Source organism: Polypterus senegalus, chromosome 2 (assembly GCF_016835505.1).
Source record: "Polypterus senegalus isolate Bchr_013 chromosome 2, ASM1683550v1, whole genome shotgun sequence".
In the NCBI taxonomy this organism is placed as follows: domain Eukaryota; kingdom Metazoa; phylum Chordata; class Cladistia; order Polypteriformes; family Polypteridae; genus Polypterus; species Polypterus senegalus.
The window spans coordinates 161400227-161544405 of NC_053155.1; the positions used below are offsets into that span (position 1 = coordinate 161400227).

Genomic DNA, 144179 nt, shown 5'->3' on the forward strand with positions numbered 1-144179 from the left:
CCTGTCGAAAATATGGCAGCACTGTTAATGAGAGGGATGTAGTTTTTACCTTAACTGGTTTTACAACTGGAAAGCAGCACTTGATCGAGACAAGGGGCTACAGAGATATGTGTCCAGCCACAACCATGTGCATGCTTCAACCATCTGGACTGAGCATAAAAGCAGAGAGGCCACAGGGGGACTGTGGATTCAATGTTGGTTGGTAAAACACAACTTGAAAAAAAAAATTACTGTGTCAAGAGTATTGGTAGTGCTAAGGTTTCTCTGTGTAAATGAGTTGGGGCTCCGTGGGACTGCAGAAACCTTGAGACATGATGCAGCGGTAATGATGATGACATTGCTTCAGGTATTTTTCTAAAACTGATGGAATATACCTTAAGAAGGATGAGAAGCTAGCAAGCATTGCTAAGGGTATCCCAAAAATGCAAAATACACATCTAAGGATATCCAAAATGAAATTATCCAAACACTGGCTGACATGGTGCTTGGAGAGGTCAGGAAAAAATATGAAAGTGCTGATTCTGCAGGGTTTTGCCTCAAAAGTGATGGGACCAGGGATAGGTGCAATGTGGAAAATTGTCTGTGATAATACGGTTTGTCAGAAATTCCATGCCAGAGGAGCATCTTATTGGGTTGCTTGACTTGCAACAACTTGACGCAGAGTACATCACCTCTGAGATGTTGTTCCACCTTTCTGATGCTGGCTACAGTGCTGACAGTATACTTAGCCAGTGTTATGATGGGCTTAGCCAGTGTTATGATGGGGCTTCTGTGATAAGTGGGGTTAGAGGTGGTGTACAAGCTCTGCTCCAAAAGAGGCTTGACAGATATGTCCCATACATCCACTGCTACAACCACCAACTGCACTTAGTGTGCACATGTTCATGCCATGCAGAGTGAGCCGTGTGCAAAAAATTTTTTAGCCTATCTAGTTCACTCTACAACTTTTTTCACCACCACTATGTGCTCAATAAACATGATGCACCTTGTCTAAAAAGGCTGCTTGAGATCAGATGGACAAGCCACTATGAGGTGACAAGGTGCACTGTGGACAATCAAGAACAAATCCTTAGTATCCTATCTGAGATGACAGAGGATGATGATGCTGCAGTTGACCTGTGCACCGAGGCATCAGGCCTGCTATGCCAAATTAAGAGGCATCACTTCTTTGAGATTGGAAAGTTCCCAGTGCGGGTGCTTGGTGTCTTGAAACCAGCAAATGCTATTCTACAGTCTCAGTCAGTTGATCTGTGCAGTGCTTCTGAGGTTGTTAGTTCAGCACTGGACTCCTTAAAACCATCTGGGAGGATGACTGTTGGGGAGTGTCATCTCCTGCTGAGGATGAGTCACATCCAACAAAGAGAAGGAGAACAATGAGCAAACACCTGGGTCAAAGTGTTGTGCTCTCAACTTTGGGCCATACAGACTCTGGTGACCCTACCATTTCCCCCATCAGTCTCTGAAAAGATCCCTGCTCAACATCCTTGACAGGGCCATTTCAGAAATGGAAACTAGATTTTCACACAAGAATATTGACCTGATGAGAGCCATATCTAGTCTTGCACCCAAATCTAGCATTTCTAGATCCCACCCTGTTGCACCCTCTGGCTGTGATGGCTGGCACTGTAGCAGATGTTGTAAGTCTGAAAATGAAGTTCTTGTGGCAAAACAGATGCTGCTCAAAAATGTTCAAAGGAAACAGACCTGTCCACTGTGTGTAAACTCCTGCAGGAGTACAAGGAAGCCTTTCCTGAGTTGCATAAATTGTATGTAACAGCCCTGGTAATTGGTGTGTCTTCAGCATCGTGTGAGAGTTCCTTCTCCACTTTGTCACGGGTCCTAACCCCTATCGTCACCATGTTACATAAAAGAAAGAGGAATTTGGTGATCTTGGCCCATGAGAAGTCCATAACAAATAACTTGGATATGATGAATTTGGAAGAGTTTTTGCAAAGGGAAACAGGAGACTGTTGTTGTAGAGTGGATTGAGGAGAAAGGAGAGTGGAGCTGTTCAGTTGCAAACAGAGAGTTCAGTTACTTGCAAAACAAACAAGCTTAAAATAAAACAAAAAGACAAAAAAAGAAGAAAAAAGTTCAAATGTTCTCTTCTAAATCTGTTGTGTTCTACAAATTAGTTTGAGAATTGTAGGAAAAGACATGGTGAATTTTTTTTTTTTTTAATTACTATGCCAACCCTTTTTAGTTTTGTAAATATTGGTTATATTGAGAGGTCTTATTTTATTCTTACCTTATTTTGCAAATTTATTTGAGAATTAGGCCATCCAATTAAGATACATTTTATGTTGTTGGTTGTAAAGATCTGGATGGATATTTTATTTTATTCTTTATTTTTATTTTTTTACTCTATTTTTCAGTTTTATTTTTCAAGACTTGGTGAATTGTTTTTTTTTATAACTTGGCCTACCCTCTTTAATTTTGTTAATATTGGTAATAGTGAGAAGTGTTATTGTTGGGTTCAAATATATTTGATATAGGCCATCCAATTAAGGTAAATGTCATGTTTTTAGTTGTTATAATCTGATGAGGAATATTTTATTTTATTTTTTGTTGTTTTATTTTTCAGTTTTCCTCCTGAAGGATTGCCACCTTATCGTGGTCAGGGGGTTTACGTGCTTCAGTGACCCTAAGAGCTACACCAGCAGAAGCTTAGCCTTTAGGTGGGACACCTAAGTTGGACAGGTCTTAGGGTAAAGGCCTGACAAAGTGCAATCCAATTACATGACAAAAACAGTTATACAGAGCACCCCCACTCCCACCACCACCCCACCCCTTTCCCGCCTCCGTCGCCACCATGTGCTCCCTTCACATTTCTGTCTGCCCCCTCATATATGCCTGTCTAGAACCGGCCCAGTTTCCAATGCAGGAAATACAGCAGGATGAAGAGACTGTAACAGGGAGGACTAAGACAAACAAAAAGGAGTTACAAACCTAAAAACTCCCCCTAATCTATCAAATCATGGAGCCTCAATTTAAACTTACCCTCTCCGCTTCTATAAGACTGACACAAATGCACTGTAGCCATGTGTTTGATCTTTTCTGGTTTATATGTGTGATTAGTAATTGAGGATGTTGTTTGGTATGTACCGAAAAAACTTTGTTTTTTGATTCCCTGGTTCACACATAGCATGTTACCTATAAGTTTCCTTCCACTCTGGAGTTTAAGTTATAGGTAGGAAGTAAAAGATGTTTTTACAATGTAGAAATGTGTGTGCGACGCTCAAAAAGCATTCAAGCGCACTGCTATAAGACATTTCACTTCATTGTGCATTGCCCACTACTGGAAGATGAGCACAAAACTATAAACCTGCTCTCTCCCAGGACTGAAAATGGAGAGATTTTTTGCTCTCTTGTAGAAATGTTGAAGCAAAAGCACACAGCAATCGAATGAACACGAAAAGCATTGAAATCATTTTTATACAAATATAATCGTTTTGACAGAATATTTTAGGGTTCTCTAATAGTGGTTGACTTGCAATTAAATTGGCCATAGTCTGCGCACAGGTGCACTTTCTTTAGCTAATTATGACATGTTTTCCCCCAAACACAGAAATCGGACTTTAATTTTATTCTACGTGATCTGACATTACAAATAAAAAGACGCTAGTTGTTAACAATTTAGGTTAACTATAAGTGTCGGATTTTGCGGTCTACACATACAACAGACACGTATGAAATAACTGCTGTGACTCGTATCTGTCTTTCGCTTCTTATAAAACTAGTTTCAGTTTACTAACATTTTTGTCTCGTCTCACATTTTCTCGCTGCCACTAACGCCCATTTCTTTAGTTTTTTTTTTTTTTTTCGTCCGTACGAAGCGTTTCACTCATATAGGGCAAATCCTTTCGTCTACTCAGTTTTTTAAACGTGTAGCAAACGAACAATGATCGAATCAGTCATTTTAATATACAGGTAAGGATAAATCTGCAGAATATAATGGAGAAATTGATATTGAATCTTGGAATACTGTTTAATACAGAATTAGTATAAAATATTGGAATGTTGTTTACTTCCTCTGTAATAACTGGGTGTCTTGTTCTTGTTGCTACAATTCCTACCCCAGAGGGTCCCTTGCCACTCTGTCGTTACGTCACCAACTCGTAGAGGGCGGGTTGAGTATAGAGGCGTGATCTTATTGCAGCCAATTGCCAGAGGGAATAAAGAAAGGACGGGAGAGAAAAGAAAGCGCGAGCGCTACCTTTATCCTGCTCGCTCACCGATTTGAGTTCACAAGCGCAGGTGCTCATTTTTCTTACTCAATAAAATGTCTGTCGACTCGGAAGTCGCTGCCTCCATCCTGAGCCCCCTTTCGGCCCGCTGTTTGTTAGCGTGCGGCTTGCAGTTGGCAGTGGCGTACGTGTTGGCGCAGAGGTTGGGTGCTCGCTGCTCATCTACTGATAGATGGGTCCTGGTTTGGCTCTGCTACGATGCCATTGTGCATTTTACGTTGGTAAGTAAACTTTGGAATCCACGCCTTCGCGATAAAACTGTCATTTAAAATTGAGGCTGTGTTTGTCGGAGTATGGAGGAATATTTCGGACAAAATGAAATAAATAAATAAATACGTAAATAAATAAAAGTACTGTGAAATGTGAGCATAAATAAATAAATGTGTCATGAAATGAGAGCCTTAATAAATAAATATGTCATGAAATGAGAGCATAAATAAATAAATGTGTCACGAAATATGTTTTTCGTTGCTTATTTATTTATTTCATTTTGTCCGTAACATTCCTGCAAACCGTCATGAAATACGGCTTGAAATAAAACTGTCACTTTCACTCGTCAAAGTTGAGAGGGTGGGCTCTAACACGCCCTCTAGTTACTGATTGGTGAATCGATAGCACAAGAATTCATTAGAAAAATGGTTACTACTGCCGATGAAATGGATTCTGCCGAAGATATTACGTATTTCAGAGAGAGAATTGAAGATTTATCGGAAGAAATTACAATGTTGACGGCCCTTTTAGACTCTGATATAGATGAAACTGATTTTGAAATTATCGAAGAACAGGTGGAACGGACTCTACTACACTCCAGTTCAGGTGACGCAGTTCCCTGCTCTGGACGTCCATCCTTTGACATTCCAGCTGAGTCAATAGAACAACTTCTGTTATGCGGTTTAAAAGTACGACAGATTGCAGATCTGTATGATGTATCAGAGAAGACGATCACAAGGCGAATGAGCCAGTTTGACATACGGTAAGCTGCAACGGCTGTATTAGTTTAGGTACTTTGACATGGAATGCCCAAAGCAGCTCCAACTAATATTTTGAACTGAACAAGCGGGTTAGAAAATGGATGGATGGATGAACAACTTTGCCACTGATCAGAGCTGTACAGTTGTTTGAAAAAGTAGCTGCGAATATGCAACTGACTTTCTACTCGTAAAACAAGGGTCAAATACTCAGTTCTAAAAGGGAAGCCAACATTGTAATTTCTTCCGATAAATCTTCAATTCTCTCTCTGAAATACGTAATATCTTCGCCAGAATCCATTTCATCGGCAGTAGTAACCATTTTTCTAATGAATTCTTGTGCTATCGATTCACCAATCAGTAACTAGAGGGCGTGTTAGAGCCCACCCTCTCAACTTTGACGAGTGAAAGTGACAGTTTTATTTCAAGCCGTATTTCATGACCGTTTGCAGGAATGTTACGGACAAAATGAAATAAATAAATAAGCAACGAAAAACATTTCGTGACACATTTATTTATTTATGCTCTCATTTCATGACATATTTATTTATTAAGGCTCTCATTTCATGACACATTTATTTATTTATGCTCACATTTCACAGTACTTTTATTTATTTACGCATTTATTTATTTATTTCATTTTGTCCGAAATATTCCTCCATATCGGAGATGTACAGAGTACTGTATACCGAAAGATGTAGGGAAAATAATGAAGATAAAAGCAAGCAGGCGGCTGGAAGACAGTATAACTCTCTCAAACCCTGCCTTTTTGAATGGCATATTCGGCTAATTGCACAGATACGTAATGTGAATGTTAAATTATTTTTCAGACTTTCAATCTAAAGCTTTGAAGTTTATCAGAATTGTTGACGTTACATTTTAAAAATGTTTTAAAGTTAAATGACATTGTCGTAACTGTTAAAAATGTACAGGCCTGAGCTATCTAAAAAGTTATTTCAATTGTAGATAAGTAAAAAAAATATATAAATCTTACTTGCAAACACAATATTTATATTTTACACACACGAAGAAGAAAACATTAAAAGTGTTCCAAATAACTGGAGATTCTTTATTCAATCTAATCACTTTCTGATCTGCTTCTACCAAGCAGATAACCTGTTTGAATGTGAGTTTGCTGTGGGTGCAAAGGCCAGACCTAATCCTGGAATAGTACCACTTAATCATAGGTCATACTCACACGCACAATCGGTTCAGTTTAGATGTACCATTTTCCCGAGAATGCAATATAAAAATGGGGAGTCACATTTGGTTTCTTTAGCAAGGTGTGGTCAAAATCACAAAACATAAGTAAGAAAGCCCTGTAATTTTGCCAAACTGCCATAGTGATCCTGATAAATGCGATTCATCCAATAATGTAATAATGAGTAAAAAATGCATAATTTAAAATTTAATAATTAATGATTATAATAATAACTGAAAACTTGTGTTTTGGATATGTAACTTTTTTTTTTTTTTAAGGAAGGTCCATTTGTCTACATGTCTCTTGTAGGCACTGTGGCAACATCTGACAACATGTTGGCTGAATTGTGTAGGTATTCAATTACTACTATCTTTGTTTTTTGTTTTTTTTTTTGTTGCACATATTTTATTCATCTAGTGTCGTATTCCCTTACAAGGGTTTGGACATGATTATCACCATTTTATTATGAAATTCAGTGTAACTGCTTCCTGTTAATTTAAAAGATGCTAAATATTCAAGCATTTAGTAATACCAGGTAATTTTTTTGGCGTTAATACAGAATGCCTCATCTGGTAGAGTGAAATGCTTCTGACAGTTCTAGTCCTTCTAATTTGTATTAAAATGTGTGTGTGTATATCTATACATATTGTGACATGAGAGTCCCTATCTTACACCCCAAAACACAAGGCTGACTCTCAGTGCTTTAGCAACACCAACTTTTTTCAGCTTTAAACAGGAACCGCGCAGTTATTTATTGTACTGGGATCTACCACGCTCCAATACACAGACACCGCAATCAGGCAGAGTTGTGGCCAGGTTAATGGCCAAGTAATACTGTTCCCTGCAATTATAATGTTCCTTGAATCACCCATCGACGGCAGGCGCTCCTATCGTGAGCATGATCTTTTCAAATTTGTTTTTGTGCCGCACTGTCACAGATGCGCACCCAAAAGATGTCGAGTACACAGACACAGTCAGGGACTTTTTTTCAAATGGGTGCTACCACAACCTGCGGTTGCCTCAGTGACAAACAAGCAATCCCTTCCTGCAATGACAGAGTTTTTGCCGCACTGCACAGCTAGGAAAGTTTCAGTGTCTCTAAAACCTCACATCCAACCCCCATAAAACCCATGCTTCTTTCATAACAAGGGGAAAGAAACCACAGTCTAAGCTGGGCTTAGGTAGATGCAGGAGAACATCAGCTTTGACGGGCAAATGGTGAACATCAAAAGCAAGTGGCTGTAAATTAATAAACCATCTAGTGGGTTTGTATCTTTCTGTCAGAAGAGCCACTGGAGTGGTGCATGATCTGTTTCTAGGGTAAACTGTCTGCCCCATAAGTAGTAGCAAAGAGCCTCCACCACCCCCTTAATTGCCAAACATTCCTTCTCGATATTCGAGTAATTTCCTGCTTAGAAACATGATGGGATGTTCTTCCCCATAGAAACACTGAGAGTACTGCCCCCAAACCAAAGCACTCACATTTGTCTGTAGAATTAATTCCTTAGAAAAGACCAGATTCCCCAGAACCAGGAATGAAGACTAAGCAGCTTTTGAGTCAAAGAAGTATCTCTCTCAATCATTTGTCCAGACAATGGTGCAGTTTTTTCAATCTTTTGTCCGGTTAGTGAGAGGGGTGGCCGTATGAGCAAAGTGTGGAATGAATCCTCTGTGATCCCCAGTGAGTTCTAGGAAAGCATGAATCTGCTTCTACATTTCTGGACATGGATATCCAAGCACCTCACCGAACTTGTCCAACTGAGGTTTAATCAAACCGTTCCCCATAGAGTACCCCAAATAATGTGTTTTCAACATCCCCAATTTATACTTAGGGTTAGTTGTCAATCCAGCCATCCTCAAACTGTTAAGCACCATTTGCAGGCTATCAAGATGCGACCTCCAATCATTTCTGAAAATGACCATATCATCAAGATAGGCCCGAGCATACTTGGAATAGGGTCGCAAAATCTGATCCATCATCCACTGAAAAGTCAACAGTGCACCATGGAGCCCAAATGGGGGTCTAGTGAATTCGAACAACCCATCCAGGGTGACAAATGTGATTTTCTCGCAACTGGATGCCTCCAGGGGTGCCTACCATTATCCCTTCTTGAGAGGTAAGGCTTGTGCGAGTTTCTCCAAGTCATCTGTATGTAGCATTGGGTATGCATCAAACTTGGAAACCTTATTCAAACATGTAAAATCCATACAAAACCAAACCGCCCAGCTTTGGAACCCAAACAATTGGGCTTCACCACTTGTTTTTACTTTCACAAATTACACCTCCTCTCATATCACATTCCACATTGCTTCCAGAAGATCATATGGGTGCATCTACAGTATATTTTAACACCAGGATCAGTTACGATTTTGTGTTCAGCAATTTCAGTCCGGCCAGGCACAGCCGGTAAGCCATTGGGGTACCTCCTAATCAAGTGACAGCAACTCAGCCTTCTGGGAGTTTGGTAAATCATCACCAATAGTATCCTCTGTCTGATAGACTGCCGCTGACGTGGCCAACACCTTATGTGGTTTGTGCCACTCTTTCAAAAGATTAAAATGTAAGATTTGCATGGGCTTTTGTTGGCTGGGTATTCTGTCATTGTCATTTAGGAGACTTGTATACTCCTCCAGTACCGCTGGATCCAGCCACTTCACCTGAAATTTATGGGGGTCAGACAGGATCAACACCAGGACCAGATCCCCATATTGGAATTCGCAAAGTTTGCTTTTCTTGTCATAATTACGTTTTTGTTCCTCCTGTTCCTGCTGCTGATGCTCCACCACAATTTAGAAATTTGCTTTTGGAGAGAAACAACCCAATCGACAAATCTCACCCCGTGAGTTGCATTGAGAACCCCCATCCATTCCTTCTGAAACCTATGCAACAGCCCTTGTGGTTGGCAGCCAAATAACAGTTTGAATGGACTCAAGCTGGTGGATGCCAGAGGGGACTCCCGAATAGCAAACAGGATGAAGGGCAACATGGTGTCTTGGGAGGTCGAGTCGTCAAGGGCCACCCACCGAATCATCGGCTTTAAAGTCTTGTTAAATCATTCAGTCAGGCCATTCGTCTGTGGGTGATAAACAGTGGTGCTCAGTTGTTTAATTGCAAGGTTCTCATACAGCTGCTTCATGATGTGAGAAGTGAATGGCATACCCTGGTCCATTAATATCTCGCAAGTAATGCCCAGAAACTGTCCCACATCTCGGCCGATATTCAGCAAATAAAAGTGTTTTAAAATATGATCCCTGGTCTTCGTGCCAAGATGACATCTCCAGACATGGTGAGCAATTTTTAAAACCATCTGTCTCTGTGCCCACTCGGGACCACCAACTGCTCAATCAGCCCTTCCCCTATGCAACCAGAAATCACCCGATATAAGAAATCATCCTTAATCAACAAGTGTGGTGTTTTCAAATTCAGGCCCTCCCGCTCCATTAGAGTAAGAGTTTGTGACATGTGCTTGTTTAAATGTAAGTCTATGCTGCTGTCTGCTCATTTGCTGTCGGCTCATTGCAGGTGTGCAAACTCAGTCGGGGTGCCAGTACCTGCTTCCCCAAGGCCCAATGCAGCACCCTTCCACCTCTCCAGTCATTGTTTCTCTGGGGCCTGTAGCTGTTGTCTGGCCTGTGGAGGTTGAAGGTGTGGGCGCCTGATGCATAGAATCCTCCAATTGTCCCAGACCCTCAGGCGAAGTGTTGTGTCCTACATTACTGGAGAAATTATCTTCAGTCTCTAAGCTGGCTCCTTGACCGACCTTGTCAGCGGCGAGATCACAACAGTGGAGAGGGGTGCCCTGCAGGTGGCTAAGATCCGTGGGAAGAAGGCAATCCTCTTCCTTACTGTATAAAGAGGCCAGAGTAAAGTGTCAGATATGGTAGTCCAAACTTTAAAGTTCCTCCCCTTAAATTTCAGAGGGAGTAAGTCTTCTTAAACGTCTCTGTGAACACAGCTAATGTTAACCTGGTCCTTAATTTGTGTAGGTAATCTGCCAGAGCAAGTCATGACATACTACCCAGCGGTCACTACCAGAGTCCAACACAGCTGGGATTTCGCGTCCAGCCAATTTAATAGAGACCTTGAAATTGTCTGAGCCAGACTGAGGTCCATGGACTGTGCAGGAAAGAGCAGCACTCCTGAGCCAGATGCCCTGGTTGATCACAGCAAAAGCACCTGCACTCAAACCCAGCTGAGGGTTTCCTACAATAGTGCTTTCTACTCGTGACTTAGTTTTGTGTGCCCCCAGCAGTGTCGTCAGCAACTCTAGGAGTCTGGTCTTGAGCAGGAGAAACCAAGGCAGGTGTTGCAGTAGCTGTTACTCTGAGGAGAGGTAAGGATGAGGTGTAGGCAGAGGCTGCAACCCATAGTTTCAGCAACTGGCCAGTAGGCAGTGACAGAATGGTTGGGTCAAAGTCCATGCCACATCAGGATTGTCAATAGTGAGCTTTTCCACAATTTGCTCAATGGTGTCTCCATTAAACCAGCTTTGAATCAGGTCTACAGAGTCCTGGACCTGTCCCTGTATAAGCCAATCCTGATCGATTTACCACAACTGAAACTGACATCCCTTGGCCAAGAGGCTCATAGCAGTCCAGAGGAGAATCTGTTGCTTCAGGAAGTCATAATCATCGAGCCTTTCAGAAGGAAGATTTTGCATAACCTCTAGGGCCTCCCTGTTCAAAACCAAAATAGCTGCCCAGCCTTTCTTGTCCCAGCACATTATTGTTGCTGTGTTTTCAAAACAGACTAATAAACACTCGGGGTCGTTAGTGGGAGCCATCTTCACCAGCATGTGCCGGGGACAGGCAAGAACAGGAGTGCCTGCAGGAGCTTCATCTGGCTCCAGTGGGAGAGTAACATCATTTGTCTGTTGCGGATCCATTGGTGCAAGACCTCACTCTTGGTACAATTTGATGAGTGAATCTCTGTCTTACACCCGAGAGAAGACACGGAGTCCACAAGCTTCAGGAAAACTAACTTTATTTTTTTTAATCAAAACGGGCACAGTCAGGGTCTATTTTAAGATACCTGATTCATTTGTTTCCTTTGTAGGTTTCCAGCTACAAATGTATATATAAAAAATAATATATATAAAACAATTTTTTCAGTTCCCTCTATAATTATTGGCACCCCTTGTAAAGATGAGTAAAAAGAAGGGTTGAAAAAAAAATCACTTTTTGGTGAATTACACATAATCTCACACTACAAAATGTGAATTCCATCCTTTAATTGAAGTACATTCTGAGAAAAACAAATCTCCAATGAAGAAGAAATTATTTTTAACAAAGCCACTTGTGCCACGGTTATTGGCACTCCTAGAAATTCTTATGAAGAAAATGTAACTGAAGCATTTTTTCTCTATATCTTACTTTGTTTTAGGTTGATCTGAGTGTGTAGACACCTTCAAGCACTAAACAATGTTTACCTGTAGTATAAATGTGAGGTGGCACAAATTCCCTTATTCATCCATCATTATGGAAAACTTAAGAGAACACACAATTCAAATGAGAGGAAAGTTTTACTCGTGGAGAAAAACAGGAGAAACAGCATCTAGGGGGACAGCAAGCATCTAAAAGTACCATCAGATGCCACCTTCTTGCCAACAGATTATATTTGAGGCTAGCCGGAACAATGTTGTTTACCCCTCTGCTCCACAGTTTAAAATTACAAATCAAACAATTCTGATGCAATTAAAGTGCACATTGCAGGCTTTCATTTAAGTAAAGAATTCTGAGGCGTGTAGAAACATGCTAAATGCTTCTAAACTTATTGGCCGGCACTTCATCCTACAACAAGATAATGATCCCACAAATACTGCTAAGGCAACACAGGGGTTTTTCAAAGCAAAAAAAATGGAAGATTCTTGAATGGCCAAGCCAGTCACCCTATTTAAATCAAATTGAGCAGCCCTTCCATATGCTATAGGGAAAATTTAAGGTGAGTAGCCCCCAAAACAAGCAGGAGCTGAAGATTGCTGCATTATAGGCAACCATAGTATCACCAGAGAAGCTACTCCGCACCTGGTCATGACAGACTTCAAGCAGTCCTTGCATGCCATGGATATTCAACAAAGTACTAAACATGACTGCTTTAACATATATTTTATTGCTATGTCTCAAACATTACAGTTCCCTGAAATCTGTGGGGACCATGTAGAAAAAGTGTCATAATTTGTACATGGCGAGAACAAAATGTACGCAAATGCCCTTAAAGTCTGCAATGTGCACTTTAATCTCATTTGGATTTTTTGATATGCGTTTTTAAACTTGTGAGCAAAGAGGTAAATCAGGAAAATAGGTCTTTATTCCAAATATGTTCACAGTATGTACTAAATAAAGTTATTTTGGATTTTTAACTAAACAAAATGGTTAAATTCATAAACATGAATGTATACAGTTGGTTATCCTCATATTAAAACACATGTTCATATATAACAGATATGTGTGTACTTCTGTGAAAGTTCATGTAATTGATGTTATCTTTATAGGCTCCAACTTTCCTTGATCCTGTAGTAGAAAAGGCAAATTCTGGAACTGGATGGATGTTTTGTAAGTCATTTAGGTAAAGTCAAACATAAATACTGAAAAGTCATTTAAATACGATGTGATTTAACAACATAAAAGATTGTTGTAGCTTAAGGAAGTAGGCAGATAATAATGTTTATATTATTAAGTTGAGATAGTTAAAAAGGAAGGGTAGATAATGTAATAGTAGTCAACAAAAGGATTCTGGAAAATTATAAACTAAGATCTTTCAAAGTGAGGGCTTTTTTTTGTAGGCAGTGAACACTTGATCTTACCTGAATCCATTATTAGGAGACACCAAATACATTAAACTTTTTATTGGTCCAACACTGGAAACGCTACTGGATAATACATTTTCAAAAGTGTTGCTTTTTGATTGTCCTTGTAAATAAGTGTCACTGCGGTACCACATAGCAGTCAGAAACACAAACGGATGACAGTAGTGATTTCATGGTCACAGCAGTAAAATGTCTATATAAAAAAAAATGTTATCATTTAATAGTAATGTTTAACATTTTTGTCCATATGCCAGTGTGTCTGTTATATCTGGTTTGGGTGAAGACACGTATAATGGCTGTAGGCAAAAAAGGGCCCCAGTAGCACCCCTTGGTAGAGTGTCAGAGTATTTGTGATGGAGGCTGAAATTAAAGGTGCTCCAGGACAGTGTTGTTGAAACAGTCATAGTGGCCTTAACGTTTGCTCTTGTCCTTTTTACTTTCATTGTATCTAGTGAATCCATAGTTTGTCTCATAATGCAGCTGGCCTTCTTGATTAGTTTATTCAGGTGTTTGACATTCCTTGAGCCGGTGTTACTCTCCTGGCGGACAACAACTTTAATTATTTCAGTGGACTGTATTGATTGTTTGTTAGTTCATCCATATAAACTTGTCACACACATTAAAAGACCTTAAAAAGATGACCCCACTCTTTTTAGTAGAACAGCTTAACTACAACTCTCTGTAGTCCATGTGGTCAAGTCTGCTATTTAGTTGAACGCCAGGAATTTATAAGTCTGCAACATGACCACTTCCTCATCATCCTCTGGCATGCCAGAAGTCCACTAGCTACTTTTTATTAGTAATGTTCAATTACTGGTGGATGTCATTGCACCATAAGACAAAGGTATTATTGTTTTCTGTCAATAAAACAAGGTCATTTTTAGGTGAAGAGCCAGAATTAATTAATTGTCTTCAAAAATATCTGGGAATTGAGTCATCACAACTGGACTTCTTTCTTGTTAGGCCACAATCCAGCCTCATCAGCATTAACTCCGTCACTTCCAACATTGCCAAATACCTAGCCACAATCCTAGCACCTTTAGTTTGAGACACGGACCACCACATCCACAATTCAGAGGAGTTTGCTTCCAAGGTCAGGGAGCTAAATCTGGATATGGATGAAACCATGGTATCCTTTGATGTCACATCTCTCTTCACCAGCATCCCCACTACTGCTGCATTAACAGCTGTAAGGAGGAGACTGGAAGAAGATGGCATCCTAACCACCAGAAGCCTCCTTAACCCAGATCAAATCGTCTTGTTCTTGGATCTGTGTTTGAACACCACTTACTTCTCATACAGAGGTGATTTTTACAGACAGAGACATGGCTGTTCTGTGGGTTCCCCAGTGTCACCCATTGTAGCCAACTTGTACATGGAAGAAATGGAGGAGAAAGCACTCAACTCTTTCCCAGGGATGACACCAACCCACTGGTTCAGATATTTTAAGGACACCTGGGTAAAGATCAAGATCCGGGAGGTACAGGTCTTTACAGACCACATTAACTCATTGGACACCAACATGCAGTTCACCAGGGAAGACTCCAAAGATATCTGGCTGGCTTTCTTGGATTGTGCAGTCATCATTAGTACTGAGGGAAAGCTAGAAATAGAAATCTACAGAAAACCCACACTGACCAGTATCTTTTGTTTGACTCACATCACCCTCTACAACACAAACTAGGAGTTATCAGGACTCTACACCAGAGCAGAGAACATCCCCACTTCCACAGAAGCTAAGAAGAAGGAAAACCGGCATCTGAAGACAGCCCTTAAGATCTGTGGATATCCCAAGTGGGCCTTTTAACAAAGCAGTATCTTGTTCCAAAAAGGTACAGCCGGAGTCCCAGGACCAATGGAAGAACCTAGTTATTCCATACATAGCTGGTGTGTCTGAAAAGTTAAAAAGGATTTTTGGAAAACACCACATACCTGTCCACTTCAAACCCACTTAACACACTGAGACAGAGACTCATCCACCCCAAAGACCAGATACCAAAACAGAAGAAGAGCAATGTAATCTATGCCATTCAATGCAGCAAAGAGTGTCCTGAACTACATTAAAGAGACCAAACAGCCGCTACATAGGAGGATGGGACACCTCAGTGCCGGAATCAGCTGTGTACGTCCATTTGAAGGACAAAGGAGAGTCATTGGAGGACATTAACGTCCTGATATTGGATAGAGAAGACAAGTGGTTTGAGAGAGGGGTGAGGGAAGCTTTGCATGTGCCAATCAACGATCCCTCACTCAACAGAGGTGGACACCTTAGGCATAAACGGTCTTTAATTTATCATGCTGCCTTTTCATCCAGGAAAATCAGGCCCAATTCACACCTCCACCAGGTGGACCACACTTAACAATCCACTCTATGGGGATAGGAGGGGCTGTTAAAAAGGTGTGCCAGTTACATCTACCCACACCTCACCCTTCCTTTGTTTTATTCAACAAGCCTAATCAAGGCAGGTGTGAAGTGAAACAGCAGCAGCAAAATGCCTTAGAGGGAGCCTTCGTCAAAAGCAGTCTGTTACAGCATGGACAGAATGATCAGAGAAACATGGAGTTCATTTTATAAACTGTTGAATTTATATACAGTATCAATCAATGCATACATTTTACTCTGATTGGTCTGTTGGTTTACACCCAAATGATTTATTTCTTATATATATTTCTCTTCTGGTTCGTCCTGCTTCCACCTCAAAACCGGTCCCACCCACATGCAGCCGACACGTCATTTCGCTGCCTGTGTCTCCTCTTCAAAACCGGTCCCACCCACACGCAGCTGACACGGCATTTCTCGATTCCTGCGGCGCCTTTTCAAAACCGGTCCTGCCCACACGCCGCTGACACGGCATTTCGCTGCCTGCTTTTCTCGATTCCTATTTGTTCTCTTCCAAACCCTTCCCCCCACTGCCTGCGGCCTCCCATACACCTTGCTATTTTTGTTATATTGCGACGGTTGTTATAAAATAAGCCTTTGTTATAAAATGAACGACAGTATCTTCTCTGTTGACAGGTTTTTGTACAACGTCGTCTCTATTCCATGATCGGCCTGTTCCTATCAGTGGGTTATTTTTTGACGCAAACGGTTGAGGAAGGCAATGCACTCTCACTACGACATAGACAGTAGACAGTAGATTTCGTTGCATCACATTGGGACAGATTTGGAGACGTTTTTCCCGTTGTTCTTTCCAACCCAAATCGAGTTATCACAACAAGTCAGGAGTACTATCTCAATACATGGCAACATCTGGAGTTTATGGTGGTGAAGCTGAAATTCAAGCTCTTTCAGAGATTCTCCATGCTACCATTGTCATTTACTTCAAACACGACCCCAACATCCCGCCTTGCATTTACAATTCTGGAAATACTCTCTTCATTTACCTTCTGTACTCAGGACAACTGGACAATGGCCACTATGAAGCCTACCTACTGATTCCGATCATGTCTCCACAGTAGCACATAATGTCTGATAACACCAACACATCAGTCCTCAGTCATTCTTCTCTTCCACAAAACACTACAGTTTCGTCTACAGGTACAACCTTCCTCTGCGACATTTGTAGTAAACCTTTCAAAACAAAACCCAGCCTTGCCAAACACAAGAAAATTCACTGCAACGACAAATTGTTTCAGTGTCACACTTGCACAAAACGTATCACAACGCAGAACTATCTTCAAACACACAAAAATTTAAAAAAATTACCTGACTCCCACTCCAGTAACACATTCTTGCAGTGCAGTTCTGGAAACCAACTGCAAACTGGAAACCGAGTTAAGAGGGTGCGTAAGTAGTAGCATTCTGAGTCTTGAATAGAGACAATTGGCATTCTACCTATAGCGTTACTTTTTCAGAGTCGTCGCTTCCACACGCTAGCCTTGGAACTGAAAGTATAATAGTGTGGAATGTCTATATAGTGGAGTGATTTTGCATGAGTATCCATCTTATTCAGGTCAGTTCCTGCAACAAAACTTTTCAAACGCGAACCTCACTTGCTGAACAAAAGAAAAGGCATTCTTCCCAACAACTATATCAGTGCCAGAAATGCAATATGAAGTTCACTACACAGAATTGTCTGACTAAACACAACAAAACTCATTCAAAAGTCTTGCAATGTGACATCTGGAAAGCAATGTTTCTAAACCAATGCAGTCTCAGCAGACATGCACACAATCCTCTTCCCATTACCACAGGTGGTACTTCACCTCATTCCTGTCTTACCGTCCAAGAGTACAGCATTGGGACTCCAGACCAGCAGTGCAAACACTGTCATGCACTATACTGGCCTGCTGAGCATAATACATCCAAGAAGTACTCGAGGTACTGCCACGACAGTAAAGTAGCTTTACCACCTTTGCAGGAGCCACCTGTGTCTTTACAACAGCTTCTTAAATAGCAAACATCAGAAGGTAAAAATTATCGTGAACACATTTGAGAATACAACTCTTCTCTAGTGTTTGCTTCCATGGGTGCACAGATAGCTCAACCTCCTGGCCACGGACCATACTGTTTTAAAAGACGTGGGCAAATTTATCACCAAATCTCTCCACTATTCGCTAACACTTCTACCTCTCCAGGATATGGACAGTTGTATGTTTTTGACACAGCACAAGCTACTGAAGTACACTTACAAAATAAAGCAAACTGCATGCAGCGAAAACTTCTCCAGCTAGAGTCTATGCTCCGAACAATCAACCCCTTCACTAAATCATACAAACACATGCATGAAATCGCTCAGTGCAATCCAACAGCGTCTGTACGAATGATTTTCAAGGAAAACCCTGGGCAGGATTTACGACAATACAATGCCCTGACATGTCACACCAATGTTGCAGTGATTTTCATCGGATGGCGAACCCCCTGCTGAAAGGGATATTTTCATCTATCCCAGAGGCAACTCCTGTAAGCAGATTTCCACACTCAATATGAATTGCGATCCTATGGTTTACCCACTTTTATTCCTTTATGGAGACATTGGCTGGCACAAAGATTTACAACATGTTCCCAATAAAAGAACCGGCAACCGAATCAGGCTTACTTAATGCCAATTTTATGCGTACAGATTATCAATGAGGAATACATTTAGTATTTTGCACTTCAGCGGCAAACTATTCCAACAGTACGTCGTAGATGCGTATGTAAAAACAGAGGGTGCGCCTCTCAACTATCTCAGATTACATCAACAAGATCTGCGCGTGGAACAATACAAAGGACTATCAGACGCACTGCAAGCAAAGGCTGAAAATAACGTACGTGTAGGAAAAATTATCATATTACCGTCCACATTTGCAGGAAGTCCTAGATACCTGCAACAAAGCTTTCTGGATGCCATGGCCATAGTATGTAAATTCGGAAAGCCTGATTTATTTATCACTTTCACATGTAATCCTGCTTGGCCGGAAATTCTACATGCATTGTCGGATACCCAAAGACCGGAGCACAGACTTGATATTATAGTACAAGTTGTTTGGATTAAGCTGCAGGAATTATTTAGAGACATTCTACAACATCATCTTTTTGGGGTTGTTATCTCTTATATTTACGTAATCGAATTTCAGAAACGCAGCCTTCCTCATACCCACATGCTGTTTACTCCTCACAATAATTCTAAGATAAGAACCAAAGATGACATTGATAAATATGTCACTGCTGAACTCCCTAAACCAGAGACTGACCGTAAGTTATTTGAAATTGTTACTAAATGCATGGTACATGGACCATGCGGTACAGCAGGTAACCCAACAGCATTTTGCATCAAGGATGGTACTTGCACCAACCGATTCCCGAAAGATTACAAGGAACACACGCAAGAAAACATTAACGGGTACCCAATCTACCGCAGAAGAGAAGGGCCAACTGCAAGAAATAGGCAAATTTATAATTGATAATCGGTGGATAGTTTCGTACAACCCTTGGTTGAGTAAAAAATTCATTGCACATGTTAATGTTGAAGTTTGCTCATCTATAAAGTCCATCAAATATCTCTACAAATATGTTCACAAAGGTTATAATGCAGCTTCCGTTACCTTACAGCAAGAACATGCTAACGATGACTTGGTTCATGATGAAATCACGAGTTTCTTGGACGGAAGATATGTTAGTGCTCCAGAAGCTATGTGGCACCTTAGTGAGTACAGTATGTGAGACAAATCTCACACAATTATACGATTACCTATCCATCTTCAAGAACAACAAGCTGTCCTGTTTCATGAAGGTCTCAAAGAAGAAACCTTAAATTGAAAAGCAACGTGAAAAACCATGCTAAAAGCATGGTTTGACCTGAATAAGATGAATACTCATGCGAAATCACTCCACTATATAGACATTCCACACTATTATACTTTCAATTCCAAGGCTAGCATGTGGAAGCGATGACTCTGAAAAAGTAACGCTATAGGTAGAATGTCAATTGTCTCTATTCAAGACTCAGAACGCTACTACTTACGCACCCTTTTAACTCGGTTTCCAGGAGCTTAGAACCATAAATGGAAACCTATGCAGCTCGTTTAAAGCAGCATGTCAAGAGTTAGGTTTCCTTAACGATGACAAGATTTGGCATGGCATCTTTATGAAGCTACACAAACTAAGATGCCCGTACATATGAGACAACTCTTCTCTATCATTTGTGTCTTTGGGAAACCTGTCAACATCCCGGACCTATGGCAAACACATCAACTGGCAATTTGCGAAGACCTGTTTACTAAATATTCCACTGACACTGCACGCTCTCTCAGAAATTAATGAAATACTCAAGTGCTATGGTATGACTCTTCAACAATTTCATGTCCCAGTCACCAAATTCATCCCACCTTATACTCCAACCTGTGTTGACATTCTCTGCGAACAAAAAGTACCTTCAGATTATACACAACAACTCAACGACGATCAGCGAACAGTCGTAAAAACAGTACTGCAGGCAATATACAATCCATCTGTTCATTCCAAGAAATGTTTCTTTCTCGTTGGCCCCGCAGGAACAGGCAAGACCTTTGTATACAAAACCCTCATTTATTCTGTGAGGTAGTAGAGGAGACGTGGCAATAGCGGTTGCTTCAACTGAAATCGCAGCAACTGCAATTGCTACCTGGCGGCCGTACTGCACATTCCGTGTTCAAAATGCCTCTTCAAATCACACCAACATCAACCTGCAACATGAAGCCAAATACCAACGATGCCAATAATATACTTGAAGCGAAAATTATCATCTGGGATGAAGCACCAATGACACATTGTTATGCATTTGAAGCTGTTGACAGACTACTGCGAGATCTCACTCAGGAAAATGCACTTTTCGGTAATAAAACCATTCCTCTCGGTGGAAATTTCCGCCAAATACTGCCTGTTCTCTTCCGCGGTTCTCGAGCTCTCACCGTTGCCTCTTGCATCAACAAGCACAGGCTGTGGAACAAAATGAAGATCCTAAAACTCACAAAAAATATGAGAGCTCTTGAAAGTGAAGCTCAAATTGTTCAATGGCTTCTTGAAGTTGGGGAAGGTAAAACTGGAGACACAGCTGAACTACCTTCTCAATATTTACCACAACAACAAGATCCAGTTGCTCAACTTTTAATTTATTAATTTCTCGACTGTGACTCCACAAGGACTTGCTGCAAGAGCAATACTGAGCGTCACAAACGATGATTCTCCAAAGTTTCAACAAAGTTCTTGATCTTATACAGGGTGAAAAAGTGACCTTCAAGAGTGTAGGTACAGTGGTCAGTGACGATCCTAATGATCAACTAATGTTCCCACAGGAGTTTTTACACACCCTCACACCAATTGGCATGCCTCCCCATATCCTTCTTCTAAAGGTAGGAGCTGTAGTTATGCTCCTCCGAAATATTATGCTATCAAAAGGTCTTTGCAACAGAACAAGACTCATCGTTACCCGAATGTATACACATATTATTGAGTACAAACTGATAGCTATCCAAAATTCTGAAACAATCTTCATTCCCAGAACTTCTCTCCTTCCTTCCGACACCAATCTCTCTTTTAAATTTAAATGCACATAATTCCCACTCAGACTCGCCTTCTCCATGACTATCAACAAGTCCCAAGGACAAACGTTTGCAAAGATTTGCGTTAATCTACAACAACCAGGCTTCAGCCACGGTCAGTTGTTTGTGGCTTTTTCTAGGGTTAGATCTTTCGACTGTCATCTCTACCAAAACACCTATTCACAACTGCGTCTTTCAAGAAGTATTTCTTTCTTCTTGATTTCTCAATTCCTTTCTCACCATTTTCCGTTCCTATTCTTACACCGCCGTATGTTACGACGAGCGTCGGCTAGTATAAAATAAAAGTCTATTACATTTTGGTTCTTTTATGAGATGAGCCACCATCCTTGAAATTTCTGTGCATATAACTGTCCATTCTTGTTGTTTATAGGACATCTGCTGATTTCTTAGTCATCTCTTACTCAACCTTCAGTACATTTTGTATATTACATCAACCTTTCTTCTGGTACATTCTTTATTTACTTGACCATCTCAGTATTTTTCCTGAACCGATTCTTATATTTCAGTGTGCATTTTGTTGTTCACTTGATCTTTATCTCGTTTCCGACATTTATTACCCCTTCATGCTATTTCTTAAAGATGAATGCTATGTTACCCTAAAATTATTCTTCCACACTACATGTCATGAAGATAGTATAATATTATGATACAAATACGTACTTTGACCAAAAAAAAAAACCTAGCTTAAAACTAGTATTGTTAAAATCTCAGAAGATGGCTGGTCAGTCAGTGGGCTCAGATCAAAGTCCATTAATAGTCTGACATAGCCTAGAATATATAAGGGTTAGATAGAATGTATGATGCCCCTTTTTTTTCTCCAAGGGGAACGCCTGGGCTAGAATAGCGTTGTGACTGGAGTTGTGGTTGAATGGGGTTGCTTGTGGTATATTGGGTCCATGGCTCAGAAGAAAAGGCCAGTTTTTAAACAGATAATTGCTGCACTCACGGCTTATAGAGGGGATGTGGTAGTGCGGCCAGAGCGGTTCTCAGATGCAATGTAAGGTGGGTGTTTCCTTTTTGTGCACAGGTGAGGAATCATCTGCATCCATAATTGAAGCCAGAAACTGCTAGTCACCACACTTGAGCCATGTCCCCATTATATATAGTAGGAGCAGAGGGGTAGAAAAGAAATTGAAAGTGGAATGTAAACAGAGGTTAAGGGAGAAGACGACAGCAGGAAGCTGAAAGCCGTTGCGTGCATGCGTGAGTGAGCAAGCGGGTGAAGGCAGGCTCGCTAGAGAGAGCAGGCAGCTGGGAGTCCCTTGGGAGTGTTAGGCTGACACTCGGGCCAGGTAGAAGTGGTTGCTCCTGCTGAGCGCTTTGGAGGAGCAAATGTGACTGGAAGGTGGCTGTCTCGCCACAAAAGGTAGCAGGAGTCAGAAGGCTTTGGAGGTGGCAGCCCCAGCGTGAGCGTCCTGGTCACTGGGGAACCCAGGTCATGGTCTGGAGAGTACTACGGAGCCAGGGACCGCAGGGCTACAGACTCAAAGGAGAAGGTCAGCTGCAGGTAGGGAGACTCCCCTGGTGCATAACCTGGATGGGAGAAGCAGGGGAGCCACCAGTAGAAGAAGGTACTGTGCTTTGTTTTAAAGGACTGCTTCCAGCCATAGTATTTTAACTTTGTTTTTATGGATTTATTAACTGGATTTTAATCTCCACCTTTTCACTGATTTTTAATGGATTATTTATTGAATGACATTTAGAAGCACTGCACTATTTATTTTGAACACTGTTTTTGGTTTTGTTGTTATTAATAAAAGCACTTGCACCATCCACTTGCTTTGTAATGTCTTCACTGTCCAGCTCATCCTGTGACATCACCAATGGTGTTAAGTTCAAGAGCTCCCAAAAGGAAAATGGGAGCATAGAGTAGAACCCGCATCGTCACATTGCTATGAAGTAGGGAGTCTGCTTATCCTGTTGGCTTAAGTGGTACATCAGAGAAGGTAAAGATAGAAGTAACACAGCAACTCTTTTGCTGCCATTTTCCATCCATGGATAAAGAGGCATTTGCCATCACTGTCTCAATTTAAAGGCCTTGTGGTTTGAAAGATGGAATAGAACATAATACAGAGAGGCACACTGTAGCAAGCATATACTTAATTTGTAATTGTATTTTTGTCACATGTATTCGTATATTACTATTTTAGGGGATGCACAAACCAGTTTGTTTGTTCGTGCCTGTCCCAAGCTCGGATAAATGGGTAGGGTTACGTCAGGAAGGGCATCTGGTGTCAAATTTTGCCAAATCAATATGGGGACAACAATACAAATTTCCATACCGGATCGGTTGAGCCCCAGGTTAACAACAACCACCACCAGCACTGTTAGCCAATAGGGTGCTGGCGGAAATTGGGCTACTGTTGGCCGAAGAAGAGGGGGGAGACTTGTCCAGAGGCAGGAGGAGAGGAGGAAAGTAAAGAGAGTGGAACTGAGGGTAGGAACTTTGAATGTTGACAGTATGACTGGTAAGGGGAGAGAGTTAGCAGATATGATGGAGAGAAGGAAGGTTGATATATTGTGCATGCAAGAGACTAAATGAAAGGGAAGAAAGGCTAGGTGGATTGGAGGTGGATTCAAATTGTTCTATCATGGTGTGGATGGGAGGAGAAATGTGGTTGGAGTTATGTTGAAGGAACCATATGTCAAGAGTGTTTTGTAGGTGAAAAGAGTGTTGGGCAGAGTAATGATTATGAAGCTGGAAATTGGAGGTGTGATGATGAATGTTGTTAGTGCATATAAGTGAGTTGAATGAAGTGATGAACAGTGTACCCAAGGGGCAGAAAATTTTAATTGGATTGGATTTCAATGGGCATGTTGGTGAAGGGAACAGTGGAGACGAGAAGGTGATGGGTAGATATGGTGTCAAGGAGAGGAATGAAGAAGGTCATAGGATAGTTGATTTTGCCAAAAGGATGGACATGGCTGTGGTGAATACATATTTTAAGAAGAGGGAGGAACATAGGGTTACATACAAGAGTGGAGGAAGATGCACATAGGTAGATTAAATCCTATGCAGAAGAGTCAATCTGAAGGAGATTGAAGACTGCAAAGTGGTGGCAGGGGAAAGTGTAGTTAAGCAGCATAGGATGGTGGTCTGTAGGATGATGTTGGAGATCAAGAAGAGGAAGAGAGTGAGGGCAGAGCCAAGGCTCAAATGGTGGAAGCTGAAAAAGAAAGACCGCAAGGTTGAGTTTAGGTAGGAGGTGAGACAGGTACTGGATGGCAGTGAAGAGTTACCAGACAGCTGGGAAAACTACAGCAGATGTAGTAAGGATGACAGCAAGAAGGGTGCTTGGTGTGACATCTGGAAAGTGGAAGGAGGAAAAGGAAACCTGGTGATGGAATGAGAAAATACAGGAGAGTGGACAGAGGATCGGGATGGCAAAGAAGAAGTGGGATAGTCGGAGAGATGCAGAAAGTAGACAAGAGTACAAGGAGATAAGGCGCAAGGTGAAGAGAGAGGTGGCAAAGGCTAAAGAAAAGGCGTATGATGAGTTGTATGAGAGGCTGGATACTAAGGAGGGAGAAAAGGACCGAGCTGGGAAAGATGTGCAGCAGGTTAGGGTGATAAAGGATAAAGATGTAAACGTACTTACAAGTGAGGACAGTGTGTTGAGCAGATGGAAAGAGTACTTTGAGAGGCTGATGAATGAAGAGAACGAGAGAGAGAAGAGGTTGAATGATGTGAAGATAGTGAATCAGGAAGGGCAATGGATTAGCAAGGAGGAAGTAAGGACAGCTATGAAGAGGATAAAAAATGGAAAGGCCGTTGGTCCAGATGACATACCTATGGAAGCATGGTGATGTTTAGGAGAGATGGCGGTGGAGTTTTTTACCAGATTGTTTAATGAAATCTTGGAAAGTGAGAGGATCCCTGAGGAGTGGAGAAGTGTACTGGTGTTGATATTTAAGAATAAGGGGGATGTGTAGGACTGCAGTAACTACAGGGGAATAAAATTGATGAGCCACAGCATGAAGTTATGAGAAGGAGTAGTGGAAGCTAGGTTAAGAAGTGAGGTGATGATTAGTGAGCAGCAGTATGGTTTCATGCCAAGAAAGCACCACAGATACAATGAAGGCCAGAAGGAGTTGCATTGCGTTTTTGTGGACCTGGAGAAAGCATATGACAGAGTGCCTTGAGAGGAGCTATGGTATTGTATGAGGAAGTCGGAGAGTGGCAGAGAAGTATGTAAGAGTTGTACAGGATATGTACGAAGGAAGTGTGACAGTAGTGAGGTCTGCGGAAGGAGTGACGGAAACATTGAAGTTGGAGGTGGGATTACATCAGGGATCGGCTCAGAGCCCTTTCTTATTTGCAATGGTGATGGACATGTTGACAGACGAGATTAGACAGGAGTTCCTGTGGACTATGATGTTTGCTGATGACATTCTGATCTGTAGCGATAGTAGGGAGCAGTTTGAGGAGACCCTGGAGAGGTGGAGATATGCTCTAGAGAGGAGAGCAATAAAGGTCAGTAGGAACAAGACAGAATACATGTGTGTAAATGAGAGGTCAGTGGAATGGTGAGGATGCAGGGATTAGAGTTGGTGAAGGTGGAGGAGTTTAAATACTTGGGATCAAAAGCACAGAGTAATGGGAATTGTGGAAGAGAGGTGAAAAAGAGTGTAAGCAGGGTGGAATCGGTGGAGAAGAGTGTCAGGAGTAATTTGTGACAGGCAGGAATCGGCAAGAGTGAAAGGGAAGGTCTACAGGATGGTCGTGAGACCAGCTCTGTTATATGGGTTGGAGACCGTGGCACTGACTAGAAAGCAGAAGATTTGCATTGGGTTTGATGAGGATGGATAGAATTAGAAACAAGTACATTAGAGGATCAAATCAAGTTGGACAGTTGGGAAACAAAGTCAGAGAGGCGAGATTGCGTTGGTTTGGACATGTGCAAAGGAGAGATGCTGGGTATATTGGGAGAAGGATGCTAAGGATAAAGCTGCCAGGGAAGAGGAAAACAGGAAGGCCTATGGGAAGGTTTATGGATTGGTGAGAGAGGACATGCAGGTGATGGGTATAACAGAACAAGATGCAGAGGACAGAAAGATATGGAAGAAGATCCACTGTGGCAACCCCTAACGGGAGCAGCCAAAAGAAGAAGATTATTTTAGACATATTATCTACAATACATGAATAATTGTGAATGTAAATATAATGCAACTTTTCTCCTGCCTGTTCTGGTACTCTCTCGTTACCTGGTGTTATAGATGCCAATGGATGGGAGAAGCACCAGACTACAGAAGCAGTCAGTCCTAGACTTGAAGCATGCTGTTAAGGTCTGCATAATAAAGAAAATAAAGGGGAGAACAGAGTTACTGCAAGACCTTTCCATGACAAAACACTGGAGTCAGTGAATGCTTTGAACTAACTAGAAGAAACATTAATCTTAATATTGTATTACTGTGCAATTTCTTTAAAAGTTATTATTACACTATAGCCTCGCCATGATGGCAAAGCAGCACAGTACAGCCTGACAGAGATAAGCAAGACACACCAAAAGCGTTCACTCCAGCACTAATAAATAATAAATAACTGGTAGAGAGTTTACAGTGGAAAAGAAAATGTTTACAAGGTTTTGGATTTACTGGCAGGTTGTGTCTTAATTTTCCGTCTATCCGCAGTTCCAGCTTCGAGCCTCACACATGTTATTCCATGCTTATTGGCCAGTGTTTTAAAGTTGATGCCAAGGCTTAGTGCAGTTGTGGACAGCTGGGAGTCCAGAATGACAGCCACAGGGGAGTCCAGTTTGTTTATTGGTGGATTTATACTATTGCATTTTTTTTAAAATAACCTTGAGGTTAGGTAGGATTATGTCTGGCTATGTTAGGTGGTGATTGAGTATGTTTATTTGTGTTTGTTATGCATGTCTGATGCTTTGATTTTTGTTTTTAGATGTGCATTTCCCTCTGCTGGACAAAAATGGTGTCTCCTGGTGCATAGGCATGCTGTAACGGAGAACGGAGTCATCTTATAAGTACGGTTGTGGCAGGAAGAGGAAGACAGTTTGAATAATTGTGGAGACAGAGTTAGTGTGTGTGAGGTGCACCAGACTTGGAGGTGGACCAGAAGGCTGCTGAGATTTTTGTACCATGCACATTTCACTGTAAATATTTTCACAAAGAACTGTGAGTTCTCTTATCAAAATTAGCTGTTATGGAATAAAAATCTACATCTGCCTATTATTACACCCTCAGTCTCGTTTGGTCCCAAACTACTAGAACCTTAGAACAATCTAGACAAGAACAGGCCATTCAGCCCAACAAAGCTCGCTAGTTCTATCCACTTATTTCTCTCTGTTATATAAAAAATCTAGCAGACTTCGTGCACTTCGCTGCAGTCGCTGTAGTTGGAATAATTATGTATCTACATGTGACTTATAGAGCTTCTTTATATACAACATTTTTGGTTTGTCCTCTAGGAGCCAAAATATATCAGTTTTCTCTATGACTAATTTGTGAACATGCCGGGAACAAAAGTAAATGAGATAAAGTAAAAGTCTACCAAACACTAAATGAGATAAAGTAAAAAAGGGCAACACCACTGGGAACAACAGTAAAAAAACAACAGTAAATGAGATAAAGTAAAAAAACACAAAAACGAAGTAGAAAGTAACAGTAAACCGCAACACCGCCGAATCACCGGCACACCTCGTCTACTAAACACTAAGTAGAAACACTAAAGGAAAAAATACTATTCAGTAAGTACTGAGTCTAGTAAACAGTAAACCAGTAAAGGAGAGAGTACTAAACACTAAGGAAAAAGAACGGCAAGACCACATCAGCTGCGGAGCTCAGCTCGGAGCGAAATGAAGTGAATGAAATGACGTGAATGGGAGGGGAGAAGATCACGTGACTCCCCCACCCGCCTTAACTCTTCATCCCTCCACAAACACACAAACACAGTCTCTCAGATACCAACTCTCCTTTATATGTATAGATTCTGGGACGAGACATGAATTTTTCAGAGAGATGCTTTCAAGTCCTGCAACAGGATACTTTGTGCCAAGAGACTTAACCACGCTGGTGCCGGAAATTAAAGACAAAGAGTAGATGACAAAGTAGAACATCATAAAGAGGTTCAAAAATGTTGGTGGAATACGCATGCAGAGCAAGTTAGAGATAATGAAAGTACTAAAATTCGAAAGTCTCAAAAAAATTATAGTAAAGATCACATTCGCGCAAACAAATGGAAATTATTACTCGGTGAAGTAACGGAACGGCGAAAAGAGATTGAATGAATTGTTTGGATTTAAACTAAGTCGGAGACTTGTAGATTGTCTAATTGGTATTGCTGTCAGGTAAAAGTAGTGTTTCTTCCCAATGAAGAGATGTATCTGTGAGAATTAAAATATTTGTTGTTTGGTGAAAGTGAAATCCATATATGCAAGTGGCAGAGACATGAAGTGGCTGGCGCGTAGCACAGGCCGGGGGGTTGGTGAGCGAAGCAAGCAGGGGTCGAAGCCACCTAATTTTCCAAACAACATCAATTCGAGTTTTGAAAGTCCCTAAAATTTTACTGTGTATCACAGTACTTGGTAGTTTATTCCAAGTGTCTATCGTTCTTTGTGTAAAGAAAAACTTCCTAATGTTTGTGTGAAATTTACCCTTAACAAGTTTCCAACTGTGTCCCCGTGCTCTTAATGAGCTCATTTTAAAATAACTAGGGGGCTTTGCCCCCTGCTCGCTTTGCTCGCCCAACCCCCGTTTTTGTTTTTCCGGATACACACTTTTAAGAATTTTTTTTTCTTTGAATTGCTGCTATTTCATTAGTTTCACTTTTATTTCAGAACTTCTGTAAAAACAATATTGTGAATCTTTTTAATGAGGTCAGTGAGACATGTGTTTAATGACTTTGTACCATAATTCAGGATAGGTTTCTCTGTTTTGAATTTCAGCACAGACTAAACGATCTACATCATCAGCAGTTAATTTTTTTTGCAAAGTAACCAATAAATGCATGTGAGGTAAACTCCGTTTTTGAAATTCTCTTGACTTAAACTTCAAAGCCTTACAATATTTACATACTTATGACATATCACCTATGTCGATATATTCGATCTCTATTCACCTTTTCATTATTTCTCCGAGTAATAATTTCTCTTTCTTTGCGCTAATGCGATGTTTACTTTCTTTGGTTTAACACTGTCGTTTTTTTTCTTCTTTCATATTCTGTATCTTTCTCTGCATGTGTTTCTACGAGTTTTTTGAATTCCAGTTTTCATTATCTCTAACCTGCTCTGCATGTGTTTAGCCCCTTGTTTTTTAACCTTTTTATGACGTTTTACTTTGTTTTCTACTCTGTCTTTTATTTCTAACCTCGCTTTATCCTAATTTTGTTTCAATAACACTTGGTCCTGCTCTGCATGTTTATAGCGCCAACGTCCGGATTGGATGTGCTTTTTTTCCAGTTCCACTTGTTCAGGGCTGATAATTACTTTCCTTATTTTATGAATTTACACCTCGATTATTCTTTTTCTTTTTTTTTTTTGTCTCTCCAATGCTTTTGAGTCTCTTTTCTCTGCGCTGCTTTCTTCTTCGCTTAGTCGTCTACGTTTCATTTATAACGTATTGTCCTTATACGCTTTATATGCACTGAGAGCCCTGGATCTGTGTGTGCTCAAAGCCAAAACACGACTGAATGTGTTACTGCCCGTGCTGTTAGTTGGTTGTAAGTAGGCCGTGTCTTGCAAGAATCTCATGTTCTACGTCATTGCGAGACAGTCCTGGGTCAATCTCTTGGCACAAAGTCTAATGTTTAAGGTCCCCGTGAGACGCTCCATGGCCAATCTCTTTAGTCTCGCTGGTCTTTTAAGTTTTTTCCGTGATCTTATAAGATCACGTCTCGTCGCCATACTCTTTCTCTCCAGGATTTTTTTTTTTTTTATAATAGAGAGCCAGTCTCGATCCACTGTACTAATTCCCTTCATAATTTTAAACACTTCAATCATGTCACCTCTTAATCTGTATTTGTTTAAACTGTGTAGGCTCAGCTCTTTTAATCTTTTCTCATAATTCAACCCCTGTAGTCCTGGAATCAGCCTAGCTGCTCTTCTCTGGACTTTTTCTAGTGCTGCTAGTCCTTTTTGGTCCTGGAGACCAAAACTGCACACAATACTCCTGACGAGGGCTCATCAGTGCGTTGTAAAGCTTGACCATAACCTCCTTGTACTTGTACTCCACACATCGTGCTATATAACCTAACATTCTGTTTGCTTTCTTAAATCCTTCTGAACACTGTCTGGAAGTTGATAGTTTACAGTCCACTAAGACTCCTGAATCCTCCTCATAAGGTGTACTTACGATTTTCTGACTGCCCATGGTGTATTCAAACCTATCATTTTTATTTCCAGTGTAATACTTTATATTTACTGACATTAAATTTCATCTGCCACAAATCTGCCCAAGCCTGTATGCTATCCAAGTCCTACTGAAATTATACAGTATAATGGATTCCAAGTTATCTGCTAATACACCTATCTTGATATCATCTGCAAAATTAACCACCTTGTTACATATGTTCCTATCTAAATCATATACAGTAATCCCTCGCTACATTGCGCTTCGACTTCGAAACAAAATTGGCTTAGACACAGGAAGCAGAGTGCTATGGTGCAAGAAACCCTTTCAAAATGGCTGCCGTGAAGAGTGGTGTTCCACAGGGTTCAGTGCAAGGGCTGTTGTTATTTTTTTGCATGTATATTGTGAAACCTAACCAGACACACAAAGGCACAAGTCCCAGCACTTCATAGACTTTGTTTACAGTTTCAAATTACTTTTCTTTCCTTGTCTCTTCTGCCTCCACTCCTCCCTCAAGCTTCGTCCTCCACCTCCCAACTCTGGCTGTCTGAGTTGTGGCTGCTGTCCCCCTTTATGTAAAGAAGAATGGTCTCAGATTCCATGCTCTGTATTCTCCAACTTTATAAAAGGTTACAAGAGAAGATTCAGTACTGTTATATTGACAAAGGTAGGTTGTTCAAAATATTAAATGCAGGGGTGCCAACAATTGTGACACATGGTTTTTGTTAAAAATATTTATTTCCTGATGAGGGCTTTGTTTTTCTTTGAATAAACTTGCTTCAATTAAAAGTCAGATGTTTCTCATTTTTTCAGTGCTGATGACGGTACTTCAGCAAACAGTGATTTTTTTTCTAACCGTTCTTACTAATTTTTACAAGGGGTACCAATAATAGTGGAGGGCACTGTGTAGATCTTAAATCATTAAATCTATATGAACTACAGTATCAACACCATAAACTGTGCTTATAATTTTTCTATCTTCAGTTGTTCTGTCTAATTTGGATCAAATAAAATATCCAGAAGTTATGAAACATTCTGCAAAAACCAGGCAGTGAGGACAAAACTTCACACACACACACAAGATACCCAAAGAAAGATCTGCCACCATAAACAATGTGAACAGAAATGGAAGTGAAGTAAACGAGCTGGTGTACACATCAGAAAAGATAAAAAAAAAATGACCAGGCCAGCTCTCTCCCTTCTCTCCTGCTTTCAACTGTTTGCTTACTGGACAACAAGCTGGATGACCTTTGAATTCACTGGATAACCCAATGAGAAATGAAAGACTGTTCCATTTTTACCTTCACTGAAATGTGGCTCCATAGATCCCTAACACAGCCATTCATTTGGATGGACTGACCACTTTCTGAGCAGACAAAGTTGCTTTAGCAACAGAGTAAAGTACATCAAGGCAGTCTGTGTTTATGTGAACAACAATTTTGTGCTTAAACTGTGCAGTAGAGTCACATCCCGCATTGATTATTGTAACTCGCTGCTGGCAGGTGCCCCTTCAAATCTTCTATCACAGCTCCAGCTTATTCAAAACTCGGTTGCAAGAGTCCTCACTCGAACCAGCAGCAGCAAGCACATAACACCCATCCTGCTCCGCCTTCACTGGCTCAATGTGTTTTACAGAATCGAATATAAAATCCTGCTAACCTACAAAGCCTTAAATAACCTCACGCCAAACTACGTCAGTGAACTTCTCCAACACTGTGTGCCTGCCCGCCCATTAAGGTCCTCTGATTCTGGCAATCTTATTGTGCCCCACACTAATCTACACACCATGGGTGACAGGGCCTTCAGCTGAATAGCGCCCAGACTCTGGAATGACCTACCAAAAGTAATCAGGTTAGCTGACTCCATGAATTCTTTTAAAAAACAACTCAAAACTCATCTGTTCAGGAAGGCTTTTAGCTTTACTTGACTTGACTACCCTTCTCTCAGTTTACCTCTGTGTCAAGATGCTCATGTAACCTGTATGTGTGTGCTAGACCATCAGTTCTGCTGTCTGTTAGGCTTTTTTTTCTTTGTTCTCTGAATTCACTGTCGTAATCTTCTTCATTTATTTGGTTTGTACAATGCTATATACTGTATACCCTGCCGTTTTTATATTCTGTAAGTGCCTTGAGCATGGGAAAGACACTATATAAATAAAATGTATTATTATTATTATTTATTATTAAGCCACTGCTCACTAGTGCTACAATGTCTGACAGTAAAGTGTTGTCATTTTTCATTTGTCACGTGTCTTTACTGTTATTTTTATGCTGGCTGCTTATATCACTCTGGAATTTAATTCTAAAGAAGCGCCGAGTGTACTTTACAGAATTGTTAGATTGCTACAAAACACAAATCCTGGTGATTTTCTTACTGTGGCTGGAGATTTTAATCAAGTAAACCTGAGGAATGTTCTCCCTAACTTTTATAGATACATGAACTTTCCAGTCAGGGGACAGATTAATCTAGACCTCGTGTTTACAAAATCTTGTGTAGCTTACAAAGCCATACCCTGCCAACATCTTGTTTTTTCTGATCATGTTTTAGTTCAAGTACTGCCTGCATACAGAGCACTATACAAACTGCCCAAACCAACTTTCAGACAGATCAGGGTTTGGTCAGAGGTAACTATTTCAGCCCTGCAGAACTGTTTTAATCACAGGGACTCAGCCATTTTTAAGCAGCTGCCATCTATGGCCATCAGTTTAACTGAGAATAGTCTGCTTCATCAGTCACTGGCTACATTAGCAAGTGCATAGATGATCTGAATGTCTTGAGGACTATCAAAATATGTGAAAATCGGGAACTATGGGTGACATTTTCCTATGGCAGGCAAGCATCTCCAAGTGATTTAAAACCACCACCATCATACTCGTGCTGAAGAAATCCTGTCTCTTGCTTCAGTGACTGTCTCCTTATAGCAGTCACACACGTCATCATGAAGTGTTTTGAGAGGCAAGTCATGAGCCACTTGAACACTTCCCAAAGTCCAATGACCCTCTCCAGTTTGCTTTTCGTCCAAACAATTCTGCTTAAGATGTCATATCATCTGCTCTTCATCTGCCCCTGTCCCATCTGGACAATAGAGACACTTCTGCTAGAGTGTTTTTCATTTACCTCAATTCAGCTTTCATCATCATCTTCCCTTAGAAATTCATAGGGAAGTTAGACCACTAAGCTGCAACACTTCCTATGCAACTGGATCCTGGACCTCCTAAAAGAGAGAGACACCATCTCCAGTTTGATCCCGCTGAGCTCTGGTACCCCTATGGCTGTGCTTTCATCCCAATTTTGTTCACTCTGCTGACTCACAATTGTAATTGCATACAACTCTAATATCAGTAAGTTTGTGGATGATACAACGGTTCTGGGTCTCATCGGCGATGGTGGGAATGAGTCAGCTTACAGAATGGAGACATGACAATTGATAGACTGGTGCTAGTGGAACAATTTGCATCTTAAAATTGGACAAGGAAAAAGATATGACTGTTGACTTCAGGAAGATTTATGCTGTCCATATCCCACTGTGTATTAAAGTCTTTGTGGTGGAATTGGTCAAGACCACTAAATTCTTTGGTATACAATAGGCAATTGACCCTACTTGGTCAATTAACTCCTTTGTCAAGATGGTGCTGTATTATCTCTACTTCCATTTGCTACAGAAACCGGCAAGCCTGCCTTGCACAATTCTCGCCACAGTCTACAGGGGCAACATTGAGAGCATTCTGTTCAGATGCATAACTGTCTGGTTTGGGAACTGCAGTGCTTCTGACCCTAAGGTTCTATAACAGATAGTGCACACTGCAGAAAAGATCATTGGGACCACTCTGCCCTCCATTAAAGACATCTTTATAAATTGACGCATCCATAATACCTATAGTACTGTGAAAAACTCCTCTCTCTCCTCCAGTGGTTTTCTTTGGCCTACTTTCATCTGGCAGAAGATACTGTAGCATCCAAATGGGTTGCTATCTGGACTTTAAACTCTGTGCTGCCCCCCTGCCCTCAGATCTACTCTATATGATGTATATTTTACTTTTTACTACTGTTGAATTTCATTATTAGTTGTTGTTATTTATTACTATATAGTCACTTACCTATTTATATATATATATATATATATATATATATATATATATATATATATATATATATGCGCAGTTATATGGGAATAATGTATTTTTTTTTCTTTTTAACAATACTTTCATCTTGATGTTCATTCTATTTTTCTGGGTGTTCTAATTGTTTAATTAATCCATTGTTTTCTAATTAGTGGGTCTAATGCTAGAGTAGTTGCAGCCTTTCATGGTTCAATGTTGTCTGCCTGCTCAATTTTAATTTTCATTAATAAGATACAATGAAGGGAGCAAACTGCACAGAGAAAGGGTACAATATAATGAAAGCAACAAAAGTGAGTTAAACATTTAAAACTATAGCAAAAGCAGAAATATTTCTAAATGTCTTTTAAATGTAAAAATCATGCTGCTGTGCTTTCTTAATGTAGAATGAGGAGAAGAGAAAAAAATACCCGCTAATTAATTGAGATCAGTGCTATCAGTTCTCACTGATTATGAATCTGGTTGAAGCAAAAACCTGAAGCCACAGTGGGCCCCCAAGACTGACTTTGAGAACTTTTGCTGTAGTACTTTCTTTAACTTGCGTCATTTTAATAGCTTCTTTCACATCAATTTTATTATCCTGTCTACAAGTTATGCTGATGAGAATTTCTCTTAGCATTTCCTTTGCGATAAAACATTTTCATGGTGCGAATGATGCCCAAATCCAATGGCTGAAGCACTGCCTTGCAATTGGGTAGGTGGAACTCAACTTGAATATTATCTAAATGTAGAAGCATGCTGTGAGCAGCACAGTTATCAATCAGAAGCAGAATCTTCCTGTTTTCTTCTTCATATTGTGAGGTTACTGAATTCTTCTGAACCCCCAACCCAACCCCCCCAGCAAGCAAACAACTGTCTGAAAAGTGAAATTATCTGACAAAGTCTGATCGCTTCACTCACATTGTGTTGGCTTTTTAAACATTGAATGTTATTATTGCTGTTCTTTATCTGACATGATTAGCCTAACAGAATATTTTATATTTTTACAGGGAAAGAGTATGGAAAGGCAGACAAAAGATGGCTCTATTCAGACCCAACAATAGTATCCATTGAACTTCTTACAGTGATATTCGTTGGCCTCCTAGCTGTCATACTAATTTATTCCATCCTCAAGAATACATTCTACAGGTAAAAACTTACAACACTGTTGGAAAATAATATTACTGGGAGAGCAAATGTTTTTTAATTGACAACAAAACACATTTGTTGGTCAGAATGTGCAGTATCTGAGTGCTACTATATGGTGTCTTCAACAACTGTCCACTGTATATATGATTCTGTCATTTTGCTGATGATGCTGTGATCTGTGCTGAATCAATGGAGGCTCTGATCGGGGCGAGGAGTCTGAGTGTCTGGGTTTGCGAGTGCCCTGAATAAAAACCAAGATTCAGGCCTTTAATGACCTCTTAGGCACAGCCATCAGCAGTGTGTTTGTCGTGCACGCGCATTATGTAACGCCCCAAATCCTCCCAGAATTACGCCTATTTGAACATGCAAATCAATATAAATCGCCCTTAAGCGCAGCCTTCTGTGAAAAGACAATGGGAAAAGCACGGGGGGAAACATAAGAATTTCAGCGAATACCAAGTGGAGGCAAAGGAAAAACATACTATTTGTTCAAATAAGCCGTGGTATAATCAACAAAAGGAAGTTGATCGAGTGGCATAGCGTGTTGGAGAAACATGAAAGCTCACATCCACAAAATCGCACAGTGCCGGAAATAAAAAAGAAGTCACATATCAAAGTCGCTGTGGAAAGCCGAGTTGTAAGCCCACTGTCTGAGTGTCATATGAAAGCTTATTAGGGTACAGAGAAAAAAGCCACACGGTGGGGAAAAAGCACGAAATGTCCACTTCAATCTCGACATTTCCACTTTAATCACGTAGTTTATTTTGTCATTAAAGTAGAACATCATAAAATTCATCTTAAAATTGTTTAATTAACCAGTTTCTAAAATCACATCGTAATTAAAGTAGCACGTTAAATGCTTTGTTTTGTATTTGATCTTCTATGTGCTCTATGTGTGTGAATCACTACTTGCTTCTTAAACCGGCTCTCTTCCTCCAACTGAACACAGAGTCCATTACATTCGTGATATTACAGCTCTCTGAATAACTAAAATACTGAGATTTATACGTGATGTCATTTTCAGGATGATAGGAGTATCTATCTATTTCTCTCTCTCTCTCTCTCTCTCTCTATATATATATATATATATATATATATATATATATATATATATATATATATCTATATATATATATATCTATATATATATATATATATATATATATATATATATCTATATATATATATTATATATATATATATATATATATATATATATATAGTGATGGTTATTCTTCTTCAAAAGAATCTTACTCAACACAAAACCGTCCCCATATATTGTCGTCCAGACAATTAAAGAAAACGATTCAAAGTCTCAGAACAAAACAATGAACAGATTTCTTGAGTCAAAATGGCAACTTTATACAGGGAAGGATTATGGGACAGGAAATGGTTGGCAAGAACTGACGTTGAAAACAGGATCCGGAAACAACGTCATCATGATGGGACGGAAGTGAGGTGGATTGATGGAGCCGGAAGTGACGTCGTCGCGGCCATTTTGGAATCCTGGAAGTGGAGGAATTATTTTTCTTCAAGTTTTCTGTTGAGCAAAAGAGATTCAGGTAAGTACCACGTGACAACCCTCTATCTCGCGATGTTTCACTCACCTGTAGGCTATTTGACTGCCTCCTAATCGCACATGTGTGACATGACCAAACCCCCCCCTCCCAGCCCAGATCCCTCGGGTCGGGCGACCTGCACCGAGAGGTTGTGGACACGAGAGAGAGCATCTGCGTTGGCCTGCAAGGAACCTTTACGAGAAATGACACTGAAACGATAAGGCTGAAGATTCAAAAACCACCTAGTGATGCGAGGGTTAGACTCCCGATGAAGGGACATCCACTGTAAGGCAGCATGATCCGTCACCAGAGTACACTCACGCCCCAGTAGGTAGTACCTCAAAGACGTGACAGCCCACTTAATCGCCAAGGCTTCGCCCACCGCAGCATACTTGGTCTCCCGGTCCAGCAGTTTCCGGCTCAGGTACATAACAGGGTGTTCAGCACCATCAACGCATTGGCTCAGCACGGCACCCAAACCTGTGGCCGATGCGTTGGTCTGGAGGATGAAAGGAACAGAAAAATCAGGAGATCTTAAAACAGGTGCTGAAGTAAGGGCCAATTTCAAGTCACTGAATGCTTTCTCAACCGAAATATCCCATACCACTTTTAAAGGTGCTTGTTTCCTTGTTAAATTAGATAAGGGCACAGCAACTTCTGAGAAATGTGGTACAAAACGACGATAGTAACCTGCCAATCCCAAAAATGCTTGTACCTGCCGCTTATTCATCGGACGGGGCCAATTAAGAATGGCATCAATTTTGGAACATTGTGGTTTAACAACACCCCCTCCTACTAGGTAGCCCAAATATTTGGCTTCTCTTAATCCAATAAAACATTTCTTCGGATTAATTCGAAGACCAGAAGACGCTAGCTTGGAGAGTATTGTTCTAACCTGCCATACATGATCTTTCCACATGCTCGAATAAATGACCACGTCATCTAAGTAGGCAGCGCTATATGAATTGTGGGGCCTTACCAGTGTGTCTACCAGTCGTTGGAAGGTAGCTGGTGCCCTGTGCAAGCCAAAAGGAAGGACCTTGTATTGCCAATGTCCACTGGGTGTACTAAAAGCGTTTTTTTTTTTGGCGGAGTCCGCTAAGGGAATTTACCAATACCCTTTCGTCATGTCAAGAGTAGTTAGGAATTGAGCGTTCCCCAACCGATCAAGTAAATCATCCACCCGCGGCATGGGATACGCATCAAATTTAGAGACCTGATTTAGTCATTACAAAACCTTCACGACCCATCAGGTTTAGAAACTAAGACAATTGGACTAGACCAAGAGCTATGACTCTCCTCAATAACCCCTAATTCTAGCATTCGTCTAATTTCCAACTGTACTAATGCTTTCTTTGCCTCCGGGAGCCTATAAGGTCTCCCTCTGACAATCACTCCAGGGTTAGTAATAATATCGTGAACAATCAACGCAGTACATCCCGGTATCTCGTCCACAACTTTAGGGACAGACAAGATAGTCACCTCGAGATCTTGTCGTTGTTTGGATGTCAAATCGGGCCAAAATTAAGATGGGCACATGACATAAAAACAGAACAAGGCTGATTGGACGAGGGATCAAGTTCCCTGTCCTTCCATGGTTTCAGCAAATTAATATGATATACTCATTCAGTAGGTCGCCGATTAGGTTGTTTAACCAGATAATCAACGAGACCTTTTCTTTCTTTAATTTCATAAGGGCCTTGCCAATGTGCTAACAACTTTGAATGAGAAGTTGGGACGAGTACCATCACACGATCACCCGGGACAAATTCCCGAATGGTGGTGTTTCGGTTATAATAACGTGACTGCGCTGCTTGTGCCTTTTCCAAATTTTCTTTTAGAATAGGTCTGATTTTCTCTAATCTATCGCGTAATTGCGCGATATATTCAAGAATATTTGAAGTTGGGAGGACCTCCTCTTCCCATCCTTCTTTTAACATATCCAAAAGCCCTCTGGGTTGTCTTCCATATAATAATTCAAAGGGAGAGAAACCAGTAGAGGTCTGAGGGACTTCCCGATAAGCAAACAAAACGAGAGGAAGCAACTGATCCCAGTTTCTTCCATCCTCATTAACTACCTTGCGTAACATCTGTTTCAAAGTTTGATTGAAACACTCTACCAACCTGTCAGTTTGGGGATGATAGACAGACGTTTTCAGATGTTTTATTCGGAGTAATTTGGCTACTTCCCTGAACGTCTCCGATGTGAAAGGAGTCCCTTGGTCCGTTAAAACCTCTTTGGGAATACCAACACGAGCGAATATCCCTACTAATTACCGTGCGATGTTTTTCGTATTAGCTGAGCGCAATGGAACAGTTTCCGAAAAGCGAGTGGCATAATCTACTAGCACCAAAATATATTTGAATCCTTTTAACGAGGGTTCCAATGGTCCTACGAGATCAATACCGACTCATTCAAAAGGGATATCAATAAGGGGAAGGGGAACGAGAGGAGCTCGCGTCCTTCTAGGAATCTGGCAAAGTTGACACTCAGGACAGGAAGCGCAAAATCGCCGGACCTCCTCGTTAATTCCCGGCCAATAGAATCGGAGCTTTATTCTCTCTAATGTTTTTTCGGAGCCTAAGTGGGCTCCTAGAAGGTGAGCGTGTGCTAATTCACACACCTTTCACCAAAAAGTGCATGGAATTAACAACAACGTTCGCACTTCTCCCTCGTGTTCTGCCACTCTATATAGTAATTCATTTTTAAGTACAAAGAACGGCATTGGTGGCATGGGATCCAAGGTTGTATAACCCTCGGTAGATACTACTGCATTCCTAATATTTTTTAAGGAATCATCGTTCCATTGTTCCCTTTTAAAAGACGATGGTGCGACCTTAAGGGGTGTGGTTTCTGTCTCCACGTCATCTGCGTTAACTGCACTAGTTCCCGCAGAGGTCGATGGGACATCAAATTCTTCACATTGGGTACCCGCATGGGTCCGTGCTACTGTGGGACATGACGTGGAGGCAGTCGGAGCAGTATTCTCCATTACTAAGCCTAAATGTTTCTTAGGTACAGTTACGTTATTACCGCTGGTAATTTTATTCCAGTCTCTACCCAATATAACTGGAAAAGGGGGATCCAGTATTACAGCCATGGCCATGCTCGTTAGGTGATGATTTACTGATACCACACATCTGGCCGTTTTATAATACCGGATATCCCCACGAATACATTTTAGACTAGTTTTATCCTAGTCCACTGTTGCGGTAAAACGAAACAGGTGGCAACAATGGAAATGTTACTCCCGGAATCAAAAATTGCTCTTACCTTCCTGCCATTTATAATAACTGCACCTATATATGGAAGAGATAAAGGATTTGTCACAGTGGCACAATACCTTTCTCCCTTAACTAATGAGCAATCCATGGGCTCGATGGTACAGTTAGGGGACAGATGTCCAATCTCCCCACACTTGAAACAGCGGGGAAGACTGGCACCTCTGTCCCGTCTATGGACGGCAGGCTCGGGAGTTTGTTGGGTGGGCTCAGGAGTTGCCCCATGTGCCTGTTGGGTTCGGTGGGAGAACCGTTCTAAAATCCCTGATTTGCAAGCCGCCCAGTGATGCTCAGTGATCTGGATTAAGGAGTCCATGTCCTCAAAATTATGCTTCCGTACTTGCTGGGCGATATGGTCAGGGAGGGCATGCACAAAGTTTCACATGCTAGAAGCTCGCCATTTTATGTGAATTATTAATGTCGGGCGTAGCCAGCGACATACTTTCCCCCAAGCTTCAAAGCCCTGGGTTCTTATCGGTCTCTCTGGATCGAACTGCCACTCCCTCCATTCTCTTGCCTGCTGTTCCGGAGATACGCCGTAGCGCTTGAAGACCTCCTTTTTTAGAGCGTCATAATCAGCTGCCTGCTCCTCAGTTAGATCATAATAGGCTCTCTGCGCCGTTCCCTTCAGGTAGGGAGCCAGTATGTACGCCCATTCCGACCTCGGCCATGCGTTCCGCTTAGCGGTATGCTCGAAAATCAAGAAGTATGTCTCGATGTTGTCCGATTCTGTTAGTGTAGCGATAGCAATAGGTGGTGGCCGAGAGACCTCCGTCCTTAACCAGCAGCAGCAGCAGCAGCACGAGCGTTGGCTTCTGCTACTTGGGTCCTTGTCTCACCCATCTGTATCTTCAGGGTTTGCAGATCGCCCATGATGGTGCTCAGAACGGTGTTCAGGTCCTGTTCGTCCGACATCTTTAAACAAACAAAGAACAATCCTGCCGACTACGCCAATTGTGATGGTTATTCTTCTTCAAAAGAATCTTTCTCAACACAAAACAAAGTTTTGGGGACCGTCCCCATATATTGTCGTCCAGACAATTAAAGAAAAGAATGATTCAAAGTCTCAGAACAAAACAATGAACAGATTTCTTGAGTCAAAATGCCGACTTTATACAGAGAAGGATTATGGGACAGGAAATGGTTGGCAAGAAGTGACGTTGAAAACAGGAACCGGAAACAACGTCATCATGATGGGACGGAAGTAAGGTGGATTGATGGAGCCGGAAGTGATGTCATCATGGTGGGCCGGAAGTGACGTCGTCGCGGCCATTTTGGAATCCTGGAAGTGGAGGAATTATTTTTCTTCAAGTTTTCTGTTGAGCAAAAGAGATTCAGGTAAGTACCACGTGACAACCCTCTATCTCGCGATGTTTCACTTACCTTTAGGCTCTTTGACTGCCTCCTAATCGCACATGTGTGACAATATATATCTATATATATATAATATCTACACTCACCTAAAGGATTATTAGGAACACCTGTTCAATTTCTCATTAATGCAATTATCTAATCAACCAATCACATGGCAGTTGCTTCAATGCATTTAGGGGTGTGGTCCTGGTCAAGACAATCTCCTGAACTCCAAACGGAATATCAGAATGGGAAAGAAAGTGATTTAAGCAATTTTGAGCGTGGCATGGTTGTTGGTGCTAGATGGGCCGGTCTGAGTATTTCACAATCTGCTCAGTTACTGTGATTTTCACGCACAACCATTTCTAGAGTTTACAAAGAATGGTGTGAAAAGGGAAAAACATCCAGTATGCGGCAGTCCTGTGGGCGAAAATGCCTTTTTGATGCTAGAGGTCATAGGAGAATGGGCCAACTGATTCAAGCTGATAGAAGAGCAACTTTGACTGAAATAACCACTCATTACAACCGAGGTATGCAGCAAAGCATTTGTAAAGCCACAACACGCACAACCTTGAGGCGGATGGGCTACAACAGCAGAAGACTCCACCAGGTACCACTCATTTCCACTACGAATAGGAAAAAAAGGCTACAATTTGCACAAGCTCACCAAAATTGGACAGTTGAAGACTGGAAAAATGTTGCCTGGTCTGATGAGTCTCGATTTCTGTTGAGACATTCAAATGATAGAGTCAGAATTTGGCGTAAACAGAATGAGAACATGGCTCCATCATGCCTTGTTACCACTGTGCAGGCTGGTGGTGGTGGTGTAATGGTGTGGGGGATGTTATCTTGGCACACTTTATGCCCCTTAGTGCCAATTGGGCATCGTTTAAATGCCACGGGCTACCTGAGCATTGTTTCTGACCATGTCCATCCCTTCATGACCACCATGTACCCATCCTCTGATGGCTACTTCCAGCAGGATAATGCACGATGTCACAAAGCTCGAATCATTTCAAATTGGTTTCTTGAACATGACAATGAGTTCACTGTACTAAAATGGCCCCCACAGTCACCAGATCTCAACCCAACAGAGCATCTTTGGGATGTGGTGGAACGGGAGCTTTGTGCCCTGGATGTGCATCCCACAAATCTCCATCAACTGCAAGATGCTATCCTATCAATATGGGTCAACATTTCTAAAGAATGCTTTCAGCACCTTGTTAAATCAATGCCACGTAGAATTAAGGCAGTTCTGAAGGCGAAAGGGGGTCAAACACCGTATTAGTATGGTGTTCCTAATAATCCTTTAGGTGAGTGTATATCTATATATATCTATATATATAATATCTATATATATATATATATATAATATCTATATATAATATAAAATCCAACATCTGTATGTCTGCCCTCTTTTCACAAGAGTACTACTTAACTGATTTAGATCGGGTTTTTTTTCTATAATTTGCTTGAACATTCCAGTTGATTTCAAGCTAAGTATCATAGTTTGCTTGAGGTACCAATTTATTTGTGTGAATCCGAGAGAGATGCTGCGGGGTGGGAAGGGGCACTCTTCACTTATGTACCAGCCACCATTCAAGTTGGTCTACCACTCGCCACTTGTTGGAGTGCACCTTGCTTCCGCTTAGCTAGCAATACCTGTTTGTTCAACAGACATTATCATATACAGATTCTTAACAAGTAACATTTGATGTTTTTGAGAGAGAGATTAGAGCTACATGCACTTTAGAGTGTAACTCCTTATTGCCAGAGATATCTCAGCCACATGCTTTTCTTCTCACCCAGGGGACACTCTTCCATCAGACCTGAACACAATCAGATACAGTGCCAACGTCTATTGATTTTTAAAGTTTGTTCTGTTTCACAACTACTTGGGCGCAGCCGTAGGGGACAGCTAGTTAATAAATATAAGGAAATTAAAACAAACATTTTTAACAATGCACTGTGTGGATTAATTAAATCCAGTTTTGAAATGCCTTAGTTTCTCTGCCACAGAAAGTATTCAATAGATAGGCTGTACATATTAATAAATATAATGAAATTAAAACACAAATCATTATATTATACATTTGTATGACTCTGCATGACATTACAAAAAATAAACTGTAGTCGTTCCATTTTTGAAGATGTGTGATTCCTTGAAAATAAGGAAAAACCCTAAAGACTGCCAGAGGCTACAAAAATGTGCAAATCAAAGTGATTTCCTATAGTCTGCTTCGTCTTTGACATCAGGAAATCTCTGTGCCTGTTTCTGTCTGTCTGTGTGTCTCTCTCTCTCTCTCTCTCTCTCTCTCAATCTCTCTTTCTCTCTCTCTCCAGCCCCACCCAGACCACCTTACATAAATTTCATTACAGCACCCATTTCACTTGCAGGACATACTGCCGTATGTCTGTGCTGCATTCCATGCACTGGCATGTCTGTTTCCTCAGTTATTCCAAATATGGTTTTCCTTTCTGATTTCTGGTGTCACTTTTCTCCTAGATAATCTCTTGGTAAATTGGTAACTCTGCAGAACAGGAACCTTTTAAACACTGGTTTTCTCAGTTTAAATTTGCTTTGGAGTGCTTTCTTTGAAAGGAACTCTGATTGTGACAGAAGCAGTCCCTGCAAAAGATTGTAATGTTCCATATTTGTTTACATATCATAAACCTTATAAAAATGAACCTCATATTTGCCAAGACATATAATCCCACTATCTTTTCTTGGGTCCTCTTCCAGTGGAGGAGACCTTCTGTGGGAAGCACCCTTTTTGTATTATCCCAGTTTAAATTCCATTTAAATTTGTCCTGTGTAACACGGAAATTAATCTGAAAACCCATCGCATGTTGGATTTCATGCACTTATGGGACAAGAGATTGGTTATATTTCAGGCCTGACCACAAGACTATTACCTCTGGTTTTAATACTTTTCTGTTGGAGTTAAGGCTGGGGAATCAATAAATATGATGAACTGACAGTTTTCACCCAGGGTCCAATATGTGTTCAAAGAGTGATTCCAGATCACAGTCATTGTTGCACACCATACAAGAGTGACATATAGTGACGGTCTTCTTCTGTTTAAATTGGATTGATGAATTGATTTGCATTTCCTGAAGAATGAATCTGCTTGAATATTACACCACCTACAGAATATGCTAATATATTACATTTCAAAATGTCAGACTCATTACAATGCATTATAAATTTCTTTCACTGCACAACAAAGTTTTTGCTTCTTGAACACTGTTGGTTGTTTCTTATAGATTTCTGGTGCTGATCACGAATATCACATCACAATTTAACCATCACATACCATTTCAGAGAAATCTTCAGTTTTGTCATGATTTTTTCTTATATTTGTATCCAAGCATTTTCACTCCCGTAAGTGACTTATCAAAAGCAGATTGTGCAGCCTGGGCATGTCCAGGCATGGAGTCAGGCCAGGTTGGAAACTGTTCTGTGGAAGTTGACATCCTGGGCATGCCTGGGAAGGTCTGAACGAGCTTGACGCTGTATCAGCATGCTATAAAGGTGGCTTGAATACACCGATCCTGCTCATTTGGTTAATATAGATAGTCAGGTTAGTATAGTAAAGTATAGTATCTGTAGCAATATAACAGTAAGTAAGCTTGATGCTATAGACGTTTTGGTGTCAGGCAATATGTCTCATCAGTGTCGTGACAGCCGCGATACATTCTGCTATATCTGTGGCAAATATACACTTTCACCTCAGAGACATTGGATAATTGGTCTTGTGAAGAAAGCTTATCATCTGTATTTCAGCTGCAGAATTGGTGATCAAGGCAAGGAATGGGTGCCTCACATTTGCTGTGCGACATGTGCTGTCAGTCTGAGAGCACTGGCTCAGAGGTACTCGAAAGACGATGCTGTTTGCTGTTCCGATGATATAGCGAGAACAGAAACACCATGTGATGGACTTTTACTTCTGTTTGACTGATGTGTCTGATTTCTCTGCCAAAAACAAGAAGTCAATTGAATATTCTAATCTGCCTTCAGCAATGAGACCCGTGCCACATGACGACAGTCTTCCAATTTCAAAACCACCAGAGGATTGGACCTTAGACAAACCAGATGAAGAAACTGCAATTCAGGGTACTGACAGTGACATTGATCCGGATTTTGAACCTAGCTCATCAGGCGATCCACATTTGATAACTCGGTCCGAATTGAACGATTTGGGTCTGTCAAAAGCAAAAGCCGAGCTGCTGGGTTCGAGACTGCATTAATGGAGTTTGCAGTCACCAGGTACGAAAATTGTTGTTTTTCGAAGCTGACATCATGATATAACCAAATTTTTTGCACAAGTCGATAGTTTCCGTTTCTGTTGCGACATTGAAGGATTGTTCTCGGCCTTGGGTTGTGATCACAACCTGGAAGAGTGGCGTCTTTTCATTGATTCGTCAATGTTAAGCCTGACCGCTGTTCTGCTACACAATGGCAGCATTTATCCTTCAGTACCTGTTGGCTATGCAGCACACATAAAAGAAACGTATGAGAATATGGAACTGTTGCTGAATCACATCCAGTATAGCAGGTACAACTGGAATATCTGTGGAGATCTTAAAATCATTGCTCTGTTACTAGGACTGCAGCTCGGTTATACAAAGTACTGTTGTTTCATCTGTGAATGGGACAGCTCGACCAAAGACTCGGACTATTCTCGACAGATCAGGCCACTCCATAAAAAGTAAGTTCCAGGACAGAAAAAATGTGGCACATGAATCGCTTGTCGACCCGGCAAAAGATATTTTTGCCTCCTTTTCACATAAAACTGGGACTCATGAACAATTTTGTGAAAGCACTTTAAGACAGATGTTCCCAAGAATAACTGACGCCAAGATCAGAGGGCATTTTTTTTAGCCTCCAGATCAGACATGTTATGAGTGACAAGCGGTTTGAAGATCTGTTAGTTGGGCTGGAAAAATTGCCTGGAAAGCCTTTGAAGACATTGTTGACAATTGTCTGGGCAATCACAGAGCCTCAAACTACATTCGGCTGGTAGACAAACTTCTCAAAGCATACAAGACAATGAAGTGCAACATGTCACTCAGGATTAATTTCCTCCACTCACACTTGGACTTCTTCCCCGTAAATCTCAGTGTTGTCAGTGACGAACACGGTGAAAAGTTTCACCAGGACATTGCTACGATGAAGAAACAATACCAGGGTAACTGGTATCCACACCCGGATGTGCTCCAGGTGTCTCCAGGCAATCTCCCACCGATACGCCCCAGTGTGGCAGAAGTGCCTCTTCTCCCCCAGCATTTCCAGGTGTGGCGGAAGTGCTGAGGTCCAGGGCTCCAAAGGCACGGGGGTGCCCCCTGGCGGTGACCACGGGCCCCTACAGGGTTGAGCTTCCAAGCTTCCTACCCATGGTCCCCAAAGCAACCAGGGCAGTCACCCCGACATGGTCTGGGGAAGGCGCAAGCCCTCCTCCGGTCCTATTGGGCATCCCAGCCGGGTCACCTCCCCACCCGTCTCTGACAATGTCTGTGTCTTAGAGTTCCTACGTGATGCAGTAAAACCAAAACTATATTTGTGCATACCCAGTAGGTACCTGTCACAATCGGCAAAAACTTTTCAGGAAGCAAGACTTTTCAAAAAAAATTGTTGTGCAGTGGATTATTGACCATTTTGATATGTAGTGTTTCTGGGTGTATCTTGTGCAGTTTATGCTCCTCAACTTAACACTATTAGCAGTAATTTTAGTATCTATATGATTTACAAGAATCCTCATGTACAGTTTATATCAAGTATATTCTGCACTTTTTTTTCAGGCACTTCCTTCAGATTGCCCTGTGTGTCTGTGAGCTCTATGGAGGCTGGATGACCTTCTGTCCAGAATGGTTGATGGGAAGCCCCAGTTTGGACACTAGTAACTGGTTATACTTTTGGATCTACTTAGTGTTCTTCAATGGCCTCTGGATAATTATTCCTGTAGTGTTGCTTTTACAGTCCTGGTTTTGGTTTCAGGATACTTATTACCTACAAAAAAGACCTGGAAAAAAATTTACATAAAACTTCTACGTCACATTTTAAAATTACACAACACTCTTCACCAAGCCCACATCACAAGAAGCTTTAAAAAGCAAAAAAGTGTGCAATTCAAGACAAATGTAAAGTACAACGGAGGGATATACAAAAGGAGAAGACTAAGTATAACTCAGTATTCCAAACAACAACCCTGAAACCTCTAAGCGTAAGTTAAGCCTTCATTCCTAACTCCTCTACTGACTGCAGACCTGAACCTCCTCCCAGTTTCGCATATAAGTTCAGGGGTTTGTCAAGCAACATCGAAACCAAACTAGAAATCTTCTAGTGGCCTGGATGTCTCTGTACAACTGACCCTTTGGCTGCACTGAAGGGCCATGGGAATACAGTTTTGAAGTCGATGACTGCGCTCTGCCACCTAGTGGGGCTTAGATGTATGTGACCAAAGTTAGTACCATAGTAGAATAGGTTATACATTAAACATTGCTTGCATTAATGCCAGGAGCATTAAGAATAAAATAACAATTGGAATTGAAGATAACCAGGCATGTAATAGGAATAACAGATAATAGAGATTACCCGGAGTATCGTCTACAGGTACACGTTATTTATGAAAACCAGGCAAAACCAAAAAGGTGGGGGAGTAATCATTCATGTAAAACATAATTTACATGTAAAAGCATTTCAGGTTAGATGATGAACCACATGTTAAGTGAGGATGTATGGATTTGACTAGATAGCATTCGAGATTGAGGACTATTATAAATTAGGAGTGAATATAATATAGAGTATGGTTTTACATCTTTTTAATAACATTAAAAGGCAAGTTTAGGGTATATTATAGTTATAGGGGGGCTTTAATTACCCCAAAATTAACTGGACTAGCTTAACAAATAGTGCAGCACAAGAACAGGAGTTTTTAGATGTAACAAGTGACTTTTTTTAAAACAGATATGTTAACGCACCAATGATGTTGAAAACCTTCCTGCATTTAGTATGCTGTAATAAAAAGAACCAAATGGGTAAAGGTGACTGAACCATTAGGATCTTATGACCATAATATATTGATTCCAGTGTCTTTTGGCACAGTGCATATTTTAAAATAAAGAGTTTAATTTTATTTTAGTTGGGCAAACTTTGAGAAGATCCAGAGTAGCTCAGTAAGATAAACTGAGTAATTTTTCATATTATGCAGGGCAAGTTCATCAAAAAAATTAAAAGCAGTAAGAAATTAAACAAAACTCAAAGGTGGAATTGTGATGAGGGAAACCTTTTCAGAATTAGGTGATGATGATAAAACTGGTGTGTCTCAGGCATCATTGCTGGATCTGCAGCTCTTTTTTAATATACACAAACAGTCTGGACAAGAATATAATCAGTAAGTTAAGTTTGTAGATGATGTCACACTAGGTGGAAGGGAAGAGAATGTAGAATCAGCTGAGAAACGTGGATAGCAGATAAGCATGTGCAGACTTGTACTAAATGAGGTTTAATGTGAATAAATGTAAAGTATTACATATAGAAAGTAAAAATGCTGGACACATGGTGGACTCGTCACCATTACTGTGTTTGGTACAAAGATCCATATTTCCTTGATTTACCCCTTTGCTCCACAGTTTAAAATTATAAAACAATTCAGATATGATTAGTGCACATTATAGACTTTGAGGATATTTGCATGCATTTCAGTCGCACCAGGTAGAAATTAGATCACTTCTTATACAGGGTACCCCCATTTCAGAACACCATAATGTTTGGGACAATTGGCATCACAGGTGTTTGTGATATATTCAGGTGTGTTACATTGCTTCATTAGTGTAGGCATAAGATACCTAGGCTTGCTTCTACCGATTGACTACTTTGGGAGTTTGGAGTTGCCATTGAAAGTCAAAGAAGACATTATGAGGCTGAAAAACAAGAATAAAACCATCTGAGTCATTGGTAAGGACTACATAAAGCCTCTGCCTAGAATATCATTAAGAAGAAATAAAGCACTGGTGAGCTCAGAAATCACAAAAGGACTGATGGGCCAAGTTAGACCTCTACTGCTGATGACATAAGAACCCTCGCTCTGTTAAAGAGAAAAACCCCAAACACTGATAGATCAGAAACAGTCTTCAGGAGGTAGATATGTATGTATGTATGTATGTGAGTGTGTGTGTCAGATACTACTATCCGCAGAAGACTTCATGAATAGAAATACAGAGGCCACACTGCAAGATGCAAACCGTTAATTACTTAGCCAAAAAAACAGGACGGGCAGATTACAGTTTGCAAAAAGTACTTAAAAGAGCCTGCAGAATTCTGGAAAAAGTTCTTGCGGACAGGAGAAACAAAGATTAACCTGTATCAGAGTGATGGTAGAAGCAAAGTGTTGAGACGAAAAGGAGCTGCCTAAGATCCAAAGCATACCACCTCATCTGTTAAACACAGGGGCAGAGGTGCTATGGTGTGAGCATGTATGGCCTGGACAGGTACTGGCACACTTCTCTTCATTGATGATGTAACTGCTGACAGCAGTTGTGCAATTAATTCTGAGTTGTATAGAAACCTCTGATCTGCTCAAGCTCTTGTAAATGCGACCAAACTCATCACTGAGTCACACCCTGCCAGCTGTAGATATATTTTTGCCAGATATGTAAGATTTTCTTACACTGAGGTTGAAATTGCAAACATAAAAGTGGAATTTGCAGTAAGGTCCAGTTTTCCATATGTAATCAGTGTAGTCAACTGTGTGCACATTGCTATTACAACAGCCAGAGATGAATCAACAAACAAATGAGCTGGCATTACATCATCTACAGCAAGAGAGCTTATATAAACGGTAGCTCTGCATAGTCCCAGGTGAACTTCCCAACTTCTGCAGCAATAGGCAAGGAATCCATTTAAGGATAGCAAGTCACCTCAAAGAACCATGCAAAGAGCCGGGAATCTAGCTGTTATGGTGCTCCACACCAACACTACACTATAAAGGCGTCTTCAGAGAATGAATTTGCTTGTGTAAATAGAAAGCATTTCCACTCTATTAATTTGCTGCTCTATAGTCCACAAGACAGTGTGTTGCATGGTGCAAGAATATAGCATGCTGCATAATGTGGCACACAATCATGACTTGTCTGTGCCTGAACAAGTGCGGTATGATGAACCTGACCCACCAAATGATCAGCCAAATCAGACAACATTACAACTTCATTTGAATATAATTAGCAGAATGTTAAAACAAGTAATCAGATGCAGTATTTATTTTTTAACCAATTTGTTTAATTTGTGGTCAACATCACATAGTACAGCCCTTCTCTTCCTTAGTTCACTGGTCACATCTTATACAGCATCCACTATTGCATTTTGTAATGCCAGAGCAGCATCTGTCACCACACAGCCAGATGGTCACCCAGCATTTCCAAGGCAGAGGTGCGTGCACAGCCACTACCCGAAGATGTGCTTGGCATAACAGCACCATCACCACCTGGAGCTGCATACTTGGCATGGGGTTCAGCTTTTGTAATTTTGTTTGAATCAGAATAAACAGATGGTGGGTTATGACTTTTCTCATCAACTTTGGTTTTTTTTTTTTGATATATTGATCTACATTTTCAAATATGCAAAATTCTGGAAGGAGTTGGGATGGAGCTGTAGGCGCGTGGGTGTGCATTAAAATTCACATTGATTGGGATTTATAAAGGGAACGTGCATGGAACTTTGCTTAAAAGCACAGTTTTATGCATCTGAATTTTTTGTGTGCACACACATTTCCAGTTTTAACTGTATGCCATGTTTTAGTATGAATTATGATTACTAAGATTACTTTGCCATTAGGACAGATGCCAGCACATCTGCAAAGGATGCTTCTTCTATTGCAATACTAAGATCTTCAAGTAAAGTACACACCTGGCAAGGATATGTTTATAGTAGATGCTTTATCCTGAGCATATGATATTGAAGGAACTGTTGGAGGAACGCATGTGTGAGAATGAGACAATTATGTATGCCATGGAAGCAGCCAAAGCTGTTGGAAAGGAGCTATATACACAAGTACAGACTGCATCCCCAGAGGATGAAACATTCCAAAAGTTGAGCACTATACACACGAACAGGTAAGTATACAAGTATGCTGGCCAATTGGAGATAGTATCAAGATCAGTAATCACATCTTTATGTTGGGTGACAGATTTGTCATCCCTACCCGATTCTAGTAGAGGTCATCGATGCTAGAAAAATTTCACATTGCTTATCAAGGTATTCAAAGAACAAGCATGCAAGTACATATACTGGCCTAGCATGTAAACCGATATAGAACAAATGATAGAAAATTGCAGTGCTTGACAACAACATGTGAATGACTTACCTGATTTGCCGAGGTAAAAATTTGGTGTTAACATCTTTCAACTACATGGTCAGTCATTTCTTCTCACAGTAGATTATCTTTCAAAATACCCAGAATTACAGCAGATTAGGGACAAAACAGCACAAACAGTGATTGCTAAACTGAAAGCTGTGTTTTCAAAACATTGAATTCCTAAGGAAGTGATTAGTGACTACATTCCTTTTGCCAATACAGAGGTGCAGCAGTTTGCCAAAGACTGGGATTAACAGGGACGTTTTCAGGCCTTGGATATCCTCAAACAGTACGGCAGAGAGAACAATAAAGACAATCAAACTAATGCTTAAAAATGTTTTCCAGACCAGCACAGATGCACATCTTGCATTACTTAGTCTGAGAAATTCTCTGATAACATGATTAGGTTTCTCAGCAGCATAGATTGGTTATAGATGGGCCATGTTTCAGAGGCACCCTCCCTGTAACATGTCCCACACTGAAACCCAGACACCCAAAGAAAGTCAAGCATTAGACAAACACAGCAACAAAAAAAAACAAACAACAGAGTTATCATCAGCACACCAAATCACTTTGTGTCCTTGGTCCAGGAGCAATGGTCACTGTAAAAACCCTGCAAGGCTGGAAACCGGCAAAAACATCAGGAACCGAGGTCAAGTGACATTGTGACTTCAACAGGCCAGAAGTATACACATAACAGATGACATCTCAGGCTTCTTAAAGGTAACATTTTTATAGTTGAGGAGGAGGAAGAAGACCACTGTAGTATAGAACCGGTGCAAACACAAAAAGATGCAGGTATACCACCTCCCAAAAGTGGAAGACGAAATGCAAAGTAAAGTTCAAGAACCGTCAACTAGAAGGGGCAGGTTTGTAAAAAATACCTGAAAGATTTTGTAATGGGCCAATGGTAACGCTTAAGCCCTTACAATGGGCTAAGTACTTTCAAGCCCTGGCCCCAGGATTACACAAGCACACAGCAGTCAGCAGTGAACTGATTAAGTGAGAAAAAAAAGTGTGCATTTGTACATAGTTGGTTATTTTTAATGTAAGGTATAATAAGGAAGAAATAGAAAAGAGATTTTCTTTTTTGGTAAAGGGGGATGTAATATATTGTGAATTATGGTTTAAATAAAGTTAGGAATCAGATAGGAAAGGTAATTATATGAACTGTACGGGGAGTAAAAGAAGTAAATGGGAGTAATTGAGACGTGCATCTTTTGTAAATGTTTTAATTAATGTTTGATGATAAATCACAAGCCTTTGTGAGTTAGCTGCCTGCCTCCCATTGAATCCTTTACTGATGTTTCCAGAACGAACAAAGAACAGCACACTGGGTAAAGCAGGGGTAATACGGCTAGTATAATACACAATGAAATATACATCATATTTATTTTTTTCCTAAACAATTTTTCAATGTTTACAAGTTTTTGTTGCCATTTTACATTTAAAGATTTAACAGGGATGTCTTGTTTTAATGTCAGCTTTAAACAATACAAACTAAGATCTGTCTCTGTCCATTTCAATTTATAAACATGAAATACCCTGGTAATGTAATTAATTGCATACACTTTCTATTTTTTTCTGAAGGCCAACAAAATAGTAACACTATCATTCAGCGGCTGCAAGACAGGAAACAGCCCTAAACATGGCACTACACCATCGCTCGTACACATTCATACAGGGCCAGTTCAGAATCCGGCACGTCTTTGGGGATATTGGAGAAAAATCCATGTGAGCAAAGAAAAAAAACAAACAAACATGAAAACGACCTGGGGCAAAACTTAAATGATGGACCTGTAATACAATGGGGAGCGTAATTATGACCATGACGGCGTCTCTTTTTATCGTCACAAAAAATGGCCTTTTTTTAACCTCATCCAATCACAATGCAACGCCCCTTTTCCTCTGCGCACCTCAACCAATTGGCTGTTTCAAATGCTGATTAGTCTCAAACGCTTCCTTATCTAAAGTGAAAGTGACGCTGCGCGCGTCGCAGTTCCAGGTGCGCTGTCACAGCAGTCGTCAGCTGTGTCTCTCGTGTGCTTTAGCATTCCGATGCGTTTAGGTCATCAGTGAAGGTAATGCACCGACTTTTGCTTTTCGTGTAGTTTTTACCTTACCGATTTGTTGTTTGTTTTGCTTCTGGCACGTTTTGTTTAGTACAGTATTTCCTTTGAATAGTCCCTTTGGCTGGAAATTAACGTTCGTGTGTGTTTTCCATTTGCGGAACATGTTGTTACAGCTTTACTTTTATTTGTATTCATATATATATTTACTCACATTAACTCAGCATAGCTGTTCGGGTTTTTAAAGCGGTAGTTAAGGGTAGGTCTGGAAGTAATAGACATTTGGCATTTGTACATATGTTAAGGTCTATTTTAAAATCTGGAATAATCGAATGAACAATGATAAAATCTGGACCATTTTCTTTCTCATTGCATGCCTCGTTTAGACGTTCCAACTAATAACAAAGTGGAGTAGTTTTCGCCACCCATTGTTGCTGAATGGTTCGTTGCAAAGAGTTTTCTGGGTGTGCAGTCAGGCCTTTTGTCCGGTATTGTTTATTGGACTACAATTGTTCTTCGACAACGCGACTGGTAGTGTGCTTAAAACATTTATTAAGTGAAAAAGTTACTTTCTGTGAAGCAAGTTGTCTTTGATGCGTTAAAACACTACTGCATGTGGAACTGTGCATTTCACATCATATTGTTGGTAAATGCTGTACATTTTCCTGAAGGAGGAACATATGTTGGTTTTTAAAGTCCTCTTCATTATTCATTACTTCACACCATTTTGATAAGAATAGAGTACATGAATGTCATTTTCCAAATATACTGCTTGGATAGCTGCTGTGCATCACGCAATAAGGAGACTATTTAAAAGGGGCCCACAAAGGCCTCTTTTTACGTTTATCACACTTTCATTAGTAGACTGTATAAATGGATAACCTGACAAATTTGAGCATTACAGTTTAAATTCTGAGTAGAATTTCTTTTCTACCTACTTTATATTGCACAGCAATTTTACTGACTCGGAGCAGCTGCCTTTCAGTTAACTGCACTGTTCCACAAGTAGTATACAATGAATATAACTTGCATTTGGGCTCATCACCCCTTTTTTTAAAGCATTTTAGGTTGAAGAATGCAGAAATGGTGGATGTACAAAAGTGGCCTTTGTTCACAGTGTTGAATTCTCAGGAAATCTCTTTGATTCGGCAAGCCTGTGTCTTTGGCACATCAGGAAATGAAGCCATTTATATAACGCACAATGATGAGGTGAGACATAACCTATTCTCCCTATGAATGTACTTTGTGTCTGCTGTCTGGATTTTCAATTGGGAAAATTTAGTTTACATGCTTTGAAAGTTAACAGTTTATTGATCTATTAATTATTTCTGGCAACGTGGTAGTGTACTGTATAATGGGTTTGAATCCTGTGTGTGTTTGCATGCTTTTCACCTGTCTGTGTGGTCTGATGGTTAGATTAAACTGGTGGTTTGAGTTGGTTCCATGAGGGTATCTATGTTAGTGGGCCCCATAGTGGACTGCCATCTCACCCAGGGATCCTGGTGCTATCAGTATTAGCAGTAGCCTCCTGTGACAAAGTATGCATTAAGCAAGCTTGACAGTGTTATGTTAAGTAGTTTCTGAATGTTTTTTGTTCTGCTTTTAATAAACACGAAGCTAAGCTTTAAATTCTACATTCAAGCTCCCCATCAAAGTTCCTTAAAAACATTAAAATGGAGAAACTTCTTCACAGTGAGTGCACTGGGGGTCTGGAGCCAGCAGAGTCGCACCTCTTAATGCCTAATAGCAAATGAAATACTAAAACATTTGCAGTCCATCGATCAAATCAGTTCATGGTATCCTCTCATGTATCAGCTTTACACACTTGTGTGGTGTTCATCATCCGTCCATCTTCTGAGCTTGTATATTTCAATCTAGGGTTGTGGTTAGATGGGCCAGTAGTTGGTGAGAAACCACACACCCATACCAGTGGTGTTCCTAGGATGTCCTTCTGGGATGGGCATTTAGACATATCTGGAGAGGAAATAACTTTAAAAACTAAACCAAAGCATTATCTTTACTTTTGTTTTTCTCTCCCCAGTCTTTGGCTGGGCAGACAACCCTTTTCAGGAGTCATTGCCCACCTGTAGCCATGCCCATGTCTCTCTCTCTCTCTCTCTCTCTCTCTCTCTCTCTCTCTCTCTCTCTCTCTCTCTCTCTCTCTCTCTCTCTCTCTCTCTCTCTCTCTCTCTCTCTCTCTCTCTCTCTCTCATGCACAGTCACTTATACTGACCAGATATAGAGTTGGTAAAATTTGTGAAAATAGTTGAGGTGTAATGATGGGCTTTGTTTGTACAAAATGGCTATTTCTTGTCAAAATGTTTTCTTCTTCAGATAATTCCTTTAAAGTTGGGCTATTCTTTACTGTGCATTGTGAATCAACCCTCCTGTGGATTTTTGCAGTACAACACACATCCAACATGTTACTCACAGCCAGTTTTCTTTGAATTTTCTGAAATTTCTATTTGCCCCTTAATTCTAACAGTTGCTGATTACAGGTGTATGCCCTTGGACTGAACTGCAGTAACTGTCTTGGGACCGGTGACAATCAAAGTACAATTGTGCCAAAAAAGTTGGATGTGCTGTGCGGAAAAAAGATCGTCAGCTTCAGTTATGGCAGCGGTCCCCATGTCATACTTGCAACTGAAGGTATGGTGATCTTTTTAAAAAAAAAAAAAATTACAGGGTTGGTAAATCAATATTTTATGTGAGCTACACATGTATGTAAGAATTATCAGCTTGTTTTGTTCGTATTGAGAAAGGCAAATGTGTTCAGCCATCTCACTCTGTATCCCTTTATTTTGGTTTATTTAATAGGGATCAATTAATTTTTCCTGTGGTGTCAGTTGTTGGTATTTTTACATTCAGTAAATGATATATAAAAAAAAATAGTGAGTATCTAATTGGGTGCCTATCCATCCATCTTCTTAATCCAGTTATCCAGGGCAGGGTTGCAAGTAAACTGGAGTCAGTCCCAGAAAGCATCAGGCACAAGGCAGGTACAATCCCTGGGTAAGGCCCCAGTCCATGGCAGGGTACTTAAATGTCCATTTTCTAATGTTAGATTTTACTTTAAGATCTGAAACAATTCGTTGTTGTACATTTACAGTAATGGAGAAAATCGGGAAGAGACAAATACGTTTCCACAGTACAGCAGTAAAGTATGCAAATCATTTTAGGAAGTGGATAATCTCAACACAGACACAGAAACAGCTGCTTTTTTTGTCTCTACTTGATTCTGGATGGGTTAGGAAGTGGATGGGTGGACCTGTAGATCTATTTTTTGTAGTTTGAAATGCTGGCATTAACCAGATATTCGCAGCCAATTATCAGCTGAAAATCCAGGGCAGGTGTGATTATTTTTTTTTTTTTTCAGCAAATTTTGCTGGTTTATTTTTTTTTTTCAAGGTACCATAAGTGTCCTCTGTAAATAAAGTGTTCTTACTGTGGTGAAGTAGTAAGAACCAATGAGTTGAGATACAAGTCACAGTATTGCAGCTTTGTCCCAGAAGACTGTTTACCATCTCTATATACACATGTTTAAACATAATGTTCAAGGAACTTTGTTTATGTAGTATAAGTTTTATGGATTTATTAAATAAAACAAGGAAAGTCCAATTCTTTCTTTAATAAATAAGTGGCTACATTTTATATGTTTCATTTGAAGTCTATACAGTTGAAAATGCAATGGCCACATTACATTTCGTGGACAAAAAGGATGCAAAAATCACGTGGAGAGAATTTTGAGAATGCTGGAACAAAAATCCTAGGTGACAAGAGTAAGCTTCCATTTAGAAGCAAAATTTAAATTACAACACTGGCATATCACTCCACCAAAATCAAGTAAAGTAATTAAGTTCTCTGGAACTCCTGCTAGTTCAAGTGCTCTAAATCTATATACTGAAACATTAAAAGGAATCATATAAGTGCTGGATTTGCCTTACACTTAGTCAGAATTCAAGATACTATGTTACTTAAAAAAACTTACTCACACTAGTACATACTTTAAAGCATTTCCTACTAGGTACTGTTGTCATTCAGTTGAAGCTCATAACTTTTTCATACCTGGTTGTTATAGCTACATGCCAGCCACTTGTGTGTGTTTACCTTGTTCATAAACAACACTACCTAATAGGTTGGCAGGCTTCAGATAAGGATAATCACAAACATACTCGGTCTTTCTTTTAAGTCGGGGCATGTTACATGACTTCTAGTCAGAGAAGATGTCAAATTTGATGACTGAGTTGCCTTTTTCCATTCTATTGTTGTACACAAAACACGAGAAACCAAGCAGATGGGTTTCTCCTCTGAGACATCCCAAACCTCAAGAAAGGTTTTTGCATGCTAAATAGTTGAAGTATGACCTTGCTTTTTTACTTTTGAGCTCAAGAATAAAATGATAAAAACTTTACCCCTGACCAAACTGAAACTCTTTAGCACATCTTGAACCGTGGGTCCATGAGTGATGTTCAGGCAATAGATAATGGTTAAAAGTTACCTTTTAGACTGTGTTGAAAGACAAATTAATTTCACTTTACATGAGCTTTAACATAGTTGATGGGCTTTATTTCTGGTAATAGTAAGACCAGAATATGGCAAGAACCTCATGAATTCATGTAAATATAGAAATGCATGCTGTGTAAAAATTCCATGGCAAAGGTAATGTAGAAATATACAGATTAGACCATAAAAGAATTGGTGAGCCCCATTTTGCTCCAGCCCTCAGTGCACATAATTATCTTTTGGACCATTTTTTATATATAAATACTGTCTCACTCCTGTTGTAGCAGTGCCTGTTGTTCAAGGACCAGTGTTTATTTAAGCAGCATCGGGATTTAGCCATTTAACTCGGATCAGATGTCATGGCTTTCTTTTTCAGATTGGAGTTATTTATTCAAATATCTGACCACTGAGCTTTTGGTTACAGTGTTTTGCAAACCAAAGTTACTTCAAAGCAAATAACCACCAAAATGTACACAAATAATGTTTGTAATGGATGAGCAAAACACAAACATAATTCAGTGCCTTCAACCTACTGGCTTTCCATGCCAAGTTTTAATAATTGGTTACCAGGTGGAGGACTAATGTACCACTGTTTCTTTGTAAACTTTTTTAAGGGGGATTTTCCTGTCCTGCTTCTTTCTGCACTACTAGAAAATGTGGGCTAAAACTTAGTTTTGTTCTCACCTTCACACCTCATAGGAAATATTGTGCAACAGTAGAAACAACAGATTGTTGTTGCTGCCACATATTTTTTTTACTTCAACTAGTGTTCAAGAATGCATTTTCAATTTAGTTTTTATTTCATTTAACAAAATGCCTTTTTTAGTTATTTTAGTTACAGCTATTGTTAACAATAATAATAGCAACAGTGATTTTTTTTTTCTCTTCCTCAGCCAGGTTAGTGCTGCATGTCAAAAAGCCTGCAACTATGGAAGCTAATTTGACTTTTAACACAACCAAACATTTTTGGGATGGTATCGAATGTTGTATTCAGTGTAGAATTACATGACTAGCTCGTTTTCTCTAATTTATGGGATTATACAGGGTGGGCCATAAGTTTCCATATATAGAAAAATATTTTTTTTTTTTTTATGAAAAACCATTTTTATTTATATAATATGATCTACATGACTGCCATTGTTTTTAAAACACGTTCCAATACGTGTCCGCCACTGCTGATGAACACGTATTAGTACAGCTGGAGTTATGCTTGTTAATGGCGTTGGTGATACGTTCCCTAAGATGATTTGTTTCATTTTCCATGTTTTCTGTTATATTCCATTGCATCCATGCGATTGCTTCCTGACCCAGCCATCAGTATGATTTCAATTTGTTGCTCTTTATTCAAACACATTTTTTAAGGTATCTGAAATATAAAAAATAAAATGTTAAAACACATATGTATGAAAACTTGCATGTGCCCCAGACTACAATTTTGTCATCTTGCTTTAATAAACCAGGCTGTTGATTTACCACAGTTGGATAAGAGCATTTAATAAAGTGTTTGGTTAGAAGACATAATAATTTACTTTTATTATCTTGATTAGTGGCCTTAAGAACCACTAGCCGAAGCCCGCCATAGCGTACGGCGGTGTAAGAATAGAAACGGAAAATGGTGAGAAAGGAATTCAGTATAACAAAGGCTTAGGAAACCACCGTCGCAGTATAACTTAAATAGCAAGGAGCGAAACCAATGCCAATGGTCGAGAGTGAACCTTCCTGTAGCAGACTTCGGAAAACATAGACATATATAGATAGTTGCCGCATTCACTGTGTTGCCCAGTCGACACGATAAGTCAGTGTGTCCGCACTATTGTGAATGGTAAAAGTGCCATTTAAACTAATACAGGTAGACGTGGAAAGTGGGTTTTCTGATGAAAAAACACTAACGTTTTAAACAGTATCGTTTACATACAACAGATTTTGGCTAATCGTTTACATGCAATTATTTATATCCATTTATACACTAATAATGGCAATTATTAAATAATAATAATTATTATTAAATAATTCCTCCTGTATAAGTAACATTTATCGGACTTCTTTCTTCCATCTCCAAAACATTTCTAGACCGTCCTGTTCTTACGCAACACAGTACTAAAGTATTGGTTAATGCCCGAGTCACCTCACGTATAGATTACTGCAATGCTATTTTATCTGTCATCCCACAAAAACGTATCCATCGCTTACAATTTATTCAAAATTCTGCTGCCAGGATAATAACCTGCTGTTCTAAATCCACTGAACATACTACACCTATTCTCTGTCAACCTCACTGGCTCCCTGTTAACTACAGAATACAATACTAAATACCGCTCTTAACATTTAAAGCTCTCCACAACTTCACTGATCTCCTACAGACTAATACTCCTCTCGCTCACTCAGATCCTCAACTGCAGCTGTACTTTCTGTACCACACATCACACTCTGTGCTATGGGAGCTCGAGCGTCTGTTATAGTGCTCCTCAACTCGGGAATTTTCTTCTCTCTCATATACATCAGCTCGATTCAATAACACATTTTAAAACTACCCTCAAAACTTACCTTTTCAAACTGGCATACCAATTGTGAATTTTGCACTGTTACTGCCAATTATCTTTGTTTGCTAATTATTGCGGTTTGATTTAGCCTTCTCTTTAGCTTTGAGAGCGACGGTGGATGTGGAAGGAGGATTACATATGGCGGGCGACGCTCTGTCGTGCGTATACCATGACACGGGAGGAGGGTTAAAGTTGGCGGGCGAAGCTTGGTTGCGCGTATCCCATGGTTTTAGAGTTGGTGGGCGGGGCTTTGTCAGTTGATGGGCGGGGCTGTCTGTCTTGCGCTCACTGTCCTGCATGCCCTTAGTGAATTATATATATAGATAATACTCTCGTAACTCCATTTTCGTATGTTGGGTTGCATTGGGGCAAAGCCTGTCTCGGAAGCATTGTGTGCAAGGCAAGAACCATTCCTGAATACCAAGATACTTTATTAATATTACTAGTGTCCTTTACGTGCAGCCATTTCACGGATCTGCCGCTTGCATATGGAGAAGCGGATGTACAATTTAAACAGATTATACATGTTGCATTAGAGGTATTCGTTACGTTATACGTTTTCGTTCTGTTTGGCTTTGAAATGAACATGCAAATACTTTTTAAACTTACTCTTTTACTATAAAACTTAATTAAAAACAATTTTTTGAATTAACTTTTCGTCCATATCGCATTGAATTTTGATTCCGTGTTTGGTCTTACATCTTGACAACGCAACATATAACTGCCCGTGAGTGAATTTTCAGTGACTTTTGTCTCTGTGATTTAATTGTCAATAGCAAAAGCTATTGTAACAGGAAACTGTAAACCTTTTAATACGAAAAGCATATCAAGATCTCCTTTGGTGTCTAATGTTATCTGCCGAAGATGTCGTACATCACCTTTCTTGTAGCCTGTTAAAATTTTACAGAATTGTTCAACCAGTTTTGAGTAGAACTAATGTTGTCCTATTGCATAGCCCATCCCTCATACATAAATTATGCAATAACATTATGATACGTCGTCCTTTCAACAGTAATTCGGACGGTGTTAATGGTTGTACTTATTCTTCGGGATATTATAAGATGATGTTTTCATCTTCTGCAACATCACAACCAACTGTTTCAGCATAATCAATTCATACACATTTAACCAATTTGCCGTGTAACTGATCGACAATTTTGTGCGTTAAGTCGTTTGACTTCATCGTTTCTCGGTGCTAGGATTGCCTGTGTACTCATTTCTTCTGTTGATTACCCTTCAGGATGAAATTCTTCAATAAGATTTCAACATAAGTTCTTCTTTTATTGGGAACTTAAATTGAGGAAAACATAAAAATTATAAAAGCTGAGAGTGCAGGAACTGTGTCTGACAAAAGCATTTACACGAATGAGAGGTGAGAGGACTGTGGGCGTGTTTGAAAAATGGCTGAGGGGAGGGCATGACTTGAAAAAAATCTCTTGGCAATGGTCATGTCTCTTTTCTTTTCTTTTATAATAGACAGATATGTAATGCAAATATTTTAATTTTATTTTAACAGATGGAGAAATCTATGCCTGGGGCCATAATGGGTATAGCCAACTTGGTAATGGAACTACAAACCAAGGCATCTCCCCCCTACAGGTGTCTACCAACCTTGTTAACAAAAAGGTGACAGAGGTGGCCTGTGGCTCTCATCATTCAATGGCTTTGACATCAGATGGAGAGGTAATACTTTTAGATAATGCAGCCCTACTTTTAAATGGTCATCTTTTATCCTCTCTAAAAAAATCAACCTTATCATGACTAGGATAGCAATACAACTTTACATTGTACTTCAATACTCCTCAAAACTTTTCACCACCTTTGCAGATAGCCCTCAATTTAAATCTGTAAATTTTCCATCTGTGGTAGTGTCTCTCTTATCTCCATACTTGCCTTGATGATGTTTTTGACCTAGATGTTGCATACATCTGTTCTACCGGTTACTGAGGCAAAAACTGGGAAGATAGTAAATATCCATTTTTTTTTCAATCTTTTGTTTGTTTTTGGAGTTCTATGTTTTGTGCAGCTATAGAGTTATATTGTAGTGTTTAATTCAGTCATATAGGTGTTTGGGATCTGTTTTTATTTCATGTATGACATCCTTTCACAAAGAGGATTTCTAAATTTATAGTATACTTGGGTCCATTTACCTTTCTGATTTGTAACTCTAGACTGAAAATGTCTTTTCAATTACTGTATGAATAGATTTTGAAGTTTTTTCCTGTTTATGTAAAATATATATTTGTAACTTGGAACCCTACATAAAGACTGAGTTCCAGAAACCGAAGCCTGAAGAATGGCTGTGGTGATATTCACTCAGTAGACACTTTCAGCAAAACGTTGTTGCTGTTTTCTCAGTCAGTAGCCTCCTAATTGAAGACAATCCTTTTTAAACAGTTGGCCAAGTACCAATAAATCATGTAAATATAATATTGAGGGAAAATATGCAATGCATAGCAGCATGATAGATTTAATCTATCAGGAACAAGACCATTGCTAGCATTTTCATTACACCATTACAGACTTGTAATGGCACACACTGGCCACCTTGTTGCATGTAGTAAAACTTTTATATTGCACACAATCTTTAAGCCATTTGAACATTATATAATATTGGAACAATCTAGGTGAGGACTGGCCATTCAGCCACTATATTCTTCTAAAAAAACAAGTCTATTTTTAAAAGTCCCACTCTCTACCATAGTACTTGGTAGCTTATTTCATGTGTCTGTGGTTCTCTGTGTGCAGAAAATCTTCCTAATGTTTGTGTGAAATTTACCCTTAACAAGTTTCCAGCTCATGCCTTGATGAGCTCATTTTAAAATAACAGTCTCGATCCACTGTACTAATTCCCTTCTTAATTTTAAACACTTCAGTCATATCTTCTCTTAATCTTCTTCTGCTTATGCTAAAAAGGCTCAGCTCTTTTAATTTTCCCTTATAATTCATCCTCTGTAGCCCTGGAATCAGCCTAGTTGTTGTTCTCAGTACTTTTTTTCTAATGCGGCTATGTCCTTTTTGTAGCCTTAAGACCAAAACTTTACATGGTACTTTAGATGAGGCCTCACCAGTGCGTTATAAAGCTTGAGCATAACCTCCTTGGACTTGTATTCCACTCATCATGCTTTATAATCTACTTTTCTGTAAGCCTTCTTAATGGCTTCTGAACACTTTTGGGTAGTTAATAGTGTCACACCTACTATGACTCCTAAATACTTCTTAAAAGATGTACTCTCGATTTTCAGACCTCCCATTGTGTATTCAAACCTCATATTTTTACTTCCTACATGTAATAGTTTACGTTTAATGACATAAAATTTCATCTGCCATAATTTGCTCAAGCCTGTATGCTGTCCAAGTCCCTCTGGAATGATTCAGTGGATTCAAGATTATCTGCCAGTCCACCTAGCTTGGTATTATATTCAAACTTAAGCAGCTTGTTACTTATATTTCTATGTAAATCATTGATATAAACTGAAAATAGCAGGAGCCCTAGCACTGACTCCTGTGGAACACCAGTCCTTAACATCAGCCAATTCTGGAAAGGTTCCTCACGCCATAACCCTCTGCTTCCTAAGTCTGAGGCAATTTTGCCCCCATCTACAAACAACAACCTGCACTCCCTTAGTTTTCTGTCCAACTTCTTATGCAGTACCTTATCAAATGCTTTCTGAAAATAAAGATAAATAATAATATATGCTCTGAAGCTTCATGTCCTCTCTAAGATGGAACTCATTGTTCAATTGAAAAGAACTTGTCTTTAAGTTCTGTTTGACATAAACAGCCAACCCCACCTCCTTTTCCATTCTCTCTGTCCTTTCTAAAAAATGGTGTATTCCTTTACCTTATTCTCATCCACATCTTTTTTATTTAGCCAGGTTTCTGTTATTGCTGTAATACAATAATTATGCTCCATTACATGCTACTTCAACTAACTTGTTTTATTTTTTCATACTTCTAGCAAGGCAAGCTATTTTTAATGTGTTACTCATTTTACTTTTGTATTTAAATGTTGCCATTATTATGCATTTTTACTTTTACATTATTGTTTGTCCCTCTATGTACCGTTCTAAATCTGGCCTGTCCTGAACTCCCTGCCCTCCCCATACCCTAGTTTAAACAAATCTCAACTAACCTACTCATACTCATTGCCAATGCATTGTTGCCCCTCTGGTTCAGATGTAACTTGTTGCACCGGAACAGGTCTCAACTGTTCCAAAAGGAGTCTCAATACCCCATAAACCTACCTGGTCAGTTCTGCTCCTAAATCTGGATCACAGAACCGATAGACTACCCTTATGTATGACATTTGTTCCAACATGGACAATGACCACTGGATCCACTGCCACTCTGGCCAAGAGCTTATCAACCTTTCCATTTAGGTCTTCTACCTCGAAGACACATGTGACATTCTCTGTGTCTGGAGCAAACCTTCGCTTCAGTCCCCCTAATGATTCAGTTCCCAACTATTACTACATCTTCTCCTGCTGGAAACTGGGTTTGAGGTGACCCAGTTGGGCTCCTCATGCCTACCTACCACCTCAAAATCTTCAGAGACACAGTCCAGCTCCACAAGGACCTGAAGACGAGCTCTGGGGGTTGATTCACCTGGATTGTGTACACCCTTTACTTTGTACCTTGTGACCATGACCCACCTGTCTCCATCTGTCTGGTCTGAAATCTCCTCTAATGCTACCTTCAAGGTGCACACTGTCTTTTTAAAGGACATCTGGGCCAGGTCCACCAATTCTCTACTAGAGTGAAGGTTGGCTAACTCCTCCTCCAGTTCAATGACCCTGAGCTCGAGATGCCGAATCAGACTCCTCCAAGCCATCATCTAACAGAACTTGTATTGCACTGGCCTCAGTATTAAAATTTGATTTTGGATTACTAAAGTGATTCAACTTTTTATTAAAATGAAATGGTCTAACTTAAATGGTAAAACCAAAAAAAGTTTAAGCCAAAAAACTAGTTTAAAGAACCACTATAGTTAATTTACACCTTCTGACCCCGTAAGCGCCTGTAATATTCTCCCCTTCAACTGCCTGCTGTTTGTCCTATGAAGTTAACTTTGTCTGCTCTCCTAAATTTGTGCTCCTCTTATTCATTACTTAAAAGTTCACATTTTATATTCCTTTGTATTAATAAGCCCTTATGCTGTCACCCTCTTAACTGCTGAACTTTTTGGACCACTAAGAACTGTTCATTCTAGAAAAATGTAATTCCTAAATATTCTTCTACTAGTTAATTATTTACTTTCGTGTCTGCTCCTACAGCTGCTTGTGCCATCAGTGCCTTAATGCTAGCCACCTGCCTACTTACTGTGTAGCCCTTCTCTTTACCACTTTGAAGTCAGCTGCTGCCTTTTTCTCCCCACTAATAAATCAGTTTCTGTTTCTTATAATTATTTGTCACTATAACACAGGTTATTTTCTTACAAAGATGCCAGTGTCAGCCGTTGCTGCTTACAGCCATGTTTCACCGACACTTGTTTGAATAAAAATAGCAAGAACAAGTAACTTTTCCAAACACTCCCCTGCTTTTGCTCCTGTGAGGGCCAAAAAAGCAACCCAAAAACCCTTCCAAAGGGAACAAAAGCTTTAAAAATTCCCACATGGTTCCTTAGCGATAAACAAAACACAAAGTTTTTTTGGAGTAAAGTATAATTTTTTATTTATTCTCACACAGCAGAAAATGCAAAAATCTCAGTCACTTCTCTTTCGTTTGCAAGGATGACATCGGCACGTCAATATATCTCGGTCTCCAATCAGTATGTGAGTCGTGTATATGTGTATTTCATACCAGTGTAGCCATCCTTAAGTGGTCTTATTCAGTTGGATAATGGTCCGTGCCCCCAAGCTGAAAAAATAATACTTTTTTTTTATTTTTTTTTTTTATTTAGTACTAAGTGGAAGGAATTTTATGTAGTAGAGATCCACCAACAGATAATTTGTAACAACTGGGAGATATAATTCACAGACTCCTTTAATTGTCCATTCCTGACTGTACTCCGGCTGTTCTAAGGAAGTGTTTGGGTGTGCTAGATAATGTTTACAGCCACTCCATGTATGCTGTGTATGTTTATTTCTTTGGTTATACAAATGGGTTTGCCACTGATTGATCTTGCCAACAGTTCAAGAGTTAGTGACTAGAGATATTCTGTCTATGTTTACAGTATGTACAGTGCCTTCAATAATGTTTGGGACAAAGACACATTTTTCCTTGATTTTTCAGTCTTCTCCACAGTTTAAAATTACAAATCAAGCAGTTCAGATGTGATTAAAGTACGAATTTCAAACTTTCATTTAAGGGTATTTAGAAACATTTCGTTTACACCATGTAAAAAAAGACAACACTTTTTCCACATACCCAATCCCCCCCCCCCACCCCCACCCCTGCAGTACAACATAATATTTGGGACATAGCAATGGTAGGTATGTTATAAACAGACACATTTAGAACTTTGTTGCATATCTCTTGCATGCAATGATTGCTTGAAGTTTTTGATTCATAGACATCACCAGGTGCTGAGTATCTCCTCTGGTTATTCTCTCTCAAACTGCACCCATATTCTGCTCCTGCTTTTTTCAGTGCTTGCCCCCTTAAGTTTTTTTTGTTTGTTTGTTTTTTTCCCCCCAACAAAAGGAAGGCATGCTCAATTGGATTTAAGTCTGGTAACTGGCTTGACCATTTAAGAATATTCCGTTTTTGTTTTTTTACTTTGAAAATCTATGTTGCCTTAGTAGTATGTTTGGGATCATTATCTTGTTGTAGGATGAAGCACCTGCCAATGAGTGTGCAAGCATTTATGGGAACTTGAGAAGATAAGACGTTCATGTTCATTGTGCAACAGCAGTTACATCATCAATGAAGATAAGTGTGCCAGTACCTTTGGCAGCCATAGATGTCCAAGCCAGAACACCGCCACCATCATCTTTAACAGTTGAGATGGTATGCTTTGGCTCTTGGGCAGTTCTTTTCATCTCTACACTTTGCTCTTGCCATCACTCTGACATAGATTTTTCTTTACCATAGTGAAAATTCCTCGGTCATCAATAGTGGAGGTCTTCCTTGGCCTACCAGTTGCTTTGTGTTTGCAGAACTCACCAGTTTGTTCTTTCTTTATTAATAATATTACAGACAATTTAGATAAACCTAAGGTTTTACCATTATCTATAATTGTTTTATTCTTGTTTTTCATCCTCATAATAGCTTTATCGACTTTCATTGACACAGCTCTTGTCCTCATGTTATACAATGGCAACTACAGATTCCAAAGATAGTCTGTAGGTAGAAGCAAGACTAGGTATGTTAGGTCTGCACTAATGAAGCAATGAAACACACCTGAATAATCACAAACACCTGTGACACCAACTGTCCCAAACATTATCATACCTAGAATGAGGGAGCCGTGTATAAAAAGTGTTGTCATGTGTACATGGTGTGACTGAAATGTATGCAAATACCCTTAAATGTGCATGTAATCACATCTGAATTGATTAGTTTGTAATCTTGAACTGTACAGCAGAGGGGTAAATCAAGGAAAAATATGTCTTTATCCCAAACATTATGGAAGGCACTGTATATGCTATACAGCATACACTAAGTTAATAAGCTTCAGTTCCAGAAATCTATTTATAATACTTTTTTTTTTTTTTTTTTTTTTGCAGGTGTTTGCATGGGGATATAATAACTGTGGTCAGGTCGGCTCAGGATCTACAGCCAATCAACCTACTCCTAGAAAAGTATCAAACTGTTTACAGAATAAAGTAGTTGTTGGTATTGCATGTGGCCAGACGTCTTCAATGGCTGTTCTAGATAATGGGGAGGTAAGCATTTTTTTTTAAAGTGCATTCATATGAAACCTTGTGCTTAATCAGCCTCAAATAGGATCCACAAGAAAGAAAGCAATTTACTTGTCTCTCATATTCTTATATGCTGTATGCTGTATAGTGCTTTTTTTGGTGGTGTGCAGTAATGAAGCACTGTAAAAAATTTTGTTGTCATGAAGCAACGTCCGTTTAAGAAGTTTTATTATCCCATCATGAAGCAAATCTTCCTTGGAATGCAATTCTGCAAAAATAACATTTTGTTTTGTTGTGTATGTCACATCACTTTCATCAGCAGTCGCTATATGACAGGTTTTTGGTTTGCATGAGCATGTGGCATACAGTATATGCATGATCAGACACAATGCAGTGTGTAAATTTGTTTGGAACTTACTTTAATGTAATGATTGTGTAAGAAACACCATAGTGCAATACTTGTCAGTCGCTTTTGAAATAGCAAAGTAGGCAACTTGATATGAGGCATGCATGATGTGTGCAGATTAGTATACAGATATTATGCTACAAATGCTATTATAGGGGATTACTGTGTAGGTACTTGAATGTTTACATGGAGTATAATGTTCAGTTAATACAGTAATTGTTCTTGTAGATACAGTAACATGGAATGAAACCCTTTTATAAAAAATGCTAGATGTGAAATCTAAGTATTCAGTGTAGACCTCGGTGTTAACATTTGCCGTGCACAATCTATTGGAATGTATTTTGTAATGCATGTAGTGTTAAAATGTATTACTAAAAATGTTTGTGATATGCCATCTGCTGGCATAACAATTACTGTACAACGTATACTGTATGTCTTTTATATACCATTTGATATGGGATTTGTAAAAGCCGAGTTGTTTGTGATGCGCTATCAATTGGAATGACATGCAGTGCATTTTATTACTAAAAAATGTTTGAAGCGCCACCTTATGGAATGACAGAAACATAGCAATCAGACAGACAAATGGACAGACACCCAGCCACTTATCCTTGTTTTAATGTAGATCACAAAATAATCTATTGAATGAAGTTTCACTTGAAGGTTACAGGGCAATTTTAAACTTTTACTGATTTTTTTTCTTTAAGGTTGGTATTACCAAATAATATGACACACAAATATTTAATTCATTTATTTTGTATCAGAGCATGTGTGCTTGTTATTTAGTAGATGTCATTATCAAAGCAACTTACAAAGTAATTTAAAATATATGCAAGAATGATTAGAAGGTGCAAGCATCAAAAGCAAAAGAGGAGTAGAACTACTATATAATTATACCTCTAACTAAGACAATAAATCCGTATCCTCAAATCTTTGTCAGTGCAATAGCAATTATCCTTTAGAAAAGTAGCTAAGTAATTCCAAAGTATTAATTGAAAATGTGCAGTTTTAAAAGATAATGCAACATGAGTAAATTGTGTGCAGTTTGAATGGACAAATGGATATCATTCCCTAGCTTTAGATCAAGAACAGAGAAGCATTGTCCAGTCTTGGCATGTCTGTAAAGAAGAGGGATGGTCAGCAGACAGGCAGTGCCAGAAAGAAGACTAATTGAAGGGACATATGGAGAACCTGGACACTGGAAATATTGGAGTAATTCCATATCAAATCATCACACTTTTGGAAGTCATTGTCACAGTTTTTAACGAAACTTGTCATGCTGATTTGGTCATATGAGTAAGCCATGGAACTGAAATTGCACATGTCTTAGATTAATATTAAGGGAGATTTAAGCAAACAAAGTTTGAACTCTGCTATTGATTAATCACACCTGACCAACTTGTATGCCTCAGTCCACTCTGATTAATGCAGGGCAGAATATTGGCATTTATTAGCCACATTGGAATGGGCACTTTCCACAGCACCAATTTTGACATGAAATAGTCAAATGACATTAATCAAGCTTCAGTTCAATTTCAGGGTAGCATAATTGGAACCTTAATTAATGTCGTTACTTTATACCTGTGCTTGCAATACTGTTTTTGTTTTATGTGATGTCATACCAAATCGTATTATGTGATATCATCTACTGTCGAATTCTGCTCTGTACTTGTAATATTTCTATTGCACTGTTATATTGTATTGACAATTACTTGTGTTCTGTTCTGTTCATTATATTGTATTTACTGACTTGTGCCACTTCTTGTGTGATTTTTAGGCTATATAAAAATAAGTTGTATTTTATGGTTTCATGTCAATATGGCTGCTATGAAAAAGGCCAATTAGTGTTATAAAACCATGTGATGACAGCTATAAGTAATGATAGCTCGCTCAGTAATGACTGAAAAACAAAAGACCAAATTTTTGTAAAAAAAAATTTCAAATTTTAAAATACTTTTTTTTTCTTTTTTTCTTTTTTTCACTATTCCATTTTTATATTATACTCGCTCATAACATGGTAACTTTTCATTTTGGAAATAGAATAGTATTATGCAAAAAAAATAGTGCCTGAAAAGAGCTCTAAAAACGATATGAGAACCATTTCAATGCAGCTTTAGTTTAGGGAGATGTAGCCAGTCATAATCGGTGGGAATTTTGTTCAAACTTGAATAAGTTCAAACTTTGTTAGCTTAAAATTCCCTTAATATTGATCCAAGACACATGCAATTCCAGTTCGACATGTTACTCGTGTGACCAAATCAGTGTGCCAAGTTTCTTTAAAATCTGTGACGATGTGGTCCAAAAGTGTGATGATTTCATATGGAATTCCATGAGGAGAAGAACCATTCAGAGAGCCGTAGGTCAAGATGGGTTTTGAAATGGATCCTTGAAGCAACACGAAGCTAGTGAAAACACCATAACAGAGGAGTAGTAAGAGTGAAACGAAAAACAGTGAACACTATTCAAACAGCTGCATTCTGGAGGAGAAGGAGAGTTCCAATAGTATTTAAAGGAAGCTCCACCAGGAGATAGTTGTAGTAGTTTAGCAAAGAAAGAACCAGTGCCTGAACAAGGAGTTCCAGGACATAATTATTTTCAGTCAGTTTACTTAAAAGCACATATAAACTAACAGATGTTGCACCAAAGTGCAGTTCAAAGGAGCTTTAAAATGAACACAGGACAAACAATGATGCAGAAGCCTCTTATACACAGTGAAAGACAGAAGTAAACAAGTAGGTCTTAAGCATAGTTTTAAAAACCTCGATAAATATGAAGACCTGATGTGAAAAGGCAGGTCCTTCCAAAGCTTAGGAGCAAAAATTGAAAAAGCTCTCTCTCCCGTAGACTTCACCCAAGGTCTTAGAACTATGAGGAGTAGTTGTCCAGATGACCTCAATGCTCTCGATGGGTGAAGGAGGTTGCAGATGTATTTTGGAGTAAGAATGCGCACAAGACTTTAAAAACAAAAAAATGTTAAAATCAATGTGACATCTCACTGGTAGTCGGTGGAGAGTGACTAATGCAGGGGGAGATATGATCCCTTTTTCTAGACCCAATTAAGGCTCTAGATGCCAAGTGTTGAACCAGCTGAAGGTGTGACAGAGCAGATTTGAGCAGTGCCACATATAAGGAATTACAATAGTCAAACTGAGATTTGTCAAGACCTGAACGATTGTTTCCAAGTCCTTCCTTGAAACAAAATATTTTAGTTTTGCAATTTGCCTCCATTGGTAAGAACTGGCCTTTAGTACAGATTGTATTTACCATACCATATTTATTTGTTGAGCGCTTAAAAACACAGCATTACAACTGACCGAAGCGCTGTACAGTTACAACAAGCAGGACTAAAAGCAAAATATTAACAAACATTAAGAGAGAATTAAAACAGAGATATTAAAAAGAGGTCAGGGGACCAAATAAAATAGAGAAAATAGCAAAAGGCAAGTGGAAAATGAAACAGGTTAAGAATTAAAAGCCAATGTGAAGAAGTGCGTTTTTAGGCGAGATTTGAATGTGGTGACTGAAGCGGCTTGCCTAACCACTAAGGGCAGGGAGTTCCAGAGCCTGGGTGCACAGACGGAGAAAGCCCTTTCACCACGAGCTTTAAAACGTGCCTTGGGAACGGTTAGGAGCAGCTGATCTGTGGATCTAAGAACACGAGGGGGATTGTGACAATGGAGCAAGACACTCAAATAGGCAGGGGCTAGACCGTTTAATGCCTTATAGGTTAGGAGGAGAATTTTAAAATCGATTTTGAATCTAACCGGCAGCCAGTGTAGGGTTTTTAAAATCGGTGAAATGTGTTGGATTCTGCTACTTCCAGTTAGAAGCCTTGCAGCCGCATTTTGAGCCAGTTGGAGTCTGAAAAGAGTGGCTTTACTGATACCAAAAAGGCAGGAATTAGAGTAGTCAAGCCGGGATGTAATGAATGCATGGATTACTGATTCCAGGAGGTGGTTAGACAGAATAGGCTTGAGTTTGGCAATTCACCTTAGATGGAAAAAGCAGGACTTTACTGTGCTGTTGACTTGAGCATCCATTTTCAGGAATGTATCCATTTTGATTTCAAGATTGGAGACAGACGAAGTTACTGGAATGGGAAGAGAAACGAGGCCAAGGGGTGGAGCCTCTTTGCAGTCAGGACTAAAAACGATGACCTCGGTTTTTGAATCGTTCAGGTGAAGGAAGTTTACAGCCAGCCAGTCCTTATTGTCAGATAGGCAGTCGAGGAAAGGTTTGGTGGAGTCAGTTGGCTTGAGGGAGAAATAAATTAGGCAGTCGTCAGCATATAGGTGATATGAAATTGCATGTTTTCTAAAAATTGCACCTAAAGGTGCAAAGCTTTGCGACGACTCAAACAGGATACCTAGGTTCCTGACATCATTATGAATAATTTCTGACAAGGAGCCTAATTGAGTGCCAATTTCAGTTGTGGAAGTGGTAGAACCAAAAATGATTACCTTAATTTTCTTTTCATTTAATTGTAAAGAGAAGTCAAAATAGAATTTTGTGAAACACTTTGTATGAGAGGTGGTGGCTGAAAGAAGTTCCCATCTATGTTAACAGACATATATCTAACTTTAAGGTAGGACACAAACTATTTCAGTTCACAGCCTTGATGGCCAACTTCATCCTCAAGCTGTTTTAACAAAACCCTGTGGTCCACCCTGCCAAATGTCACACTAAGATCTAATAAAACGCATCCCATAAATTATCCTCCAGATATAAAATCAACTGCAAAGAAATAATTTTGGCCAAAAATGGGAGCTTAGAAATAGGCCTATAGTTTGAAAGAGCTGTAAGATCAAGAGTGGGTGTCTTCAGCAGAGGCTGAACAACATATTTAAAATTGTCTGTCATTATACTAGATTTTAGGCAATTGTTAATAATGGCCATAACAATTAGACGAATGACTCTAAAGGTGTCTTTAGCCAGGCGTGAGGGTAAAAAATCTAGTGGATATTTCGAAGGTTTCTTGCGCTGGACTATATCAGTTAGCTCAAAAGAGGAATCAAATTGAAAACAAGTGAAACGGCTGTGCAGCAGCCTTAAATGGGCTGGTATCGTACCACAGATCAATACCTGGAAGAATGATGCTGGATTGATTTGCTTGGATTTTATTTAAAAAAGAAAAAAAGCTGAAAGCTGAGAAGCCACCGGCAGGTAGATTTAAGTGAGAGTTTATGGTGCTAAACAGCACCCTAGGTTTCGAGGCAGCATTTGCAATTAAACAAGATAAAAAATTAGATTTTGTTGCTCTCACAGCCTCTTGGTCGGACTTCCAGAAAATTCTGAGAATTTCATACAAAACCAGAAATTTATCTTTCATCCACCTACTCTCAGCCTGTCTCTATTCCTGTCTGAGGAATTACACATACAACACAAGTGCCAAACAAACAAGAAGCAGGGTGAACAGCAAATGCTGGAGAGAGACTGAGGATCTGGGAAATGATCAGGAAGCAACATTAGGGTATACCTATCCGTTCATTTGTGTGGATTGATTGTATTGCTGAGTGCACAACAAAGTTTTGCTTTTTGAAATGTTCTGTATTTTTTTTTTTTTTATATAGTTTTGACCCACGTTTGATTCATACAGTGGATACAGAGGGTCGCTTTTACAGTTTTGTTTTAGGAGATATGGTTAAGTATTTAGTATTAAATTTCATAAAGTAACAGTATTCTTGAATACATGTTTAGAAACATACCACAAGCTGAAGTGTGAATAGTTATTTTTGTATTTTTAATACATAATGTCAGTACATGTTTTCCAGTATAGTCTAATCCTGAATATAAGACATAAGGCTTCTATGCGTCAGATTTTGCAGGAACTTAGTGTGAAAAGTTTTTTTTAAAGGGATAAAGAAAAAAAAAATTAGAATCTGCCAATCCAGTAACATGAAATCAGTAATCAGTATCGCCCTTAAAAAAAAAAAAAAAAAAACCTGACCAGAGCATCCCTACATGAGACTTCTTGAAATTCAGCAGGGAAGATGCCAGAGATTAGTGAGACAAGATGTAAAGGATTAAGTAAGGAGAAATGGACTAAAGAATATGTGAAGGTATAGGGTGCAGCACACAGGTTGTGGGTCTTGAATATCTTTTGGATGTTAATGACTTTGAAACTGAAGAAGAAATCAATATCATTAGGAGGTTGATGATTGTAGAAGGACTTGAACATGGGGTGGGCAGTATGGCCAAATATTTTTATTGCAATAAAATTAAAAATGATCATCGTTATGATATATATCACAGTATAAGGTGCGTGTATGTTGCTTATCAGATGGAATCCAGGTTAGGTGCTTCTGTTGGCCCTGTTTCATAAGTTAACAATGAGTAGTTCTACTGTACTGTGATTTTTCTTTTGGACCATTTCAATTATTAAGATAATAGCAGTACATTTGATCTATATACCACTTTTCCCATGCTCAAAGCACTTCACAGAATTTCAAAATTAACGGGGAAACAAAATTTTAAATAATATTAGCATAGGACTCTAAAGAAGGAAATTAAGGTTCTGAATAAGAATAACAAACAATAAACCAGAGTAAAATACAAAAATGCAACTACTACACAAAAACCCTAAAAAATAAATTAATTTAAATACAAATAAAATCATCCTGAGTGGTGTGGATTTGACTATGAAAATGGGCGCATGCCCTTAAATATGAAAATGCATATGCTAAAAACAAAAAACAAGATTTATAAAACCTATTTATTTTCCCTTTATAAATCACAATCATCTTGTAAATGTGTGTTCTTGAATGTGCATTGATGCTACTCAACCTCAAATATACGCAATCACGATGCTACTGATGTTCATCATCTCATAAAGCAGCTTGCCTCCTGACATGTTGAGACCCAACCCCAAACCACAACCCCGCATTCAAGAGCATCTGATTGTGCCACGCAACTGAGTGTTGGAGATTATGCATTGCATTATAGCACATGTCTTCTGCATTCTAAGCATCTGGGAAAGACATAAAGTCCCAGCATCTTGAGTGGGATATATTAACATTATTGCTGATTCAATAAATATGTCTGAAAAACTGCCCTCCATTGGAGAGAGTGTCGACAATGCAGAAGCATGCCATTTTTAACAACATTTATTTGGAGAAATTAAGATGCTATGCAATTATTATATGCAATTATGTGTCAGTTTGTTGCAGCTTTACTACATTTAAATCTGAAGTGGTGGCACTTAACCAGAATTCCAGCTCTGTGCACACCCATTTCTTATATCATATGGATTGTTCAAGCCTAGACTATGAAAAATTGGGTTGTACAATTCTGTTTATTGAGCAACTGAGGAGAGGCTGAGTTTCAAAATTTTCTGATCCTTAGCCACAGAGCCACCACTCCACCCTGGTTTACATGTGGACCTGAAAGATGTTAGATTACAATGAAAAGCAGGGTGGAAGAGAAGGTTGCTTGAACAGTTTGAAATTCAAAACAAGAAAATGAGAAATGCTATGATCATCATAAGCAATAAATATTCAGTTAGGAGACAAAAGAAGACAAGTGCCACTCGCACATCCATAGCGATGTGGAGTGTGGGAAAACCTGTAAGAGGAGGACAACGTGGCTGGAGTTGTGATGCCTGGGAAATCAGGAGGAAGATGTGAGGCATGGTAGTGATGAAATCAGTCTTGTTACAAATTGAATGACGCTGTGCCAGAAATTAAAAACCCTCATTTAATGTAATGTGGTTGTTTATGTTGTGTCATTTTCTAACTCTCTTAATCCAGACCGGGGTTGCAGTGGGATGTGCTGGAGCCTATCATAGATAACATAGGGTGCAAAACAGGAACAATCCCTGGACAGGGGCACCAGTCCATAACTGGGAGGACACGCCCCCTTAAAACACACCAGAGTCAAAATGCCATTGCCATTTCACCTAAAATGCATATCTTTTGACAGTAGGAGGAAGCCGCAGCACTCATAGGAATGAAAACACTATTCAATGAGGTCCCCACATGTAACCCTAGGTCACCTTTCTGTGAAGCAGCTGTACTGCCAAAGTGACCCTATGCCAACCCTTTTTCACTTATAATTTGTGCAATATAATCTGCAGTGTTCAGTTCTGTCTTTGTGTGTGTGGCACAGCTGCAAGGAATTCAAGAATAATACACATAGCAGCTGGACGGATACATAGACAGTCTCTCAAGCACTTAATGTTTTATTAAAGTGGATTGGAGTTGCCCGTTTTCTTAAATGTTATACTTTATTTCACCATAACACTTTATTTTGATGAAAAGAGTTTACATGAGTTTCATTGTTTTTTCTCTAAATAAGACCAGAATCCTTGTATGAAAATGTCAGTCTCTCTCAGAAGCTTGTGTGTACCTAGGTTGCATGATTCTCATTTCATGTGCAAGGTGGAAGAACAAAAGCAACTATAGACTCAAAAGAACTGCATGACAAGTCAGTGCCACCTTTCATCCAAATTCACTTTATAATGAAGGCCAGAGCCTATCCCAGCAGTGTCAGGATTGACCCCATCCATTTCTATGCACATCCACACTTTTTTCACACACTGGCCAATTTTTTACTTTCCATTTAATCTGACTTGCTTGTAATATATACAGTATATCTATAAGCCTTATCAATTTTCTATCCCATTGTAAAGTAAAACTCTACAGATTTAGGGTAGATGCTTAAATTGGAACAGTGGTTGATTAGCTTTAGAACGGTAGTGAGTGGCTAGAGAATAAACATTTTGTTCAGACTGTTCTATGTGTTTTTTTACCTTTGTGTATATTCAACCCTAGGCTCTCTTCTGTTTTCCAGAACTGTTGCCTCTTGTATGTGTACTGCAAAAGCTATTTATGGCCTTAAGTAGCACAACCACTCCAGCAGTTTCACAGAGCCCAGTTTTGGCAAAGATCAAAATGTACAATATTTGTGAATGAGCAGTACTACATTAGAGTCTGTGATTATTTTACAGTGAATGCTTTGTTTGTGAGTAATCCTGTATAAAAGGGCATGTATTGTACAATATGAATTTTGATGCCCTGATCGTTTTTCCTATACATTTTTTGAAGAACTAAAATACTTTGTCTTACTTGTACAATGAACAAATATTTTACATTTTTAAACATTACTTAGCTTTCCTGTAAAACTATAAGTAAAGATTTAACTTTCTAAAATGCAACATTTGTATTGAATAATAAATACCATCTTCTATATTTTTCAGGTATATGCCTGGGGATATAATGGGAATGGACAGCTTGGGCTTGGTAACAGTGGGAACCAGCTGACTCCATGTCGTTTGACAGGATTACAGGGATATTGTGTACTTCAGGTAAAATATGATGATGCTCCTTTAATGTTGTACCAGGCAAAAAATGTCATACAGCTAACAAGAACATTCACTTACCTTGAAGATTCACATTGTGTGGATCTTTATTCTCTCTTTGTAAAGTCAGTATCCACTGAAAAATGTATAATATCTGATGAAAAGGAAGTGCACTGGTTTCTTCCACATGTCCTCTTTTTGTAATCTGCTTTTAAACTAGTAGAAAGCACCTGGAAGGTCCAGTGGCATGAATATAAAAACATGATTTCAAACACACAGCACAATGACACCTTTCCTGTTTGCAACGAATGCCACCTTTCAAGGAAGTAACTATTAATAATATGTTGGCAAAAAAGCACATATTTTGTACATTTTGAATATACAAATGGAAATGATCATGTGGATTATGCGACAGGAGTTATGTTCAAATCTTTTTTCCAGGAGCTTTTTTTTACCTCCTTTACTGTTGTCCAGAATTGGTCACAGCAGGGCCCAGTTGAGTGTGAATAGTCAGTGTATAATTTTGCCACAAAAACATGAAATTAAAATTTTTCATAGCCACCACTATAAACGTTATGGTGTGAATAACATTTAATAAGAATATCATTTTTTGGTGGAATATTCCTTTTAAATGACTTTTTCCAGTTTCGGGAAATGTATTTAAGGGAAAATAGTAGCAGTAATGAACTTATAAACCAAGTGTCAAGCTAGATACAGTTGCCGGTATATATTTAGTATATTCAAATACTACTTCCTCACTTAAGAGAATAGCATATACTAAGTAGTATTCAGTCCGTAGTGGAATGGCTAGCATACTTGCAGTGAGTAAGCATGTTTAGGGATTGCTTAATAAAATGCCAGTTTATCACAACATTGATGATGGGTCTGCTTAATTTTCTATAATGGCATGTCCTGTTCGAATCAATCCAGAAATGCTGCCTTCACCTGCAACTATGAGAAGAGTTTTGATGTTCAAATATTTGGAACTAGACAGAGTGTTTTTACATTAATATATGAATCAGTACAATATGTCAGTGTTTTTGCAATGTGCCATTAGTTGAAAGGTGTTGGAAGAAAAACAGAAATGAAAGGAAACCTACTGGATAATGGACACCAAAAGAAAATAATCACAAAACACCGTTTATAAAAAATAAACATATTTATCACAGCACATAGCTCTCAGAGCTTAGAATATTTTGTATCAAATAACCTTAATTTAGAAATAGCACCTGATACTGTACTGTATATTCTAGTCTATAAGCACACCATTAATTTATAAATAGCACCTTCTATATTCTAGTGTTTAACCACACCATTATTTGTAGCAAGGACTTGAATACACTCCTATGGATTCCATGAATAAAGTGAAATAAAGAAGCAAAGGAAAACTTTTTAAATAGTCTGGTTTTTACAGCCATCCATTTTATTTTAGGTCACCTAGAGCTGCAATGCTTCCTAGAGAATGAGAATGTTCAGACTCAAGCCAATAGTGACGCAGTTGTAATTTTTGACTCAATTAATTGATCTGATGCCAATGTGTACAGATATTTCCTGAATGTGCCTCTCATGTGCATAATTAATAAAATTTGTCAGACAAATGAGACCTAATAGACCACAGTAAATACCAACAACTGTGTTACTTAATATTGCTTCAAGTGCAGGATGTCTGTGAACTTGTCAAAAAAAATTGTTGCTGTATTGGGTGCATTTATTACTGTGGCATTTGTGCATAAAATGACACGTGGACACGAAAGTGGCAGCAAGATGAACATTGCCAGATTCCCATCCTGCATGTGTTTTAAGTAAATAAACAAAAAACTTGCAGTATTACAAGTACTGCCACTGGATATATAATACTGATCCTTGTTGGCTGGCAGCACCTCATGACAAATTATGCATGCCCAGCAACATCTAAAAATAAGCTTTAAAGGAGCGTCCTCTTTCCCTCATCAGAAACACAGGGTACACTGTGCAAAATGAAAACAAACTAATTATTGCTATTTACAGGGCTTTTCCTTCTTCTCGATGGAAGAAGAAAGTATGAGGCATCTGCATAGATGCATGGGGTAAAAAACATTCCCACTGTGCCCCAAGCCAAAACTTCAAACTGCCGCTGCCTCATTCCGCAGCCATTGTGTTCCTCTATAGTGGAGCTCTATGAGTGCAATGATCTATATTTACTTATTGCTAGTTTGTGGCTGTTTGTCACATTTTGTTTATGATATTTGTTCCTTTGCTGCCTCACAGGTCAACTATTTGGCCACACTGGTCAACAAGCATTTTGCTACTGGGATTCTTTCACCTGCAGGTTGTCCGGAATTTTCTTGACAGTCACAGAGCAGAGGATTATGCTGAGCTTGTGGAGAATATGCTGAAAGTATATTAGCTTACGGGAGCCAGAATGTCACTGAAGACGCATTTTTTACATTCTCATATCGACTTTTTTCCAACAAATCTAAGCGATGCCAGAGATGAGCATAGGGAAAGATTTCGTCAAGATACAAAGGTGATGGAAAACCAATATCAGGGAAAATTTACTCCGAGCATGATGGTGACTGTTTTTGGTTCATGCAAAGAGACACAGATGTGCAGTGCAAGTGCAAAGGCAATTGCCTCAGACAATTTTGAGTACACTGACCTTGCTTTTATATTGAGGTAAATTGACATAAACATGTTTTAAAGTGTCTCTGGTATCATCTTCTGGTTTGTTTTCAGAATACTGTAGTCAAACAATTTTGATGGGACAGAGTTCAAACTCTAGATATTGTGTTGATATATTGATATTCAAAAGTGTCAAAACAGCAATGATGCTGAATCTCAAAAATCTGATGTGCTAGCTTAATTCCGATTTCATATATGAAATCAGTGTAATAAACTTAATAAACAGCTGGTCTGAGGTTCTCAGTAGCAAACAAAAAAGACTTTTTTGTAGATCAGTGATCGGTCCAGCATAGTTTGCCGACTTTTCCCTATCCCTCAGGAACACTTAAAAGACCATTGTACCATTATAATCCACTCAAAACTTGTTCAGTTCTACCTTTCCTATTAACTTCATCAAATTTTGCTGAGTTTGGCAAAGTTTGCAAAAATTCCATTGGTTTCTTCAAACTTTTGGTGAAGGGTTTCGCTCATCACTATTCCTTATTAATCTTTCTTACCCACATTTGTAAATTGCAAAGCATCCTTGAAGTAATAAACAGGTTCAAGAAAGAAATAAGTGATTGAGCCTGCCCTGCCTTACTTTCAACCTTGACCAAAATGCATGCAAAATAAAAAAAACAGAAGCACAGCTATTATAAACATTATTTTACAAATGCTGTCTTTGGATTCCAACCCTAGCCAAGAAAGTGAAACATATAACACAAAAAAGAATGGCTCTTCTTTGTTTACAGATTTTCTTGATATGTATGTTTCTATGAAGCTTTTTCATATAGCATGTCACTTTTTCAAGTTTAGTGTGCTCTCACAGTTTGTTCTTCCTTACTCTAATGCAGTCTTTGGTGAAAGAGAGAGATGAAGCTTTTAATTATGACACAAGCCTTTTTTTGTTTCCAGTATATATGTTGATGATAATAAGAACACAAGCTTTTAACTGGCTGTTCATCCCAGCTACCACCCAAGCTGTCTCTTGACACATTTTTTGCAATGCACAGTCTTTAAGGATAATGTCCAATGTTGTGTGGAGTTGCATGTTGCCTCGAGTCGAGTGAAGAGCTTTGCTGTGGTCCTTTGTTGTGTGGTATGGTGTTGTCACCCTTATGTCGCTCTTTTGTTAGGCCCTTTACTGGGTGCTTTGTAACTTTTTGGGGAAAGTGTGATTCTTTGTGTGTAGGCTATGTAATTATCCCTTTAAAGTAAGGCCTTTTCTTCCAGATTGGGCTCAGTCACTGGCACAGAGCTTAAACTTGGCTTAGTGGACCTTAGATCTTAGTGGAATATAGAGTGCTTTTTTACTTTTAAGAGAGTGGATCCTTGCTACCAATAAAGTGTCCAGGTAATAGTGTTCTGCTATGAATCAAAAAATGAACACAGGCAGAGTTCATGCAGAAGCAAAGTGAGAGGAGCTAGTGTAGACACATGTCTTTCTTTTTTGCTTATGTTTTGGAAAATATTAAAACCAAAAATAGTTGAGTGGATACAATACTGTGACTTTTATGCATTTTTCTCCTTGATTCAACCTTTTTACAACAAGCATGCAAATAAAAAGTTGTATGAAACTTGCAGAGATTTGACGGGGCATGGTGCAGACCTTTTAGCACAAAATCTTTTTTTTTCTCCTCTTATTCTAATTTTGCCTGAGTCATTAAGCTCTTTTTTATAATCTGCTTGGATATATGTAGAATCTCCTAGCTGGTGGAAGACAAAGCACATTATCAAATTGCTGACCTTCTAGTGTCATTTCGATGGGACAAATTCCAAGTTATTCAACAATAACTGCATCTTATAACAACTGTTTTTTTTTTCTTAAATGTTGGTCATTTTGAAATTATTATAAATGCATTTGGTTGAATTAGAGACTATTGCTCATTAAAAAGGAGTAAGACTGCTTTCCTGCAAGACTTGTCTCCATTTTGAACAGCAACAGAGAAAATCCAGAAAAAATCTATTAGATTAATTGAAGGACTGTAGAAGTAAGAGTTGTAGGAGCTGAGTATTTTCATCTTAAGCAAACGAAGAATAAAATGCAACATGATTAAATTGTTTAAAAATACTAAATAAGTAAGTCGGATTAGAGGCAGCTGTTAGTTTAAAATCTTTTGTTCGGCGATATGACTGCTTAACAGATTAAAGTTGGTTATAGATAAAATTTTCACTGATGTTAGGAAATCTTTCTTCATACAGAGGTCTTGAAATACAGTACATGGAACAAGATACCAAGTAGTGTAGTTGGAACAGCCTGTTGGAGCCCTTCAAATCTTGACTGTACTGTATTTAACACTTGATAAACAGAAGATGAACAAATGTAATGGGGTCAATAGGCAAGTTTTACTTCTTTAAGGATCTAGCTTGAACAAGAAATTTGTCCTTTTATAAGAATAACAATATGTGTGTTGTGATGTTTTAAGTCTTTTATATCCAAAGGATCAGTGGCCTGGGCTTTGACAATTGTCTCGGACTTGATTACTTTTACTTCTATGCCTGTTTCAGCACTGTTACTGACAGTTTTTTTCCTTTGGTTTGTGCCAAATACCAAAATTGTATTTGCTATTTGCTCAAAGTATTCACTGAAATATCTTTCTCAAAGTAATAATACAGTATTATCTGAATATGTCTGTCTATTAGTGGGCACAGTATTTATTACTATGCTATTGTATTATTTTTAATATTCCATATAGTACAGACCACCTAGATTTTGCATATCACCACCCCCCATGCCACTGAAGATGCCACTTTCTTTGCACTATGTACAGTCTTAGCACATCTGAGGAAAAAGTTATGCAATAGTACTGTTTATAAAAGTTTTTTAACATGGTTGCATCATAAAAGCTGATCACCAAGTTGCTACTTCATGCCACCCTCTGAAACACATTGTGGATTTCATTATTGGCAACATCATTTCCTCCATGTGAATCATCAGTGCTGAACCCACTTCTGTATTCCTTGTTCTTCCCTTGACTGCTTGGCTAGACACATCTCCATCTCCATCATTAAATTTGCTGATGATACTGACATCTTAGGTCTGGTCGCAAACATTGATGAGATAGCTGAAAAAGAATAGTTTTTCCAGGTCAGAAATCTCTTCCTTAATGTTAATAAAATTAGACAGTCGATCATGGACTTCAGGACCACATTCAGTAAGGAGGTGTGTTGTTGAGAAGGTCATCAGCCTTAAATGTCTTGTGGCCACTATCTCTGAAGAAATAAAGTAAACAAAAAGCAACTTGGCAACAATCTAGGAGGGTTCACCAATACCTTTACCTGTCTGTGGAAATCCTCTGTGTTTCCTAAATGCCACAGTGACACAGGAATCTTTTTTTTTTTTTGGCTGTCTGCAAGACACAACAGAGGGTGTGAAGTCAACTTAATATTACCTCAACAATAATGGTATGCCATTCCCTTCTTTTCAGGACATATGTAATATACACTGCCTTTGAATGCAATCTGAGCGAAAGACTTCCTCTATTTTGCACAGACAATTTTTAAATTTTATTCTTCCTTCTTTCTAGAAAACGTTCCTGGAACTCTGGAGTCTGATGCATGGTTTTAGATATATCATATGACTACTCAGCAGCTACTTATGCTGACAACTGCACAAGTGTTTCCTGTATTTAGTATATGATGTTGTATTTATTGTCTTTTGATGTTGTTTTATTACTATCAATAGTCTGTGACCTGTGCATCTATGAATTACATTGTGCTCTGTACAGTTGGCAATAAATTTAAGATTAAACAGTAATTTGAATCTGAATATACACACTTCCACTAAATATGTGAGAAATTGCTGTTTATATATAAGTAGCAAGCAAATGCAATTTAAATGTTTATATTTCATTTTGCAGATTGCTTCTGGTTATGCACATTCCCTTGCATTAACAGATGAGGGCTTGCTGTATGTTTGGGGAGCTAACACTTACGGGCAGCTTGGTACGGGCAATAAGGTTAATCAGCTCAGCCCTGTGCATATCATGGTGGAAAAAGAAAGGTAACATAGTATGCATGTTCTGCAGCTTGCTAACTTGTAATTGCCTTTTTCAATTTTTCAACAGCTCTGACTCTCTTCCCCCATTGTTTGTTACCGATATTTAAAGTAATTTTACTTTAAATATAGATTTTTAATCTTCAACCCTTATTTCTAAACACTATTGCTTTACTAAGAAAAGATTTCATGTAACTGACCTTGTCTGAAAGGCCATTCCATCTCTTCTTGAGCATTCCTAGTTTGATAACCATGGATTTTGCTGCTTTTATGAAGTGATCCAATTCTAGTGATATAACCTCCAACAAAATTAAGCTATATGTGCAACAGCACATTTTTTTTTCCTATGCCGTTTACCATGTACTGGGTCTAGTAAATGTACCTTGTAGTTTGGTATGCAAACATGATTCTGATGTTTCTTGACCCTTTTTATTGTTGTATTTGTAATCTACAAAAGCTATTCCCCTCAGACTATCCAAATATTTATTCAACAGTATATTTCTTCATTTTTAAAGTCTTAACGTTTGAAAAGTTTGTCTTATATGTGTAATTGCTTAAGGTAAATGACAGGTACCCAACTGTTGCACTGTTAAGGTGGTACTCTTATCTTAGAACAGTATTTATTGCCCATCCATTGGGTGTCTAGCTGAATTATATGGCAGAGAATGTGATTAATCTGAATTCCTGTGGTTTCAGACTCCAGTTTAGTATAATCTGAAGTTGGGTGTATAATTAAGAGGTGAAACAGATGAAATGGACTTGCTGAAGGGCCTTTGATGAACCTGAGAGCACCCCTGTATTTTCATAACATTTGTGAATCTGGTCTCGAGTTTTGTTCTTCTCTTCCCAAAATATGCACAAATGAGTTTTGCCTGGGTTTGAGGTCTTATTTTTTTACCAATTTGTGTCAGAGTAACTTTAGATGCAATCAAATGAGATTGAACAATGTTATTGTTAAATGCCAAGGCATTCTAAAACATTTCACCAGGAAATGAGTTGGAAGAGTTTAAATACATACAAGCAATCGCCTCCTCAGTTGCATCAGAATAGATTCATTTGAAGTTCAACTATAATTAATAAGAATGTGAAGTTCGAATTTGCTTTATTTAGAACTAAATATCTGACCATGACTGTTTTGATGACCAAGTCATTTCATTGTCAGGTACTTCAAGCATAAATTCTGCAAAAAATGCAGTATTATTAAAAATGCATAAAGTCATTGCAGCTGATGTTAGAATAAATTGTACTAGAAACCTACATATTTTTTATGCTGTTCTAAATAAAACAAGTATTTTTCTTATTTTTTTTTACGGTTGTTTATTTGGAATACAATTTAGAAACAGTTGTTCAAAGGATTTTCTTATATGTTTAAATGTTTAGTTTTTACCTCTCTGTAAAACTTGCGAATAATGTCACTTATTAACAAAAGTACCATTTCACTTCTCTTTTTATTATTGGTTTTCTTTGTTTTCTGGCAGGATTGTGGAAATTGCAGCGTGCCACTCTAGTCATACATCTGCTGCAAAAACTCAGAATGGACAGGTGTATATGTGGGGGCAGTGTCGAGGCCAGTCTATTGTTTTGCCCCATCTTTCTCACTTTTCATGCACTGATGATGTCTTTGCCTGCTTTGCCACACCAGCAAATATGTGGCGCATGTTGTCCATAGGTAATGGACTACTTAACTTAGATCTCACTTGAAGCTTAAAACTTTCTAGTATGTTGCCATATTATTATTGATTATTTTAGTTTTCATATGTCATTGACACTTTTAAATTCAAAGTATAGGAAATTTAGGTAAGAGGTGAACATTTTGAACATGCATATTCACCCAGTGTTTTTGTTGTTTGTGTTTTCACATTAACATTCCTAAAATAGCTTGTTTACAGTGTATGTGTTTGTATTGTTATGCATCATTTTAGAGTCCTTTTCACCACTATAACAACACCAACATTTATTTCTATAGCTCATTTTTCATACACAGGATGTAACTCAAAGTGCTTTACATGATATCAAACCAAATAGTTACAATAAAGGAAAACACATTAGAAATAGATGAGGATAATAATGAATAAATGACATGCAAAAAAATCAAATAGATATATAATTAGTTAACTAATTCCTGAACTGTGCTTGAAACTGACAAAATTAGCAATGGCTGCCAATGACCATGTGTGCCTTAAAAGGGTCATTTTCCATGCCTTTGCCAAATGAATGTGTTTAAATGAAATTAAACATATGTAGACTCCAATAATATTGCAGATTAGCTAAATAAATATTGCGTCATTGCCTTTAAATTAGAGACTTGATGTGTGCAATAATTTAGAATGTACTAAGGATGTTTTTTCTAAATTCAGTTCCACAATTTTAAATAAACTGCTACCACTACAGTTTGATCAAAATTACCATATTTGATGCAGATAAGGCATGTCCAAAACTAACTGAACTTTTGGCAGATGTGAATTGCTACAGTTCTTTATAGTTCCTTTTTATGAAATGACAAGTTCAGATAGTCCAAGATATACTGTACATCTGTTTGACTACTGTAAAAGTAATAACATTTTCAAATGTATCTGCAAACAACCTATCATAAAAAAGTATTAATGCTACTAATTAGCTAATTGAATTAATTGATTTATCACATGGCACAGAATGCAACACATCCTTAAGCCGAGGCTTGTTTTTGGTTGTCATTTTAAGTCATCACTGTTTGAATCATTTGGTATAATACACTGTTCAGTTTTATGTTCCGTTGTTTTCAAGCTCTAATGATTGAAAATAATCTGCAGAATTGACAAAACAAGCTATTGTGTTTTCTAGCTAACTTAATTCCCAAATTGTAGTTAAGGTTGTTTTTTTTTTTTTTTCCTCTTCAATTTTGTGCCAGTTTTTTCTGTTTCTTTCACTTCAGAGCATGATGACTTTATGACAATAGCCCAGTCACTGAAAAAGGAGTTTGACAATCCTGAAACATCAGATTTAAAATTTAGTGTGGATGGAAAATACATTCATGTTCACAAAGCAGTCTTAAAAATCAGGTAATGTTTGACCTACACAATCATTTGCTTTTGAAAATAATTGTTCTGATTTTATGTTTTAAGTTGTTTATTTAAGAAGCATTACAAACCAAAGTATTTACAATACAGTTGTGCAGCTCCCATCTCACATGGGAATATTTTGATATTCATTGACATATAATCCTTTTTCCATGTTTTGGAGTCATATAAACAAGTACACAAATTATCTTGATCAAGTATTTCTTGGAAGAGCTTGAAACTAAGTAAAGCTTGGCTAAGGTCATTAAGGAAAAGCCCAATTCTTGGTTTACAAATTAAGGTATGAATAAGCAAACCCAGCTAAAGAGGTGAGGTGCACACCAAAGAGAATTAGGCATTCAAAAATTTTTTTGATATTCTGAAAAGCTTACATTTTATAACAGACTATTCTCCTTTCATCTATCAACGATTGTAAAATTATTCATGTTAACTTTTTCAGATGTGAACATTTTCGGTCCATGTTTCAGTCTCATTGGAATGAAGATCTGAAAGAAGTAATAGAAATTAATCAGTTTTCCTACCCTGTGTACAGAGCTTTCCTGGAATATCTTTATACTGACAATGTGGATCTGCCTCCTGAAGATGCTATAGGTGAGAACCTCACATTGTACAATTCTGACACCTGCAGTGCCCAATTTGTTACACTGTGTCTCTCAAACCTTTGCATTTATTTTTGCCAGTTGTTCACTTTTTATGTAATGCGGGGTGCCCAATGCGTCGATCACGATCGACCGGTAGATCGCAAAAAGGTAGTGCAGGTAGATCGCATTGCATTCAAAAAAATTTTTTTTTTTTTAAACATTAGTCTATCATATATCTTCCCTATGGCATTTGCCACTTGATTGACATTCAGGGCGGCCAGTCTGAGATCTCCTTTCTTCTAACACACTGATCATCCTGCATGGACGATCAAATGTGCAAGCTACTGCAAAACTCCGGCTATCTAAGTGATCTAGTTAGCCTTACAAATTATATCGACTAAAGAAGGGATTTAAAAAAATTGTTTGGGTAGGATATGGGCTTAATGTGGAATTAGAAGAGGATTTTTTTTCTCTCACAATGTCACAATCGAAATGCGTTTGTGTGATCTGTCAATCTATTATTGCTATTCCAAAGAAGGAAAATGTGAAAAGGCACTTTCGAACTGCTCATAAAAACTACGAAACTGACTTCCTTCCGAAAAGCGGTGTGAGAAAGAGAAAGGAGAGGGAACTAAAATCGCAGTTAATCGGACAGCTGTCATTTTTCACTCGGCTGAATTCAAAAGCTCCTTGACTGCATTATTCGGCTCTACTTATTTATTCGAGTCAGCCTTTTCCCACATGAAGATTATTAAATCCAAATACTGTAGTGTCCATTAATGTATTGAATTGTCATTGTGCCAATAAAGGTCATTAAGTTATGCAAGGTACTACATATATACACACACACACATACACACATACAGGTGCCGGTCATAAAATTAGAATATCATGACAAAGTTGATTTCATTTCAGTAATTCTATTCAAAAAGTGAAACTTGTATATTAGATTCATTCAATACACACAGACTAATGTTTATTTCTTTGAATTTTGATGATTATAACTGACAACTAATGAAAGTCCCAAATTCAGTATCTCGGAAAATTAGAATATTGTGAAAAGGTTCAATATTGAAGACACCTGGTACCACACTCTAATCAGCTAACTAACTCAAAACACCTGCAAAAGCCTTTAAATGGTCTCTCAGTCTAGTTCTGTAGGCTACACAATCATGGAGAAGACTGCTGACTTGACAGCTGTCCAAAAGACGACCATTGACACCTTGCACAAGGAGGGCAAGACACAAAAGGTCATTGCTAAAGAGGATGGCTGTTTACAGAGCTCTGTGTCCAAGCACATTAATAGAGAGGCGAAGGGAAGGACAAGATGTGGTAGAAAAAAGTGTACAAGCAATAGGGATAACCACACCCTGGAGAGGATTGTGAAACAAAACCCATTCAAAACTGTGGGGGAGATTCACAAAGAGTGGACTGCAGCTGGAGTCAGTGCTTCAAGAACCACCACGCACAGACATATGCAAGACATGGGTTTCAGCTGTCGCATTCCTTGTGTCAAGCCACTCTTTTTTTTTTTTTTTTTTTATTAATTTTATTACAATCCATACAAAGCAATCAAGATTTTACAAAAAGAAAAATTGAGTTAAGAACAGATCGATCCCCACCCCTGAGAGAGAGAGAGAGCCAAATAACGTTAAATTTAAGGCTTGTAAACATACCTAATTTAAAAAAAATAAAAAAAAATTCTCTGTGCTTTATGAACTTATTTTAAAATATTACTGATTAGATCCTGCCATGTTTTGAAAAAGTCTGTACAGATCCTCTAACTGAGTATTTGATTTTTCCAATTTCAAATAATATAACACATCGGTTTCCCACTGACTTAAAAGAGGAGAGTTTGGATTCTTCCAGTTTATCAGAATAAGTCTGCTTGCCAACAGTGTAGTGAATGCAATCACAATTTGTTTGTCTTTCTCCACTTTAAACCTCTCTGGAAGAACCCCAAACACAGCTGTTAATGGGTTAGGAGGGATTGTGAGTCCAAGGCTGTCTGACAGGTAATTAAAAATTTTTGTCCAGAATAATGTTAATTTGGTGCAGGCCCAGAACATGTGACCTGTTGAGGCTGGGACTTGGTTGCAACGTTCGCAGGTTGGATCATGTCCTGGAAACATTTTGGAGAGTTTTAGTCGAGACAGATGTGCTCGATATATAATTTTGAGTTGTATAATTGTATGCTTTGCGCATATGGAGCTTGAGTGAATTCTCTGCATTGCTACTTTCCACTCCTTTTCTGATATATTAATTGAGAGATCTTTTTCCCAGTGTCCTCTTGGATCTTTGAAAGGGAGGGATTGTAAAAGGATTTTATATATTGTAGAGATGGAGTCTAACTCCTTGAAATTGAGCAATAATTTTTCCAGCATGGATGAGGGTGCAAGATGAGGAAAATCTGGAAGGTTCTGTTTAACAAAGTTCCTGATTTGAAGATAGTGAAAGAAATGTGTAGCTGGAATGTTAAATTTGGAATGTAATTGTTCATAGGATGCAAAGATGTTGTCTATATAAAGATCTCTAAGCAAGTTAATTCCAAATTTTTCCAGATATTAAAACTGCATATGTTTGTGAAGGTTGAAAGAGGTGGTTCTCTTGCAGAGGTGCCACAGATAGAAGCTTCTCCGTCTTAAAATGCTTTCTACATTGGTTCCAGATTCTAAGTGAGTGGAGCACAATTGGGTTATTAGTGTATTGCCGATAGCGTGTTTATTATTGGAGCACAGTACAAAGAAGTACTGCAGGATTTTACTTCTATTGCGGTCCAAGCCTGTGTATGTTCTTCTATTTGTGTCCAGGTTCTTATCGCCTGTATATTTGCTGCCCAGTAATAAAACTGGAAGTTAGGTAGAGCCATGCCACCTTCTGCCTTTTGTCTTTGTAGGGTCGCTCTTTTGATGCGTGGATGTTTTGAATTCCAAATAAATGAGGTTATTGTTGAATCTAATTGCTTAAAGAATGATTTATTAATGTATATTGGGATGTTTTGAAATAAAAAGGAGCTTAGGAAGAATATTCATCTTAACAGTGTTAATTCTTCCAGCTAGTGTGAGATGAAGGGTTGACCATCTATGCAAGTCTTGTTTAATTTTTTCCATGCAGACGGCGAAATTTTGTTGATAAAGAGCTTTATGTTTACTTGTGATGTTTACCCCGAGGTATTTAAACTGTTCTGCAATGATAAAAGGTAGGGTGTCTAATCTAATATTATATGCTTGAGAATTCACTGGAAAGAGTACACTTTTATTCAGATTAATTCTGAGACCAGAGATCTTTTGAAATTCTGTGAGTGCTGCTAAGACTGCAGGCACAGAATTTTCTGGGTCCGATATATACAGTACCATGTCATCTGCATATAATGAGATTTTCTGTTCCAGTCCTTCTCTGCTAATCCCCTTTATCTGATCAGTATTTCGACAATGTATTGCCAGTGGTTCAATGGCAATGCAAACAGCAGTGGTGACAAGGGCATCCTTGTCTAGTGCCACGTTCTAGTTTAAAGTAGTCTGAGCAAATGTTGTTGATGCAAACTGAAGCTTCTGGGTTAGTATATAGTAATTTAATCCATGCACAAATGTTCGGGCCAAACCCAAACTTCTCCAATGTAGTAAAAAGGTATTTCCATTCAATCATGTGAATGCTTTTTCTGCATCCAATGATAATAATATTTCTGGGGTGTTTGGTTTAGTTGGTGAGTATATTACATTAAACAGGCGTCGAAGATTTGAAGATAAGTGTCGGCCCCTAATAAATCCAGTTTGGTCTTGTGATATTACAGAGGGGAGCACTTTCTCCATCCTTCTGGCTATGATTTTAGAGAGTATTTTAACGTCATTATTCAGAAGTGAAATTGGTCTGTATGATGCACATTGTAATAAGTCCTTATTTTGTTTTGGAAAGACAGTGATTAGTGCTTGGCGAAAGGTTTGTGGAGAGATTGGTTATCTCTGGCTTCTGTAAATGTTGCTAATAGGAGGGGAGCTAGCTGAGCGGAGAATTTCTTGTAAAACTCTGCAGGGTAGCCATCAGGGCCTGCTGCTTTTCCGCCTTGGAGTGACTTTATAGCATCTAGTAATTCTGATAACACGGTTTATCAAGTTCCTCCACACTAATAGCGTCTATTTGTGGTATCTGTAATGTATCCAGAAATGCATTAGATTGTGTATTGTCTTCTTTAAACTCAGTAGTATATAGGGATTTATAGTAGTCTCTGAAAGTGTGCATTATATTTTTGTGTCCTCCTATGTATAGAGTCTCGCTTGGTAGTCTGGCGTGTTCTTCATCTATTTTAGTAATTTCGCTTTTTATCTCTGCTACTTTCTTGGCTTTGGATTTATTTCTGTGGGAAAGATATGAGATAATCTGTCCTCTTAAGAAGGCCTTAAGAGTTTCCCAGAGAATTCCTGCAGAGATCTCGGGGGATGTATTTGTCTCTAGAAAGAATTTGATTTGTTTGGATATAAATTCCGTACAATTCTCGTCAGCTAATAGAAGCGGGTTGAGGCCATCTGCGTGGTGAGTGTGTGGGGCTTAGTAATTTTAACTCCAAGATCATAGGTGCATGGTCAGAAATAACAATAGCATCGTATTTGCAAGATTTAATCTTAGGCAAGAAGTTATTGTCTATAAAAAGTAATCAATCCTTGAGTAGCAATGATGTACTGGTGAGTAGAAAGAATATGTTCTTGAATTTGGGTTTAAAAACCTCCAGGGATCTGATAAGTTGTGATCAGTTATAAACTTTGTAATTATCTTTGCAGTGTTAGATACTGTTCCCCCTGTGGAGGAAGTCCTATCTAAAAGTGGATTTAAAACACAATTAAGGTCCCCAGCCATTATAACTTTATGAGTGTTCAGATTGGGAATGGATGCAAATAAATTTTGTATAAATTCCTTATCATCAACATTAGGTGCATAAACATTTATCAAAATCATTTTACAGTTAGATAAGTCTCCCATGACCATTACATATCTCCCTTCAGGATCCAATACTACATCTGATGCTACAAATGGTACTGTTCTATGTATTAGAATTCCCACACCTCTAGTTTTCTTTGTAAAACTAGAATGGAACATTTGGCCAGTCCAGTCTTTTTGCAGCGGAACTGATCCTTGCTTAGTAAGTGGGTTTCCTGTAAAAATACTATTTTAGCATTTAGACCTGTTAGGTGAGAGAGTACTTTCTTTCTCTTTAATTCGTGATTCAGGCCTTTAACATTCCAGCTTACGAAGTTAACTGTCCCATCATGGAGACACTGATTCTGAGTTTTTGATGTCATTTTATAGTCTTAACTGGAAGTGAGACATCTTTGGTCTTAATTTCCTATTTCCCTAGAGTTGTTGCCATATAGCTTATTATTATGTTGGTAGTAATAATTATAAAGATTGTGAGGATAGATTAGGTATAGATCAGGCCTGCTCTCTTTCTCTCCCCTTTAACCCCCCACCCTCCCTCTTTGCCTCCCCAAGTGAGGCTAAAACCCACTTCACATAGTCCCAGTCCTCTGACATACCCAGAGATAGAGTACGTCCAAAGCAAAACAAGCCCCATGCAGCGCTTTAGGGTTAAAAGATAGAGATATCTGTTACCAATATAGTCTTTAAAAGAGAAAAAAAAAAAAAAGAATTTTGCACAAAATATATATATATATAGTCTTCAGCAATTTTAGTGCATTAAGATAATACACCCAGATAATAAACCCGGGGGATGGTGTTAAAAATGTGTCCAGAATAAGCATAAAATGTCTTAATGCAGTAATAGCAATAACAATAAACCAAGGGTATGATATTGAACAGTCTTGTTTAGGGTAAAGATAAAATAATTAGAAAAGAAAAAAAAAAAAGGATTAATTAAGCACAATAAAACATAAACAGATAGCCCTAGTAATACTAAGTAATAATGAGAATATATTCTGATAAAAACCCGTATTTTAAAACAAACAGATCAGACAGTAGATTGTTAATCATTGCTATATCATTAACGCCATGACTCACTATTATGTATCAGAATAGTCCAGGGATCAGCTTTCTTAATTCTTTCTCTGCTTCTTCCTTGCTAGCGAAGACATAGAATTGACCCTGCCATTCCACTTTCAGTTTTGCCGGATACAAGAGGCTGTATTTGACGCTGGCTTGCCGTAACCGCTGTTTAATGTTATAGAAGGCTGCGCGTTTAGTAGCTGTTGCTGGAGAGAAGTCAGGAAGATACGAATGTGGTTATTTTCATATGTAATATCTTCCTTTTTTGAGGAGTGCCATCACCTCTAGCTTAAATGCTAATCGTTCAAAACGAACTATAAAAGATCTTGATCGGGGTCTAACGTTGTTTGATCCGCGTGCTGTAAGCCGCTGCTATCTCAGATTCTGCTTTAAAGTCCTCCCCGATTATTTTGGAAAAAAGTTCAGCTGCGAATTTCACAGGGTTTGAACTTTCTCGATTCTCAGGCAGACCTTCAATTCTGACATTATACCTTCTACTCCCATCTTCCAAAGCAGCCAGTCTGTCTCAGAGTTTTTTGCATTCGGAGCTGACATTAACTGCTTTTCCTCGGCACTGGCAGCTGCCTTTTCGGCCATTTCAATCCGATACGTGAATGTCTCCTTGAGATCCTCCAATTGATCAGTAAGCGTGCTCAGTCTAACCGAGTTTTCCTGAATGCGCTCTTCAATTTTACCCAGCACCTGTCGCTCAAATTGCACCTCTTGACGCAGCCTTTCCATCTCCTGTTTCAAATCCTGTTTCAGTCTCTCAAGTGCCTTTGCCGTTGCTTTCTCATTAGCCTTCTCGCTTTTCTTTATATCTTGCGTGAGCTCAGCGAGCAGCACCTTCAGTTCAGATAGTTCAATTGTGCTTTTTTATACCGAAGATGAAGCAGCAGGCTCTGCTGAAGCTGGTGTCCCTGCTGCTCCCGGCTTGCGTAGTTGCGTAATTGAAGCCGCGGACTTCAAGGCCCCTTCCAGCTTCAGGTGATCTTCTCCGATCGGCGAGCTATCCAGATCTGCACTCACAATTGTACCCTCGCTCCCCTTTTCGCTCTCAGCCGGCGACGATGTAGCGGACCGTGGTCCCGAGGAGTCTGTACTTTCGCCCATCTGATCCAGGTCTGTCTCTGAGAGGCCGTATCTCGAGCTAGGGCTTGCTGATCGTAGCTTGGATGTAGCTTTAGTCTTCGATTCTTTCGGACCCCCCTTCTTGTTGGCCATGTTTATATGTGCTTACATATACTGTAGCAGTCCCTCTCAGGTTGAATAAATACAAGATATCTCAGGATAATAAGCAAATAATATGAAAAATAACACCGCTGCTAGCGGAGCTCCACTTCAGACGTCCATCTCTCGCATCGGACGAGACCAAATCTAGCCACTCTTGAACAAGAGACAGCATCAGAAGCGTCTCGATTGGACTGCTGCTGTGTGGTCCAAAGTTATGTTCTCTGATAAAAGTAAATTTAGCATTTCCTTTGGAAATCAAGGTCCCAGAGTCTGGAGGAAGAGAGGAGAGGCACAGAATCCACATTGCTTGAGGTCCAGTGTAAAGTTTCCACAGTCAGTGATGGTTTGGGGTGCCATGTCATCTGCTGGTGTTGGTCCATTGTGTTTTCTGAGGTCCAAGGTCAACGCAGCCGTTTACCAGGAAGTTTTACAGCACTTCATGCTTCCTGCTGCATACAAACTTTATGGAGATGCAGATTTTATTTTCCAACAGGATCTGGCACCTGCACAAAGTGCCAAAACTACCATTACCTGGTTTAAAGACCATGGTATCCCTGTTCTTGATTGGCCAGCAAACTCGCCTGACCTTAACCCCACAGAAAATCTATTGGGTATTGTGAAGAGGAAGATGCAATACGCCAGACCCAACAATTCAGAAGAGCTGATGGCCACTATCAAAGCAACATGGGCTCTCATAACACCTGAGCAGTGCCACAATTGATTGACTCCATGCCACACCACATTGCTGCAGTAATCCAGACCAAAGGAGCCCCAACTAAATATTGAGTGCTGTACATGCTCATACTGTTCATGTTCATACCTTTCAGTTGGCCAACATTTTTAAAAATCCTTTTTTTGCATTGGTCTTAATTTATATTCTAATTTTCCGAGATACTGAATTTGGGACTTTCATTAGTTTTCAGTTATAATCATCAAAGTTAAAAGAAATAAACATTTGAAATACAGCAGTCTGTATGTAATGAATGAATCTAATATACAAGTTTCACTTTTCGAATGGTATTACTGAAATAAATCAACTTTGTCATGATATTCTAATTTTATGACCGGCACCAGTATATGTGTGTGTGTGTGTGTGTATATATATATATATATATATATATATATATATATATATAAATTTTTAATTTATATATATAATTTTAATGTCACATTTCACATATGCGGTCAAAACAATTTGTCCAATTCTATTTGTGATTGCATTCGTGGTTACTAGTGTAAATGGTACACACATAATATAATAAATCTGTTTTAGTAATTTTTAAATGTGTAGGGCACCCAGATTTTTAAAATACATTTAGGTTGTTTTCTTTTAATATTCAACACTTGCACTCCAGTATGAACAGATGAAAGAAGCCGTTTGGAAAACGTTCATTACAGCCAGATCTTTTAAATATCTGTTTTCCTCAGCAGAATTAATAAAAGAGCAAAGACTGTAAGTGGGGAACAGAGCAAAGCAGATCCCGGCTATTCTTCATGCTCCATTAGTAGGCTTCCAAATTTACACCAGCTGGTAGTTATTTAATAGAAAAGTGTTTAAGACCTTTCCCAAAAAAGTTTTTAAGTTTACTCTTAGCATGCTCAGGCCATTTTCTAGTAACGTCCACCCCAACCCTTATTTTGCATTGTTAAAAACTGTTGTGTTTTTTTACTGTGCTATCCTATAAACGCAGCATTACGAGATCAGCAGTGAAGTGATTTTGAGCTGCACTACTTTTCACTGATATGTTAGATTGGTAGTTAGTTAGCCTTTTAAACACAAAACGTGGAAAATTGAAATTGTGCAACATACTTTTCAAAAGACTAAAATATTGATATTAATGAATTTTTATAGAAACCGCATGCTGTAAAGTCAAACTAACCACTTTTTAAATAGCCATATTCAAGAAATACATGCCATTTACAAATGTTTGATTTTAACAACACACTTACGTAAACATTGTCACTTGCCAGGAGATAGCCACTCCAGATTGCTGTGTTTTTACAAATATGTTTATGACTTAAAAAAAAAAATCTCTAATCTTTTAGTAGGAAAACTGAATTGTCCTAGTATCCTGACAATGAAAAATTTCTGACAAACGGACCAAAATGAGGGGTTTTGTGCAAATGCCAGTTTTCATTTGCAGTCAAAGACATTTGTAATCAGCTTTTTGAAATTTGCTATCAAGCTGTTGAATTTTTGATGTCACCATTTTGAAATTTCAAATCAGATACTTTGAACTTTAAAAATCAAATACAACCTTTGGAGTTTGCATGAAGAGCAATTGCGACCATCCATCCATCCATTATCCAACCCACTATATCCTAACTACAGGGTCACAAGGTTCTGCTGAAGCCAATCCCAGCCAACACAGGACGCAAGGCAGGAAACAAACCCCAGGCAGGACGCACACACTCACACATACCCACACACCAAGCACACACTAGGGACAATTTAGAATCATCAATGCACCTAACCTGCATGTCTTTGGACTGTGGGAGGAAACCGGAGTACACGGAGGAACCCACGCAAACACGGGGAGAACATGCAAACTCCACGCAGGGAGGACCCAGGAAGCGAACCCAGGTCTCCTTACTGCTAGGCAGCAGTGCTACCCATTGCGTTACTCAAACTAGTCATTTAAAATGATCACATCGCAGTGCAGCCTTAAAGGAATAGCTACTGGCATCAATCAGTTTATATGTTCAAAAAACAATGCACTATTTCATTGTTTCTGAAGCATTTCACTGCAAAAGTTATTTAAGGCTCATGGAACCCTGAAAATAAACTATCAGTACCAAACTGGTGATAGGTGTTGATATTTTAATGATCATATAAACTATAGTAAAATTCCGGAAAATAAGCTTTTTTCTAATTTGGAAGTTTCCATGCAGTCTTGTGTACATTTTAGAAAACAACAACTTAAATTATTTTACTTCAGGTTTCTCTGGTACACAATGTACATCTCCACTAAAATATTCAGACAGTAAAATCTGACAGCTAATTTCTGTAGATCGCATCATACCCATGCATTTATACTTAATGTGCTGTTTCTGTGTGGGTACAATTTAATTTGCAATTTTTGTAGTAGACTTGCCAGGATAATGGAACTATATTAAAAGGTGTCAATTAGTATAAGGACAAGGGTAAGAACACACATCAAAAAACAAAAATGTTGTCAGTTTAAAACTTGATATTAGGTATTTAAACTTGGGTATCAAGTTTGTAAAATTTTGATATCAATATTTTAAATTTCATATAGAGATTTTACTAGTTGCTAATGATTTTCTTGCTCTTGAGCATGTAAATGTTTTTGACCCGTATAACTTGGCACCTCTAACCTTTAAGCTTATCTCAGCCTGATGAGGAGAATGTTAGTTTTAACTAATTTGCAGTCTTGTGTTTTTACTGTAGTCTGCAGTGTTATTTTGTATGTCCGTTTGCTCATTGAAGACAATGCAAAAACTGTTTACTTCCACCGTCATGTTTAATGGTACACTTTTTGTAGGTTGTAAATCTAATACATCTTTTTTTGTGATACAATCTGCAAACACTGGGAAGAATAAAGCACATAAATGTCATTACTAAAGCCTATCATTACCAAGCATAATGTTAAATTGCTGGGTTGTTTTCCCACATCACAAATTTAACTCGGGGCTAAATAACTGGTTTTAATTCTCTTGTTATTGGGTGGTATTTTTTGGCTTCAGCTGTTAAGGGTTAAAAATCTTGCTTTAATTACTTTTTAACCCCTTTGCCTTTATGATTATGGCAAATTAGTATTTTGCTTTTTTGTTTGTCAGGTGTAATGATACTGTAAACAATTTATGGAAATTGGTGATGATGGATTCTACAGTACACAAATTAATGATAAAATAATAGAGGCAATGGTCATTATTCCTGTATTTTATAATGGTGTTGATAATTCACCAGTAGAACAGCTTTTGAATTTGGTCACCGATTCCACTCATTTATTTGAGTTTGTAAAATGAATGGAGGGCCCAGAAACCAATGTTAAATTATATTCGTATTTCGTCTCGATAGGATAAGCACTTTGTGATCTTTAAATAGGCACATTGTGCCACCTCTGCTGTAAAGGATGATACATCAGTAGACTCTTCTGTCTTTGAAGTGGTATTAGTAGGCACATGGTGGCTTTTTTGAATACAGCTGACATCGTCATGGACCACACAACAAACTTTCATATGTCAGGATCAGTACTTAAAGGCTGCCTCTGTTCTAATGATTTACTTTGGCGAGTGATAACATCCTCCGTATATAAGCAAGGATTTATTTGATCATTTGCATACCTGCATATCATTATATCTTGGCTGGTCTTGATTCACAGATAGTGAACAATCCCAGGTGCACTACAACTGACCCACTTGAGCAGAGAGGTTCTAACTTACCTTTTCCTTTTAGCATTGTTTAACTGTTTAGTATTTATATGTCATTACTAGCTGTTCCTTATTTATGTTTGCTTTTATAATTATAATCTTTTTTCCCTGTATTATTCAGCATCTTTTTTGTGAAAAGTACTTCCTACGTACAATGAAAAGAGGGGGAGAGCAGTACTCTAAACAGCAATATGATGTTGATGTTTTTTTAATATTTAACTTTCAGTATTTTTTGTAGGTCTAGTGGTAATTTAATAATTCATCACTAATTCACAGGCTTACTGGACCTGGCAACATCATACTGCGAGAACAGGCTAAAGAAATTATGTCAGCGCATCATTAAAAGAGGAATCACGGTTGAAAACGCCTTTTCACTGCTCTCAGCTGCAGTCCGCTATGAGGCAGAGGTATTTGTTTTATTTCCAAATGGTCATGAAGATGCTTGCAGAGGTTTTTCAATACATACATACTATGTAGATGAAATTATCTGAAGATGTAGTCATGCTCCATTTGATCTCCAACCTGTTACATCTTGCCTGTTACATACATAATGGCTACATTCATAATGGCTAAAACGGTACAACACACCAGTACTACAGATCTACAGCCTATTAAATTTCAAATACTATACCTCTAAATGGTAGTAGCAATGTGGTCTGAAGTTGCAAATAATTTTCATACACTTCACAGGATTATTCTGTTTACAAAAACATGCATTTTTTTTGTATTCAAACTTGTATTTCTACCATAAGAATATTTTTACTGTCCTAGATTAATGGACCCCGTGACCCTGTAGTTAGGATATAGCAGGTTTGATTAATGGATGCATGGATGGATAAATTAATGGATATAACTCTTCAGTTGTCAACTATTTGCCTTAATTAAGTGCATAGTTATGCAATTTTACAATCCTAAAGAATAAACTTAACTGACACAACCAACTAATTTTGTACCATACGACGTGGAAAATAATAAATTGAAAACTTGATTAGGTTTAACAAATGGATATTTAGGTGTTTTGGTGACTAACTGGTAATGATTAGTGATTTCATTTAAAGTAGCATAAATGAGTGCTGAAGTCACAAAATGAGAGACTGAAGGTTTTGTGATAGAATAGAGTTGCAGAAATGATTTGAGACAAGGGAAGGGGATTGCACTCAACCTTTCTCAACAGTCATTGATATGAGACCCTGTTTTATAGACTGCTTCAAATGAAACGGATTTTTAAAAATGGTTTTGCATTGTATCATTATTAGAAATACAGTAATCCCTCGCTATATCGCGCTTCGACTTTCGCGGTTTCACTCTATCGCGGATTTTAAATGTAAGCACATCTAAATATATATCACGGATTTTTCGCTGGTTCGCGGATTTCTGCGGACAATGGGTCTTTTAATTTATGCTACACGCTTCCTCAGTTTGTTTGCCCAGTTGATTTCATACAAGGGACGCTATTGGCGGATGGCTTAGAAGCTACCCAATCAGAGCATGTATTACATATTAACTAAAACTCCTCAATGCTATAAGATATGCATCCCGCGCGGAGCTTGATTGTTTGCTTGTCTCTGCCTCTCTCTCACCCTCTCTGACATTCTCTGCACCTGATGGAGGGGCTGTTTGCACAGAGGCTGTTTGCTTAAAAGACACTGACGCTCCTCTAAAAAAATGCCGCTTTATTGCGGTGCTCGGCATATTTAAAAGCACAAAAGCACACGTATTGATTTTTGATTGTTGCTTTAATCTCGTTCTCTCTCTCTGACGTTCTCTGCGCCTGACGGAGGAGATGTGAGCAGAGGGGCTGTTTGCACAGTGGCTGTTTGCTTAGAAGATACTAACGCACCTCTAAAAAATGCCGCGGCAAACTTAAAAGCACAAGTATTGATTTTTTGATTGTTTGCTTTTCTTTGCGAGCGCGAGCTCTCTCTCTCCCTCTGAAATTCTCTGCTCCTGAAGAGAAGAAGATCTATTTGCATTCTTTGCAATCTTTAATTGTGAGAAAGAACTGTCATCTCTGTCTTGTCATGGAGCACAGTTTAAACTTTTGACTAAAGGGTGTTATTTCATGTCTAGAGGGCTCTAATAATGTTAACAGTGTGGGAGAGTTTATAAGGGCTTAAAATATATAAAAATAACTACACAAACATATGGTTTCTACTTCGCGGATTTTCGTCTATCGCAGGGGGTTCTGGAATGCAACCCCCGCGATCGAGGAGGGATTACTGTACTCTGGGTTTAAAAGTGTCTTATTACTGCTTTTGATTTTTTTAGAAGTTTAAAAGTGCCTTCTTGTCCTATCTTAATAACGCAATTTATACAAATGTAAAATTGTGAATTACAGTGGGTACGGAAATTATTCAGACCCCCTTCAATTTTTCACTCTTTGTTATATTACAGCCATTTGCTAAAATCATTTAAATTATTTTTTTTTCCTTATTAATGTACACACAGCATCCCATATTGACAGACAAAAAAAAGAATTTTTGAAATTGTTGCAGATTTATTATAAAAGAAAAACTGAAATATCACATGGTCCTAAGTATTCAGACCCTTTGCTCAATATTTAGTAGAAGCACCCTTTTGAGCTAATACAGCCATGAGTCTTCTTGGGAAACATGCAACAAATTTTTCACACCTGGATTTGGGGATCCTTTGCCATTCCCTCTTGCAGATCCTCTCCAGTTCTGTCAGGTTGGATGGTAAACGTTGGTAGACAGCCATTTTTAGGTCTCTCCAGAGATGCTCAATTGGGTTTAAGTCAGGGCTCTGGCTGGGCCATTCAAGAACAGTCACAGAGTTGTTGTGAAGCCACTCCTTCGTTATTTTAGCTGTGTGCTTAGGGTCATTGTCTTGTTGGAAGGTAAACCTTCGGCCCAGTCTGAGGTCCTTAGCACTCTGGAGAAGGTTTTTGTCCAGGATATCCCTGTACTTGGCCGCATTCATCTTTCCTGCGAGTGCAACCAGTCGTCCTGTCCCTGCAGCTGAAAAACACCCCCACAGCATGATGCTGCCACCGCCATGCTTCACTGTGGGGACTGTATTGGACAAGTGATGAGCAGTGCCTGGTTGTCTCCACACATACCGCTTAGAATTAAGGCCAAAAAGTTCTATCTTGGAGTTTGCTAAAAGACACCTGAAGGACTCTGAGATGATGAGAAATAAGATTCTCTGGTCTGATGAGACCAAGATAGAACTTGGACTTAGGCAAAATGTTATTGTGTACAAATCTCTGAAATTTCTGTGCGTAGTGTGTTTAATATGTAATGTGCTTTTCTTTCTGTTTACATTATTAAACTGAATGCTCTCTCTCTCTAGGATTTAGAAGAATTCTGCTTCAAATTTTGTGTCAATCACTTGACTGAAGTCACTCAGACTGAGACATTCTGGCAGTTTGATGGCTGTTTACTAAAAGAGTTCATTTCCAGGGCCAGTAAATGTGGAGCCTTCAAAAATTAAATGATCTAAATACAGGCTTCTCCTTAATCATATACATTTTTTTTATCTTGTCTAATGCTCATTTCCATGGAGTTCCTCTTCTTGAAAGCTGTTGGTGATTTTTTGGATGAAGTGCTGCACATCAAACTGTATCTTATTATTGCTTTTTGGATTTTTTTCAGCAATGTACAACAAATGTACAATCTGCTGAGGCTAAGTTCCTCTGTAAACAGATGTAAATTATACAAAAGTGATAATGTAACCTGAGTTTTGAAAGTACAGTTATTTGGGTAACTAACTCTGAGGTAGTAAGGCAACAACACTATGAAGCATCTTCCGCCTTGATTCTGAAAGATACCATGCACTTGCACTATAAAAAATGTAAATATAAAATATATCCAGTTGTAACTAAGGATAAACTGTACTAATTGGAAATTACAATGACTGTAAATAAGTTATTCTTACAAAATACATGTGTATATATTTTAAAGAGGTTTTGTAACACAATAATTACACTGAATCTGTATGTTTTTCCCATTTTTTTTTAAAACTGTGACTATACTGTTAATGCAAGATCATTTTTCTTAATTGGATCACTTTTCCTAGTACTGTACCATTAATTTTAAAGAAGTATTGTTTTAAAACGAACTGCACACCAAGCCTTCACCTGACTCCAGTGTGGATCTGAAATTGACATCTAAGCGTACTAAAGTTGCGTTTTATCTTAATAGTCAAGAGTAGGTAGGTCATTGCTATAAATGTAGTGGCTTAGGATATGAAATGAAAGGCATTTTGATTTATATTCCATAAAAAAAGTAATGACAAATTTTAAGAAAAACATGACTCTAACAAGTTTGTCATGAAAAATGTTACATTTTGTAAATATAAAGCCTTCTTTGACATCTATTTTTAGGTAAAGTAAAATTAGTTTGAGACACATTTTTGTTTAACAAAGGGAAGCTTTTTCAGTTGACAAAATTGATTTGGTGAAACTTCTGTAACTGTTCAGTATTCATTTTTGCCCTTACTTTAAAGTCGTTTTTTATCTCTGAGATACCTTATGATATTCAGTTATTAACCTAATCAGTTTTTCAAAATTTTCTGCATAGACAAAAAAAACTCATTACTACATTTAAGTGAAATTAAGCCAAAATGCCTCTCTTTGTTTCACATGTACAAGAGTAAAAAAAATTCTTTAAAAAAATTAAAAACACCTTAATAGAAAAATATTAATATAGAGATTTATAAGTTGTGTAACGTTTAATGATTTTGTTTAATCCATGAATTATAGCTCCGATATTACAAATAAAAACTTGACGTTATATTCATTACTGGTTAAATAAAATTGATCAATTGAAGACGAGTTTGGACATTTTTTTTTCCCTCTTATTTTGGGATTCTTTTGCTTCTCCCACATACAGTGTGCAAGCTGCGGCCGACCTGATTGCAGTTTTGAAGGTTTTTTGGCTTTCACGACTGCGCCCCAAGCAGTAGGCTATTGTGTCATGGTAATGGAGCAACACATTGAAGCTGACCGTGGAGAAATGAAGTGGAGACAATGGATTCCTCATGATGTAGTAAAAATAATGTACTAAGCAAAATATCAGAATAATGATAAATTTGAATTGTTTGTTCTTCAAAGCCTCTATTACACCTTATATAAATTCCAGAAAAATGTATTAACCCTAGAAAAAAATTGATGTTTTATATATCGTACCTCATGCTTAATTATTAGTTCCAGCATGTAGTAAGAATCACTCTTAAATACAATACAATACAATTTATTTTTCTATAGGCCAAAATCACACAAGAAGTGCTGCAATGGGCTTTAGCAGGCCCTGCCTTTTTGACAGCCCCCTAGCTTTGACTCTATAAGAAGACAAGGAAAAACTCCCAAAAAAACCCTTGTAGGGAAAGAAAATGGAAGAAACCTTGGGAAAGGCAGTTCAAAAAGAGACCCCTTTCAAGGTAGGTTGGACATGGAGTGGATGTCAAAAAAGGGGGGCAATACAATACACAACAGAACGCAAGTAATCCTCAATACAATAGTGTAGTAGAAATATAAGTATAGGACAGAATTCAACACTAGGTGAGATTACATAATAAGAGTCCTGTAGACCTCGCCCATCAAGCCACCTCCCCCTATTAGCCATTCCACAGCTGAGTTAGTGCTGGGCCAGCCAACCCGATGAAAAGACGCTTCTACCCGACGATTCCTGTGATCCTCCATCAGGGATGACTTTACCTTTCGCAGGTAAAACAACTTGGGCAGAGGCACAGAGTGCCACATTTGAGTACAGAGATGAGAGTTTGTAACAAATTATAACATATTACTTATGTTTTAGTGCTAATGACCAACAACAGAGATGCAGTCTATACAGTTAATCAGCAGCTCTAGTCCAGGATATGCTAAATTGAAGTAGTGAGTCTTAAGCCAGGATTTGAAAGCTGAGACCGAAGGGGCATCTCTTATAGTAGCAGGCAGACCATTCCACAGTTTAGGGGCTCTGTAACTAAAAGCTCGACCTCCAACTGTTGTTTTATTAATCCTTGGAATCCTAAGCAGACCGGCATCTTGAGATCTTAATGTGTGCTCTGGTTTGTAAGTCATGATAAGTTCAGTTAAGTAAGCCAGACCTTGGCCATTTATTGCTTTATATGTTAATAAAAGGAGGATTTTGAAATCTGCCCTAAACTTAACTGGGAGCCAGTGTAAAGATTTAAGAACTGGAGTAATGTGTTTGTATTTTCCTGTTCTTGTAATTTGTGCAGCAGCATTTTGGATTAACTGGAGGCTGTATAAAGAACAGTTTGAACATCCATTGAACACAGCATTGCAGTAGTCAATCCTACTAGAAACAAATGCATGAATCAATTTCTCAGAATCCTGCTTATTTAGAAAATGCCTTAATTTCCCAACATTTTTAAGATGGAAGAAACATGATTAAGACAAAATTGTATTGTGCACTTTAAATGACATGCTAGAGTCAAAGATAACTCCTAGATAGCGGGCTGATTGAGTAAAATTAATGTTGATTCCAACTGAGTTAAATGATGGCAAATATTGTTGTGATCAGCGTCATTCCCTCCAATTGACATCTCTGTTTTATCTGTATTTAAAGACAAGTAGTTCTCATCCATCCACTTTTTTAATTCTCTAACACAACTAATTAATGACAACATCTGAGAAACTTCATTTGATCTAAATGAAAGGTATAACTGGGTGTCATCTGCATGCGAGTGAAAATTAACAGTAAGTTTCCTAATGATAGATCCAAGTAGAAGCATGTAAAGTGAAAACAGTCAAGGTCCGAGTACTGAGTCCTGCGGGACACCATTTTGAACTTCTGTGTATAATGGAGTGCTGTCCGCACATCTCTGTACATACTGGTAAATATTTGATAAATAAGAACTAAACCAAGCGAGCACAGTGCCTGTAAGCCCAACATCATTTCTAGCCTGTGCAGTAAAATAGAATGGTCAATGGTGTCAAATGCTGCACTTAAGTCTAACAACATAATTACAGTGGAGTTTCCTACATCAGAGGATATCAGAATGTCGTTTACAACACACATTAGTGTCGTTTCTGTACTATGACCAGTGCAGAAGCCAGACTGGATTTTCTCAAAGAAATTGTAATCCATAAGGTTTGACTGAAGCTGTTCGGTGACTACTTTTTCAAGTATTTTAGAGAGAAGGGGTAAATCTGAAATGGGTCTATATTTATTAAGTACTGTATACTGTATCTATCTACATATACTGTATATCTATGTATATGTGGATCTAGGTCTGACTTTTTAAATAATGGTTTGATGACTGACACTTTAATGCATCAGGTACTGTGCCATGCAATAATGAACTATTAATAATGTTAAGAATAGGTGCTGCAAGAACATCCATTGCACTTTTTACTAGTTTTGTGGGCATCAGATCTAGGGAACAAGTAGTAGGTGTCATTTTAGAAATTAAAATCAAGACTTCCTGCTCTGTTACAGGATTAAAATTTCTAAAGTGTTGAATGTAATGTGAGACAGGGTCTGCCAGGCTAGTATGTGGTTTGCACTGTGATGCTGAGATCCGGGATATATATTTTTAATTTTCTCACTAAAGAAGTTCATAAAGTCTGTACTGCTAATATCTGTTGGTATTTTGCACTGTAGATCTGAATTCCCATTTGTTAAATTAGCCACTGTTCTAAATGGCACCCGAGGACTTTTATTATTGCTATTATTTTAGAATACACTGTAGTAATCTGAGAGAGCTATAAAGAGAGCTTTTTTATATTTTTTAAATACAAATACTACCTATACGCAGTATATACCAGGGGTGGCCATCGCCAATCCTGGAGGGCTACAGTTTTTCATTCTGTTTTCGTAGTGACTAGATTTTGTTACTAATTGAGTTCATTTACAACTGTCTTCAAAACAAAATCAGTGCCTTCGACTTCAATTTTTGGGAGCCTTGGGTCTTCTGTGTTAATATGACAAAATTAAAGAAATTTTGGGAATTCATCCGGAGGTGGACATAAAAATCACTCAAGTACTGGCAAGAAGAAGCAGCTGGATAACCACATCTGGGCCCAAACTTCATAAGACTCCTGACTTTCCCAGCAACATCAGTGTATTGTGAATGCATCTTATCAAAGGCTGGCGCGGGATCAGTAAATAAGAAGTCATCAGAACTGCAGCACAGCAGAATAAATTATTTATATAAATAGAATTATGAAAAGACTGAGCTTTTGTCCTAACCCATTTTCCAGTTACACAGTCTTAGTCACTGACACATTTAACGTTTCCCAGTCCTTTACCTGTCATGCTACCCAAAGTAGGCATCTGCTGTCACTTTTCGATCATCAACACTGAGATTCATCCTAGGCTTTACCGTCCTTCCTGGCATACACATAAAATAAAACACACATTTTCTCTATATACATGTTCAATATTAATAATAGTAATATGGCAATAATGGGAAAAAGCACAAGATGGGAACATTTCCTAGAAGAGCCTGGGTATCAGAGTGAGGAAGTATATTGTCTACCGTTACTTGAACTCATCTGCCACCCCTCCATCTATCAACCACACTGGCACGCATTACACTGAGACCAAATGCAATTGAGAATACTGACAATGTACGCCTTCAGAAGTGGAATAAATTGACTATGTATTGCCAAAAAATATATAAAGGAATAACATTTCAAATAAACAATGAGTTTTGTTGATTATCAAGAAAACGCACAATATCTTAAATCATTCTTGAGGCAGATTGAAGACTTAAGTGCCAGCTTAAGTGAAAAATTACGGAAAACGTATTAAGTGATTGCAACACAAAGACTTAATCAGTTTTAACGCAAAAAGATGCCGATGAAAGAGAACAAGTGGGACGCTAGGGTGGAGAAAAGAGCTGCTCAGGAAGCAGCAAGCGCATCAACTTCTGAGTAAACAAATTCTAGACGCACAGAGAAAGAGAATGGAATTCTGTTTGAATAACAGTTGTGATTAGTTATGCAGAACATGTTTTTTATTTACATTACATGTACATTTCAACTAGAGTATGGATCACTGAATACTAACAATGCTCACCTTGGAGTATCCCGAGTGTGTGTGACAGTGTGCTGGTGACTGCATCTGCGCCAAGAAGCGCTACCAACTGACACCTTTGAATTTTGGGTCAAGCAGAGTGAAATCAGCCTGATCTGCCACAGTGGGTTGTTATCATGCTGGGGATTCATAGGCATCAAGTAGCAATGAATAATAAAATGGGTTATTGTAAATATGTGATCTCCCTTCCACAAATCAGAAGTGGGAATGATTTCAGAACAGATTTAATTTGTGATCTTTGTCAAAATGTTTTGTGTATCTCTCAAAATTATTTGCCATTTTAGGTTATAAACATCTTTTTTTTTTGGAAATTTAGATTTGATTTTTGACTTGAACCCAGGTTTGCACTAACTATGCACAAAAAGCAAAATGCAACCCTCTTAATAAGTCGAGCCACAGGACAGCACAATCAGTGACGTGACAGATTTGACTGTCACGGCATCTTTTCTTCGTAGCAAACTACTTATTTTGAGCTCCAAAAAATATTATCAATATACAATATTAATGTGCTCTCCTATTTTATGACAATGTAGAGGGTTAAATCTTTATTTTGTGTCTACTCGGTTTTACATAAGTAAGAACAAAGTAAACATTTAAGGAGAGATGAGGATCCTTGTTTCCAATTTGTTTTTTGGTTTTTTTTTTTCTGCACCTACAACACTGGGGCAGTGGAACCTCAAATGACGGTTGATTAAATGTGATCTCAAGAAAAGATGGGGGCTAATAATAATACTAATAATAGGAGCAATAATAATGAGAAAATTTAAATAGGTAATATTTATTAAAAGAACAGAGATTCCAAGACCAATACGTCCTGTTTGTTTTTGCTTTTTAATTCTTGTTTGTCGTGTGGTACATTCCGCCTGTCGTCGTTAGTTGTGTTTTTTTAGACTTTAGACATTGGAGACTGCAGACGAACCCTTCTCTTCCTTGCAAGACCGTATTAGTGAAAAATAGACGTTTAACAGACGTCACTGAGCGAATTTCTGTAACGTTAATACAAATGGCCAGGAGGTGTCACTAGAGAGGTGAATGTCAAATGCTTTGAGGCCTCGACACGATTTCGAACACAATTGCTTCAGATGTTTGGCTGCTTCGTGAGACTTCACTCCGCCTATCACAAGAAACTACCTTACTTGATTTTTACTAGATCATATCGTAAAGTCCCGTGGGTGCAAGTTTTTGGTCCTAAAATGGACTGTTTGACTTCTTCAGCACCATCTTACACCATGTTACTCTTCACTAAATTGGATACACGTGCCATCAGCGGCATTGTGCCTTTGTCCACTCACGTGTGTCGGCCATCTCTGCCTCACCCGGGTTCAGAGGCCACCCGTATGCTGCACTGCCCCCCAGCTCTCTGTGCACTGGACCAGAGTCCACATCTGAGCCTATGAACTCCTATACTTAGGAGTTACTTACTCTTCTACTGGCGTGAGCTCGAAGTGCTGTGTCTGCACCCACCCTCCCACAGCTCCCCACCTGCTGTTCATGGGTCTGCCTTCTAGCTGGTTTCTCCAGCTATTCCATCTCAAGTCGGGGCCCAAGGGTTTCTACAACATATTATATCAAAGTTTTGATGTCATTACCTTGACTTGAATTGCTAAGGACAAATGTGCTCTGAGATTTTTCAGATGAGAAAGACTAAAGTTTCGAGGTTAGGCACTTTGAAGTAAGGAAGACATGTTTTCAGGTAAAGTAGTTAAACTCGTAAATCGTGGTGCTGGTGAGCAGTGGGTGACATGGGGCATGTTTTAGCACAGGCAAGTAAGAATTTTATAGCACTCCGTACGCCAGTGACGTGCGGTGAGGTTTATGGCTGGCGAGGCACGGACTCCTTCAGAGTCAGATTTACAAATACATGAACCAAAAGAGCAGCTTTTTCACTATTTAATAGGCAGCATGCACAATGACTACGGGTTATTTTTCATATCTCATCAGCATTCAATACGCACATATAGGTAAGGCACATATTTGGCTGAGAAAGAACGTTACATTTATATATCGGTAAAGAGAGCGCATTTGCTCTGCACTCTCCATGTGTTCTAAATTTGCAGTTGTAATTCCACAATTCATACTCATTCAATATAATTGAAAGTATAGAGTGGTGTACAAACAAAAACGGATTTCAAATTTGACCTTTATTGAAATATTTAGTTGTTTTTAATTCTGATGTTTTAATCAATTTTAATACAGCCTGCTTAAGAAAAGGATAACAAGAAAAACAAAAGAATATTTTATGGTCATAATTTAGTTTTTAAATATTCTTTTTTTTTTTCTTAGTCCAATCCCATTTTTTATAAAATTGAAACCCATTTATTGTCTTACCTTTATTTGTAAATGAACTCCATGTGCCTATCGTTCTCCAAGATAATCTCCATCACTTTCTTGTTAAAGTCCTCCTTATTTTGCTTTAGTTTTAAAAGTCTTAATCTTCCATTTTGGCAGTCAGTCAGAAAAAAAATAAAGGGACCGCTGCAGTGCACTTGACTTTCTGATTTCACTAACTTATTGGCGTGTCTGCGTAGAAGAACAGCACAAAACAGCACCTATTGGGCTAACATGCGCCCCCTTCAGTGCGTCACGGTACTGTCTGCCTCACCTTGTGCCTTTTCACTGCGGTTTTGTATCCGATCTGCAAGACTAAATATGTCACACACATTCATTAAAGATATTAGCCAGACTGTGGAAAGTCAGGGTGTATAATAAATGAGTCTGCAAACATTATATTGCAGAGAGACGGCAACAGGCACGCGCCAATCACACGCATCAACTCAGTGTGTCAGGGAGAGCGCAGTCCACACCTTGCATTTCTCCCCTGTATTTGATTTTGACTATAAAAATGATCCAAATTATTGGAATCATACAGAAAACAATTTATAGCACAGACCAGTGGAAAAATCTATTTTATGTTATCATTATTAGCTTTTTTTTTTACTGTTCATGATGGCCTCCCTTGATCACACGTCCCTGTCATACACATGACAATAATGACCATACCGTTTTGCCAACACAATTAGACAATTTGTGTTATACTGATGTAATTCAGCACACAGTTACATCAAAGCTTTCCAGAAAATCTTGACTTGTATACTGGAATGCCCAATTTTGCTTGCTGCTCATAACAACTCAACTTTTCAAACTGATTAGCAGCCTATCTTGACCCAAGGAGCAGCACATGGAGTCATACAAATGGGGTTGCTATTGTCACCCATCAACCAGGTAACAATGAGCTTCAGCCTTCAGTGTCATGTCAAGTAATGTTCCACTTAGTCTGGCCTTCATCTCGTGTGATTGATGAAATTTACAGGACAGAGCACTTGTTAAGAATAAAGAACTCTCAAAGCAGACCCTCATTATTCAACATGGAGTCCCCTTACTCGATGAGCTGAAGTAAAAGTGCTGTGGTTCATTACAGCACACACATCAACAACATCTGCCAAGATGTGGTGACCTACGCAGTTTGTCTAGTAGATTCTTGAAGAGTGTGATGCTGCTTTTACTTTTATATTCATGACGCCTGTAAACACATAGGGACGTGCAGAGCTCTGTCCTGGTGCTGAGTTGGAGTAGCTGGTTCTTTTATGACAAATCGTCTCCAGCTGTTGGACCTCCACTCTATATAACTAGCAGTCCCAACCGGGCAGCATTGCCAAATGCTCTTATTGTCTGTATTTTTTAATCCCTTATTCACCAGATTTCCCCTGGCATCTCAGATGGGCACATTAGGTTAACTGGTCACTCTGAGTGACTGTTTAGCTGATTGGTTGCTGTCATGGGTCCAGTGATGCCGGGATAGACTCTTGTTCCCCAAGCCAAAGTGGATGTGTTGATGTATATACCTGTGTTTATAATGAATAGTGTTTTATCTTTAATTCTAATTGGATAAAATAGGACAGTATGGTGGAGCAGGGGTTGGTGCTGCTGCCTCATGGATCCTACATTTAGGGTTGGATTCTCGTTGCCACCTATGTGTTGCATGTTCTCCCTGTGTTTGTATGGGTGTTTCTCCCACGTCTCCAAAGATATGGATATTGGGTTAATTGGGGGGGAATTTATCATTTGCTTCTGTTGTGCACGAGTGTGCTCCACTCAGGACTGTTTCCTGCCTTGTGCCCCAGTCTTGTCTTACAACAATGAATCAGACAATGCTTCCAAACACTGCAAGTGTTTATAATATAATATAATATAATATAATATAATATAATATAATATAATATAATATAATATAATATAATATAATAAAAGGAAATCATGAGACGAGACTTTTTCAAAGAGATAATTTCAAGTCCCGCGAGTCAAGACTTTGGCCATGAGATGTTTTCTAGTCACGCCCTCCTCTCAACCATATTGAACCACACACACAGCCCTCTCACCTCTCATTCATGTGAATGCTTTTGACAGACACAGTTTCTGCTCTCTTAGCTTTTATAAATGTTTATCTTTTTCTCATTTTAAGTTCCCAATAAACAAAGACTTATTATGTCCAAATCTTATTGAAGAATTTCATCCCGAAGAGTTATCAACAGAAGAAATTAGTACACCGGCAATCCTACCACTATGAAGTCAAATGAATTAACGCCAAAAATGTTGAACGGTTGGTTACACGGCAAATTGGTTAAATGCGTATCAATAGTCTATGCTGAAACAGTTGGTGGTGATCGTGCAGAAGATGAAAACATCAACTTACAATATTCCGTAGAATATCTACAACCTTTAACACTGTCCGGTCTTCCTACACACGAATTACTGTTGAAAGAAGGATGTGTCCAAGAAAGGTAATGTAGTACATCTCCCGCAGATAACAGACACAAAAGGAGATATTGATATGTCATTCATATTAAAACCTCAACAGTTTCCCATTAGAATAGCCTTTGCAAAGACAATTAACAAATCTCAGAGACAAACATTCAAAAAAGTCATTTTATTTATTGGACAGAAAGAAACAAAATTCACTCACGGGCAGTTATATGTTGCGTTGTCACGATGTAAGTCCAAACAGAGAATCAAAATTCAATGCGATATTGACGAAAATTTAATTAAAAATATTGTTTTAACTACGGTTTTACAGTAAGAATGTAAGTTTAAAAAATTATTTGCGTGCTAATTTCAAATCCAAAGAGAACAAAATTGTATAACGCAACGAATACCTCTAACGCAACATGATTCAATGAAAGGACTAGATGTTACAATCCCTGATATTTGCATCGCTTCTAATGGGGGGAAATCTTGAGGGATGGCGGCTATGAGGGATGGCAGCCAGGAGGCTTTACCAGCAGGACACATCGTCAGTTGTGTGCCTCAACTTCACAGGGTGTTTCGGCCATTTATCACAAGACACACTCTGCTGAGGCAGGCCCACCACAGGTTGATCAAGCCTGGTCGTGTGTCTCGTGGTTAGCTGATCGCCTTAGCAGCCCAAGTGATATCATCCCTCTTCAGTCATAGCCAGTGACTGGTCCTCTCAGCAGTGTTAGCCAATTCTCTGATAGCCTGTCAGTGGGCCTGTCCCCTGACTCCAACCTCTCTAAGGAGCGTCGCTGTTGTACTGGCCACAAAGCCCCTACACCCCACCTCCACCGGACGCACCTTGATCTTCCAGCCTCTGTCCTCTGCCTCAGCTGCTAAGTTGGCATACCGCAGCTTCTTACGTTCAAAGGCTTCCTCAATGGTATCCTCCCACAGTACCGTCAGCTCGATGACGTAAGAAAGTTTTCTGCAGTTAAACCAAAGGACAAGGTCTGTTTGCAAAGTAGTTGTTACGATCTCTGTAGGGAAGATCTGATCTAAGTCAGCTTGCATCTACCAATCCCTGGCTACCTTCAGCAGTACCAGATCCAGGGTTGAAGGGCTAGTCCTCTGCTTGTCCCCCTACCGGACAAATGCTGGTGGGTACTGGCGCACCTCCTGGTTGGTGAAATGTAGGGCATTGTTGGATTCCCTCTTGCACTTGACTTTCTCAGTTAGGCACCTGAGGACCTCGTTGTGTCTCCATGTGTATCTGCCTTGAGTGAGGCTAGTCCTACAACCAACCAGGATGTGCTTGAGTGTTGCTGGGACTGTACACAGGGGGCAAGATGGGTCCTTTCCAAACCACAGCTGCAGATTTATGGGGGAAAGGCAGCACATCATATGTGGCTTGGATGATGAAGCTCAGCCTGTTGAACTCCATTCCCCAGAGTTCACTCCACGTTAGTTTCCTCTTTTCAACACCCTCCCACTTCATCCAGCGGTCCTGCTTGGCCTGCGCTACAGCTCAGGCACGTCTGCCTGCTTCCTCCTGTCGACGCACCTCCTCCACCACCATGTTTCGACCTTCAGTTGCAGATGCCGGTTGCCAGAGAGGTGTTACCGCTCCAAGACCAAAGCCTCCTCTGCCCTGTTGGACGTGGCCCACCATGTCACGATGGAGAAGAGCAGATTTGGCCTGTAGCACAGCTGTGGCTGGGGTCCACTTCCTCTCTGTTGTTAGGGTGGTAGCAGCGCCTCTCTATGGGATCTCGGGAGTCCTTGAGTGACATGTCCAGCCTCACCTTTGCGCATTTGAACTCCTCGACCAAGCTAGGAATGGGCAGTGACAGTGACAGTATTCCGTTGCTGTAGAGTCCAACGCTGCTGAGGCATTTTGGAAGTCCAAGCCACTTCCTCACGTAAACGCTCACTAGCCTCTCCAGTCACTTGGCATGAGTGAGCAAGACCTCGTACATAGTCAACGGCCACAACAGTCTGGGTAATAACCCAAACTGGAGGTACCAGAGCTTCAATTTCCCTGGGAGTGCAGTGTTGTTAATCTGCCTGAGGCCATTAGCCATGTAATGCCGTAGTTGCTCAAGTTGCCGGGTGTCATTGAGGTCTGCATTATACCACCATCCGAGGCTCTTGATGGGCTTCTCTAAGACTGTTAGAATTGGTTCTCCACTGATATAGAACCGCTCAGATGTCAGTTTTCCTTTATGATGGAGATGCGGCGAGATCAGCTTGGCTTGAACTCTATTCTTGCCCACTGAATGTTTTCCTGGAGCTTCTGTAGCAATCGCCTAGTACATGGCTTTGTTGTTGTAATGATGTCATCCATGTTGGCTCTAATGGGAGGAAGACGAAGGCCACTCTTAATTCTCTCACCTCCCACTACTCAACGGGATGTCCGCATGACCATCTTCATTGCCATGATAAATACCAGAGGGGAAATAGTACAGCCTGCCATAACTCCAATTTCCAGGTGCAGCCAGCCGGTGGTGTTGTTCTCACCATAATTTACTTTCAACTTATTACGTTTTACTATTTTTTAATATGGTTAATTACTTGTTCTAATGTAAAATAGTTAGTTCCCATGAAAATAACAATCTGTTTAAATTGTACATCCGCATCACCATACGCGAGCGGCTGAACCTCAAAGTGGCTAGTGCGTAGCGAAGTGAGCAGGGAGGTAAGCCCCCTAGTATATACTGTATATATATATATATATATATATATATATATATATATATAATTTTTAAAAAATCTGCTGACAGGCAATTACTAGGAGACCATACGTGATGTTCACGTTAAGATCACGAAAGATACTTAAACAAGCCGCGAGACAAAAGAGAATCGCTTTAAACATCAGACTTTCTGCCAAGAGATTGAGCCAGAAACGTCTCGCGGGGACAGAGAACATGAGATTCTTGCAAGACACGCCCTACTTACAAGCAACATCAAAGAATATGAAGAGGAAAACCATCAGTTGTGTTTTGGCTTTCAGCACATATAAAACAATATGTTATACAGTAAATGAAACGTTGGAGACTAAATGAAGAAGAAAGAGCAGCGTGGAGAAAAGAGACTCAAAAACACTACAGGCAAAATATTCGAGTCTACAACAATCTTTTCGCATTTGCATCATTCCATACGCAAAACGTAGATTTACACAAGAATGGACCATACGCTATGAAATCTGTGGTCCAGCAACAATTAAAGCAACAAGTTTAATTTCGAAGAAACCGCAATTCGGTCAGATGTATATTTATGATCACAGAGAAGCGATACAACATAGAATCGAAAGAGTTAAACGATCGGACGTATTAGAAATTATACAGCCAATAATGGATACAAATACATACGTCCAAATCTATCTGAAAAACACGGACAAAGAAGTTTTCTTGGATTTCTATATGAATCAAAAAGATCACGCATGCATATATAATAGGCCTAAGCCAAAATGTGACGAGGTATCAGCGATAATAGTTTCAAAAGACGGAAATATCAAAAACTGAGTAGATATTCGTGTTTATCCGAAAGCAGAAAATGAATCGACATTTCTTTCTACTAATTCACCACATTCCGATCCTTTACTCTTTCCCTTGCTTTTCCCAGATGGAGAAACAGGATGGTCATACAATATGAAACACGCGAATTGAGAAAAACGAATAACACCAACAAAATATTTCGGGGCAAAATTATCGATACGTTCAAATGTATTGAACCCACTTCTGTCATCTCAACGTCTTTCGCAGCACTACATTATTAATGCGTATCTAAAAGTCGAAGCTAATCGTCTTTTCTTTATTAAATCGAATGAAGCAAAACTTAGAACGGAACATATGCAAGGACTAATTGATCACGTTCAAAATTCAATTATCAATAGTTCAGACAAATTCAAAATAAGTAAAGCAGTAATATTACCATCCTCATATCAAGGTAGTCCAAGAGCATTGCAACAGTTATATCATGATGCAATGGCAATATCCAGAACTATCGGTCGGCCAGATTTATTTATTACAATGACATGCAATCAACAATGGCCAGAAATACGGAGATTCTTGAAAACAATGCCATCAGATACATCGGCACTGGATATTCCGAATTTCGTGAGTAGATTGTTTTATCAGAAAATCTTAATTTTATTGAAAGAACTCGAAACGTTGTTCTGGAAAATCCAAGCATACATTTACACGATCGAATTTCAAAAACGAGGTTTACCTCATATGCATTTATTGGTTACATTACAAGAAAATTAACTGCTGATGATGTAGATCGTTTTGTCTGTGCTGAAATTCCAAAGAGAGAAACCAATCCTGAATTATGGTACAAAGTCATTAAACAAATGTCTCACTGACCTCATTTTAAAGATTCATCATGTTGGGACTCGAAAGAAAAAAGTGTTTTAAAAAAATCCCAAAAGCTTTCGTTAAAACAACAGATATGACTAAGGCTGATTTTCCAGATTATCGCCAAAGAGATAATCGTCACGAACAACACATTTATCACGGAAAGAAAGGTGGAAAAATTGTGATGATCGATAATTCAATGATTGTACCATATAACCCGTATTTGCTAAAAAGATTCGATTGCCATATTAATGCCGAGTATTGTGCATCAGTGATGAGTATCAAGTACATCTACAAGTACATTTATAAAAGGCACGATAGAGTTTGCGTAACGTTATCAAAAGAACAAGCACGGGACGAGGTTCAAGCCTACTTAGATACTCGATACATTAGTGCAATGGAAAGCGGATGGCATTTAATGGAATTACCAATTCACAGTCGAAGTCATTCTGTAGAATTATTACCGATTAATTTCTGGGCCGGTTCTAGACAGGCATATATGAGGGGGCAGACAGAAATGTGAAGGGGGCACATGGTGACGACGGAGGCGGGAAAGGGGTGGGGGTGCTCTGTATAACTGTTTTTGTCATGTAATTGGATTGCACTTTGTCAGGCCTTTACCCTAAGACCTGTCCAACTTGGGTGTCCCACCTGAAGGCTAAGCTTCTGTTGGTGTAGCTCTTAGGGTCACTGAGGCACGTAAACCCCCTGACCACGATAAGGTGGCAATCCCTCAGGAGGAAAACTGAAAAATAAAACAACAAAAAATAAAATAAAATATTCCTCATCAGATTATAACAACTAAAAACATGACATTTACCTTAATTGGATGGCCTATATCAAATATATTCGAACCCAACAATAACACTTCTCACTATTACCAATATTAACAAAACTAAAGAGGGTAGGCCAAGTTATAAACAAAAAAAACAATTCACCAAGTCTTGAAAAATAAAACTGAAAAATAGAGTAAAAAAATAAAAATAAAGAATAAAATAAAATATCCATCCAGATCTTTACAACCAACAACATAAAATGTATCTTAATTGATGGCCTAATTCTCAAATAAATTTGCAAAATAAGGTAAGAATAAAATAAGACCTCTCAATATAACCAATATTTACAAAACTAAAAAGGGTTGGCATAGTAATTAAAAAAAAAAATTCACCATGTCTTTTCCTACAATTCTCAAACTAATTTGTAGAACACAACAGATTTAGAAGAGAACATTTGAACTTTTTTCTTCTTTTTTTGTCTTTTTGTTTTATTTTAAGCTTGTTTGTTTTGTAAGCCACTGAACTCTCCATTTGTAACTGAACAGCTCCACTCTCCTTTCTCCTCAATCCACTCTACAACAACAGTCTCCTGTTTCCCTTTGCAAATACTCTTCCAAATTCATCATATCCAAGTTATTTGTTATGGACTTCTCATGGGCCAAGATCACCAAATTCCTCTTTCTTTTATGTAACATGGTGTGACGATAGGGGGTTAGGACCCGTGACAAAGTGGAGAAGGAACTCTCACACGATGCTGAAGACACACCAATTACCAGGGCTGTTACATACAATTTATGCAACTCAGGAAAGGCTTCCTTGTACTCCTGCAGGAGTTTACACACAGTGGACAGGTCTGTTTCCTTTGAACATTTTTGAGCAGCATCTGTTTTGCCACAAGAACTTCATTTTCAGATTTACAACATCTGCTACAGTGCCAGTCATCACAGCCAGAGGGTGCAACAGGGTGGGATCTAGAAATGCTAGATTTGGGTGCAAGACTAGATATGGCTCTCATCAGGTCAATATTCTTGTGTGAAAATCTAGTTTCCATTTCTGAAATGGCCCTGTCAAGGATGTTGAGCAGGGATCTTTTCAGAGACTGATGGGGGAAATGGTAGGGTCACCAGAGTCTGTATGGCCCAAAGTTGAGAGCACAACACTTTGACCCAGGTGTTTGCTCATTGTTCTCCTTCTCTTTGTTGGATGTGACTCTTCCTCAGCAGGAGATGACACTCCCCAACAGTCCTCCTCCCAGATGGTTTTTAAGGAGTCCAGTGCTGCACTAACAACCTCAGAAGCACTGCACAGATCAACTGACTGAGACTGTAGAATAGCATTTGCTGGTTTCAAGACACCAAGCACCCGCACTGGGAACTTTCCAATCTCAAAGAAGTGATGCCTCTTAATTTGGCATAGCAGGCCTGATGCCTCGGTGCACAGGTCAACTGCAGCATCATCATCCTCTGTCATCTCAGATAGGATACTAAGGATTTGTTCTTGATTGTCCACAGTGCACCTTGTCACCTCATAGTGGCTTGTCCATCTGATCTCAAGCAGCCTTTTTAGACAAGGTGCATCATGTTTATTGAGCACATAGTGGTGGTGAAAAAAGTTGTAGAGTGAACTAGATAGGCTAAAAATTTTTTGCACACGGCTCACTCTGCATGGCATGCACAACCACTAAGTGCAGTTGGTGGTTGTAGCAGTGGATGTATGGGACATATCTGTCAAGCCTCTTTTGGAGCAGAGCTTGTACACCACCTCTAACCCCTCATCACAGAAGCCCCATCATAACACTGGCTAAGTATACTGTCAGCACTGTAGCCAGCATCAGAAAGGTGTAACAGGATCTCAGAGGTGATGTACTCTGCATCAAGTTGTTGCAAGTCAAGCAACCCAATAAGATGCTCCTCTGGCATGGAATTTCTGACAAACCGTATTATCACAGACTAATGTTCCACATTGCACCTATCCCTGGTCCCATCACTTTTGAGGCAAAACCCTGCAGAATCAGCACTTTCATATTTTTTCCTGACCTCTCCAAGCACCATGTCAGCCAGTGTTTGGATAATTTCATTTTGGATATCCTTAGATGTGTATTTTGCATTTTTGGGATACCCTTAGAAATGCTTGCTAGCTTCTCATCCTTCTTAAGGTATATTCCATCAGTTTTAGAAAAATACCTGAAGCAATGTCATCATCATTACCGCTGCATCATGTCTCAAGGTTTCTGCAGTCCCACGGAGCCCCAACTCATTTACACAGAGAAACCTTAGACCACTACCAATACTCTTGACACAGTAATTTTTTTTTTCAAGTTGTGTTTTACCCACCAACATTGAATCCACAGTCCCCCCAGTGGCCTCTCTTCTTTTATGCTCAGTCCAGATAGTTGAAGCATGCACATGGTTGTGGCTGGACACATATCTCTGGAGCCCCTTGTCTCGATCAAGTGCTGCTTTCCAGTTGTTAAAACCAGTTAAGGTAAAAACTACATCCCTCTCATTAACAGTGCTGCCATATTTTCGACAGGGGAAACAGAAGCATGCATTCTGCACAACAGAGTACTCCAGCCATGGTTGTGTGCGGTACCAAGCAGGACTGAATGATCTTAATGTTGTAACTACTAACTACCTAGTATTGGCTGGGATAGTGTATTGCCATTTAAGTCACTGGGTAGCTGAGTGGGATGTTTTGGGGCAGCAATTGTTGGCAGAGGTACAGGAGAAGCAGTGTCTGTTGATGCCACAGGAGTAGACATGCTAGCTCCTGGCTCTGATGTATCAGCAGCAGCATCATTGCTACTGCTATTGGTACAGGCAGGAGCAGCGCCACACTTTTAAAAGGTTGGAAAAAGGATGCATCTCACAGCATTAACTTTCCCTTTGTGGGCTGCTGGAAGCTGGGGTGGAAAGTGAATAAGCTTTACTAAAATCGCTGTGATTGCATCAGTATATGAAACCAGAAAACTGTTGAGTGCAGACTAGTTGAAAGCTGGGGTGGGGCTTTGTGTCAGCGTCTGACAGACAGACACAGGTCCTCTAGTCGGCTCTATGTAGTGGTGGTGCTTGTGGGATCGAGAAAGAAACACTTCTCTACCAGACTGAAACTGTGAGAAGAACACTGGACTAGTCCCCCATTGACTGTACAAATATAGATGTATTTTTTAGTTGTTGTTAATTATCTCACGAGTCGCTGTGATTGATGACAGAGATTTGCTGCTTCCTCAAAGCCTCTGGCCGTTGCGCAGCTCATTTTGCTCTGCCCTGCCTACTGAGAAGTGTCATTTGCATACTAACAGTGATTGGATGTTTAGCTGGGGGGAGGGTGAGTGGGGGATCTCTGCCGAGTTCTGTGTGAGCCTGCGGACAAAAAAAGCACGGAGGGAAAGAGCGAACAAGAGGTGAAACCTATCATCTCATTTGTGCCTTTTCCAGTGGATTTTTCAGCTACTGTAGTAAATCTTGTCCATATTCAGTTTGAGGGCAATCTATTATTTTCTTTCTAAACCTCTAAAAGTTTGATTTAAGGGGGCAGGTCATTTATTTAAGGGGGCATTGCCCCCTCTTGCCCCAGCGTAGAGCCGGCCCCGATTAATTTACCAGGACAAAATATGGTTCAATTTAAAGAAGGCGAAGAAGCAGATGCTTTACAAGTAGCACAAACAAAAAAAAAAACTAAATAATTAGCTTATTTCGAACTAAATAAAAAAACGTAAATGCAAAAGACTATACATATGCGCAAATTCCTCAACATTACACTTGGCAGAAACAAAAGGGAATATGGAATCCAAGAAAAAATAATTGCAAGTGTTGCAAGATTAAATATTGTATCACCAAAAGATAGCGAACGCTTTCATTTAAAACTGTTATTACGAGAATCGAAAGGAGCAACGTCGTACAGAAATATTCTAATTATAGATGAAAATACGTACAGTACCTTTCAAGAAGCAGCGCTAGCAGCTGGATTATGTAAATCGGACGACTATATGTATGAAATGATGTCTGATGCCACGCCTGTAATGATGCCTGACAAATTAAGGCACTTTTTCGTATACTTAATTATGACAGGGGAAGTTGATGCTTTACAATAATGGCAAAAGTGTCTTTATTTTTAACTAAAGAGAAAATGATTTGAAGCCTTACCCTCCAATTTATAAAGAGTGTTAGGTGCTTAGTAAATAAGAAGGTTGCGGAATAATTTGCCAGAGAGCAACAACTGGAGATGTGCCATGTGTGAGGTGTGTGTGGATGGGCATTCAAGCTCAAGCACCAACATCCTGGCATCACTCCATTGCTGCAGATAAAGAGCACCGGGGAGCTGCCAGCTGGAAAAGAGCCATAGTTGAGAGAGTGAAGGGGGCTCTGAGAGAAAGTTCGGAAAGTTACCTGAGGGAACAGCAAAAGAGTTTGATGTGCCAGTCCATATCCCCATGTTATAGGAGTTTTGCCTGAGTTGATGCCTGCTGCGCTATGATCATGCCTATGTGTGAACCTATTGACGGCTCGGATTGGCTGAAGAAATCCCGTGAGTATATAAAATGGCACTGCAGTTACAAGAGGGGGAGGTCATTGTCATCATCCTCTGATGGTCCCATACGTTCCTCTCTAGTAACCTTCTGACATGTGGTAGAGAGTACCTGTGCTGGAGGTCCTCCTCCGAATTACCCAATGAACTGGAGGCCAAGTCAGGGATTGATATGGTGAACTAGTCATTAGCTTTTCATTGTGCATTGTTGAGGTTTCTTCGCCTAGAGCAGCTTGTGCAAGTGCAAGTGAGAAACGGAATGTGATTTTGTTTCTGTTATTTTGAAGGAGTAATTGCATATGAACTGTTTTTATTGATTATCTATATATATAATTCACTAAGGCAAGACAACCATGGAAAGCACGCCGGAAGGGGCGTGGATTCACTAAGCCACCGACAAGTGAGATGCCCATGGCGCGCGCAGGAAGGAGCCACACCCACCAACTCTAAGACCATTGGATACGATGACAAGTCACAGAACCACGCCCACCAACTCGGACGCGACGACACAGGAAAAACGGCATCATTTACAGTGGTGTGAAAAACTATTTGCCCCCTTCCTGATTTCTTATTCTTTTGCATGTTTGTCACACAAAATGTTTCTGATCATCAAACACATTTAACCATTAGTCAAATATAACACAAGTAAACACAAAATGCAGTTATTAAATGATGGTTTTTATTAATTAGGGAGAAAAAAAATCCAAACCCACATGGCCCTGTGTGAAAAAGTAATTGCCCCCTTGTTAAAAAATAACCTATCTGTGGTGTATCACACCTGAGTTCAATTTCCGTAGCCACCCCCAGGCCTGATTACTGCCACACTTGTTTCAATCAAGAAATCACTTAAATAGGAGCTGCCTGACACAGAGAAGTAGACCAAAAGCACCTCAAAAGCTAGACATCATGTCAAGATCCAAAGAAATTCAGGAACAAATGAGAACAGAAGTAATTGAGATCTATCAGTCTGGTAAAGGTTATAAAGTCATTTCTAAAGCTTTGGGACTCCAGCGAACCACAGTGAGAGCCATTATCCACAAATGGCAAAAACATGGAACAGTGGTGAACCTTCCCAGGAGTGGCCGGTTGACCAAAATTACCCCAAGAGCGCAGAGACGGCTCATCTGAGTGGTCACAAAAGACCCCAGGACAACGTCTAAAGAACAGCAGGCCTCACTTGCCTCAATTAAGGTCAGTGTTCACGACTCCACCATAAGAAAGAGACTGGGCAAAACGGCCTGCATGGCAGATTTCAAGATGCAAACCACTGTTAAGCAAAAAGAACATTAGGGCTCGTCTCAATTTTGCTAAGAAACATCTCAATGATTGCCAAGACTTTTGGGAGAATACCTTGTGGACTGATGAGACAAAAGTTGAACTTTTTGGAAGGCAAATGTCCCGTTACATCTGGCGTAAAAGGAACACAGGATTTCAGAAAAAGAACATCATACCAACAGTAAAATATGGTGGTGGTAGTGTGATGGTCTGGGGTTGTTTTGCTGCTTCAGGACCTGGAAGGCTTGCTGTGATAGATGGAACCATGAATTCTACTGTCTACCAAAAAATCCTGAAGGAGAATGTCCGGCCATCTGTTCGTCAACTCAAGCTGAAGCGATCTTGGGTGCTGCAACAGGACAATGACCCAAAACACACCAGCAAATCCACCTCTGAATGGCTGAAGAAAAACAAAATGAAGACTTTGGAGTGGCCTAGTCAAAGTCCTGACCTGAATCCAATTGAGATGCTATGGCATGACCTTAAAAAGGCGCTTCATGCTAGAAGACCCTCAAATAAAGCTGAATTACAACAATTCTGCAAAGATGAGAGGGCCAAAATTCCTCTAGAGCGCTGTAAAAGACTCATTGCAAGTTATCGCAAATGCTTGATTGCAGTTATTGCTGCTAAGGGTGGCCCAACCAGTTATTAGGTTCAGGGGGCAATTACTTTTTCACACAGGGCCATGTAGGTTTGGAATTTTTTTTTCTCCCTAAATATTAAAAATCATCATTTAAAAACTGCATTTTGTGTTTACTTGTGTTATATTTGACTAATGGTTAAATGTGTTTGATGATCAGAAACATTTTGTGTGACAAACATGCAAAAGAATAAGAAATCAGGAAGGGGGCAAATAGTTTTTCACACCACTGTATGTTCGTCTGTCATAGAGTCCACATGCAGCTCTGAGCCACGCTGACTGTTCATAGAGGCATGTTTCTCGCGGAAGTGAATCGCTATATGCAGCGTGTAAAACAGTTTGCAAACAGGGGTATCCCATGGGATCCTTAAAACAATCCTTCAAAACTGAGGTTAAAACACAATGAAGGAAGCAGTCTTTAAAAACCAATAGGCCCTGTGCCTCTGTTTCATTACCGTCTCACCTGCTTCAGCAATCCAGGCCCTGCAACAGTCGAGACGCTCTCTCAGCAGCTGACTTTCTCTGTGCCAGACCGGTTCACACAGAGGCACCACACGACGCGGCAGGACTATCTAAGAGGAGGCATGTTTGTCACGGATGTAAATCGCTGTATGCGACATGTAAAACAGTTTGTTTGCCATGGATGTGAATTGTGTATGCAGCATGTAAAACAGTTTCCAAGGGGTTTCCCATGGTCTTAGACTCGGTGGCCGGGTCTCTGTCAGTTGCTCTTGCGACCGGGCACATGACCAGGCAGTGTGTATGCTTCAAGTGCGAGGGTGGATGCGACAGGACTGTCTAAGAAAAATCAATCGCTGTATCCAGTGTGTAAAACAGTTTGTTTGTTGCAGATGTGAATCGCTGTATGCGGCGTGTAGAGCAGTTTGCGAGGGGTATCCCATAGTCTTACAGTTGGTGGGCGAGCCTCTGTTAGTTGCTCTTGTGAGCGGGCACATGACCAGGCAGTGTATGTGCTTCGAGAGCGTGGGTGGACGCGACAGCACCATCTAAGAAGATTCATATTTGTCGCGGATGTAAATCGCTGTATGCAGCGTGTAAAACAATTTGTCGCGAATGTGAATCACCGTATGCAGCGTGTAAAACGCTGTATTGTATGCTGCCCTCTCCAGAGTTACATCTTTTCATTCACCTATAGTCGTATACACAATGAAGTAACCAGTCTTTAAAAACCAAGTTTTCAGTTACGACGCACAATCGCATGCACCATAGCAAACTGTTTCACACGCTACATACAGCAATTCGCATCCGCGACAAACATGCATCTTCTTAGATGCTCCTGGACTTTGTTCACACCCCCCTCCTACCTCGCTACTACTGTGGTCGGTAATTAATTAATTAATTATATATTATTATTATTAATTATATATAGAAAGGCAGCCAAAACCACACAGAGCAATGAAAAGTTTACGTGAGTCACAGCTGCATCTGGACTGTGCACAGACGACAATGACTCGAGTGACGAGTTGGAGGTGGGCACATGAGCAGGCAGTGCACATTGGACGAGAAATCAGCACACTAGCATGACGGAGGCAGCAGAGTGGACGTCCTTCTCCTCTCCTCCTGTTCCACCCTCCGCGCCTGAGCGCCGCACAGATGATTGTGTGTTGGTTCGTTTCGTGCATTGTTACAATGTTGCTTTTCTTGCTGATTTATTACATTTCCGATTTTTCAAATGTTAATTTTCTCCCTGTGCTTAAAAATCATTAAAAAACCGGCCTGATTATGCGGCATATGGTACGCCGCAGGTTGGCTAGTCTAATGAATTACACTGGACTGTGATTTTGCCACGTATTGGAATAAACAGTTTTTTTTAATAGTTTTTCCATTGACATTTGTCTTTGTGTACCTTAATCTTTTGGTCGCTCAGGACCGATTCCACATTCCCAGAGTCTGAGCCAAATGTATAGGTTGGAATGCATGGAGCGTCACAATACTACTTTGTATATCTAAAGCTCTGTTTTCTCCACCATTTTTTAATGATAAATGTTTTTGGTGGTCACACTCCGAGTCTGGGATGTCGTGAACTGAATTGCTCACTGCATGCCCCCTTTTTGCCATTTTAGAGATGTAATGTGACCACTGCTCCTTTAACACTGGCAGTTTAGAGCGCCCCCTAGAGTAGCCTATTGAATGTGCACCCCCAGCAGTAACTCTTTCCTTTCCCGTTTCACTAACTGCTCTGGTGGTCCCTACTTCATCCTGTCCACTCAACTGTTCAGTGCTCTTTGCCTGAGCAATTTTTTAAAGATTTGCTTATCTTCTATTGCAGTTTTAGCCGCAAAGCCTCCTATGCTGTCAAAAAGGCACCATATGAAATAAAAAAATGTAATTCAGATATTTATTTTAATATAGCATCTTTATACTTTTTTATGTGATATAGTGATACGTTTGAAGTTAAAATTGAATTGACTGCAGGTACTGAATGACACTTTTCCTCAAGCAGAAGCAGCAGCAGCCACCAGCTCTTTATGATCCCACTACCCAGATTTAGAGCTTCCTGCCAATCCTTGCACCTTCTCCAGCATGGAGAGCCTAGACAGCATGCAGGGTCTCACGAGGCACTTCAACTTTCATTGTTCCCAGAATAAAGCAGGAAATGTTTCAGGATGTGAGGTCAGGCAGCTAAACGTACATTAATAAAATGTCCTTGCAGGCATTCAAGTCTGTGTGTTTATAGCATCGCTTCCTGGCATTTGGCTTTGTCTCTGTAGGATGTTCTTCATGTAGAATATTCCTACCACAATAGGGTGACATTTTTTTTTTAAGAATGATTTAAGCTCTTAAATGTTTTTGTTTCCCCAGCATATGATTTTTTTGTATTTTACCAGTCCAATAATCTGGATATTTGGTGTTTCTGCACCATGAATCACAAATGTTATTCTTTTATGTGTCCTGTATTTAAAATGGAGAACTAATCTAAGGAAGCCGCAACTGGGGGAAAATATATAAACTGCACATCAGCAGCCACAAACCCAGGAATTGAGCTCAACATAATGAAGCGAAATTGCCAACCACTGTGCCACTATGCAGCCACCAAGCTTGTGCAGAAAAAGTAGACCATGGCCAAGAGCCACAATGCTTGATTTTAGAAAACTTGAATGTCATCTGTAGTCTGCTTTGAAGGTGAACAAATCAAAGAATCCAGGACAGAAACAAAGTACTTTATTTCACAACTTTCAAATAGGTTTGTGCAGATTCTGGGCAACGTATTCTACCAGATGTCAGTGTGCGTGTATGCATTTTTTTTCGATGTACTTTAGTTTTCCTTCCACATTCCAACAGCATGCCAGGCAGGAGGATGGGCATTTGTGGATTGCCCCAGTGAATGAACTTGATGCACTGACAATGCTGACACTTCATTCTTAATACAGTATATGGCAAGAGGTTTGATATGATACTTGTTTTACTGTGCATTTAGACTAATATGTAGTATTAAATATTAAGGGCAATATGTAACTTTGAATTATACCTGGAAACTTGTTGGAGTCTGTACTGTACAAAAATAAATACATTGACTATCAATATAATATGCAGCATGCTCCCATTTCACTTGCAGTAGAATGCTAATTTGTCCTATAAATAGTTTTAAGTTTAAATTTACTTGATTAGTCAATGATCTAACTGACCCTGGACATTTGGGAGTTTGCAACCGGGCATGACTTCATTATTGTCCATTGAGATATCTGGTTGCAATGTCACCATTTAGAAAGTAATAATACGCTGTTGTTGTTATTATTATTATTATTATTACTAAATTTCACTCTGCTCCTCTGAGGCACAGCCTGCAGTTCTCTTTAGCCCCCTGTGTGCAATTTTATTAAACAGCATTCAGAATGTTATATAAGGCAGACTAATCAGTACTTACAACTCACACTGTACACCGATTGAGGTTTGTCAAGCTTCTTCCAAACCAAAGGAAAACATTGTGAAGCCCACTTACCCCGAAACACGCACATTTGTATTTGCTACCAATGAGTGGAGTACTTGTGGTGCACTGATCTCATGGCCTAATGAAAATGTCATAATACACATCTTATCCTTCATACTATGTTTGTCTATTCTCTGCCTAGGTTTCTGATCAATTGTTTTGTCTTAGCCATTCAAACACAGTATGCAAAACAATAAATACAGCCAAATCAGCTTTAAATTACTGCTGATAACGTATTTATTTGTTTTACTAAATACACACTCCAAGAAAAAAAAATATATGCAGTTGGTGATATCAGACCTTTGATTCATCTTTTAGGGTCAACTCTTACTTAGCTGGGATGAACAAATAAAGTAAAATAAATTCTTGTTTATTAACAATGCCTCCTTCATGCAAGCCAATGTACATTATTTGGGATGGCATACAATTGTGTATCTATCTATCTATCTATCTATCTATCTATCTATCTATCTATCTATCTATCTATCTATCTATCTATCTATCTATCTATCTATCTATCTATCTGTCTATCTATCTATCTGTGTGTATTTAGCATTATGTTTTTTATTGCCTATGATTATTGGTTTAATCTTTATTAGGTGTTGCACGCAGCTAGGAGTGGTACCCAGCCGGGACGCCCAGGAAGACCGGAGTAGGACTTGCGCCTCCTCCAGACCACGAGGGGGCGACCGCCCTGGTTGCACTGGGGAACACGGGTGCAGAGCTTGGAAGCTCAACCCTGTAGGAGCACGTGGCCACCGCCAGGGGATGCCCCAGTGCCTGAAGAACCCTGGACCCTTCATTCGGAGTCAAGAGTCGGGTGGAAGGAGACAGGAGACTGGAGAGAGAGGAGTGGAGGCGGCCAGAAGGAAGGCACTGGGAAGAGAGGCCTGGACTTTGGGGGATTGGTGCTGGAGGCACTGGGTTTGTGCATGGACTTCAATTGTAAATATTGTAAATAAAATGTGTGTGCTGTGTGACAAATCATTGTTCGTCTGTCTGTGTCCGGGCCACGTTCCACATAGGTTATTCTACACTGGGCTTATAAATGGAAATGTTATAAAAAATAATTGAACAGAAGCCATTGATAATTTTTCTCACAGCTCCAGATGACTGGGTTTGAGTTCTGCCTCAGATTGTCTCTCTGTGTGGAGCCTTTATGTTCTCCCTGTGTCTCCTCCCACATACTAAGCCTGTGCATGTAAGATTAACTCCAACCTGTCCCTGTGAGACCGTGTGTGCTCTGTGACAGACTGACACACTGCAGCAGATTTGCTTTTAGTTTCCTACCTAGTTAAGTGACTTTAAAACTGAATAGATGATCATTTATAACTTATTATTCATGATACACTCAGTCATTGTTGTGTTTAAAGCTCAAAGTTTCAGCAGTAGATAATGGATTGTATACAGAGTTCTTATTTTATGTCACATCTAACATAACAGTCTTGCTTCGAAAATAGGCCTGCAAAAGCAGTTCAAGTCCTGGTTTGTTGTCATTTAAACAAAGTACAATGCATGTCTTCTTGGAATAGCGACACAATATCAGACCTCACACATGGTGGGAGTTTGCAGACCTCCACTATACAGGAGATCAAATGGAGAGCCAGTTAGATTTATGTTGCTTGGTTTACTTGACTTGAGACAGATAACTCTTACCATGACCCTAATTTTACTTTAGTTTAACCAGGCGTATCTCACAACATTTAATTAATTTAATTTTAATTTAATGAAATTTAATGTAAAGCAATTTGACTCTATTGGGGGTTATAGCAGATTCATGAATCTACAAATTAACTTTGTCAGCCACAGCAATTTTCTATTAACAAGCAGAGAGATGGCAAAAAACAAATACCTGAAGAAACAGCTTGTGCTGCTCTTGCAGGTGTGTTTTGAAATCTACATTTGCCCAATTTACAGTAAGCTAGCAAACGTTACCTCAATTGCCTTGCACTAAAGAAAGCAGAGTACTGGAACAATGGAGTAGCATTTTATGTAATAGTTTTGATATCGAGTGTTTAACCAGTATTATCTAATGTTATAGGACCTAACTGACACATGGGTGAAGATTATTTATTACTGCCATATTGACTCACTGTTAATATTCGTCAACATATGATGTGCTCTGAGTGTTGTTGCATTTCAATGTCTTCAGACATGTGTAAATGTCATCAACACTCTTCCGCTAAATAATTAGCGTTTGGCTGAATTGTACAAAAGCACCAGGCAAGCAACTTTGATATACAACAAGAGCAATGAGCTCAGATTAACCTTAGTTAATGATTAGTTTTATTGGTAGCTATCACTACTGTTTAGTTAATGCATTCAGTTAATGCATTATTGTTATCTGCTGTCATTTCACAGACAAAACAAAGTTTTGATGAATCCATAAGTGTAGGTGATACATTCACAGGTTCACTTTTTCATCAGCTTCATTTTTACCCCTTATTTACTACATTAAACAAGTGTATTAAGCACATTCTGTAGCAGTGTTATTAGTTTTTATTTTATCATTATTATTAGTAGTTGTATTTCATATTATCTTTATTACTAGAAGTACTTGTAGTAGTAGCTGTATTTAAATTGCTTTTGTAGTTGTATTACGTGTCACAAGTGTGGAAGATGAATGTTCTCTTCGTTCCCTTGTACTAATTCATGTCTGAGAAGTAAGCTTTACGAAACCATACATTATGTAAAAGCATGCTTTGCTGAGCAAACTGAAAAATATTTGTCCAAAGGACTCAAGGTCTAAGCATTCCACACATGAGTCTGCCTTATCACGTTTTCCCTTCGTTTTCATCTGAACGCCATAACAAAGGGGCCAAGAAATCAAGTTGCACAAGGGGCATTGAAGGGGCTTAAGGATTGTGTATAATAAACGTGTTGACTGTTACATTTCATAATGATATTAAATCACGCATTCTAGAGGTAAAAAAACTTTACCCCACCCAACAGACGGGGTTCAGAAGAGCCCTGACGCTGTCATGTATATTGATTGTCTGCTTTTCTGAAACTCTTCTCACCGTGATTTAGCAAAATAAAGCTGCTATATAACCACACCTGCTGTCTTGTCTGAAGTCTTCGTCCACACAAGTGATACTCCAGCTATAATAAGTAACAAAGAGTAACAGCACATTGATCAACATCATTAGTAGTAGTATTGCTAATTAGGCCTTCATTTATAAAGGAAACAAATCAAAAAGTTGTAGCTACGTTGTTGATGTGTGCTTTTTTGTTTATTTATTATTTAGTTATATATTTATAGTTCAAATTAAAGCTGTTTTAAAAAATACTAAAGTAGTGAATTCAGGGAGCTATGGGGGAGTTTTGATGGGACAAGAAGAGTCCGTATAAGGCCCCAGTTTGACTAGGGGTGGCACTGCAAACAGTATTTGTTATTTTGACGTACAGCCTATATAGCCAGTGAGGATGGACTCCACTCTGCACCTGTAGAGGTCCACGAGAACAGACAGAGAAATGTGAACTACCTTCAGACATCTAAGGAAGTAGTGGTTTGTGAGTCTTTTTGACAAGAGCCAAAATATGTTGTGTCCACCTCGTTTCATCCGTGATGGTCACTCCAAGAAATTTAAAGCTGCTGACCCTCTAAATAGCATGTACTCCAATGCAGATGTCAACTTGGTCTGTCTTCTGTTTCATAAAATCTTTGACCAGCTCCTTAGTTTTGCTAACATTAAGAGTCAGATTGTTGTCCTGGAACCACTGAGTCAGCAGATAGACTTCTCTGTAATCTCATCATTGTTGGTGATCAGGTCTATGATGGTGGTGTCATCATAAAAATTTAATGACAGTTGGAGCTGTGTCAAGGTGCAAGGAATGTAGAAAAAGGGCTTAGCACACAACCCTGTTGAGGTTCACCGTGTAGGATGTGATACAGGAAATGCACTCATGCTGAAGTCTGTTTAGTAATAAGTCCTAACTCCAGTTACTGAGAGTGGCACTAAGTATTAATTGAGGAGTGTGATGGTCGGCTTTGCTGGTACAGGAGTATTAAATGTTGAGTTATAGTATTCAAACAAGACTCTGGCATAACAGTTTGTATTATCCAGATGTGCCAGGATGGTATGATGGGCAAGTGATAAGACATCTTCTGTGGACAGATTGTGGAAATATACTCACAGGAGGGGACAATTACTTTCTGGAGTAATCTTTTTAAAGTGTCCCAACAACCAGTCTCTCAAAGCACTTCATCAAAATTGGAGTGAGAGACACTGCTTTGTTGTCATTCAGACAATCCACTTTTTTTGTGTTTGGCACAGGGATAATTGTTGTTCTTTGCAAGGAGTTAGAGATCACAGATTCTTTTGGCTTAATATTGAAGGTGTCATTGAAGAGTCCCAATGTGATGAAAGGTCTTAGAACTTACCAAAGATATCCATTATTCAAGCCCAAAATCTTACTGAGTATTGATCTACATCTTGAGATTAAATGCATATTGCAAAACAACACATCCATGTTGGGTGGCAACAGTGGTAGCACTGCTACCTCACAGTAAGGAGACCTGGGTTCGCTTCCTGGGTTCTCCCTTCGTGGAGTTTGCATGTTTTTCCCGTGTCTGTGTGGGTTTCCTCTGGGTGCTCCGGTTTCCTCCCACAGTCAAAAGACATGCAGGTTTGGTGCACTGGCAATCCTAAATTGTCCCTAGTGTATGCTTGGTGTGTGGGTGTGTGGATGTGTGGGAGTGCCCTGTGGTGGGTTGGCGCCCTGCCTGGGATTTGTTCCTGCCTTGTGCCCTGTGTTGGCTGGGATTGACTGCAGCAGACCCCAGTGACCCTGTAGTTAGGATATAGCGGGTTGGATAATGGATGGCTGGATGGAAGATGACTGTCTGACTGACTGACATCCATGTCATTTTAAGAAGAAAAAAAAAATCCAAAACACTGTTGTAATATTCAGGCATCTTTAAAGGGAAATAGCTGAGCAATTTATTCCCATGCTCATCTTCCTCCCCAGAAACTTTTCAGCCCCACAGGAAAGAATTCACAAAGTGGCAGCGACCCATTTAGACCGATTGGCTTTAGTGACTAGGAGATGTGATCAAATCACTCTTGAAGTACTACGTCAGTGCCGCCCTCAGAGCTGCTTTTCTGACAGCTTCTCCAGGTTGTTGCACCTCCCAGGACAGGTCTCAGCCACCCGAGCAGCCAGGGAGTGAACCCACAAACACGACTCATTCTCAAGTCTATCAGGCAAATAAGTCTGCAGTCATTTTAGGTGCTTTTGTCTCCTATATTTCCTTTTTAGAACATTTAGAAAAAAACCACAGGACAGGCCATTCAGTCCAACAAGCTCACAAGTCCTATCTACTTAACTCCTTCAAAATAACATTAACTGGAGGTTTGAAAATCCCTAATGCCCTTCTGTCTACCACACTACTTAGCAACTTTTTCCCAGTGTCAGTGTTTCTTTGAGTGAACGAAAACTGTGTGAAATTTACCCTTAACAAGTTTCCAACTGTGTCCCAGTGTTCTTGATGAACTCATTTTAAAATAACAGTCTCAATCAACTCTACTAATTCCTTTTATAATTTTAAACACTTCAGTCATGTCTCCTGTTATTTTTCTTTTCCTTAAACTGTATAGGCTCAGCTCCTTTAAACTTTCCTCATAACTCATCCCCTGTAACTCAGGAATGGGCCTAGTTGCTCTTCTTTGTACCTTTTCTAGTACTATTATGTCCTTGTTGTAGCCTGGAGGCCAAAACTGCACACAGCACTCCAGACCCCCAACCAATACATTACAAAGCTTGAGCATAACCTCCTTGGACTTGTATGCCACACATCGTGCTATATAACCTAACATTTTTTTTGCCTTTTAATGGCTTCTGAACACTTTTGGGAAGTCGATAGTTTAGAACCTACTATGACTCCTAAATTCTTCTCATAAGGTGTACTTTTGATTTTCACACATCCCATTGTGTATTCAGACCTAACATTTTTACTTTTTACATGTAATACTTTACATTTACTGACATTACATTTCATCTGCAACTAATCTGCCCAAGCCTGTATGCTGTCAAAGTCCCTCTGTAATGATTCACTGAATTCTAGATTATCTGCCAATTCACCTACCTTGGTATCATCTCTAAACTTAACCAGCTTGTTACTGGTGTTCCATTCTACATAATTTATATATATTAAAAATTGCAGCGGCCCTAGCACTGACCCCTGTGGAACATCACTCTTAACATCGGCCAATTCTTTTTTTTTTTTTTATTAATTTTATTGCAATCCATACAAAGCAATCAAGTTTTTACAAAAAGAAAAATTGAGTTAAGAACAGATCGATCCCCACCCCTAACATCGGCCAATTCTGATGAGGTTCCTCACACCATCACCCTCTGCTCCCTGTGCCTGAGCCAATTCTGCACCCACCTAAAAACATCACCCTGAACTCCCACTTCTTTTAGTTTCATGCCCTGCCTCTCATGTGGCACCTTATCAAATGCTTTCTGAAATGCACATTAAGCTTACTGGCCTATAGTTACTTAGATCTTCCTGATCACCTTTTTTATAAAACAGGATAATATTTGCCATTTTCCAGTTCTTAGGAATTTTTAAAATTTTTAAAAATATTTTTCCGGACAGTAGAAAAACGCATTCAAATTATTGTCCAAGCTACTTCTAAAAGAATTAAATTTTGCAAAGTCTGTGTGGAGTTTTATAATCCCCCACACCCCAGCCATATGTGAGTGGACTTCCTTATGCTAATCCTATTTTCCTCCCTCATCCCCAAGATGTGTGCGTTTAGTTAATTAGTGACTCCAATGTGACAGGGTGTGTGCTGTGGTCGGTAGGTTTGTTTACTTCTGGCCTTGCAATTTTGGCTTCCATGACCTCAAATTAGATGCATGGATGGGTGGATGAGAGATCAAACACTTCATATACAAATTCTATTAGTATAACTAGATTGCGGACTACAAGGGCCTAACTCAAAGAAGCACTTAGGTTGTGCTGAGTTTATAATCTACCAGATATTATTGGATGGCATACTGGCATAGCTCAGCAAAAATATTAATGGCTGTCTAACAATTGGTAACTAATCCAATGAAACTGATGAGTCTCCCTCCTGGAAACTGAGGTTGTTTAAACCTGTTATAGCTCACGCTTTATCAGGATGTTGGGAATTGAAATGAAAATTGAGTTCGTCAAAAAAAATAATAGCAAAGTAGCTTGTTAACAGTCATTTGCAAATGTAATTAGTATGTGTGTGTATACAGGTTGGCACTATGTTCTCAAAGCCCTCAGATCACTTACTCTCATCTGTAAAAGACATCAAGATAGCCACTTAACAGCCCATTGAACTTTCCATGTTTCGAAGGTTGTTTCCTTGCACCTCACTGAACATTCAAACTAGATGCTGTAACCCGTTCATAGCTCCTTAGCACCTTATTTAAATTTTGTGGCTTGATGTATCTCTTTGTTTGGTCATGTCAATGCATGCATCTACAGATTTTTCACGTTATATTTTTATGTGATGTAAAGAAATGATAAAAGTTTTACTGAAACTTTGAAATTCACTTTAGGATATTTTCATTCATCTATCCATCTTTTAACTCACCTACTCCAGTTCAGGGTTGACTGGGCCATGCCTATCCTAACAACATCAAATGCAGGGCAGGAACCATCCCATAGTGAATCATATTCCCAGACTTGCTCATATGTTAGAACCATTTTTTTCAAACTGAAAATGAAACATTATCTCTATATATATATAAAATCCGACATCTGTCTGTCTGTCTGTCTGTATGTCTGTCCACTTTTCACGGGGGAACTACTTAACGGATTTAGATCTTTTTTTTTTCTAGAATTTGCTTGAACATTCCAGTTGATTTTGCAACTTCTCTCATCGTGCTAAGAATCATAGTTTGCTTGCAGGAGCGATATATTTGCACTTATCTGAGACAGAGGCTACAGGCCAAGGGGCAGGGGAAGTGTGATGTTAGGAGTGGGGAGTTGGTCTACCTCTGCGTTTTGGAGTGTACATTGCCTCCGCTTAGAACATTAGAACAATCTAGATGAGAACAGGCCATTCAGCCCAACAAAGCTTGCCAGTCCTATCCACTTATTTCTCCCAAAAAAACATTGTCTAGTTTTGAATGTCCCTGAAGTCTTATTGTCTACAACACTACTTGGTAGCTTATTCCAAGATTCTCTGTGTAAAGAAAAACTTCCTAATGTTTGTGTGAAATTTTCCCTTAACAACTTTCCAACTGTGTCCCCGTGTTCTTGATGAACTCATTTTCAAATAACAGTCTCAATCCACTGTACTAATTCCCTTCATATTTTTAAACACTCAATCATGTCACCTCTTAATCTTCTTTTGCTTAAACTGTATAGGCTCAGCTCTTTTAATCTTTCCTCATAATTCAACCCCTGTAGTCCAGGAATCAGCCTGGTTGCTCTTCTCTGGACCTTTATTAGTGCTGCTGTGTCCTTTTTGTAGCCTGGAGACCAAAACTGCACACAGTACTCAAGATGAGGCCTCACCAGTGCATTACAAAGGTTGAGCATAACCTCCTTGGACTTGTACTCCACACACTGTGCTATATAACCTAACATTCTGTTTGCCTTCTTAATGGCTTCTTAGCTAGCAATACCTTTTTGTTTATTGATTTTTAAAGTTTGTTCTGTTTCACTACTACGCAGGCAGAGCCACTGGGGACAGATAGTAGTGAATAACATATGACATACTAAAGGTTTGTTAGAATTAAAGATTATCTAACTATTTTCATGAATAACAACTGGAAGATGTCAGTCTGCTGCATATGCATATTCACATAAGTTTTGCCTTTTTATTTTCATAAGCAATAAGCTTTTTACCTTTAATTTTTGACATCTTGTTCTATTCTGTCCTGTACTTTTCCCAGTGTCTTACAACTTTGGTTTAACTCTGTATGAGGGTATATTGCTGTCATTACAAAATGACAATAACTTCTGGGGGTTATCTTCTTTTATGTAGCAGAACAGGTGGAGTGACATGGGAGTGGACACATTGCCAGGTATCTGCAGGTGGGACTTCCTCCACCTGGGAACTGTTACCACCTACATGGTGTAACCATCTGTGCAATCCCCTGGTGTCCACATGCATTCAGCCCTGTAAGACCCTTACTATACCCATGTATTTGACACTATTTTGTTGTTTTAAACATTTTTATACATATTTTCAAAAACATATTTGAGGGCTGTGCACAAAATGACGAGTCTCTGTCAATTTTAATTATTTTGTATTTCCACACATTAATTAGGTTAATTTTTATCAAGGCCACTAAGATTCAACTCATTAAGGACAGAGGTAGGTAGTTAAAATCATAGTGTTGAAATTTCTGTTTTGCATTCTGTACTTTTCAGGGGGGTTCTTTTTTCTCTTGCAGCACTAAAAGCGTAGATGTCACTATTAAATGTTCTCCATTTCTACTACACAAATGTTGGCTCTGTACAGAGTCCGAAACTGATGGACAGACACATGCAGGTAGACTTTTCGTTGTTTTCTAATTCCTTTTTGTCACTGTAGACAATAACATTGTTTAAAATGATGGATCAAACTTAAAGAAAAATACAAAAACTCCTTAATGTAAGCAGCCAGAAAGTGAAGGGAGGATTAAAAGAGTCAGTATCATTTCTCAAGAAGTACAGCCCTTGACATAAGAGGAGCAGCATCACGTGTGCCTTGACACTACATTTTGCTATCCACAGTTGGAAAGCCTCAGAGGTTATTTGCTTATGTACAGGCTGACGTGATTAAACATTTCACATCTACCAGAAAATTTTGCATATTGGATACCTATATATCAGTCTTCACTTGCAAACATCCAACCTACATATCACATTGTGTAAAAAAGCAGAATCTATGATCATTTAGTAGAGCTGAATTTGGAACCGACTGATCAGCAATACATTTAAGGTGCCCAATATAGCATTTTCACTACAGTAAACATTTGTTTCCATTATTTAGAGGTATGTCTGTGTGATTATCACTTATTGTACATTTCCTTGCAGTAAGAAAGATTACTAAAAAGAAAACCTCTTGGATGCATATTTTTGGTATAAAATAACAAATTCAGTAAGTGTATAACCACACTCATACATTTTCACTTAAAATTGTAGACATTAGTCTCAATTTTTGCATTTTGTCCAAACTACCCCCACATTATTAACCACCAAAAACTGAGACTTTTGAAAACGCTATCCAGAGCTGTATACTTCTGAAAACCCAGCCTCGGCACTGCAATGTGGATAGGCAAAAACTTTTGAAAATACAGACACTAATTGCATTTTAATTTGTTTGTGCATATTGTTCTTTGATTGAATCCTGCACATTACAACAGCACATTCCATTACTGGTCAACCTTTATGGAAGAAAAACATATTCTAGCATCTCGAATATGGAAGTGTTGCTTACCTGTATGCATCTAAATTGCATTGTGTACAGTTTAAATGCTGCATACATGCATAGAGACCAGCAAAATGACACCTTTTATTGCCTAACTAAAAGATTACAATATGCAAGCTTTGGAGGCAACTCAGGCCCCTTCTTCAGGTTCACTACATTCATAATTGCTAACACGGTACAACACCCTAATATTACATACATGTATAAAAAGGAAATAATTCCCCTGTTACTACCATAAAACTGTAGCTGAGGAAGCTACCATCCTTGAAGGATTTTTCCACTGATGTGTGCATGCCCAGTGTAAATCAACATCTACATCATATGCATTTTTGCTCATTTAGGAGTGGACAAAGATACTTTGTAAATGATGATAGTAGTGTGGATGTAGCTTAAGACACATTGTGTTTATAAATATTAGATTATGAATGTCATGATTATGCCTACTTCATGACTAAACCATGAGGACAGAACAATAGTGTGTGCTTTAAATGACATTTACATTTGAATTTTAAAATAGCTGTCCCAATAGGTCACTAGACACAACAGCTTTAAGAGAAGGTGCAGTTGCAATATTGTCAATGAGGCTATCTAGCGCAAAACAACACATTGCACACATCCATGTGCTTCCAATGATGTCTTGGTCACTAAAGTATGTTCTGTGTGCTGTTATGTTGTTAAGACAGGACATTTACAAGAGTCCATTCACTGGATCTGAACTGCATGTCTGTGCTGTGATTCATAGCTCTTTTCTTGATATTTCCTTCTGTATTTCCTCTTGCTACTTTTCTTTTAGGAATGCAAGAATATGCAAGGATTGAGCAAGACTTGAAAAAAACTGATGTATGCATCTTTAATATTTACATAATTACTTTTATATATAAGAGTTGCACAGTGATAGCACTGCTTCCTTGCAGTAAGGCGTCCTGGATTCACCTCCCAGATCCACCTTTCTTCCCATGTCTGCGTTAGTTTGCTCTGCGTACTCCAGTTTCCTCCCACAGTCCAAAGACATGCAGATTAGGTGTACTAATGATACTAAATTGGCCTTACTGTATGATTTGCAATGGACTGGCTCCCTGTCTAGTGTTTGTTCCTGCTTTCCATCCTATGGTAGCTGGGATAGGTTCCACCACCCCATGACTCTGCATAAAAATGAGCTATCTACTATAAATGGGGGGGTTGTGGGTAAACAGACAGAAATCATAAACATCTGTACGCTCAACCAATAATAATCACTGCATTGTTTCTCACCAGGGAGAAGTTATGTTGATGAATAAATACAATTAATCTTTTTTTGTTAAAACTTTTCAACTGCATCCTCCAATGTATACAGTCATTTTACTATTTGAATGCATTCATGGTTGGTTGGAGACAAAAACATGTCAAATTGTCCCAGTTTCACCAGTTGTGTGAGCCTGTGCAGCCCTGATGAAAAAGGCAGTTTGTAGTTTAGCACCCAACAGCCATGAAATTAAAGCACACGGAACTAACAAGGCAAGCTTCTGCATACACACCATTTGCCTTTTCAGTGTCACTTTGTCACAAAAGGATGTCTCCACTTATACACAAGTCGTATGTTTACTCACCACAGAGTAATTACAAAGCGGACTACTGTCAACTTTACATTTTAAAACTTTTTAAAGTACTCTTCATTAGAAAACATTTAATGGACTGTTAAATAACAGAAAGCAACCAAATACAGAAAAACGGGTGCAGTAGCCTTGAGATTCAATTATTCTACATGTTTACACACATTCTCTGAAAATAAAAATTTTAAGGCACATATCAGTTAAGTGATAATAAAAAGAGAAGCGACAGATGTCTGCCTAAAACTATAATCCCTCAAAATGTTACAAAATTAAAAATGCACATGCACTTTTCCATTTTCCCTCCAATACTATTCATTTTAGTGGCTGTGCAGGCCATGCAAAATGCAGCAGCAAGGACTGTAAGCAGAGCAACGAAGTCCGACAAGTTCTTCGGCTCCACTCTGACTTCCAGTTAGGCATACAGCTAATTTTGAAATCCTCCTTTTGGCATGGGAAGTTATGGATGGAATTGCTCCCATTCACCTCATGGAGTTTATAAACACTGTACATTTATTGTGTTGACTGCCAATGCATTTTGAAATACTTAAATTAATTAAAGAAAATTAAGTTGTATGGCAGAACCTTTAGCTACCTGAGCATTCAAAATCAGGGGTTTATCTGTCTGTCACACGAGTTCCTGGCCTCTTTACTGAAGTGTCCCAGCGACTGGTTCTCTGATCATTTATCATGTGGTGCTGCTATGTTAATTGGAGGTGGAAGGGGGTTGGGTGCTGTTTTTCCTTTGTTTTCATCCAATCCTTGTTGTCTGCTTGCACTGAATTATTTCCTATGATGATTCCAGCACATCTGTGAGGATAGGGTGGGGGGCAACTACGATCAAGTGTGATCAAGTATAATAATTTTAAATCTACAATAGTTGATTTAAATAATCAAATTTAAGAGAAAAATAATTACAAATGAAATTGCTTACAATTCTGCACAAAACTAGATTTACTTTAACTAAATGAAAAATAAATGTACCAAAAAGTGTATTTATAAGTTCCCAAAAAAGCCTCATTTCTATTTATTTAGCTAATGCCTGAGTACAATCAAGATCAAAGAAAATCAATTGGCTCCCCCACCTTGATGTTCTTTCTTTTTGATGTTCCTTCTTTTTGTCATGATGATGATAAGGATCACCAACTTCGGTCTGTTTATGTTGGTGAGAGCAACTGTAGTAACAAACAACCCTTCCTGAGGAATATCTATCAAGATACTCCCAGGAAAACTAAGAGATATAATCCATCCAGTACATCATAAATTGGCTCCTAGTCTTTCTCCAAGTGGGTCATGCCTTGTACACCATCCCAATATAAGTGTGCAGTGGACATTTTGGCTACATTTACAGAGCAGCTCAACTGCCTCCTCTTGCTTTGGGGATGCAGCAGTTGTACTCTAAGGTCATACCATAATTTTGGGCCACTCACCCCAACACATAACGTAAGCCCAGCAATTTTGTGAAGAAATATCACTTCTTTTAATTTTGCTTTCTTCTCCCAGATATCTCCCGATCAATTATTTCCTTTGAGATTAACCAATCAAGAATATGTTTTAATCTCATGTTTGTCACAAAACTAGATTTCATTTATTTAATAAATTGTATTTTCTTATCTGAGACAGTAATAAAATTGTTACAGAACGAAGACTATGCATTGCGTCCCGTTTAAAAATTGGAACGCATCAAAATGTCACGTTTTAATTGACTGGTCATTAATAAACGCGCACGAAACTTCGATTTATTAGACACCTACTAAGATGACTTGATTACACTATCCTGTTTTGGACAATGGACATCTAGTCAGTCTATGAGGTTTTAAGAAAACATTTGAGCTTTAATATAAACTATACCTTCACAGTTCTAAATAAAAATGTATCTACTGTAATACCTGGTTCTATGTTTCTAGGTATTTTTAAACACGTGACGACCGACAGACAGACAGACAGAAAGAAAGAAAGAAAGAAAGAAGCCAGCACGCCGGGTGGAGGTGCCGATCGCTTTGTTGTCGTAGCTGCTATGCAGGGGTGGGCTATAGCGCCCTCACATCT

The 144179-nt window shown here is 39.0% G+C and overlaps 3 protein-coding genes across 6 annotated transcripts in view; all 3 read left to right on the forward strand.

Moving 5' to 3' along the window:
• Positions 1 to 4187: 4187 nt before the first annotated feature.
• Positions 4188 to 51562, forward strand: ebpl (EBP like). The gene is made up of 4 exons (XM_039744895.1): positions 4188 to 4468; positions 6695 to 6764; positions 35658 to 35796; positions 47793 to 51562. Exons 1-4 carry the CDS (start codon positions 4283 to 4285, stop codon positions 48031 to 48033), a joined length of 636 nt encoding a protein of 211 aa, XP_039600829.1. The 5' UTR covers positions 4188 to 4282; the 3' UTR covers positions 48034 to 51562.
• Positions 51563 to 54320: 2758 nt separating this feature from the next.
• rcbtb1 (regulator of chromosome condensation (RCC1) and BTB (POZ) domain containing protein 1) lies at positions 54321 to 105643 on the forward strand. Of its 2 annotated transcripts, none has more exons than XM_039744896.1 (12): positions 54321 to 54423; positions 55471 to 55620; positions 56910 to 57060; positions 62971 to 63137; positions 69125 to 69283; positions 78859 to 78966; positions 85461 to 85603; positions 87076 to 87266; positions 88485 to 88635; positions 89093 to 89244; positions 101130 to 101260; positions 104166 to 105643. In XM_039744896.1, exons 2-12 carry the CDS (start codon positions 55495 to 55497, stop codon positions 104304 to 104306), a joined length of 1620 nt encoding a protein of 539 aa, XP_039600830.1. In that variant the 5' UTR covers positions 54321 to 54423; positions 55471 to 55494; the 3' UTR covers positions 104307 to 105643. The 2 variants fall into 2 exon arrangements, with proteins under 2 accessions (XP_039600830.1, XP_039600831.1); XM_039744897.1 differs by having other exon boundaries at positions 88509 to 88635.
• Positions 105644 to 144113: 38470 nt separating this feature from the next.
• The window catches only part of LOC120523515 (hormonally up-regulated neu tumor-associated kinase homolog A-like), a 62464-nt gene continuing 62398 nt past the window's right edge, over positions 144114 to 144179 (forward strand). For all 3 annotated transcript variants that reach the window (XM_039744900.1, XM_039744898.1, XM_039744899.1), the window contains exon 1: positions 144114 to 144179. This exon is cut by the window's right edge and continues 407 nt beyond it. The gene's annotated coding sequence lies outside the window, so the exon portion shown is untranslated.

Excerpts from the sequence above, each read along its gene's own strand:
- ebpl (XM_039744895.1), top strand. The coding sequence starts at position 4,283 with ATGTCTGTCGACTCGGAAGTCGCTGCCTCCATCCTGAGCCCCCTTTCG. Across the intron at positions 4,469-6,694 it reads CCATTGTGCATTTTACGTTG|GAAGGTCCATTTGTCTACAT; the intron begins GTAAGTAAACTT and ends TTTTTTTTTAAG. Across the intron at positions 35,797-47,792 it reads CTCAAGAATACATTCTACAG|GCACTTCCTTCAGATTGCCC; the intron begins GTAAAAACTTAC and ends CTTTTTTTTCAG.
- rcbtb1 (XM_039744896.1), top strand. The coding sequence starts at position 55,495 with ATGGTGGATGTACAAAAGTGGCCTTTGTTCACAGTGTTGAATTCTCAG. Across the intron at positions 69,284-78,858 it reads CTGTTCTAGATAATGGGGAG|GTATATGCCTGGGGATATAA; the intron begins GTAAGCATTTTT and ends TATATTTTTCAG. Across the intron at positions 89,245-101,129 it reads GCCTCCTGAAGATGCTATAG|GCTTACTGGACCTGGCAACA; the intron begins GTGAGAACCTCA and ends ACTAATTCACAG.